General features: G+C 45.0%; 1 protein-coding gene across 1 annotated transcript; it reads right to left on the minus strand.

The window, feature by feature from the left end:
- Nucleotides 1-7,105: 7,105 nt before the first annotated feature.
- Nucleotides 7,106-100,956, minus strand: INPP5J (inositol polyphosphate-5-phosphatase J). Its single transcript, XM_069214657.1, has 13 exons — nt 100,794-100,956; nt 70,236-70,939; nt 64,993-65,100; nt 59,917-60,025; nt 48,754-48,870; nt 44,517-44,692; nt 40,929-41,040; nt 30,479-30,588; nt 25,639-25,849; nt 24,665-24,802; nt 14,729-14,815; nt 11,077-11,181; nt 7,106-8,374 (listed from the first exon to the last, which is right to left on the minus strand). Exons 2-13 carry the CDS (start codon nt 70,880-70,882, stop codon nt 7,493-7,495), a joined length of 2,802 nt encoding a protein of 933 aa, XP_069070758.1. The 5' UTR covers nt 70,883-70,939; nt 100,794-100,956; the 3' UTR covers nt 7,106-7,492.
- Nucleotides 100,957-144,179: the final 43,223 nt, after the last annotated feature.

A 144,179-nucleotide genomic window follows, 5' to 3' on the forward strand; every position in this document is an offset into this window, starting at 1 on the left:
GCTGGCACAGGGGGGAAACACAGGGGTGCGCTGTATTCTTTTAAATACAGTGCATCCCTGCATTTTGAAAATGTCGGTATGTGACGCTGCCAAATTTGGCGCAGCGCCACGCGCCATCATTTTGGGTTAAATCTGGCCCTTAGTGCCTGAAGAAATATGACCAAACCACCACCAAAATGGAACTCCACTTGTTGCCATTATCTGTCTACACTTCTTCAAACTCAACTGTGTTGTGTACAAAGCCATCATAACAGACACCTTCTACATATCTGGCTGGCAAACTAAACACCTTCAGTTGCTCTCCGCACACTTGCAGTCAAAACCACATCAAACTCGAGATCAGGAAGGGCAAAAAAGCAAAGAAAACAAGGTATTTGGCCTTTGCCATCTATGCAGGTAGGATCTGGAACAACATCTCCATATCCATAAGGGGTACCGTAACCATGCTCCAATTTGGGTAGGAGCTAAAGGCACACATCTGTAAAAATCACTACACCAGGATTCAGTAACAGTCCACTTCCACTTTTAGAAAACAGCTACTCATAAAATGAAATGTTGACTGTGTCTCTGCCCCAGACTCTGAGAAGTGCTCTGCTGCCTTTTGGCTAAGTTTGAACTATATAAATACCACACAAATATATGTACATATAAGGAAACCCTTGATAAGAGTATGAGGACCCAGGGGAAACCATGAACAGGACAAAAGAAAAGTCCTGAACATGGACAAGTAGAATATGAACATTGACCAATGATACTGAGAGCTGGACAAGCCCTTGTTAAGGGTTGAGTAAACCACAGACAGCATTCAACCAGGAGGACAGGGGATGCCTCACACAAAGACATGGGCAGCAGATGAGTCTCTAACCTATATCAAGCAGGGAGATCCTCAATAAAACAGGGAGAACAAAATGCCAAACCCAATAACATGATTGTTGGACCTGACAGCCTTAGGGTGGTCATCCCCCAAAATTTTGCCTGCCTCCGCCACTTTTCTGACAGTTTTTGCTGGTTTTAGGACTCTGCACACTTTACCACTGCTAACTAGTGCTAACATGCATATTCTCTCTCCCTTAAACATGGTAACATTGGTTCATCCCCAATTGGCATATTTGATTTATTTATAAGTCCCTGGTACAGTGCACTACATGTGCCCATGGCCTGTAAATTAAATGCTATTAGTGGTCCTGCAGCACTGATTGTGCCACCCACATAACTAGCCCCTTAACCATGTCTCAGGCCTGCCATTGCAAGGCCTGTGTGTGCAGTTTCACTGCCACTTCGACTTGGCATTTAAAAGTAATTGCCAAGCCTTAAACTCCCCTTTTTCTACATATAAGTCACCCCTACGGTAGGCCCTAGGAAACCCGTCGGGCAGGGTGCTATGTAGATAAAAGGCAGGACATGTACATATGTGTTTTATATGTCCTGGTAGTGGAAAACTCCTAAAATCGTTTTCCACTACTGTGAGGCCTGCTCCTTTCATAGACTAGCATTAGGATTGCCCTCATGCACTTTTTGAATAGTAGATTCTGATCTGAAAGGGGTAACCCGGTCATATTTAGTATGGCCAGAATGGTAATAGAAAATCCTGCTTATTGGTGAGGTTGGGTTTAATATTACTATTTTAGAAATGCCACTTTTAGAAAGTGAGCATTTCTCTGCATTTAAAACCAGCCGTGCCTTACAGCGTCTGGTCCATGCTGGTTGACAGCTCCCTTGTGCATTTCATCCAGACAACCACAAACACAGGACACTCAGTCATATCTGCATTCATGTGCATACTGAATGGGTCTTCCTGGGCTGGAAGGGTGGAGGACCTGACACCTACATCATTTCAAAGGCCAGTGGCCTGCCCTCACACAATAGACCGATAACCCCCTACTTGGACCCTGGCAGACAGGAATGGGCTGAAAGGGGAACTTGTGTACTTCAAAACCACTTTTTAAAGTCTCATCCACTTCAAAGGCAATCTTGGATATATAAACTGGGTCTCTGACCCCATCAACTCAGACACTTCTGGACCTACACCTGTCAGAGGAGCTGCCTGGCTGCCCAAAGGACTCATCTGGACTGCTTTGCTGTAAAGGACTGCTGCCCTGCTGTTGCTCTGCTGGCCGCCTGGACTCTGACTTTGCTAGAAGGCCTCTGCCTTCCCCCAAATGTGCTTTCCAAGGGCTTGTATTGCGCTTGCCTCCTCTTTCTGAAGTCTCAAAGCCAACAAAGAATTAATCTCTTCAAGAAATTCCTTGTGCATCAAAAATCGATGCAACGCCTGCCGAAAACGACGCGAAGCGTGCCTTGCGACCAAGAAATCGCTGCACAACCGACCTGAACGTCGCAGCGCGACTGGAAATTTGAAGCAGCGCCGGCCTTCTGATGGAAAAATTTAGCGCATCATCTACTGGATCAACGCATCACTTGTGCCTCGTTCCAGTGCATCAATGATTTTAACGCATTGTCCCTGTGCGTCAAAATATCCACGCATCGCAGTGAGGAACCAAGACTTTGTGCCGAAAAACGACACAGTTCCCTTGCAGCATGGAAAGAAAGGACGCAACATCTGTGCCGGGTTGGAAAATCCGATGCAACACATTATTTTTTCCACACATCTCCTCCTCTGTGGTCTCCGTGCATCGTTATTTTTGACTGATACCAGGTACTGTGTGTAACAAAGAGACAACTGTTTATTTCTAAAGATTGAGATTCTTTTAAACCTTTTAAAAGTTATATTTCAACTTGTGCTTATTGGATCTTTGCCATTTTTACCTTACTTTATTCAGATAAATATTACCTATTTTTCTAAACCTGTGTGGTGTATTTTTGTGGTGTTTTCACTGTGTTACTGTATGATTTATTGCACAAATACTTTATACATTGCCTTCTAAATTAAGCCTGAATGCTCAGTGCCAAGCTACCAGAGGGAGGGTACAGGATAATCTGGATTGTGTGTGACTTACCCTGACTAAGATTGTTCCCTACTTGGACAAGGGTGTATACCCCTGCCAACTAGAGACCCCATTTCTAACAGTGAACATAACAAGAAACTCAGTACAAGGACATTGACAACTGTGAAGATAAGATTGAGGATAGGAAGGAATGCTCCCGAACAGCAAAAACAAACTTTAGAAATATATGAAGGACCAGGGGTGGCTTCTTCTCAATGGCGAAGGAGCGTCGCCCCCCTGGCTGAGACTGGAGAGACAGGGCTGGGCCACGGGAGGGGGTAGAGGGGAGGAGTAGAGAATGCACTTAAGTGCACATGTGTGTTTGGCAGGCTGTCTCAGGCTGGCCAAACACACACCAACACTTCAATTTCTCCAGCCCGGCTGTGTTGAACAGCCAGGCTGGAGAAACTGCGAAGGCCCCAGGTAGTGTCTGAGTGGCAGTTGAAGCTGCTCAGACCAAACCTGGCGTTGCTTTCATGCTAGAGTTAGCATTTAAGCAGCACCAGGATTGCTGGGGAGCCTGTGCTGGTGTTCCAGTAAATGCTGGGACACCACATCGAGGGAAGAGAAGTGACGAGTGAGGCGGTAGGAGATGCCGGCATCTGTGAAAGTAAGTTTATCTAATTTTATTTTTTTTCACACACCCCCTCTGCCTCTGTCCACCCTCCTCTTGAGGTTTGCCCCCGCTGTGAAGGAGTACACGAGAGCCCCAAAAAAACACATAATTAACAGAAATATTGAGCAAGAATGAACAGAAGGAAAACGTTACTTAGTTGTAACAGTGTTTTACGACTTCAGGATATTCTTAATTGCCATTGTGTGCATCATCCCGCTACTTAGAGGCTGGGTCTTGGAAAAACATTATATATGTATGTACATGTTTTCTGGGCATCGAAGATAGTCAGAGTCAGTAGGCCTCATTATGATGCTGAAGGAAAACCCAAAATGATTTACAATGTAGAATCCAGTTTCAGATTGTATATTCCCTGATATCATGTTATGTGTGAGTTTATGCACAAGCATGTCAGAATGTAGGAAGTTATCATTTGTCTGTCCTGTCGATGCGGGAACATCTTATGTGAAACATAAATAAGTGCAAACATATTTTTATAACTAAGTACATGGATAAAATGGTAGTAGCTGTAAGCATCGGTTTGCAGTTTATTCTATGGTAGATTCACATGCTATACGAATTGTTGTCATTTGGTGTAGGTTACAGATTGGAACAACTAGTTTTTTCCAAGTTTTTGTTTTTGGCTTGTTACAGCCAACTATTTCCATTTGCAGGGAGAATCTATTCTGGTCTCAAACGCTGAAGATTAATTGTAATCCACTCTTTTCTACTCTACAGTCCTGGGTGTGAAATGTGAGTAGTAACACGCATGTTCTTTTAAATAGTCTGTACCACTGTCCCACCTTGTTTTTCATGAACGTTTATACAGTAGTGTTTAGTGTATGCATGAACTGAGGACCAGGCTTCAGCCTTGTATTTGTCCAAAAGAGATGCATTGCCCATGAAAGCTAAGGATGCCACTTTAGTCTTGAGTAAAATGCATATGCACTTGGCCGAATAAGTACAGTTTAATTTACCAGTGAATAATACAGCTCTTTGCAGCGCACACTCCAACACGTAATAATAGCTTTGGTAATCACATTGTCCATGCTTCGTGCAGCATGTGAGACAAGAAGCTGTTAGAAGTTCCTCATGTCTTTTGTGGTAGCAATGCAATGAATGAGAAGTCCTCTCACATCAGAGCTCCTTTCACTGATATTTAGAGTCTGGGAAGAAAGTGAAGCAATTCTATACTTTGAGATGAAAGATCAAGATTCCATCTGTGGATCGAACCTCAGGCGAGCGTGTACCACAACTCTACCATGTGCATCTGCAAGTAAAGATGTTACTTAACGGCTGAAAAAGCCACCTCCAAATCAGGGGCTTCAGAAGATACTTACATTTGAGTCAAAAGGTAGTGAAGTTTACTTAGTGAGGGCCACATTCAAGATTCACGTGGAAGACAGGGTGTAGCCCGTGTCGCTTACCACATCTTACCCCACCACAGATATGCGTATGTCAACAGGCACGCCAGTGAAGGGAGGACTCTCCTTGGTTGTCAACTAAGCTGTCAATGTTGTAAAGTGAATTAAGTGAAATGGACAGCTGAAATTAGGAATCTAAAGATGGTGACCAGCATCTTAAGCCACATAAGATTTGGGGTGTGAACAGTGTATTTTGCCTTCCAAACACATCAGGCAATAAAGCACTTCCATTTTGCTGAATATGAACTTTGCACAGATTACTTCCTGTCCGTCTGAAGAATGCCCATTCATTTTTGTGAGGGATTCAAGTTTCCAAGAAAGAAGTCACGGTACTGAAATTCAGTGACTAGAATTAATGGTCCCTGATGTGGCTGTGATGCACCATTAAAAGCTCGGGATTTTCTAGTAACATTTTATGGTTTTATAATTTGCATAGGACATATTAGGCCGATAGCAATGTGTTTAGTTCATGTGGGACCGTATGAATTTCTTGACCATGCGTGGAACGAAAGCGACTGGGCAACAGCAGAGGCAAATGTTCAATGCAAATTGTTCCATAGGGTGTATTCTTTGCCTTCGGTTGTGGGTATCTGGAGCAAAACTTTCTTGTTTTCACTTGAAACAAATACATTTACCTGTAGGAGACCTCATTCCGAAAAAATATCTTAGAGAATTGCTTGATCTTGTGGATCTCGTACTTAATTTCCAGTGTCAAACTGTCTGTTCTGAACTGGAAAGGTGTATTATTTCATCCCCAGCCGTTTTTTCAGATACAACACAGCAGTGGTGGCAACTACCTTTCCTTGCTAGAGGGATTGCAGAGCTATCAAATCAGGTTATGCCCATCTCAGTTCAAGGAACGTTGTGTACTAGAGGACTGTGCCCTAAGGACGTTGTCCTCTGGTTGTCAAATCCATAAATTACCAACATGTGGGACTATTTCTGCATGGCATGATAAACAACCAAGTTCTGAAGTCCAAATCACCCATCATTAATGAAACTCTGATCCTCGACAAGTCGTGAGTTATTTTCTTCAGTTTTGATGACGCCTATGCTTCCGAAACTGATGTTGAGTAAAACAATCTGGCATCTAAAGTGTTTCACATTGTGGGTTTTGGTTTAATGTCACCATGATGCATACAGACAATACCCTATGGTGCACATCTGAAAAACTTTATTCTTACAAAAAGGAGGCTTTTCCGAGCCAAACAACTAAATGGTAGAATGATGCACATCATGCGGATCTATTATGGGGTTACATTAGAAAACAGGCATTCCTGAACAAAAGAGAGAACAAAGAACTCTGTACAGGGTACTTGACAGAGCACTGAACAAACGTGGGGGGAATGAAAGGAGGTAGAATATAGGAAGATCTAACAAGGACAGGGGAACTGAAGAGCCCTCACCAAGGTCAAGAAAGATGGAGGGAGCCCTGAAAAAGGTTGGTGAGAACAGGGGGTAAGGTTAAATGAGAATAACAAGACCACAGAGAGTCCTGAAAAAAGACAGGCAGAGAAAGAAGAGCCCTAGGTAAGGACAATGAGGACAGAGGAAGAAAGAGCATGAAGAAGAATATATTCCTGGTCAAAGACAGAGAGAAAATGAGGAGCTGTGAACAAACGAGGAGTGACAGAAGTGTAGGGGTGTCTGAGCAAGGACCTGGTGAAACAGCACAGGCTGAAAAAAGGCAGTGACAACAAAGTGAGCACAGAAGAGTGCCGCTGAGAGCTATGACGCCAATAGAAAAGGGAATAGGTAAGAGCTTCTGCATATCAACAAGACAAACCAGCCAAAGGTCTGGTTGTGGACAAGACGTGAAGGAGACCTGAACAAAAACAGGGACAACAGACGAGCACTGGAGAAACAACATTAAAACAAGATTATACTGTCCTGAGAGTAACATTAGAAAGTTACTTTTGGACAAAAGATGTGTACTGCGTAGTTGGCCAGAAGCCCTCAGACTGCAGAATCTCGTGGAAGAAAAAACTACAATGAGAAAGAGGGAGTTGCACCTCCTTTCAGCTCATTTGCTTCAATCTAGAGGGACGTTGAGGATTGCAGAATGGTGGATGACAATGATAGCTGACAAATATCAGATATTTGCAAAGAGACCATAAACCCAGTTAAGGACAAAGGGAAGACATATATTGCAAAGACCTCAATGATAAAATGCTAGGAGTCACAAAGGCACAGGTTACTATTGTGAGCTCTATTGATGTTATAATGTTAGCAGCCCAACCCGAGTGTCATAATGTTGGATTGTCAATGCTTTTTACAGGAAGTTACAAATGGTAACTAAGTTATGAACTGTTTTTCGCAACCAACACTGGACACAGGTGCTCAAAAGCACACCATAGTCCTGAACTGGTACTTATAATGGTGGAAAAGGAGTTGCAGATGGTGATAATTATGTATGTCGTTTTTCTCATTCTTGAGGTCCTGGCTAATGTCAGGGAAAGATTAAAACAAGAAGTCCTCCACTACAAAAAACATAAGAAATGGACACACCTTTACCTATTCTTTCCTGTTGGCCCCTCTCCCTCCGCACCATGAACCTCTCCAAGGGGTCCTCTTTCTAGATTCTGGCAGGTATGGGGCTCTGTTTCTCTTCGATGCCCCGTCTGCAATCCTATCTCTGTTACATCCCCTTGGCCATGCCCAACTTGAGCCTCTTTCTCTCTCACCCCAACTGAACCTTGCACAAACCTGGGATCACTGACTCCCTCAGCACCGTGGCCAAGCTCAGCTTGAGACTTCTGTTCATTTCCATCCCCTGTGACGTTCCCATCCTCCTGGCTCTCTCTTCGTACCTCATCCTTGGTACCCTGCCATGCATCTGCCTCTCTCTCTACCTCACCTCTGAGTTTTATTGCTGCATGAGTCTCTCTTCCTTTTCTGCCCTGGTGAGAAAGGCCTGTTTGGCATGTTCTTCCTGAGATTTCTCTCTGCAGCTCAGCCTGCCCCACTGCAGCAGGCCTCACTGCTGGAACAGGAATGGGTCGCAGTACTTCTGGGCTTTCTCGATGGCTATGGTGGTCATTATGGTGAACTGAAGTCTTTCTTCCATGACTTTTGGTTGGTGAGAGCACAGTCTGGTCCTTTTCTGTTGAGCTCTGTGATTGTCTGCGATATGGTACTTCCCGTCTAGGGCTCTTGTCTCTCCGTGGGGAAGGACTTCGACTTTTACTCTTCTCGCGGGAAGATGGCATCAGCATTAGATCATGAAACCTAGCCAAGACTGGACTGCGACTCCGACGCTGTTTCCGTTGCCCTGGGCTAGGACTGCGGGATTTGGGGCGCAGCAGTACCATGGTACTATCTTCTTCCGCTGAGCTGGACTCTGAGGTATCCGATTCACTGCTGCTGCTGCTTTCAGAGCCTGGGAGTGAGATCTATATGAAAGAAGAAAAACATTCAGCAACTAGAAACAAGAGTACGAGAATAACAAATTAATGTGGCCAGTTTCCTTCTGTTAGTGAGGTTTAGATGTGCTGTGTTCATGAAATTTTAGAGTTAAGTGAACACAGAAAGGCAGCACTGCTTACAGAAGGGCGTGAATAGTGTGCATGATAACTTCCAACACAACTCTCAGTATGGCTAGCTTGAAGCATGCATTGCATGTTTATTATTGTGTAGAAGTTAAGTGTAGCGAGGACACCGTGTATTCAATATTGGGTACAATAAGTGTATCTAGAGAGAGCACAGTGTGGTCATTTCTATGAAGGATTTGGATTTAAAGGGTATATTGCATGGGGTTTGGTGTAGGACATGGGTGTGGAAACCGTGAACACTGTGTAATCTCCTTATAGAATATGTTGTACACAACACAAAAAAAGTTATCCCCTTACGGTGTTCCTATAGGATTTGACTGCGGTGCACATAGAGCATAAACGGTTCTGTAAGATCTTCTTTAAGGTTCATGTTAGGTGGCCTTAATTGGGAGTATCCTGTAGGATCATGTTGAAGAGGGCAGAGATTTCCTGTAGAATATCATGTGGGATAATGTGTAGGGACAGCACAGTGTGTGGGATATGTTGTCCGATACAGATATCACAGAGAAAGGGCATCGAGAACACAACAGGATAGCTCCTGTGGGGTTCAGGCGTTGAAAGAGAGCGAAGTGTGACATCTCCTGTGGGGTTTTGGTACACCCTGGTTAATAAGTTATCTTCCAAGACTGTTCAGTATTGATAGAAGTTGATCAAAAGCAAGCCAAATAAGACAGAGTGACACTATTTATGTAGAATTTGAACACCATGGCTTCTTGTCGCGCAGTGTGATTTTAGATTTCGATATACAAGCCTGTTTTTAGGTCCTACCAGTATTTCCCTGTGTGAGATGATGTCTCAAAGAAAACTGGAGCCAATTCCCACCTTCTTTGATGAGGTAAAAACCAAAAAAAAAACAACTGGCTATAACTACGACCTGGCATACAATGATTATTAAGTGGGTCTATTGATTATTATCCAATCATTACATAGATTTAATCTAGTAATTAAAAGAGACTACAGGTACTCACTTATAAAAAAAAGGAAGCTAACCTGGATTTCACACCCACTAACAACTGCAGGGACATTGCGAATTGACCCACACTTTGCAACAGATTGGAATCACTGTAACTGATCAGTTCCAGGCTCATCTAAGCCTGCATGATATTCTTTCATATCTATCGAGATACTGACCTGGGAATGGGACTGAAAAACAACTGGTGGATGTCATGGGTACTACAAATATTGGATGGGGAAAAATACTTATCTCGTTAAACATTCATTAGTTTTGATAACGGAGCCGCACATTTTTGGCTCAGCACGTGGAGACTGTGTTTAAGGGTTCATGTCTCGGCCTTCAGTGATTTTCATCCAATATGGAGAACCGGTCACAGGCAGTAAAACCTCATCTTTGAGCCCCCCACCCAAAGCCTTTATATTTGAGGGTGGTGCGGTGCTCCCCACTTTCCCCCAGCATGTACAATGCCTATCTCACACCTCTAAATCCTGAAGCATGGGTACGATCTGATGGTAGAGTCCTTTCTAGATCAGTGCCCAGTCCAAGCAGGTGCCCGAGCTTTTTCTAGACACTGAAAGGCTCGAGTAGCCCCTGAAGCATAGCTGGCTTTAACTTAAGAAAGTGATACTATCTGTATGCTTCTAAACTTCAATAAATAATTTCATCTTACTCTCACTCACAGTGTCTTCACGCTGGTCATTTCGGTCCCCTTCAAAGTAAACACCTGGCTCACTACCTTGATAAAGGCTGGTCCATTGAGGGTAAGGTGGATTTTCTCTTCTGTGTCTATAAAAGTGGCTGCCATGGTCTGGACGGCTATAACCTTGTTCATGGCAACCACTGCCGGTTCCAGATTAAACAACTTGCTGAATATGGTCAGCACAAAAATAACTCAGTTTGCTTCAGGGTGCTCGAGATGAAAGACTTTACCTTTAGCCAGACAACAGAAATGCAGGATCAAATCTTTGAATGTCGGGGAATGTTCTCCCCCCTCTGTGTGGTGTACCAGGTTATGTTTAAGCCCTTGTGCTTTATTGTTATGGGTCAGTATCGTCTATCATTCGACAGAACACCAACCATTACTGTCCAGCTCAACCCCTGCAAGCATGTGAAAAAAATCCAGTGTGCAGAGTTGTGTTATTGGTTATCCACTATGGCAAATTACTTAATCGCCCCCTGCCAGAAAAAGTTTGACCTTGGATTAGGAAACTGTTGCTCATTTAAAGAGACACCAATGCCCTTGTGTCGAGTTCACGATATGTCAAACTGCAAAAATAAAATAAATCATAGGGCAGAACAGGGGCGTGGAGCTGTCCCGTCAAATAGAGATTTAAAGAGCACACAGGGAATCAGATACGTAAAAAGGACACACGGGGAGCAGCTAAAGCAAGGTTTAACACTGAAGCAAAATACCTTACACAATAGGAACATCCCACATTACAAAAGGACAACCTTCTTGGTTTAGTGCATAATGTATTCAAAAGAAATAATGTAAAAAGCTACGTCTGCACGTTCAGTCACTCACACAAGGCGTTGCTATGTACTAGAAAGGAACGGAAAGAGAATCTATATCTAGGAAACATCTGACCTGAAAAGGTTCAGTCACCCCCACCAACGTGCCAAGGTTGTTGCTATAGTAACCGAGAATGTACTCGCTTGTTCCTTTCGGCAGCGACTCCTCATTAAACGTGACCTGAAACAAGAAAAAAAAAGAAGCTGTTACACGCGTAGGCGCTAGGGGGAGCTCTCGCATAAAGAAATATCAGCTTGTGCTGGCGCCCGCATGGAACACCCTGATAAAACTGGTGCTCGTTTGAACGTGTCATAAAAATAACCTTCTCTACAGAGCAGCGGCGCCTTCCTGCATGCCCTTCTATGGAGATATACTTTAGATCTAGCTCCCGTAGCGAGGTCTCTCCCTATAGTGCCCTGTGCAGATCTGCCCAGTGCCAACTGTAAATAATATTAACCATAATAGTAATTAATGATAATAATAAATGAAAGCAGAATGTGTAGTTTGATTCCACCTCATGCCTTTCTTCCATTACCCAACATACCCTGTCTTTTTCATCTCTGCTTTTTACTTTGCGCCATTCTCCTAGTTTCTCTTCTTTTTTATGATTTCTCTCTCTTTCTCTGGGTTAAAGTCTCATGATGAAAGGTAAGTCCGGAAGCATCTGCTGGTCAGGTTTTACAGTTTAATGTCCATTCCCCAGCACTGTATATGTCACAAACGCACAGGGACAGTGCTCTATTAAGGCCCCAGCCTCAGCAGGTCCTCAGACTTCGGACTTACCAAACACCAGTGCTCTGGATTAGGCTTGAGCAGAGTTCACGGAGTTCCGCTACGCGGATCTCCACGAAGTGCCACGCCATTTGCCACGCTGAAAAATCCGTGCAAACGGCTCCCTGCGCAAGAGAGCGCTGCTTCTTTTCTGCCGCTCGATTTGATTTTCTACTCAAGCAGCAGCTACCTTTACACGAACTGAAGATTTCTCAATGTGAGCGGTTGCAACCATCTACAACTGCTCCCGTTGAGAAATCTCACCAGGAGGTGTCTTGACTAAGACTTTCGTTGACGAGCATGAGGGAGGAAAAAGCTATGCTCCCCTCCACAAGCAGAGTTTTTCGGAACTCCGTGCTCGAAGCGGAGTGTAGAGTAGAAAAAACTCTGCAAACTCTGCAAGCGGAGCGGAGTTCACCACCCACCCCCACTCTGGATAGAGCAGCCTCATCACCCCCTAGAGCTCCTCTGTACAGCTGCCCTACCTTACAGGGAGCACCCATACAGAGCCGCCTCACCAGAATTGGAAGCTGATGTCCACGGCTGTCTCATCACAGCATTAAGTGTCTCTACACAGCTGTGTTTACATCTTTGGAGTATAGTTGTTATACTATTCCCTAGAGCCCATTCATCTTTCTCAGGAAACCCAATATATATGTATGTTTATATGTATGTGCTGGGCTTTGTACAGTCCAAACAGTTCGAGAGAAGCGAAGCACTGAAAAGGGGGCATTGCCCAGATCTGTCTGTCTGCCTGTCTATCTATCTAGATATAAATATATATAGATGAATGCCTCATCATACCTTGAGCTCCTATGTAGAGCTAACTTATAATACTAAAATCTCTCTTTTGTGCAGCCTTACATAATTTAAACACCTGTGTAGAAACCTCTATGTAGCTGTCTTACTTGAGATTAAGTTCTCACATGCTCATGAACCCGTTCCCTCAGCAGCTTCACTCACCATGTCTATAGCCCCATGTATGAAAGTATCTAAATGTATTAAAGTAGTTCTGCACAAGGCTGTGTTTGAGTCCTTTGGAGCTTCTGCACTCAAAAGTGTCACCGCACCCAGAGAACCAGACTACAGCTCGCTTTCCAGACCTGCAGCTCCTGCATACAGCTGTTTTACTCTAGCCTGGAGATCTTGACTAGAGCTATTTCACAATAGCTTCATTTCTGTTTAATTTGTCTAATTTTATTATGAAACTTCCTTGGTAAGCTGTCTCACCAAACCATAGAGCTCCTGTATGAGCTGTCTCACCATTCCATGCAGCTCTTCGACGAGCTGTCTCATCATACCATGGAGTTACTGTCTGAGCTGTCTCTCCATACCATGGAGCGCCTGTATGAGCTGTTGCACTATAGCATGCAGCTCTTGGATGAGCTGTGTCACCATACCATGGAGTGTCTATGTGAGCTGTCTCTTCATACCACGGGGCTACAGCTCCTGTATGAACTGTCTCTCCACACTATGGAGCTCCTGTATGATCTGCCTCACATACCTCGAGCATCTGTATGAGCTGCCTCACTATACCTTAAGCATGTGTCAGGGACGGCTCCTCCTCTTGGAAGGAGGAGCGTCGCACCCCCCCCCAGCAGCAGCTGCTGCAAACCTTTTACAATGAAACGATAATAAACCATGTTTATTATTGTTTAGTTGTGAAAGGGGCGGGGCATTGGGGATGACAGGGATGAGGGAAGTGCACTGTGCACTCCCCTCAGTGCGCATGTATGTTTGGCTGGCCGTCTCGGGCCGGCCAAACACACATGCACACCAGTCACGGCTTGCGGCACGCGGACAGGGGGGGGCACACAGGTGGGGGAATAAAAGTTACATTAATATAAAAAAAATTAAACACCTCAATCGCCGCTGCAGCACTCCATCTGCTCCTCTGCTGCAGGCACAGGCTCCCAGCCTGCCCTGCGGCCAATCCTGACGCTGTTCAGAGCAGCGTTAGCGGGGTGCTACCTCAGCATATGCTTACAGTTTAGCATATAGGCATCTAAAATGAAGCTCTTGTATAAAGAGAACTGAGATTAAGTTACCACAATACACGAGAGCTCCACCAAAGTACTAATAGTCTTCTCAAGACACTCTTTTATGTCACCAGCAATGCTTTCTTACCTTCCAGCTGCCATCAACTTCAATAACATTTACTAGGAATGGCACTTTGACTAGAAGCCTAGAACTGGTACAGTGTTTTCGATTCACAGAACAGTTGTCATGGTGATAGGAAAATGCAATCTTATTTTAATGTGACTGAAGGGCCCCGTGATCATGCAAGTTGCTAACATTATCAAATTTCACCTCCTCCTTAGCAATGGGTGGAAAATCTATCCCTGCTGGAGAAACGTTTCACCTAGTTCGGGCAGCAGGCAAAGAAGGCATGGAAATACCGAGGCCCTATCCTATATTCCCTTGGGTAGAAGGTCCTATTGACAGATTTCGGGGGCTCCCTTAGTTTATTTTTTAGCATTTTATTCACAAAGAAGTATTGGATTTTCTTTAGGTACAGTTTTGCAGCTTTAATATGATGCTCTAAATCTTTGTGAGTGTCAAAATGTCTTTTATAGAAGAGTTAGCCTCCTTAATTCGATGTGCTTTATATGTTTTCTCAGTTTTCACCAACTTTCACATGTAGGTATTTCTAGCTTAAATTAGCAAGAGTTTGATTCTGGAGTTATTGCTTTTTTTGCAAATATTTAGCGTCTTTCCAATATATAAAAGTATAACCAAGCACCAATGTGTGGAGCAGTTGGCCATGCTATGGAGCCCCTACATAAGGCTGTCCGAGAAACTGGTGCTCACACACAGTGTTATCTTGGTAAGCTTGCGGCCTTCTCGGAGATCTAAAACTTGCCATAAGCCTCACTCAAAGCTTGCTCCAAGTGGCCTCCTCGGAGACCTAAAACTTACCATAAGCTTCCCTCAAAACTTGCTCCAAGTGACCCACCTGATGTTGATGCCTCACTCCATCCAAGTCCTCTTCATGTTTTGCCCACACATAGGCAACATAATCTTTGTGATGCTTGAATCCCACCTGAGAAAAGAAAAATGTAGTGAACTGCCAAGATGTGGATGGAGGGCATGACCACAGTGTGCTGCAAGGGACACAATATCCAAACAATTAATACCTAGTCCATAGTCTGCACTCTGAAATCCATACTAGCCACATGCTGCATTGCATTACCCTTCCAGACAACACAAAAAGAAGCCTTAGTGGCTATTAATATACACGCTTCCCATCAGCATGAGTACAACAGATGGCTCAGTATTTATTCCTGACCACTCGGAAATGTCCTTTTGCTAAACTTTAAAATTCCTAAATGTTTCCAAGCTTGAAAATCTTTCCTTCAAAAATGCGCCCGACCTGCCGTTTCACTTCACAAGGGTCAAAGGACAGATATCTCTCTCTCTCTCTCTCTCTCTCTCTCTCTCTCTCTCTGTCTCTCTCTCTCTCACTCTCTGTCACTCTCTCCCTCTCCCTCAGGGTCAGTACACCAATCATGCTTTAGTTGGCCACCAACTCACCTAAATTCATTTTTGAAAAGACCGACGTGATTGTAAGAAAACATAGGCATGCTCTCTTCTTCAGTTGTGGCAACCTCAGTTTTGTGCTCTCACCTATGTCAAACTCTCTGTCTCCTGCTTCTCTCCAACGAAGATTCTACACACAATCTCATCTCTTCTTCCTTGCCAGTGGCATCCATTTATAGTACAAAGTTCCATTTTGAGCAGACTTGATGATGGAAATGCCCTGCTCTCAGGTGCTCCTACACTTCTCATCAAGCGGTTAGCTCAGATCCAGTCTGCGGTGGCCAAGCTAGCCCTTTCTCTGTTGCCACAAGGTGCCTCTACTACAGCAGACTTGCTTCACTGGCTCCCTGTGCCCAAGCAAAGTCTATTTTACTCATTGTGCTTGACACACCGGGAATTTTACCAGGTAGGTCTTCATCTTCTTTCAAATAATCTACGATGATATGCTCCTCAAACACATACATTCTGAAATGATGACCTAGTAACGATTCCTCAATTCATTAAAGCCCAAGTAGGCAGCCAAGTTATTTTAGACAGCTCTAGAACAATATACCCCCCTACTCTTCGAGCCACCTGTGATCATCTTCAGGGTATTTTGCCAAGTTGACCTCTTCTTTTTCTGCACTACGGAAAAATGTTGTGGGCGACATCTGTCTAAACTGAGCATCTGTGCTGCAAATGTCCAAGGGCCTTTAGTGAGGGATGGTGCGCAGAGATGGCTTCTTCCTATTTCAATGGCCTTAGTGTAGGACCTTCATCCTACACTAAGGCCATCCTTACGAGTGAATAGCTGGTAAGGCGAATTTAAAAGGTGCGATAATCATCGCCTAGTACGTTGAGACCTTTAAAATGAGGCATAACATGAGGAATCGGTATTTAGCACAGCAAATCCTGCATGTTTTTTTTGTCTGTTTACGGGCTGTTTTCTGCTAATAAATTTCGGCAGGATTGACCAGCTGGAATTTAGCAGGGAAAAATTCTGATAATTATCACACAACTCGTAATTCTGATGTTTGCACAGGGATCAGAATTTAGCCCTGCACTTGTAATCAGGGCCTTAGGGTTAGTGCTCTGATGTTCATCCTTTGCCAAGGGTCAGTTCTGTGATGTTTATCCTACAGCTAGGGTCAGTACTTTGATGTTCCTCATACAGTGGGGGTCAGCATTGTGATGTACGTTTATGTTATGGAAGGGGCCAGTGCTGTGACATTTATCCTACAATTAGGGTCAGCACTGTGATGTTACTCGTACACTGAGGGCAAGTGCTGTGCTGTCCATCTTACACATTGTTAGGGCTGTAAAGTGACCTGTTCCTATTCCACATGTAGGGTTAGGTCTGTCAGGTGACATATTCTGCCCTTAGTTCTGTGACCTTGCGCTTTAAGTGCTGTGAAGTGGTTTATTCTACACTTCAAGGCACTGCTGTGATGCACCCCCTCCTAATTAAACCTAAGGTCAATACTGTGAGGTGAAGTATATTCTATAATGTAATCTATTTCTATTCTACATATATATTCAGTCACGAGGTGACACCTGTCGTACTTTGCCATTTAGTGCGGTTAAGAGACTGGCATTATAGTCTCTGCTCTGCAGGGCAGAAGGTTCTGTTGTCCATGAGAGTTTACATACGATCACTGCTATGATTTAACCTGGAGCTAACTCATTATTTACATAACTGCTATGATGTGACCTGAGGATAACTTCTTCCAATCATTTACATAAGGGCACTGGTATGACCTAACCTGGAGATAACTCATTATTTACATAGGGTCACTGCTATGATGTGACATGAAGATAACTTCTTACTATTTACATAAGGCCACTGCTGTTATGTGACCTGAAAAAATGTCTTCATTTATGTATGATGCCACTTGAGGATAACTCTTTCTTGCCATTTACTTTAAGTCACTGCTATGATGTGACCTGAAGATAACTTCTTCCTATTATTCACACAAGGTCACTGCTACGATGTGACCTGAGGATAACTTTTTCCTATCATTTACATAAAGTCACTGCTATGGTGTCACCTGAAGATAACTTTATTTGCATAAGGTCAGTGCTATGATGTGACCCGAAGATAACTTCTTGCTATTATTTAAATAAAGTCACTGCTCTGATGTGTCCTGAGGATAACTTCATCCTAATATTTACACAGGGTCGGTCTTATGATGTGACAGGAACAGAAGTTCTTTCTAGAATTTACATAAGGTCAGGTCTATAATGTGAGTGTTTCCTTATTGTTAGGAATATGTAAGATCGGGGCTTTGAGGCAATTTCTTCCTACTCTACCCACTGGGTCAGTTTGGCAGTGTTAGTCCCTGCTTCTAATCCCCTCTGAGGGCAGACCTTCTCCTGTTGCTCCCTGAGGTTACTGCGGAGACCTTGCTTTTCCTTACTCTCTCTGTGGTGTCGGGGGCCAGTGAGATAAGGGACAGGGCTAGTAAGGGTCCATAGGCCTGCACAATGCTGCGATATGATGTTTCCCCTACAGGAAGGTTCTGGGTTGAGAGGTGAAGTCTAATCCTACACACACGGTCGGAAACGGGAGGTGATGGAATGCTACATACTGGGTTCGGGTTTTGTTGGGTTTTTAATTCACTGCTGTTTACCAACGTCTGTCCCGTAACGAGGGCAGTCATAGAAAGTCAGTCGTGTCCTGAAGTAAGAATTTGTGCTACGTGTGGACCCCGAAGGTGTCAATGCTGAACGCTGGTGTCTTACGCTGAGGCCAGTGCTTCGAGGTGACCTCTGACCTTTACTATATGGCTGTCACGACTCAAGCGCCTCCGCGTACACTTGGAAGGGCCTACACTTTCCCAGCCTTCTGCTAACGGACGGGCGTCAGCCTAGCCCCAGAGCAATGAAGTGATGTGTTACTAGACGGCAACAGCTAGAGATAAAATATATTTATACACCGAGTGACGAAGAAAGGGCCTCAAGGTCAGTCGGCAGCTCAGCCACTGGCGTGACGCACAATGATACTCCCTACGCCCCCACTTGAATGCGCGAGGCCCCCTGGGTCTCCCGTGCGTAGCCCACAGACATTTGTGGGCCTTGGGCAGAATGTGGCCCCCTAAATGGTTGTGGACCCCTGAAGCGTTGCCAGCGCCGGGGAAGTGAAGGGGGCTGCAAAGGCCTGTCTCACGCCCCTAGTCTCAGGTTGAAAGAGGCTTTCCTCCTTCGCTTCTACCTCAGCTGTCCGCCTCTCTCCCTCCAGCTTCCCTCCGCATTAAATCAGCCCGGCCAACTCAAGAGAGCCCGGACCTTCCTCGCTCCAGTTCTAGACGCGAGCTCGCCCACCGCAACCCCCAAGGCGGTCGCTTTCCCCCCCAGTCCCCTCAGCGGCCCTCCCCTCCGCTGTACACAGGTGTAATATCAATGGCAGCGGCCAGACCCGTATCTGACATATTGGTGGGGACCTAAACCCTTTACCCCGCCCCTGCAGGAACGGTAAATAGAAAACCAATTGCAGTGACCTGGGAGGAACTCGGTTTTCTGCTGACGTCTGAGCCTTACAGTAATCGTTAGAAATCACAAAGTTGTTTTGGTGCCAATTTCAGTTGTGGCTGAACAGGCAATGCATCTGAAGCATGAAGGAAGCAATAACTGGTGCTCAAGTGACACTGAAGAATCAGTGGGGTCTGCCTGAATAAAAGAGACTGCCTCAGAAATTCGTGGATTGGAAAATACATGACCTTCGTGGAAACCAGCCAAAATGGATTTATGGGTGAAGAAGCCATTAATGTAATGATAGGTTTGGCTTGTGTTCCTGCTTACAGTTTATGCAGGCACATGTGTGTCACTGTACCTTGCTTTTCCACGAACATGACACATTACTGTCTGACCCGGTGAGAGGCTAAGAAAAATCTGCACAGGCCTGTGCTATGTTGAGGATTCATTAGGTGATGTTTGGCTAATTAACAATAAAGCATATGTAATTTATGATATTGATACATATAAGCAGGGCCAGTGGAATTATGCAGCAGGAGTGACTAAATTATGTGGCAAGAAAAGTCAAATTATGTGGCATAATGCGCCACATTGTGTGATAGTACAAACTCATTATTTTGTCATTTTTACACTTCTTAACACGTTCTGAGCAAAGGATTCACCTTATTATTACCAGTTTGAGACCCAAATGTAGCAATAAGAAACACAGAAAATTGACCAGTCAGCCTTGCACAACTACACATTGCCACGTTTTATTAACTTTTGATTGTCTGAGCAAAAAAACAAAGATTTATTTTTTGTAAAATCTACCGATTATGCAGTAGATGATGGATTATGTGGCAAATACTGCAAATCCCTAATTATGCGGAAAATGCTGCAGCCACAAAATCACAAATAGGTTCATGTAGTGAAACCTCAACACATTGCTGGCGTGTGTGGCATTGACATTATTTTCCTGCATCAATGACACTAGCAAAGTAAGTCAAAATGGCTTATTTTGTGTGAGCAAGAGGATGTGTGTTTTAAAAAGCACAGATTACAGACAATACACGATGAACACTCAACTGCTTGTGAGTAATTTAAAGTGACTATAGACCTGAACTGATTTTTACCATAATGCATCTGGGAGAACTAGTGTTGTTATGCCAAACAGTGTGTTTTCTGTTTCCTTCATTGTTAAGCTCCACATGAAGCCACTGACCTGGCAAGCACGTGGGATGCACCAGCGTTACTTAAACTGAGACACACAGGGCATCATTTCAAGCACATTGTTACTGTCTGCTGATGATGGACAAGAATCCAGAAATACACGTGACCAGACACATAAGCACTGGCTGTGCCAACGCACGGCCATCACTCTTCTACTTAGTGAATAATTTAAAATGACTGTAATTTTGAGAAACCACAACACATCTGGGAGAACTGGTGCTGTCATAGCAAGCAGTGTGCTCTCCTCGCTCTTTCAGAATGGATTCATGTCTTTATTTATTTGTACAGCTCTATAATATAGTGAGATTATATCTTTTTGAAATTCATTTGTATAAAGCAACGTATACGTTTTATTTGACTTTTTCTTAGAAATGATGCTTTTAGATTAATTCAAATACCTTACTGAATCAGAGTAAGATATGTGGTTTCTAATGAAGAGGGCATAGTTTCTTTACGTATTTATTTGTACATTTTTGCATAGTGCGGGAGCATTAGAGAGGCATACAAGGGTATAATCATGTTAGCGGTACAAATGCATGCACAAATTTAGAAAACAAACATTGGCAACGACAATAGGTTGGGCGTTTTATGCCCACTATTGGCTTTGCTATTGTTTGTGAATGATGTTTGTAAAATTGTGCAAGGTGACTACCTAAGAACAGAATGCAGTCGCTCAGAGAAAGGTAACCTAATAGTTGAATTAGGGGGGACATGTGCACAGCTGTGTGGTGTGGTGGGAAGAACAAAATGTGAAAAACACACTGAAAGACCAATGGATGAAGACAGCTGGGTGAAAGACCCTTGAAGTATATCACATAAATATTATTATTAAAATCAGAAGATCTTGGCTAATGCCATACCTAAAAATAATGTGAATTCATGCCTCAGGGTGTCGAGCAGATTGATTTTTTGGTAGTAAGTATTTACTAAATACATGACAGGTAGAGAACCTGTGGATCTACATACATACGATTCAGACACAAAATGAGATGAATGTGTGTACTGGTCAGGATAAGTGCTGCATTGTGTACAAGCAGGGCCGGCTTTAGCGCTGCTGGCGCCCTGTGCAACACTCTTTTTTGGCACCACCCACCCCATGACCACCTCCTCGAATTCACTCACTACCACCCGGCAAATGTGCCCCTCCATTTTTCCATAGGCCCCCTTTCACATACATTTCATTTGTTTTAAAGTGTTTGAAAAGGCTGACGTTACTAATCCACTCAGCTAGCCACATAAAATACAGTTCTGATCTTTGCAGCAGGCATATTAACCCTCTACGCTACTTCATGGCGAGTCAAAGCTGCCCCAAGACAAAACTCCCATCTCTCGCCCTAGTAAGAACATTAATCTCAAAATGTATCTTGACATTTTAATTATTTCCTGAAGGCTGGACACACAAGGAACTTTTCAGCAGGTGTTTTTATAATGCAAGTTTTGTATTTTATTGCTAAACACAGCGTCCCCCAGAGGTCAGCGACCCCCAATCCAGGCCAGCACCCGGCGCAACTGCACCACCCTAAAGCCGGCCCTGTGTACAAGCAGCATGTTGTACAGGTGTCAGGGTAGCAAGAGAAAGCAGATGTGTCTGGCTCAGGTAAGAGGTTCTGCATTCGTTTTCCAAAATGGAAGAACATATGAGAAGCTGGGCAGGGTTCAGATTCCCAGAAGGCTGATTAACCAATATTGTATTGTTCACTATAATTTCATTTATATAGCACTTCATACCACTGGCAAGGCCCTGAGGAGCATTTGTGGATAGGTGGAAAGCTGCTCCATCAGACTCTCGTGGCATTTTTCAATGGCCACCACCATTGGCAACAACTTCATGAGTTCCCTCACAGTCAGAGACTAAGGTCTGGCAAAGGCAGTTTTCTTTCCAGTAAGGAACACATCCTCTCACAAGTGAGGAACACAATCAATTGTTCTTGTTTACATTATCCCCCACGAAAGTTGTCTCCTGGCTCTGAATCAGATTAGACTTCTTTATATTGACTGAGAAATTTTAGTGGTAGAACAGGCATTTTGTCTTGGCAGCATGATATTCGTTCTTCTTTTATAAATTGTTCTTCACTGGAAAATTGTCCAAAAAAATAAATCTCAACACCCTTTTGTCTGGGATGAACAGCCATCACTGACAGACACTTTGTCTTATGTTTCTGTTGTATTTATATGTGAGGTGCACCTTTCACTTGCATGATAATTACAAAATCACCCTCTTGCATCATGAGTAATAATGAGAGTCTTCTGAAGTGTGTTCTGACCCAGTTGTTAAATGTCTTTATTCAAAGTGTACAAAAAAGTGATGGATGGAATGCTTGAATTAATCTCAGCCCCTGGTAATCACTCTGGGCCGCCGTCAAGTCTATCCAATGGTGCAATGATAAAAGGTGGTGCCCACCTGCAGAACGTGATGAGGGGCCACTAGTCCCACATATCTCACAGATATTCATTGGTCTTGGGCGGAATTGACCCACTGGAAGGGCTGGGGCTCCTGGAGGGTTGAAGGCCCCCTGCACTACAGGGCCTGCAGGGACTTGTGTTACACCCCTGAGTCCACTGTTGTTAGATGTGTGCCTTCTTTCTTTGAGATTAAGAAGTATAAAGATATAGTCCTTGAGCTATTTGTACCATTTGCACCCTAAGTTTTTTTACCCAAACTGTCTGAATTCATCTACTAGTACTGGCATATGTTTATCTCCTATTTTATGGCATCTGGGTAACAAATTTTGTGATTATGTATCAAACTGTAACCAATCTCTAAGGTAGCAAGCCCTGATTAGTCTCGGATAATGAGAACTAACTGATATGGTAAGTACCTTGCCATTCGTTAGCAGGGCGCTCCTTTTGTACTCCTACCTGGACCTCTCATTCCTCCACCAACAGACTCTGCCCTCACTTTGTGCCCCACCTCCTGCTCCTAATTGTCACACGTGATAATTGCCCATTACAATGAGCTAGTTTTCTATTAACTTTCTTTACTTTTGCCTGGCGGGAATTCCAACGTTTTCAGATCTCAGACATGTGGGCATTGGTTTAGGATGACAGTGAAAGTCAGGAATGAGACAGTCTGGAGCAAAACTAGGACAGGATTAGTCATACAGAGCCTTATTTTGGCTCCACTACCAGGGCAGTGCGCAGAGAAAACAAAGGAGATCTACACACACAAGGTGGCACTGGGATGCTCACTTTACACCAAGAACTGGTCTATCACTGCAGCCTTGTGGCTCTCTTTGCAGGGCCAGATAAGAGATACTCATTTGCTTGAATCAATCTATAGGCATATATTACTTCCACTTACTGCCCATATGACACCAGGCATATCCAATTTGTCTCCAGATCAAATCTTGGTATCTATAAGGACTTGAAGCAGTTGAAGGTCACCGTCCAACTGAAGTGGAATATAATGCATATTTCCCATGATGCACCTCCATTAGTGTCACCAATGTAAATTCTATTGCAGACTCCATAAACAAATTGATTAGCCCCTTCAATTTTCAATGCAAATATTGAAGAACAACGATTAAGGAACAGGCAGAGTATAGAAATTGCAACACTAAGGTGCATTTTAACAAACCAGTGGTGACATATTTCTTCAGGTCAAATACATAATACTAGATACTGTGCTTCATTATAGAAGCCCTCGCCTAGCAGAAAAGGACCTACTAACAAGCCGAGGGTTCAGCCTCATTACAGAAGACTCACTATTAAAAAGCTGGGGTACCCACTGGTGATAAATCCCTTCCAGAGGCCTGTTAGGTGAGGACTGATTTCTTGGAAGCAGTTCAATGAAAAACAGACTGACTAACCAAACCTGCATATCTTCACAGCGCACTCTCGGGATTAGATTAGCCTTAAAGAGCCAGCGCTGCAAGGGAATACGTATCCCATGTTTATTCCAACTTTCTTCCTGTTCTTAATGTGGCAGTGTTTGCCGTGGGCCCCAGTGGGGTCTCAAGACATCATCTTGCAAGGATGCTATTGAAACTCCCTAACCGGGAAGGAAGGAGCTTACCACATTCTCCCACCCCCGCCCTGAAAGGGAATAAGTAGGCAAATGATAAATGTTTTGCTTGATCGTTTTCTCATCTGCTGTGATGGAGAGAGATTTCTCATCTGCTCTGATGGAGAGAGATTAGTTTGTGTAATCCCTCTCTGCCTGCCTATACCACCCAAATGATTAAGGGCCAGATTTAAAATTCAGAGTACAGGTTACAATGTCACAAACGTGACGGATATCCCTTATACCGAATTACAAGTGCCACTGGATATAATGCACTTGTAATACGACGGATGAGATAATTGTCACATTTGTGGCAGATTGACCTGCCCACCGAACACTAAATCAGGCCCTACATCTTCACCAGCCAATGTGTGGGCAGCGATTCTGTATAATGTACACCTCTTTCTAGTGTCGACAGAAGTGCGACATGCATGAGTAACAGATGAGATGCTTCTCATCCTAGAAGAGAGATTGGGCACTAGACATATACACTTCACTGAGATTTAGCTGTGATCACCATCAGTGTGTTGTCATGCATAGAAGAAGGGCGGTTTACTATTAAGTTCATGGCCTAAAGTCATGGCAGCACTGCTGAACATGGGAACAAGATACAATGAACATTTAAAAAAAATCGCATTATTGGTCTGCTCAACACCTGCTGCACTGTTATTGGTCTATACAGTTTCCTACCTTATAAAGGCCAATCCAGTCCCATGAATTCTTTGGATACGTCGGAGCCATCTTAAACACGACAACTGCATCTGAAGCCTTGCACCACTCATCCACCTCCAGTATCTGCACCAGGGGAGTGTCTGCCTTGTATCCAAACTGAAACAAACAGTAAAAACAAAGACAGTAACTCTGCTCACCCCTAAGGAACCAGGCCTCCAGAACAAGAGAACATGGAGATAGCAATTTACCATGCAGAGACCTCTGAACTAAAAAAAAAAGAAAGAGCAAAAGAGCACACCACCAAGATATTAAACAAGCATGCAGAAACAAGCTCGCTATACCGAACTGCATCAAAATATAACACCCTGACAGTCGAACAAACCACCATGCATAAACTGATCAATCCTAAAGATATGCACAATGATCATCCACGTAGAGACGCAAAACGAATAATATATCTAATAATAACCAACCTTCCATAAGTAGGCAGACCACACAAATAAACCCATCAAGGATATAACTAGCAGACCATAGAAATAAACCGTCAAAGATATCAAAACACAATGAAGAACCAGTGCAACTGAAAGAGAATTCGGCAAAACTCTACGAGAAATCCCAAGTAGGAGAAACTCACTTAATACATAAAGCCCAGACCAACATCAAAAGGCCACTGCATTTAAGAAAGTAATTCAATGTCGAAAGTTGAGCCCAATGCATACAGTTCTATAAATAAATGCTAACCCAAAATCATGACTAACAATTCACAGCAGAAAACAAACTAACATTGAAAGGTTAGCCCAAGTTGTAGAGACAGGCCCTGGCTGGAATACTAAGCACTAGAAACAAAGACTAGCCCAAGAGCTAGAGGCAACCACAAATGAAATGCCATTTGAAACCAAACATATGTGCCCATAACAGAGTACTGCCAGAGCTATTGGTGGAAGGCAGTCCCAGCCGCAAGCTGCGCACGCCAACTTCATTCCTGTACTCACCTTCACAGAGAAAATGGCTGAAACTGGCTTGTGGTCGCTTTCTGTGTACTGCATGTGACTGCGATAGCTGAGCAGGCTGACATGCATGCCTTCCAGCACTGTGGCCCCAGAGGGCTGACGATCAGTGGTACTTTGAGACATACGCGGGGAACTGGGAGTTTTTATCTTCCAAAGTATGCGGTCCGTCCATGCTGGTTTCCTCTTCTTTGCGCTGATGGAGCAAAGAGTCATTAGATCTTTATCAGATTTTCTTTCTCTTTGACGTGGTATAGCATTATCTTGAAAAACAGGGCAGCCATGGCAAATTCTGCTCACATGGAAGGCAGCCTAAATGCACACAGTGCTCGTGGGTCCACCACTAATGCCCAGCTGCTCTTTCTACCTGCATATTAATATTTATGAGAGAATATGCAAGAATTCGTGTATAGCACTTTCAACAAATCCTATAGGCTTCATCGTATTTAAGGCTATCCGCATCCTACCATCTGTGCTAAATCTGTAACATGATTTCACCAACTCTTGCAGTAGAGTTTATCTCCAAGATAAGAGGCGCGCTTAGAAAACATATGCCTCTCATTTTAAAACTTTCTACCTCATACCCTACTCCATCTTGCGTAATATGCATTATCTGACCAACTCCCTGTTCACTTGTTCCAGTCCTTGAGCAAATTTTCCCATAAAGGAATATGAAACCCTCTCAAATAAACATTGCCCAATGCAAATAAATGTACCTTTCACATGCCCCTGCCCTCTCTGTGCCACTCTTCCACGGACCTTTACTATACCAAACTGTTCATCAAAATCTATTTGAAACAAACCTTGCCTAGTCTATATATATATAATATTTTTACTTGAATATTTGTTGCCACATTCTACACAAGTCTATCTTGAGTCTCTACAATTTCCTGTCCCTTCTATTGTTGCAGAGCACGTAGCCAAAAGCATCTTGTTTGAGGAATTTTCTAACACATGAAGACAGCTCCTCCTTTAAGACACAACAGCCGGAGATAAATACTTCTGTTGAGCACTACATCCTTTCGTATTTACACTCTCCTATGAACTACTCTTCAATATGATCTGGTCCTTTATACCTGATGTAGGGACGAGGATGTCCCCAGAATGATGAACAGGTGCGTACCCTTGACCTGAGTGAGCTAATTGCATGTGAAACTGGTACCCTGATTTTTGATGGCTCATCTGAATCACTAATCTGGTTGGGGCTCTGAATGGCTAGACCCGCCCATGGTGATTTCAAGGTTTAGAAACTGTTTTGTAACCTGAATACCAAGCATGCCCTCTGTGCTGATATTGTACTATCCTCCATCTCCTTGGTTTTTGGCTTGAGATGTTAGCAGTGGCACACCGATATGTTTGAGGATAGAGAGAAATGAGCAGACCTTTTTCAGTTTCAGTGGGAGAGTAGCCTACCGGCCCCACGTATGTACAGTTCTGCTTAAAGATAACAACCAGATTCACGCTCTTACATCCTTTGTGAGTCAAGGGTGTCTGTACATGGTGTAGATGGCAGCAAGATTCTATCTTGTGGTGAGAGTCCGATTGCTTGGACCAGTGGGATCCATTCTGGGATGCCCCAGGTTAAACACAGCATAAGATGGAGAATGAGCTACAGCTTACCCAGACATTGAAAGTCTACTGCCTGTAGCTGAAGAGATGAGACTGTCAATGAAGTGAGAGGAGGAGATTTTAGTAGGGGATTGATGATTAGCCATTCCTGAGCACTGTGATTTGGTGGATAGGAGGGGAGAAGCGGTGGGTCAGCAGATTTGGTTTTTAAAAGTGACTAAGGGCCAGATTTTCAAAGCCCTAGAACCTCCTTGAGCCACATTAACGTCTATTTTTTATGCTAATGTGGCTCAACAAGGCAAAGGTTGCTGTGCCATATTTACAAAGTGGTGCAATGCATGCATTGCACCACTTTGCGACCCCTTGCACCACATTATGCCTGCACCAGGCCTAATGTATGCAAGGGGGGCGTTCCAGCATTAGAAGGCCTGCAAAAATGGTGCTATGAAATCTACAAGATTTCATTGCGCCATTTTTGGTATCATTTTTTACGGCTGCTCAAAGCAGGCGTTAAAAGGAAGCACCCATTGAAATCAATGGGCCTCCCCGCACTTTGCTGCACTATCGTCAACATTTTTTACACTAGTGCAGGAAAGCGCCACATTAGCGTAAAAAATGTGGATGCCATTTGCCTAACGTGCGCTGTATTGTAAATACGTTGCACCCATGGTGTCGTTAGGTGGCAGTGGGGGGCGCAAGAAATCTGGTGCATCAGTAGTGATGTGCCAGATTCTTGTAAATCTAGGCCTAAGTTTCTAGGCAAGCCCTTTCCTTTTGTCTGGTCCCCATTGCTACTTTAGGAAGGTTGATGACACTAGCTGCTTCATTGGGCTCAAGTTCTGAGACACTACAGCATACAGCCAGCATCACTACCAACTGTGAGAGCCATCACTCTGCACAAAGGCTGTGTCTGCACTGGAGACAAAATCGACATTTGAAAGTGAACCACCCCAAACTGGTTCTAGAACTTTAGAGATTAGTTCAACATCCTTTGTCTGGAAATTGAGTATAAAGCAGGGAGCCTAACAAATCCCAGCGTGTTCCACATCCAAGTTCTTCCTGCTCAAGGAAGGGAGTGCTGCTCTGCTGAGTACTCGAGCTGCTGATATCCAGGACTGGTGTCTGCATGATAGCCAGTCTCACAAAGGTGGGGGACTATCATCTGTACATCTGTCTAGCACCTAGAAGCCTGCTGCCTGCAAAGAGAGGGGAAAAGATTGCCTGGTCTTCAATAGTCCAGGACATGGTCCAGGTGTGTGGAACATCCATATAGAAGCAGACTGTCCATGAGTGTGAACGTCACCGGCTCAAGCTGAGAGAGGTCACCTGGCCTCCCTGCATCATTCATGTGACAAACGTATCTTCACCGTGACGCAAGGCACCTGTGCTGCTAACGTGCTATGGGCAAAGACATTATCACTGTCATAACAAAGGGTCCTCCCAGATGGCCTGATGGCTGCAACTTCATAAGACGAATTCCGCAGAACCAGGGGTGCATTGCTGTGTACTTCAGCAATTAGATCTGAGAGGTGGCGCTAGTGTTGCATCCCTGCTTCAGTACTCCACAATGCCGCTGTGAGACAGTGAAGAATGCACCGCAAGCATCGCAGCACTAAGCCCCATTTGCATGGATATGTAAAACACAAAGCCATATTGCAAAACTGTCATGTGCTGCACGTTGAAAGCAGTAACAAGTGCTTATATAAATTCAACTGCAAGATGCCCCATTTAGCGATTAAGCGCCAAAAAAAAATAGGGAATTTGCACCAGAGATGATTCTTGCCCTACGTTTTTCCACATAACCAGGTGACTGTTGTAGATTCAGAGCTTCAGTCAACATGCTCAGCCCCTGTAATCGGGCGGGAACTACCACCTTGGAATTAGGACCCTGTGGTAAAAGTGTGCACAATAAGAATTGGTTTCCGCCTGTAGAGTTGTAGCACCCTGCAGCTGAAATCTATCACTCTGTGCAGAATATCATTTTATTTTGATAGTAAAGCACTTCTATTTTTCTGAGGCAAGCACTCATGTGGATAGTGTGTTATTATGTCTTTTTCTTTGTTGAGTTCTTAGTCTTTCTACCCAAACTATCACTCTGAGAAGCCTTTCGCTGTTCGCCCTCACCACCCTGTTGAGTTCAGTATAGAAACTGTTATGTGGCCCAGTTCACAGAGCATCAGAACACCAGAGGCAAACAACTCCAAACACCATGGTTGAGGCCCAGTAGCCTGTGCCTGCCCTGTGCCCATCCCCACCGAACGGGGTCTGACGCATGAAACTTTTAGTTGCCTCGTCTCCCACATGTTATCCACTAGCAGAATTGACTAGCTCTCTGTCACTGCATCTTCACTGTCATTGAGTAGGTGTGTTAAGGTGTTGCTGTACAGATATAATATTTTCCAGTTCTGAGCAATTTCTGGTACCTAAAGGTCAAGATAGAAACTGGGCTGATACATGGACTTTTCCACTCTAAAAATTGGCAGTGGTACCCACCCCTCCTGTCTCAAACTATTAGAAGCCCCAGGGATATCATAAAGATTTGGGGGGCCGTGCGGCAAACATAATTTGGGGAACCTGTTTGGAATAGTTTTGAGTTCATGATCCAAATTTCAGCTCTTTCATGCCCTCTTTGGCAAGGCCACTGAAAACGCCCAGTCACACTTGCCCAAATTCTAAATGTCTTTCCCTCTAATATTCAGGGATAGGGATATGTGTGTTTCAAGATGGTAACACAGCAGCTTCTCGCTAATACTACAGAAAATACTCTCTGTGACACCTTCCCAATTCTCATAAGTGACGTCCTGTTTTGAGATAAAAGAAACATTGTTATGGATAGTTCAAGGAAAACAGTATTTAAGACAATATGTTTAAGAATTATTCAAGGTAATCATGGGAAGACTCTGCAGAACAGAGCTGGCTCTATCAGCGCCCCCCAAAAGGCTGTGGCCATCGGCCAAAGCCCACTTTGCCTTAAAACGTCTCTGGGAATCCGTAGACAGGCGTCTCTTCTTGAATTACCCTAGAACCGACATGGCGTTTGACTTCTTTCTGCTTAAAGCGCATTTCTCTCCTCTTGACTTTGCTATAAATTACCGATTGCTAACCATATCTGAGAATACCCCATCTCAGTGTCTCCTGCACAGAGCATCCTCTTTGGTTAAGGACTGCTTTCCTGTGTCCCAGGTCCCCATCCCACCATGCAACTTGTTTAAAACCACATATACACATTTGATAACACAAATCTTCACATCTGTACCTTGTATCATAATTGTTGGTGCCAACATCGAACTTGTAGGTGGGTGGAAACTTTAGGGGACCTTCCAAGAAGCCCTTTAGTATGTGCTCAGTGCTTTTTGCCATGGTCAGCTGTGAGGAAAGAGACAGAAGGTTAACGGGGGATGCATTCATCAATACGTCTTTCTTGGCAAAGAGGGAATGAGGAAGGACGCCAAACCCGAAGGAGGGTAAGAAACTATCCATCAGTTCATGTTCATTATAGGAAAGGATTGTAATCAACTACTAAAGATGGATAATAAGGTGCTGTTAGTCATAGAGCATGTTACTAAATCTTGTTAACGTCTTCGTGACGATGTGATTGAACAGTGTGTTGCTTTTATGTGAAAAACCCACCCCCCCGTATATACATAAGAACAAAAAATTGATAGGTTGGGTTGAATAGATTAATCAATTTCAGTTACTCAAAATTACTCTGGGCCGCATTGAAGCCTATCCCTTAATCTTTCACAGCACGATTAGATACAGAGCCCAACCATTTGCAAATCAGCAGAGGTCCTGCTCCAAAGACCAAGGGCCATATGTACGAAAGCTTTTTCCCATAGACACAGAATGGGTAAAATCCTTTCGTACATCTGGCCCCAATTTCGGACATACTGGACACTGTAGGTAAGGTGCAGGTTGAGTAGATCACTGTGCCATAGGACAAAACAACCACCTTGACCATACTAACCTCACATGTAGCATAACTACTCAAATATATACATCACTGCATTAGTAGAAATGTCTGAAATAATACACGTTGCTATGATGTAAAACGGCAAAATAATTAAAAGAACAAATACATAAAGAGTGCCACAGACAGTTTGGCTAACAGGAGACCTGTAACATCTTTGAGGCTTGTCCCATTTTTTTCTTCTTTGAGGTCACTCAGTATGAGGACCTCCAAATTCCGGATCATGTATTTTTATGCCTATATATTTATGTCCCATAATAAGCTGTCCACTTACGTGCTTGCCTTTACATGGGCTGCACTGAGCAGAAACTGCAACCTAGAAGTCCACTATTCCTGTTTTTGTAAACCATTTCTCATTCTCTGTTATTTATTAACAATGAGCTCTAAACCCAGTTTTCCAGCAAGGCATTCAACAATGGTTTAACAACTCGTTCACTCTTACTGTACTTTGAGCTCTTTATTCGCTGAGTAAATTGCTGCGAGAAAGGTTTGATTATACTAATTAGTTATAAAAATAGTTTGCAATTACTTGGAAGTGTTTCCTGTGCTGTAAAAATAAATTAATACATAATCGACTTCCTCCTAGAGAAGTTATTCCAAAGGCAGGAAAGATTACTTTTAGTGGAAAGTCACTGGAAGGAAACATTGAACATTGTGGTGCACAACTCACTGTGATCCATCGAAATAACTGCTCAAACATCAGAAGAATTGCTGTTGCTAGAAAGTGGAGAGGCCAAAAGGTGTACAGCTAATGTTCTTTCTCTATGGGCTGCTTGTATTTCTAAAGCAATAGGTTAAGCCTAGCAGATGTGGTGAGAAGATGCTGAGAGTGGGACTTCGGCTAAAAGAGGCCTCTCAACTGCATTTGTTTTATCCTCACTCATGTACAGGACGGCTACTACTGGGAAACGTCTTGAACAATGACGCCGGAACCACAACAAGGTTGTTAACACAAGTTTACCTTTATGACTCCCTTTTTCTCTGTCTTAACCACGCATGTGCTGAGCAATGCACACGCATGGTTAAGGCAGAGAAAAAGGGAGTCAGCATCGGTAGACGACGTGGTCAGGTAAGTGCGGATGGGGGTAGTTTTTAGGATAGTTCTATTTTTAGGGCAGAGTGGGGGGGTCGGGTTAATTCTGTTTTTAGGGGTGGGGATGAGGTGTTTGGGTAATTTTGTATTTAGGGCGGGTTTTTAGGGGCGGGTGGGGATGGGTTAATTTTGTATTTAGGGCAGGTGGGGGTCAGATTTTAAGGGGTGGGGGTTTGGGGTAATTTTGTATTTAGGGCAGGTAGGGGGTTGGGTTTTTAGGGACAGAGTGGGGGTCGGGGTAATTTTGTTTTTAGGGGCTGGTGGGGGGTTGGGGTAGGATGCGGTCAGGTAAGTGGGGCTGGGGAGGGTTAGGGGTAGTTTTTAGGGTTGGGGTAGCTTTAAGGGGTCAGGGGTCAGGGTGTTTTTTTTTTTTTTTTTAAGGAGGTCGATGTTGAGGTAGTTTTGTTTTTAAGGCAGGGTGGGGGATTGGGGTACTATGGTTTGTATGGTGCAGGTGGGGGGGTCGGGGTAATCTTGTTTTTAGGGGCGGGGTGGGGAGTCTGAGTAATCTTTGTATTTAGGGAAGGTGGGGGTGGGTTTTTAGGGGTGGGGGTGGAGGGGTTGGGGTAATTTTGTATTGAAGGTGGGTGGGGAGGGTCCGGTAATTTTGTTTTTAGGGGGAGGTAGTTTTATTTTTGAGGGTTGGTTGTCTTTAGGGTGGGTCGGGGGTTGGGGTATGTTTTATGGCTCAGGGTAGGTGGGTGGTATCAGGGTAGTTTTTAGGGGCGGGTAGGGGTGTCAGGGTAGTTTTTTTTAGGGCAGTTGGGGTAGTTGTATTTTGTGGGTGGGGGTCAGGGTAGTTTTATTTTTAGGGTGTGGAGGGGGGCCAGGGTAGTTTTATTTTGTTTTTAGGTGTCGGATAGTTTTTTTTGGGGGTGGGGGTCAGTTTTTAGGGCGGGTGGGGGTCGGGGTATGGTTTTAGGACTCAGGGTGGGTGGGGGGGTATCGGGGTAGTTTTTATGGGCGGGTGGGATGTTGGGGTACTTTTATTTTTTGGGGTGGGTGGGGGGTCAGGGTAGTTGTATTTTTAAGGCAGGTTGGGGGGTCAGGATAGTTTTTATTTTGTGGGTGGAGGGTCGGGGTAGTTTTATTTTTAGAGCAGGTGCAGGGGTAGGTGTAATTTTGTTTGTAGGGGCCGGGTAGTTTCATTTTTGGGGTGGGGTCAGTTTTTAGGGTGGGGGGTCAGGGTAGGTTCTAGGGCTCAGGGTGGGTGGGAATATCGGGGTAGTTTTTAGGGGCAGTTGGGGGGGTCAGGGTAGTTGTATTTTTAGGGCAGGTGGGGAGGTTGGGGTAGTTGTGTTTTTAGGGTGGGTGGGGGGGACGGGTTGTTGTGTTTATAGGGCTGGTGGAGGGGTGGCATGCGAAAACCAGGCATTCCGTTCCACACGTGCCTTTACTAGGCATGCCTTTACAACGAAAAATCGTAAAATCATTGTAAAGGCATGCGTGGTAAAGGCATTCGTGGAAACAACATGGCCGTTGTTCTGACTGCGTTGTCCAGGCATGCGTGGTTGGCACATACGTTGTTCCATCATACATCCACTACTGGAGCCCTCTCTTCTGGGGTCTTTCTCCAGATCTCATTGAATGATTGTCGTAGCTGGGACTGCCCCTTGTGGAGTCTTTGTGGCTTCTCCTTATCTGATTGAAGGACAGATCGAACTGGAAGTTTACTTTCCAGACTTTCAGTGCCTTTTTCTGATCCATTTCGAGGGGAATTGAACCTGGAACTCTTTTTTTGCAGAGTCACAGTCACTTGTCTGGTTCCACTGGAGGACCTTATCAGTAGACCTCTTTTTATTGTATTCCCAGTGCTTTCTCCTTATTCCCAGTAGTTGACAGCTGCAACTGGAGTTCTTTCTTCTATATTTCCAGTGCTTTTTCTTTATTGATCTATAGGGCACATGAACCCACACTCAAGAATATCGATGCCTTCTCCATATCACGAGAGGATTGCAGTAGCAAGAACTTTCCAACCTGAGAAAACCATGTGTATGAAGAAAGCTGAGGCAGGTAGCCCTTGGTAACCACCAAGAAAGGATTTTGACTTTAAAAATGAATAAATGTGCATCTATAACTGACTGTATGAGGGGCAGATGCAATGAACAAGGCGAAGGAACAAGAGAAACCACGACAGTGAAAGCTGGACTACGGTTATGAAAGAGGGAAAAGGGCAAGAAAGTGTGAGTAGGGCAACGAAAGAAGGCCTACACCAATAAAAGTGCTCTATTATGATGAAAGAGAGAGCACAGCAAAGACAAGGGGACTATAGAAGTGAAAGAGGGAACAAGGCAATGAAGGTCTATAGAAAAGGAAAAGGAACCATCTAAATGAAAAAGCGGTAATGAATAAAGAACCAGGGCAATGCCTGAGGTCTTACAGGGCAATGTGCAAAAAGGCAAAGCAATGCAGGAGAGGCCTAGGCAATGAAAGCAAGAACAAAATAATGAGAATGGGACTTCATCACTGAAGGAGAAGCCAAGACAATGACCGAGACGTGATGACAATGAAAGAGCAAGGGGCTAGGGCAATGAACAAGGTCCCTAGGAATGGAACAGCTCAGTTAGTAAAGGATAGTTTGAGGTGGTAAAAACGCATTGGGATAATGAATAATGTGCCGTGGTAATGAACAAAAGGCTGTGGCAACCAAAGCAGTACTGAAGCAGGGAAAGAGTAGTTAGGGCTATGAAAGATGTGTCAGATAAACAATAGAGATGCCAATGTTATGCAAGACCAGTCGATAACTGTTCTCATTTTCTTTATGGTCCAAGCAAAAATGTAATGCTGGATATTCAAAGTCATGTTTAAACTAAAATAGATAAATCAATACATGCAAAAATCAAAACTTCGAACTGAACTAAGGTACTGATTTAGAGTGCGGTTACTTGTTCACGCTGAGGGAGTAATCGCATTCCAACTTTAGAGATGTCCGCTGCCCCATCAGACATCTCTTATACTGGCAGGAACCCCTGTCTCGGCAGTTCCTGTCAATGCATTGAAAGTGTGCCATACGCATCCATCAGCATATAGCACAATTTATTTATTTTCAAAAAGAAAATCCCAAAGTGGTGTTTTGGATTTATAAATAAAAAAAACTATGATCCTCTCGTTGTGGGGGGTTTCTCCCATGGTACGGGGGCATTAAAATGTTTTTACTTTCACTTACTACCACGTTTTGGATGGCATTTACAAAAGAAAAAACTTGTCATTTATTCGCCCACTCTAAATATGGCGTGTAGACAAATGGCAAGACCTCCAGCGGCCTGGCGATGTATGTCAGAGACAGAGACGTCTCCGCCGCTGACTTACTGAAGGCCCACCTGACTCTAAATGAGGCGGGCAGATATTTAGAATGGCAGAAAAGGAACTCCATCGCCATTGCAATGGAGTACCTTTACCGCCACACTCTAAATAAGGCCCTACATATTTACCACACTGACAACTGATTTATACATCTGACAGAAGTGAACTGTTATGTCAACATTACAACTGATGAGTTCACTGGTGTAGAATATGCAAACATTCACTTTTGAGAGTAGTTTGAGCCAGTAAAGCGGGATGTAGTGAGACTCCATAAATGTATGAAATGGTGGCACTGTGGGAGTAAGTGACGAAAGGAATACTGCAATCTCCAGTATTTTTAGATAGTACCTACTATTGAGCATAGTCTGCTTGTTAATATCGCATACTCTTGCAGATAAGCGTCTAGGTCTTGTCTTGGGTTGTCTGGCTTGGTAAGAACGGTAAAGAGGAGCTAGAAAAAAGATCTCCTGGGATCTCACCGAAAGGGAATCACATGATTGCTACTCACCCTAGGAGATCAAGCCACGCCCCCTTTAAGTGCATGAGGCTGCCCTTGGGAATAAGTGCAATAAGAGTGACGTGAAAGAGGCCGGCATAGAAATACATCCCCACTATCCTCATACTGGAGACTCAGTTTGAACCGGCGCTCCCGAGTTGACTTCACCTGGGATGATAACAAGAGTGAATACGGAATAAAGGTGGAACCAGTTCAAAGCACTCAAAACCAGTCGGGTAGGTTGGTGAAATATGGCAGCTCCAAGCAAGTAATAAAAACTTTGCTTCCTGTTCCCATAGAGGTATTTAAATGCTGGTTTGGACTGTGGCCAGTTAATTTTACTCACAAGCCCCAAGGGCAATTGCAGCAGCAGGTCCCTGGTGTGGGAAGGACAGCTCAGATATCAGATGTGTTCTTGGTGTAGGTCTATTGTGTGTGACGGTCACCCCTGTAAAGTCATGACTTTACATGGCAGAAAAGTCTTAACATTGAGCAGGTTTGTGGCATGCTAGGGAGGCCACACACTGATATTAGGGAAGCTTCTGCAGTTTAACACTGTTGTCCTGCAGGAACACACTGTCACCACGCGATATAAAGGGGGCACTCTGGTCCTGTACCTTTGTGCATGGCACTCTGATCCTGTACCTGTGCAAAGTGGCAGCTATAGTATTGCATATCTATTTATTAATATACTCTGATCCTGCAGCTGTCTATAGGGCATATATATATATATATATATATATATATATATATATATATATATATATATATATAAAAAACACACCACGGTATGGGAGTTCACTGTGGGCAAGATGTAGGTAGGGACAAGTTTGCGACTACCGAATGACGCCATTTGGTAATCTCAATCACTCATGTAGGAAAGTGTGCTTTACAATTTCTGCGATTCCCAGTGGGTCATAAATAGACCTACCTCATTAATATTCATGGGGTAGGTCTCAGTTTTCAAACCATTGGGAATTGCAAAAATCCCAGGGTTGGTCGCCTGCTGGGGTCAGCTTACCACCATGTATGTGATTGCTTTTCAATAAAGCAATTTTTTTTTTATTTTGAAATGCATCCCGTTTTCCTTAAAAGAAAACGGGATGCGTTTCAAAGTTTTCTTTTCATTTTTTAAGAGTAGGCAGAGGCATATGGGACCACTGCCTGCTCTTAAAAAAATTTTTACATACATTTTCGAAGGGCAAGGGTTCCCTCGGAGACCCCTTCCCATTTACAAATGGGTTACCACATAATTGAAGCAGGAGGTAAATTGTGAATGTTAAGTGACCTCATTTTGGTCACAAAGCATTCACACATACCACTGCTATTCGATATTAGGAATGGACACCCTAAACATGCCTCTTTCTAATACAGACTTGCACACCCAATTCGCAATTTGGTAATAGGTTACTGAATCACAAATAGGGCTTGGTACATGAAAAAATGCATTTTCGCGGTCTCAAACAACCCGCTACTGAGAATCAGCCGTTTGCAACCTCAAAAAACCTTTGTACATCTGGCACCCTGATCCTGCAGCTGTGTATAGGGCATGTGCTTATGACGCACCTCTGTACAGGAGTACATTCTGATCCTGCTGCTATGTATAGGGCATGTGCTTATGACGCACCTCTGTACAGGAGTACACACTGATCCTGCCGCTGTGTATACAGCATGCACTTATCACGCACCTCTGTACAGGAGTACACTTTGATCCTGCAACTATGAATAGGGTATGTGCTTATGACGCACCTCTGTACAGGAGTACACTCTGATCCTGCAGCTATGTATAGGGCATGTGCTTATGACGCACCTCTGTACAGCAGTGCCTTCCGATCCTACAGCTGTGCAAAGAAGCATGTGCTCAATCTTACACCTCTACATGCAAATACATCGTGATCCTGCAGCTGTGTATAGGGCATGTGCTTATCACACACCTCTTTACTGGAGTAGTTGCTAATTCTGCAGCTGTGTATAGGACATGCGTTTACCACACACCTCTTTACCGGAGTAGTTGCTAATTCTGCAGTTGTGTATAGGGCATGCGCTTATCACACACCTCTTTACCGGAGTAGTTGCTGATCCTGCGGCTGTGTATAGGGCATGTGCTTATCACACACCTCTTTACCGGAGTAGTTGCTGATCCTGCGGCTGTGTATAGGGCATGTGGTTATCACACACCTCTTTACCTGAGTAGTTGCTAATTCTGCAGTTGTGTATAGGGCATGCGCTTATCACACACCTCTTTACTGGAGTAGTTGCTAATCCTGCTGCTGTGTATAGGGCATGTGCTTATCACACACCTCTTTACCGGAGTAGTTGCTAATCCTGCTGCTGTGTACAGGGCATGTGGTTTTCACACACCTCTTTACCGGAGTAGTTGCTAATTCTGCAGTTGTGTATAGGGCATGCGCTTATCACACACCTCTTTACCGGAGTAGTTGCTGATCCTGCGGCTCTGTATAGGGCATGTGCTTATCACACACCTCTTTACCGGAGTAGTTGCTGATCCTGCGGCTGTGTATAGGGCATGTGGTTATCACACACCTCTTTACCGGAGTAGTTGCTAATTCTGCAGTTGTGTATAGGGCATGCGCTTATCACACACCTCTTTACTGGAGTAGTTGCTAATCCTGCTGCTGTGTATAGGGCATGTGCTTATCACACACCTCTTTACCGGAGTAGTTGCTAATCCTGCTGCTGTGTACAGGGCATGTGGTTTTCACACACCTCTTTACCGGAGTAGTTGCTAATTCTGCAGTTGTGTATAGGGCATGCGCTTATCACACACCTCTTTACCGGAGTAGTTGCTGATCCTGCGGCTGTGTATAGGGCATGTGCTTATCACACACCTCTTTACCGGAGTAGTTGCTGATCCTGCGGCTGTGTATAGGGCATGTGGTTATCACACACCTCTTTACCGGAGTAGATGCTGATCCTGCAGCTGTGTACAGGGCATGTGGTTATCACACACCTCTTTACCGGAGTAGATGCTGATCCTACAGCTGTGTATAGGGCATGTGCTTATCACACACCTCTTTACCCGAGTAGTGGCTAATTCTGCAGCTATGTATAGGGCATGTGCTTTTCACACACCTCTTTACCGGAGTAGTTGCTAATTCTGCTGCTGTGCATAGGGCATGCGCTTATCACACACCTCTTTACCGGAGTAGTTGTTGATCCTGCAGTTGTGTATAGGGCATGCGCTTATCACACACCTCTTTACCAGAGTAGTTGCTGATCCTACAGCTGTGTATAGGGCATGCGCTTATCACACACCTCTTTACCGGAGTAGTTGCTGACCCTGCAGCTGTGTATAGGGCATGTGCTTATCACACACCTCTTTACCGGAGTAGCTGCTGATCCTGCTGCTGTGAAGAGGCATGCACTTATCACACACCTCTTTACCGGAGTAGTTGCTTATCCTACAGCTGTGTATAGAGCATGTGCTTTTCACACACCTCTTTACCGGAGTAGTTGCTAATTCTGCTGCTGTGCATAGGGCATGCGCTTATCACACACCTCTTTACCGGAGTAGTTGTTGATCCTGCAGTTGTGTATAGGGCATGTGCTTATCACACACCTCTTTACCAGAGTAGTTGCTGATCCTACAGCTGTGTATAGGGCATGCGCTTATCACACACCTCTTTACCGGAGTAGTTGCTGACCCTGCAGCTGTGTATAGGGCATGCGCTTATCACACACCTCTTTACTGAAGTAGTTGCTAATTCTGCAGCTGTGTATAGGGCATGCGTTTATCACACAACTCTTTACCGGAGTAGTTGCTGATCCTGCGGCTGTGTATAGGGCATGCGCTTATCACACACCTCTTTACCGGAGTAGTTGCTAATCCTGCTGCTGTGTACAGGGCATGTGGTTTTCACACACCTCTTTACCAGAGTAGTTGCTGATCCTGCGGCTGTGTATAGGGCATGTGGTTATCACACACCTCTTTACCTGAGTAGTTGCTAATTCTGCTGCTGTGTATAGGGCATGCGCTTATCACACACCTCTGTACAGGAGTACACACTGATCCTACAGCTGTGCATAGAGGCTTGTGCTTAATCGCTTAATCCTACACCTCTGCCTGCGAATACACCCGGATCCTGCAGCTTTCGCCAGGGACCTGCACTTATCCCGCACTTTATAGGTGCACATACTTATCCTGCCACTGTGTAGAGGAGGGTACGCCCACCCCGTTCCTCTACCAGCATGCCCTCACCTTAACCACTGTTTATAGCAATGCTCTCCAAACCTATCAATGTTTTATTGACACACATGGTCCGTATGCTCATGGGATACAAACTCTGCTACCTGTTCCTGATTTTTTATGAATGATCGAAGTGTAATCTTTACTCTTTACTGTATAGTACTGTAGTTGCATTTCTAAAGCACTTCATACCCATCACGAGGTGCTAAAGCGTGTTTGTAGACAGGTAGCATTCTACTCTGTGAGATTGGTTTAGACAGAAGAGTGTACATCTGACATGTGGCCCATGCAGATAGTGTTTTGATGTCACATGCAAGGCCCAGAGTTGTGCTGTTATCATGTGTTGTCGCTGTTCCTAGGAGTAACATTGAAGTAAAAGGAGTGAGGATATTTTGCATAAGCGTCAGATGCTGGTGTACGGTTGGGCAGAATGCGTGAATGCAATGTGGCATATGGGGGTAGAGTTTTCGTGTCGTGTATATGGGAGAGACTGCTCAAACCGTACAGACATGTGAATCCATGTACACTTGTGTTTAAAAAAGCATCAGAATAGATGCAGTCATACAAATGATTCTGTGGTTTCATTATGTAGAAAACTACGAGCCCAGTATTTGTGGAGAGGAGGCAGTCATCTTACCTGATCTTTCTCCCAGAGTAACCCCAACTTGTTGTTATCGATGGCGTATTTCACAAAATGCATATCGAAGTCCTCAATACGAAAGTTCAAGTCCCCAAACCAGAATACGACACTGGAGGAAGAAAAGGAGATTGGTGAGGATGGAGAAGTGGCAAGGTTATAGCCCTATAGCGCCATGCCTGCTGCTCACTCAGCACAAGGTCTTTCCATGAATGAGGAGATGTGAGGAAGGTAAAAGGGAAGGTTCCGTCAGGGGCTGTGTCTAGGTAGGTAGTGTGGGTTCACGTAGGATGGGCAGCTACTCGGCCTTAAGTCACAACACGTGGCCAATACGAGTCCTACACCAAGCATAATGTTCATGCAGCCCTTCTGGTGAACAGAGGAAAAGACAAGTGTTCAGTGGGTCCCCACTTGGCCCAAAACCTATCTGTGAAGGGACAGTTCAAGCGACTTTTGGGGCTCGCTACTAAACAGTGCAAGAGGGGAGCAGATTTCGTACATTACGGCCCAGATTTAAGAAGGGCCACATTAGCATCATTTTTTTTTAACCTACTGTGGCGTAATGTTGGTAAAAATGCTGCATCAGATTTAAAAAGTGGTGCAATGCACGCATTGTGCCACTTTGTAAACCCTTGCAACACATTATGCCGGTGCCAGGCATAATGTATGCCAGGGGGGCGTTCCTCCATTAGCAGGCCCAGAAAAATGGCGCAGTAGAATCTCTGAGATACCACTGCGCCAATTTTAGTGTCATTTTTAACACCCGCTCGGAGCAGGCGTTAAATTGAGGCACACCATTTTTTATAATGGGCCTCTATGTTCTTTGCAGGATTAGCACAAACATTTTTGGTGCTAATCCTGCAAAGTACCACAATAGCATCAGAAATTATGACGCTATTGATCCTAACGTGATCCATGGTGCATCGTATCATTATTATGGCACACACAGGGTGGCGTTAGGGGAGCGCAAGGAAAGTGGTGCTTCATGTAATGAAGTGCCACCTTTCTTAAATCTGGGTCTATGTCTCTGGGTCAGTTTTAGCCGGCTCTTGGTTGCCTAGCAAAGCAGACCAGAGGGTCTCAGAAGAACGTTCTATTATGATTAATGTTGCCATCTACCCTGGTCTGACCAGAACCGTTTTGGCTGCCTGGTCAAGGAAACACCTTCCGCACAAAATCCCATATTATTTTCAGGTGTGGATAGCTCTTTATTGGGGATGGAGGGATCATCTGCTCTGTTGGTGCTTACAGTCTGATAGTGGTCTGCAGGGCTGAAACCAGGCTACAAGGTAGGCTGGAGGTCTTCTAAGGTCTGCTAAAATAATCTGTGGGTTTGCTTTTGTAGAGGAATAATATCCTTTGGTAGACTGTTAGGGTGATAAGTAAAACGCCTATCTTTCTAAATGTGCTTGTGGAAGGTCCTAAAGACCCTTGCAGAGGGTTGGGCTTGCTAACAATGCTTGCTTGTGGGGTTGATAGTAAAACATGGTCGATGGCTGCTTCTCTGCTCTGAATGCTATCATTGATTGGGTCAGGCTTGACCAAAACCTGACAAACTGATTTACATGTTTTTCAGCAGGTTGTTAACAAAATGAGAACACGCTGTGTAAAGAGGTGGTCAGCCATGTGAACAAGCATAGTAGCGTCTTGCACTATGGCTCTTCACTGTCTGCATAGAAGTCCTTACAGCCCAAATTTAGGAAACTAGACAGTGGTGGGGCAAAATGCATTGATGAAGCCGAGTAATTACAATGAAACACCCTCTCTCACTCCCATCAGCTTGACTCAATTTCCATTAGAATTTCAGAAAAAACGTTGTCCAATTAGGGGTGATTGAAAGCTACTGTACCTAATTAGGCAACACGTGTTGTCATTTTAGCAATTTCTGTGAAATTAATGGCAAGATACTAAGACATGAGCTCCCCACAGCTGCACCAGAGTGGAAGGTGTACATATAATTGAAAATGCCAGGATGATGTATGCCAGAACCGATTACTCAATCAGGAGGAGGGGGTGGGAGAGATTTAAATAGATTTAGAAATGGAAAAGTAGCAAGCAGAGAATGGGGGCAGTCAGATTCCAAGGCATCCTTTGGGACCCACAATATATGTCAATGGAGACATTATAGGGCCACGTTGGAGAGGAATCACATACCCTGGAATCAATAGGCAATCAAATGTGGCTGGCTATCAATTCAAGGGTACACGGTGCAAAAAGTATGCCAAGCAAAACTTTGAGAATGATGCAAAACATAGGCAGGGAAGGCATTCACACGCAGAAGTAACCGGAGTTACTGCACATACCTTGGTGAGACCTCACCGAAAGCATAATGTGCAGTTTAGACAGCACTGGTTCTGGTAGAGATACTGAAGAGGCCTGCAACAGGTAGTGTCTGAATAACATGTCTTTTGTGTTGTGATCTAGGGATGGAAAAATGTAAAGCCGAACAGGGAGGGTGGTTCATGCAAGTGATTTCTAATCATGCCTCTGAGGTTCTCAAGTATAAGAGGAAAGTACATGATGTGTGTTAAGTCATAGTATAAGACAGGAGTGAACAAGGCCCAGAGGGGGACTGAGCTAGAAAAAGATCTCTCAAAATGCCTATTGTTAAGGCCTAAAAACCAATTTTACTCTAACCCAGTATCTAACACCAAATCGAATCCTACACATTAGCTTTACCCTAAGTCTAGAATAAAGCCTAACCCTAAGTTATACTCTAAGGCTAAACCTAAAAAAGGCCTCCTTATCCAAAGAAACCTAATTCTAACCCTAACTCTAACATTACCTCTTGCCCTAATCACTTGCCCTAATCCTAAACCTAAAGCTTAGTTGTCTCTTATTCCAATCCAAAACCTAATTCAAACCACATCTCTGCCCCTAGTCTAAAACTAACTCTACTACTTATCCAAACCCTACTCCTAACAATACTCCTTAGACTAACACTAACCCTTACTCTTACCCACCTGTTTATCTAATTATTACTAGTGGAATTGTCAGTAGTTGCAATTGAGAAGTAGAAGTAGAAGCATCAAGGTAGTGGCACATCTATTTCATTGATTCTCAATAATGAGGGTGCACCTCTAACGCAAGCAGGTTTCTCAAAGCCTCACCATGGATTAAATATGAATAGTTCAATGAACACTAGGGTGAAACTCGCGTTGAAGGAAGAGTTTGGAATACCACACAGGCTAGGCTATGGACAGGATAGAAAATATAGCAGAGTGAACTCTGCTTCGCAATACCTATTTTATTGTTTTGATTTAAATGGGGCATGCTAGTAAAGGATTTCTCAGTACGCTGCAAACCCCAACAAAGCAGCATCAATAAAGAACCACTGGGCAATCTTTCTTTTTGATGATGCAAGACCGGATAAAGAGAATTTCATTTTTCACTTACTTGCGAATGTGTCTCAGATAGAAGCAAACTGAAAGGGCTAGGTAGTGAGGGTGAAAATAGTGTTTATGGGTTAAGATGGTGGAGCAGAAAGATGGCAATCAGTGAGGGAGGATGAGAGCCAGGAGGTATGAGCATGAGATCATGCATATGTATAGGCGAGCAGAAGTGGGTAAGGAGACATAAGTTACCTACTCGTGGTCAAGGACACCACTGGCCAAGGGACCTTCAAACTGCTGTAGCTGAAGGATGCTCTCAAAATTTTCCATTCGTTGCTCTGAGTTCTCCATGTGAGCTGGTAAATGGCAATTCAGGAAGCACACCATATGACCAAATAGAGACATACGCACACTGACCCCGCCCTTATTGCCCTGTGTAAAAGACAGAAAAAGCATATGATGTTCAAAGTGGCATTCTGCATTGAACCTTTCTGTAAGGTAATCCATCTTTTTGACCCTTTTTGCTCAGGACTACTGGTAACATGACATCTGCAGTAGCTGTAAAAAGCAGAGCCACGTGTGCTCTATTTAAAAGCATGGGTATTTTCTGTTCTAAATGTTGATATATCTGTTAGGCAGATGTCAGTACCCTGTACCCAAGAATCCTATGCAGTTGCAAAGTGCCGATAAGAGGTGCAGGACTGAAGGAAATAGTTTTCTCTTACCTTAAACTGTAACTTGTAGATTCAGAATTGCATGTTTTTTCAGAGGCTGTGCTTCAGGATTCTTGTACTGCTAAGTGACATTTAGGGGCATATTTAAAAGCCCATAGCGCCATTCTAACGCCGCATTAGCGTCATTTGTTTACGCTAATGTGGCGTCAGAAGGCCAAAACCGCTGCACCATATTTACAAAGTGAAGCAATGCATACATTGCACCACTTTGTAACCCTTTGCGCAATATTATGCCTGCGCCAGGCATAATGCATGCAAAGGGGGCGTACCCCACTCAGGGGGACCAAAAAATGGCGCAAGGAATTCTACCAGATTTCCTTGCGTCATTTTTTTCGGCAGTTTTAATGCTCAGAGCATGCATTAAAAGGAGGCATGCCATTAAATACAATGGGCCCCTATGTATTCTGCAGGAGTAGCGCCAACATTTTGGTAATACCTGGAGAGTACATCAATAGCATTAAAAAAAATAAAAAACGCTCTTGTCCACTAACCCCCGCCACAGTGAGCCGTATTTAAATACGGCGCACACATGGTGGCGGTGGGGGGGTGCTAAGGGGCGCAATAAAAGGGGTGTGCAGCACCACTTTTCTTAAATTAAATATGCCCCTTAATGTCTAACTTTTTATCCATAGCAGATGCTCAAACTAAATATGAAGCATATATGTCAAGAGACCAGAAAAGATTCAAATTACATTTACCAACAATGTTTATGTTTACTGCAGATATGTTATTACAAACATATTGCCTGAGCTCAGCTGAGCACTGCCAAAAGGTATACAGGTCTGTCTGGGATCACACACCTTGCTTAACTTAAGGGTAGTAGAACCTGCCATCTGCTACTTCAAATATCTAGAAACACAAAAAACAAGAAGAGAGAAGAGAACGACCAGATGGCTGCCAATGCATGACAGCTTGATTTCCATTGAACTTTGTAGCATCCTACGTTTCCAGAACAGGTGTTCTCTCAGTCTTTCAGGAGGTGCACACTACATGGGGGCCTGGACCAAATTGAGGCTTTGGGCAGGGGTTTTACTTTGAATCTTAGCAGGCTAACCAGGAAAGGCCAGGGGTGGAATTAAGTGCCGGGAGTATCCTCCACAGAGGTGATTTATGGGTCTATCGTCTTAATTTCTGGTGCAATGAACTCTAGGATAGTTTTGTCACCACAAAGCAGCCCAACATAAGGAAATATATTACACATCCGAGAAACTAAGAGTAAATATCCCTGGGATTTTTTTTTTTCTGCCTGCCTGCTGGCCTGAGAATTGAAGAAGATTGGCTTCAGGTCTCTTGTGGACATCAACAGTTTTTCCACGGTTGGCTGTGCTAGATTACAGCTGACTCACAGGACTAAAGAGGTCGAGGTCCTTCCAGCGGAGCCTACTTCGACCAGTGGATTTTCTCTCCTGTAGCTGGAGTACACAAAAGGTCCTGAGGACAGAGGAAGCCACCACTTGTGTGCCAGAATTAGAGAGGACCACTTATAGCTGCACTTGTCTTGTTTGATCTTGTGGAAACACCCTCCTGTGGTTGGAAGATGCAGTAGGTTCTAAGAAGAGAGGAATCAAAACCATTACCTGCAATGTAGAATTTCAATTTGAACTGATTATTTTTTTGTCAGCCTGAAAGTAGAGTTCTGTGACGCCTCTTTCAGCTGGAATCTATGTACTGAATTCTGAGGAGCAAGTTCTGAAGATCTGAGGACTTTTTATGCAGCCACCATAAGATTTCGATTTACCACTTCCAATAGGATAACACTGAATGTTGTTTCTTGTAATATCCTATGGGCCAAACTTTCTTTTCTTTGTAACTTCCGATCTCTTTAATCAATGTCCTTCAGCTGTATGACATTTTTCTTGTGAAATGCTTTTTTCATTAACTTGGTGTGGATCTTTAAGCTCTTTATTTATTTAACGTTATTGTTTTGACAAGTTATTGCTCTTAGGACAAGGACATGTTTTCCGATAGAGGCCTTAATGCTTGTGCCAATTTTCCTCGGGTAAAAATCAGATAACTAAACGAAACCAGTTTACTTTTGCAGGTCAAATCATGTTTTGATGAAGTCATTATATCAAGCCTCTCAATGACCACTCTCTTATCATCGGTCAAAGGAAGATGCCACATGCTTTGCCAAGAGCTTATGTTCCTCTGTTCTTCACATTTATTGGGATGTCACAAAAAGGTTATAACAAAAAGGTTTAATCCCTCAAACTTAAGATAAAAAGGCCTTCAGTGAAAGGCTATGTGCCTCTGTTCTTTCTTTAAGACCCTGTTTGACAAAGGATAAGCTCCTATGTTCTTTAACTTTAACCGGCCTTGAACAGGTCTTTGCGAAAGAGGCTGCTCCTCTGTACTTCAAGTTATGTGGGCCATTTTAAGAAAGGCTATGTCCCTCTGTTCTTCAAGTAGAGGGGCCTTCACCACAAGGCTATGATCTTCATGTTGAGTATGCTTTTGCCTTTCAGATCTTCCACTTCTTCGTGCTAGCCCTTTTTTCGCTGATGACGACATGCTGCATTTGTTATCTTGTGGTGGGCTTAGTGCCTATCCATTGCTTACTCTTGTTAGACTTCATTGTCACTCTCATTTGCTTGTTTCTTTGTTATTGCATACCCGCTTCACTTCCTCTTCTTCTGTTTGCTCGTCCCATACACCATGACGGAAATACTTGTGTCCTTTCACTGCTCGTGTTTTGGGAGCTACTTTTTTCGTTTTGTTGAAGCACTCTGTGATCGTGTATGTGTTTTCCAGCAGTCTCTCTCTTGTGCTTTCCCACCCTGCGTTCCATGTCGCTCTCTAATCCATGTGCTTTTGGCCCCCACCCGTGCTCATGTTGCCCATGTGCCTCCGTGCCCCTCATGTTGTTTTCATTTGTTGGCGTGCTTCTGTCCCATCCCACATGTTGGTCTTGTTCGTCCGTTTGCTTCTTTGCCCTTTGGCTCTCCTCTGTGTTGCTCTCCTTCGTTCGAGAACTTCCTAATGCCTCCCCACATTGTTCCCCATTACACCCCAACACACTACCCGGACCCTATTAAACATTTTTTTTTAAAGTGTCATGGCACAGCCGCTGGACTGCATCATATGGTAGGCGCGTGCATGTGAGTTTAAAACATGCACGCACCAACAAAATGTTGCAGTCCCATGGCTACGTCATCACGCTTATATATTTTTTTAATCTTTACTTCATGATATACAGCATTGATTTGATGCTGTACAGCATGAAGAATAACACAGGCAGAGCCAATATGTCTCAAAGGTGAGACGCATTGTCTTTGTCTATGCTTGTTTTAGCAAGCTTTCAGGTTTCTTTCGCCAAGAGCAAGCCTTACAACAGGGGGTAACATTTTCACAGCTGCTCCCTCAGCCTCTCCATAATGCACACTTAATGCTAATGTCTGAGCTCCAGGCATTCCCAAAGGGGCACATAAAATGCAGAACGTAGCTCGAACCTCACAGTAAGTAAAGCTAACAAGCATCTTCTGCAGTCCTTCAGAAGGTAGCGGTGTCACAACATCACACACACACATCATGCAGGTGCAGCCTAGGGCATCCCAGAGACTGGCAGGAATAGAAGAAAATGAGAGATTAGAAAACAACACATACAGATGAGACGAACCCTGATCCTGCCTCACTCTTGCGCACCCTCCCCCACAGTAAGACACCACTAATTCTCGGATCCCAGCAAGGAGTGACATGCTGACTCTCTCTGCAACAGCCCTCACTTGCCTTTAATCCCACGTGGGGTACAGTGGGACTTACCCAGTAGCCTCCCAGCCCAGTCCTGGTGCAGTCGGTCTGGACATGGCGGAGGAAGGGCAGATGGAAGTACTTCGCGAACACCAGGAGGAGCACGCCCTGCATGCGCACTGAAGTCACCTGAAATGTACACAGCAACAGCAACAATAATAACTAATATTAACAAAATGATAACAGTAACGTCCAAAAATAATTACAATAACAACAGTTACAATAATAATAATCATAATAAACATTTTATGGCAGTTCATACAGTTCTTTTGCAGTTTCACCATTCTCCAGTTTCACTCTACTTAATGTGCTAACAATGGAAGGAAGACAGGCGGAGTGATCTTTCTGGCATTCAGTCCACATGGTGGGAGTACCCTATATTTATTTTAAGGTTCGAAGAAAGAGTATGTGAAGGACAACAGAATAGTAAATACTGACGCTCAGCCAGTATTAATCACCTCTTCTCTTCTGAGTGCGGACACCTCGCATTACACTTCTGTGAGGACATTACACTCTGTGAGGACACCTCGCATTACACTCTGTAATGCGAGGTGTACACTCAGAGGAGAAGAGGTGAAATTGACAGACTAAGACTGCCCTTCTATGCCTTGGAATCAGGAGAGGCTTAGTCTTCACTGTGCTAATACAGAGGATGAAAAAATTGTGAAAATATATGAAGTGACATTGTGTGTCAATGTACAAGTACATCTAAATATTTATATAAGATAGGTGCCACGTTAGGCGCTGTGAGATACCTTCAATGCAACAGTTCTCAATATCGGTGAATTAGGAAAGGACGGTGAGATGGAAATACACCTCAAACCCTGCATTCATTGTGGAAGGCCATTGGAGGTTGGTCCCCAATGATGGTGCGCCAGGGGCAGCCATGGCAACGGCGCCATTTTACTTAATACGGCGGGAGGTAAGCACCCTGGGACTGGTACGAAAAACAGTGTACCGTCCAATGCCAGCCACACTAGCCAGCACAAAGCGAGAAAAAAAAGAGAGGATAAAAGTTCAGAGAAGCAGACATTATATAAACGGTTTCCAGACGCGAAAATAGGCGCTGCTGGAAAAGCGAGAATCCTCTGACCTCAACTGCAAGACAATTAAAATGAAAATACAGGCACAATAACAGAGGTTGAAACATGCGCTCCTCGCTGCTAATCAGACATTGGAATGGCCGTCTATGAACGTATCCCCTGAGATCGAGGGCTTAGTGTTTCAAGCAAGGGAGTTCATGTTTGGGAAACTGGTATTCGAGTGCACAAAAATCCATTGGCTAAGTGCAGGTCAGGAGGTCAGCCCCGAGAAGAAAAATTATTGCAGTGAACTCACTAACGTCACTGACTAGTGAAGGACATTCTTCATTCCTGGGATGTAGCGCTACGAAGAAAATTAAGCACAGGTGTATGGTTAAGAATGTGGAAACACATTTTTAGCTCAACAGCCCTTTAGTGCAAAGCAGCTGTCTCCCGCCAGAGCCGCTCTACATACGCTAGAAGCTGCCAAGCTGCCTAGAGTCCAGCCAGCAATGCAAGGGCCCAAGAGTCTGAACGTCTTAAGATCCTCAGTCGACGGCCCCCACCCCACCAGCAGCAACTGCTGCAAATCCTTTAACAATGAAACAATAATAAACCATGTTTATTATCCTTTTATTGATAAAGGGGAGGGGCATTGGGGATGACAAGCACTGAGGGGAGTGAACTGTGCACTCTCATCAGTGTGCATGTGTGTTTGGCCGGCCGTCTTGGGCCAGCCAAACACAAATATGCACTGAGCTCTCTCCAGCCCGGCACTGTGTTGCTGGGCTGGAGAGAGCAGTCAGAGGCTCCCAGTCTGCCTGGGAGTTCCCCGGCTGGGTGCTCCCAGCCAATCCTAACGCTGCTCTGAGCAGCGTCAAGATTGGACGCAGGGCAGGCTAGGAGCCTGTGCCTGCCTGCTGAAGACACAGAGGATCGGCGGTGCAGCGTGCAGGTACGTTTTAAAAAAATATATATTTTATCAATATCCTCCGCCACGCACTGGTTTGCCCCCTGTAGCCCCTGCAAACCACAACTGTCTTCACCCCCTTTTGTTTCCAATTCAATAAACCCCCAATCTACCCAGGGCCATACCTTAGTCAGTAAATTTGGGGGGTGGGAGGGAATGAGCTTCAGAACCAAGCTGGCATATCTTGTTAAAATACATTATGCGACAAGCAAGGTGCATGGGAGGGACCTAAGGGGCAGTGGAAAGCGAGAGGAATATGAATTGGCAGGGGTACTAAGTGAGGGAAAATACAACATTTTGTAAAATTACCAATATTTTTGATGATTTTGAACACCAAAAGGGAAAGAGTGTTTGTATGAATGTGTGTAAAAAAACAGCGGCTGCTCCTCAGCTAAGGCAGAGGAGCGTTGCCCCTCTGCTTTAAGCAGTGGAGGAAAGGGAAAAATAAAATGATAATGATGCAACGTTATTATTTTATTTTTCCTCGTGATCATGGTTAGGGCAGGGAGGGGCTGGGCTGGAGGAGGGCTATGTGCACATAAGTGAGCATGATGCTTTAGCCGGCCGCGTTGGGCTGGCCAAACAGTCATGCACAATTTGCGTTTCTCCACCCAGCTGTATTGAACAGCCGGGGGGGAGAAAGTGCACAGGGCCCCACTCCCTGTCTGAGCGCCGAAGCAGGGTGTGAAGACCAATCACAATGCTGCTGTCATGCTGTTGACAGCAGTGTCTTGATTGGAGGGGAGTCTGGAAGCCTGTGTGCTTCCAGGAGTCCAAGGAGGAAAGACAGATGAAACTGTCTCTCCCAACACAGGAGGCAAGTTGTTTTTTAATTTATATTTTTTCATAAGCCCCCTCCCCATCCGGCCACCCACGATGAAAAGTGGCCACCACTGGTAAACATTCCTGGCGAAATTCAGCAGACATCTCACCATACCTGACTGAAATCATCTGTACCCAACTATTTAGTGGAAAATTCAGTTATTAGGGGGGTAGAGCACCCCTCCCTGAAGCAACGCCCCGTGAATTTATCCAAGCAACCAACAATGCAGGTTTGGCTTTAGGGTGGTGTGAAGGTTGCGGCCCCACTGGGCGCTATCCTGGGGAGGGGGATGCTGACCTCAGGGAGGGCTGTGTTTAGCAATAACTTACGATTTATAAGCACCTGCTGCAGAGTTCAGCGTCCAGCTTTCAGGCAGCAATACAAATGGCAAGCTAACTCTAGTGATTAATGTTCCTGCTAAAGAGAGAGGTGAAGTTTTGTCTAGTGGCAGGTTTGACTCACTACAAAGTGGTGCAGAGGCAAGGGAATGGCAGAAAAATGTAATAACCCCCACTTTGACTAATATATAGTAATAACTGTACAAGTAAATTGAGTGATCCCAACTCTTCCTCTGAAGTGCCATGGGCATTGTACCCCCCAGGGGGAAAATTTGCGTGAATCGGTGCAAAATTACAAATCTTACAGAAGTATTTGTAATGGAATTTAGGTAAGAACTACACATTTACTGGTAATGGCATATTTGTCTCATTCATTCTTTCCATCTTCTTTCTTTCTTTTTATGCTTCTTTCTTTCCTTCTTTCCAACATCTTTCCTTTGCTTTTATGCACATTTCATTCTTTCTTTGCTTTCCTTCTATTAGGTCAATCTGACCTTTTTCTAGCTTTGCATGCTCATGTTGTTCCTTCACATCTTCTTTGCATATCTTCTTGATGTATTCCTTCCATTAATTAATTATTTCAACTTTTCTTTCCTTCAGTCACCCATCCTTTCATCTCAAATTTCTTCTTTATTTCAATATATTTTACTGATTTCCTTCTTTCTCTCCTTTCATTTTTCTATTAATTTGTTCCTTTTTCTTCTTTTCCATATTTTTCCTTATTTCTCATGTCCTTTTGCACCTCTCTGTCCTCCATTCTTTTTTCTTCCGTTTTTAATTATCTGCAATTTACTTTCTTTCCTTTATACTGTCTCACTTAATTTGCCTCTATCTTATTTTTTTCTTTGCCATTTCATATATTTTTTCTTTCTCTCGGTCACCATTCTGACTTGTGTTGACCGACGAGCCTGAGATAAAAGTTAAGGAACATAAAATAATTAAATCTGTGTCTGTAGCACCCCCACTTAAGCTGGTGGGAGCAGAGGGATAGTACGCCCCAATGTAGCATGCAGTTCATAGATCGGTGTCTTATGTGGAAAGCTGTGTGGATTACTGCTTTTGCAGAGATTATTTTATTGCTGTATTTCAAAAGATACAGCTCTACAATAGAACAGTGACTGTTCTGAACTCTCATCAAAGAACTGACTGTAAACTACATAAAATAGGTAAGGACGTTGTTTTCACCCTCAGTTTTTTATTATCTGTCCCTAATGTTGCAAAAAAAGGGTTGTTTGGGTAGATATACACAGTTACAGGTAAAACCAGTCTTTACCAGTGCTTTAAAACAAATGAAATGTATGTGAGAGAGGGGCTTTGGAGAGATGGGGGCACCTTTGCCCGTGGTAGTGAGGAAATCCAAAGAGGTCATGGATGGGGCACCAGTTGCACTAGGGTGCCACCAGTGCTAAAGCCAGCCCTGCACCAATCTCACAGTACATTGGAAACATAAATCCCAGTGAACACGCACCATCAGAAAGAAAGGCAGACTGAACAGTAAGTACACTTTTGTGGATAGTTGCAGCTACCAGTGTCACAGTGCATTGGAACCACAAATGCCAGCATACACACAACAACAAGAAACAAGCATTGGCAAAGTCAATGAGTTTCATCTACACAGTGGGGTGGGGTAGGGTAGATTTGAGTGGGGTGGACTGATGTGGAGTGGAGTAGATCTGAGTACAGTGGGGTACACTGGAGTGGGGTAGATTGGAGTGGAGAAGACTGAACTGGAACACATCAGAGTGAAGTGAGGTAGATTGGAATGGACTGGGGTCGTTTGGGAGAGAATGGGGAAGACTGTCATGGAGTGGGGTAGACTGTGGTAGATTGAAGTGGGTTTGATTTTGGTAGATTGGAGTGGGATAGATTGGAGTGGAGTGACGTGGAGTAGATTGGAGTGGAGTGTGGTAGCTCAGAGGGGAGTTGGATAGAATATAGACAACTGTTGTGATGTAGGTTGGAGAGGAGTGGGGTAGACAGTGGTAGATTGGAGTGGGTTAGATTGGAGCGAGCAAAGTGTGGTACACTGGAGTGGAGTGTGGTATGTTGGAGTGAAAAGGTGTAGAATGGAATGGAGCGGGAAATATTACAGTGGGCTGTGGTAGAATGGTGGATTGAGGTAGATTGGAGGGGGGTACAGTAGAGTGGATTGGGGTGCATTGAGGTGGAGTGGGGTAGAGTGGAGTGAGGTAGAATGGAGAGGAGTGGGGTAGAATGGGGTAAACTGGAGTAGAGGGGGGTTAGATTGACTAGGGTAGATTGGAGACAAGAAGAACTGTGTGGAGTGGAGTAGACTGGAATGAAGTGGGGTAAATTGGGGTGGGGTTGAGTAGATTAGAGTGGGGTAGATTTGATTGGAGTGGGCTAGAGTGAGTGGGGTAGATTGGAATGGAGCAGACTAGTGAGGAGTGGGTTAGAATGTAGTGGAGTGGGGTAGATTGGGATGGAGTGGGGTACACTGGAGTGGGGTAGACTGAGGTAGAATATAGTGCAGTGAAGTGGGGTAGATTGGATCAGAGTGGATTGGAGTAAACTGGAGTCGGGTAGACTGGGGTGGATTTGAATGGAGTGGGGTAGATTGGAGTACCGTGCGGTAAACTGGTGTAGATAGGAGTGGGATGGGGTAGATTGAGGTGGGGTGGAGTGGGGTGGATTGGTGTAGACTGGAGTAGACTGTGGTGGCATGCAGTAGATTTGGGTAGACTGGGGTGAAGTGGGGTGGATTGGAGTGGAGTGGAATAGGCTGGGGTAGATTGAAGTGGAATGGGGTAGAGTGGAGTGGGGTAGATTGGAGAAGAGTGGGGTAGGGTGCGATAGAGTGAAGTGGAGTTGATTGGTGTAGAGTGGAGTGGGGTAGACTGGGGTTCCTTGAGTCAGAGTGGAGAGTGGTAGACTGGGGTAAAGTGGTGTGTGGTAGATTGGAGTGGTGTGGGGTAGATTGGGGTAGACTGGAGTGGGGTTGAATAGATTGGAGTCAGGTAGAGTAGATTGCAGTGGGATGGATTAGGTGGATGTGGTTAGATTGGGGTGGAGTGGGTTAAAGTGGAGTGGGATGGGTTAAATTGGAGTGGGGTAGATTGTGGGAGAGTGGAGTAGATTGGGGCAGGGTAGATTGGAGTGAAGTGGGGTAAAGTGGAGTGGGATAGATGTGAGTGGAATCAGGTAGATGGAAGTACATTGGAGTGGAGCAGGGTAGATTGGGATAGATTGGAGTGGAATTGGGTAGACTGTGGCAGAGTGGGGTAGATTGGAGTGAGGTAGATTGGGGAGGGTTTGTGTAGATTGGAGTGGGGTGTGTTGGGTTACACTGGAGTGGGATAGATTGGAGTACGGTACATTTGAGTGGAATGTGGATGACAGGGTGGAGTGGGGTGGGGTAGATTGGGATGGAGTGGGGTACACTGGTGTGGGGTAGACAGAGGTGGATTATAGTGCAGTGGAGTGGAGTGGATCAGAGTGGACTGGAGTAGACTGGAGTGGGGTAGACTGGGGTGGATTTGAGTGGAGTGGGGTAGATTGGAGGACAGTGCGGTAGACTGGTGTAGATAGGAGTGAGATGGGGTAGACTAAAGTGGGGTGGATTGGTGTAGACTGGTGTAGACTGTGGTGGCATGCAGTAGATTTGGGTAGACTGGGGTGAAGTGAGGGGGATTGGAGTGGGATAGGCTGGGGTAGAGTGGAGTGGAGTGGGGTAGATTGGAGATGAGTGTGGTAGACTGTGATAGAGTGGAGTGGAGTTGATTGGTGTAGAGTGGAGTGGGGTAGACTGGGGTTCCTTGGGTCAGATTGGAGTGGCGTAGATGGGCTAAAGTGGTGCGTGGTAGATTGGAGTGGTGTGGGGTATATTGGGGTAGACTGAGTGGGGTTGAATAGATTGGAGTCAGGTAGAGTAGATTGCAGTGGGTTGGATTGGGTGGATGTGGTTAGATTGGGGTGGAGTGGGTTAAAGTGGAGTAGGGTGGGGTAAATTGAAGTGGAGTAGATTGTGGGAGAGTGGAGTAGATTGGGGCAGGATAGACTGGAATGGGGTGGGGTAAAGTGGAGTGGGCTGGATTTGAGTGGAATCAGGTAGATTGGAGTAGATTGGAGTGGAGCAGGGTAGATTGGGATAGATTGGAGTGGAATTGGGTAGACTGTGGCAGAGTGGGTAGATCAGAGTGTGGTAGATTGGGGTGGGTTTGTGTAGATTGGAGTGGGGTGTGTTGGGTTAGACTGGAGTGGAGTGGGTAGATTGGAGTGGGATAGATTGGAGTGCGGTACATTTGAGTAGAATGTGGATGACAGGGTGGAGTGGGGTGGGGTAGATTGGAGTGGGGTGCCATGGAGTAGGGGGGAGACAGGGGTCGTGTGAGGTAGACTGAGTTGAGTGGTATAGACTGGAGCAGAGTGGGGTAGTTTGAAGTGAAGTGGGGTAGATTAGAGTGGGGTAGATTGGGATACAGTAAACAATGCTCCAACGGACAGACAACCTCAAGGTAGTCAACCTAAAACAAAAAAGCTACCAAATAGAAAGCAAGCAAATATGAGTTACAAACCACAAAGCCAATGGTCAGCAGTGGGCAGACTATATTGAATGATCACAAGAAGTTCTCAGTAAACTAGACAGCTCAGCTGTCTGGCAGGCCTTGACCTAAGAAGGCAGGCTGGAAAGTCGGCAACCCTTTTTGGATAGTTGTATCTACCAGTTTCACAGTACATTGGAACCACAAATCCCAGGGTACACACCAATAGAAAGAAAGGCTGAAAAGTGGGCAGCCCTTTATGGATAGTTGCAACTACAATGTCACAGTACATGGGAACCACAAATCCCAGCGTACACACCCTAAAAGAAAGAAAGACAAGGTGAACAGTGAGCGACCATTTTTGGCTAATTGCAGCCACCCATGTCAGTAGAATGGAATCAGAAATCCCAGTGTTCACAAACCAACAGAAAGAAAAGGCAGGATGAACATTGAATAACTCATTGTGGACAGTTGATATATTTACAACACAAACCAGATTTCATTCGTAAGTGTGCAAATTGTTTGCCAAGTATGCCCTTAATCAGCTGCTGTCTACATGAGAGTTACTAAGTGTTATATTAAGTGTTATTTATTTTAATATAATCTGCTGGGCTTCTATTATCTTGAAAGCAGGGTGCTGAGTTTATTTGTGTGTAGACAGGGCCCAGATTTGAGCCCCGTGCCGTGGAGGGTGCAGGGTGGTCATACATAGACTGCTGCTGCTCGGGTTCTCTCCCAGCTATGAGGACATTGAGAATATAAAGTACTCTGGTGACCTCGGGGTCTAGTTCTCACGATATAAAGCTAATTAAATAAAGGGATGCTTGAACTGCTGCTGTTATACCGCTGTTCAGTACAGTAATGGAACTTGAAAAAATATAATTTACACTATAGGAAAGTATGAAGTATTGTTTTTGCCAGTTTTGCTTTTCATTATGTGGACACGAAAGAAGTACTCTGTGGCTGGAAGTAATGCAGCCTAGAACAGCACAAGCATTAATTACACACACTATGTGCAGATAACACTCCAGGCACTTGATGAAATATTGATCCATAATTGATGTAATCTAAGAGTTGGGACAGAATCCAAGAGGACCCAGTTCTAAATTTGTAAAAAAAAAAAAAAAGAAATGTGTGTACAGGGACCCAGAGTCTTTCCAAGCAGCCTACCATACACGCTCTCGAGTGCGGTCTGCTGAATCCATCTTATGCCTCTTACTTACACAATTCTGCACTTCCTGTCTCTTGCAAGTTCTTCGCCATCCTCTCTTTCCCCTTCATATCACTGTTTTTCTAAATTTCGTTTCCTCTTTCTTTCTTTCTTTCTTTCTATATTTTGCTCTGGGTCACAGCCTGGTGAAAAACAAGCACTGTTTTTCAAAATTTCGTTTCCTCTTTCTTTCTATATTTTACTCTGGGTCAGAGCCTGATGAAAAACAAGCATTGGCAAAGCCAATAGGTCTCGCCTTTGGGACCCATTGGCTTAGCCATAGATTTTTGGCAATGCTGCACAACATCCCTGATGTCGTTCAGCATGGTTAAAGAAGAAAATAAATAAAAATCAATAATAAAAAAGGGGGAGCAAGAGGATTCTTTTTGCACAAATCCTCCCGAATTCATAAAACTCATTACAAATAGTTGTTTTATTTTTCTGCTGCTGGTTCAGCCAGCAGTGCAGGGAGGAGCGGGGCTGAGCCATGGGAGGAGGGAGAGGGAGGAGGAGAGAGTGCACCTAAGTGCGCATGTGTGTTTGGCCGGCAGTCTCAGGCACTTAGGTTTCTCCAGCCCGGCTGTGTTTAACAGCCGGGCTAGAGAAACTGCACAGGTCCCAGGGCAGTGTCTGAGTGGCAATCCAAGCTGCTCAGACCAATCCAGGTGCTGCTTTCATGCTACTATTAGTATGAAAGCAGGGCCAGGATTGCTAGGGAGTCTGTGCTGGTGTCCCAGTGAATTCTGGGACACCACACTGAGGGAACAGGAGCGAGGCGGCAGGAGACAGCGGGAGACGGCAGTAAGGTACGTTTATTTATTAATTTTTTTATTTCCCATCTGTCCCCGACCCCCCTCACTCCCCGTCCTTTATCCTTCAGTTTTGTGGCGGGGCCGCTGATGGTATTTATAGGTGAATCTTGCTTTAAGTCACCAACCATCAGGTCCAAGGAGTCTCCTCTTCATGATTCTCTGACCCTCATCTACCTAGGTGGCATAATTCATCAGGTCCTGCTCCACGGTGAGTGGAGTGTGCAATACCATTCAAGCTCCATGGTGGAGCTCTTTTCAGTAGCCTTTTTTTTAGATCAAAGGACCCCAAGTTTGAGGTACCTTACAACTTTGATTTTTTTAAATAGGGCTTTTGTAAATGATTTTAAGTTATCTGTGGTTAGGCTTTGATGATTTAAATAATATGCACTAACCATGATCAGGCTAAGAGCAAAGAATGGACTAGTGAAAAGTTATAACTCCAAAAGACCACAACTAGGAATTGGATCAACTGTCCTCAGTTTGGTAAGGGTTAGTGCATACTGAAGAGGGGACACCTTGGACTTGGTGACTTAAAGAAAGATTTCTCTTATGTACCATACATGGAATTTCACACTATTTGAATTGAGAATTAAAAAAAAGTCTCGCACGCGGCTGTCTGCATCATTTTGTAGGCTTGCCAACCATGATTGCGAGCGCATGCCAAATGATGTGGTGCATTTTGTTTTCTTTTTATTTACTGATCTGAGTTAGATTGGTAAATACAGTGAAAAATAAACATGTGAAGAGTGTTTTTGTCTCAGTGGTGTGGAAGCAACATGGGGACAAAGCAAAATACGGGCTGGGGAGTGGTGGAAGCAACAAGGGTGCTGGGTTGGGAAAGCAACATGGAGAGCATAGGTGGGGGCAGAAAAAAGCAAACTGGTGAGAGATAGAGCATCGTGAATCACTGAGGTGGGAAAAGCACATGGATGATAGAAAGCAACATGGAGCTGGGGTAGAAGCACATGGGCAAGAAAGCAAGACGGGACACAAGGGCGAGTGCATCATGTGGAAGTACGATGGAGAAGCACTTGGGGAGAGAGAGAAACAAGAAGCATGGAGGGGGGTGTAAGTGAAGGACACTAGGGAGACCAATGGAAAACACATGTACTTTGATGGCATGCTTAAGACAAACAAAAAGTAGTTCCCTAAACGTGAGCTGTGGAAGGACAAAAATTAATTGCCACTGCTTTGGTGGGGGGGGGAGGAACAGACACAAGAAAGACAAGGCGAGTCCTCAAATAGGAAGCAGGCAAATGAGAACAGTAAAGCCAACCAATGATAAGCAATGAGCGGTCTGAAAGCCCCTCTATATTCTTGGTAAACCCACAACATGTATTTTGCAACAAGAAAGTTCAGCTGTCTGGTAGCCTCGACCTAAAAATTAGTCCTGGTCTCTAAAATTGAGTGCTAAGGGCCCCCAACCTGCACAATTTATGCTCTGATTGGGCCCAATATTCCTTGAGAGGCCTTTGAGGCTTTGACCCTTTATCCTTACCAAGACGTAGCTGAAAGGGCTGAGGACATCCATGAACACCTCGCTCCACTGATCAGAAAACAGAGCATCCTTCAGCCGTTTGTTTATCATGGAATTCACTTCCTGTAACCTGGGCAAAAACATAAACACGTCCTGTGTTTACCTTCAAACTCATGTGACACGTGACTGAGTTATTACATCTACAGTGAAGTCATAGCCCAGGAAACAAATACAGATCCACACTGCATCATCCCTCACACGCTGCACCCACTGGTATAACCCCCGAAATGTTTATAGCCCCTCTGCTGGCTCCACTCACACCCCTTGAGAAATGCACAGGTCAGTGGTTTTCAAACTTTTATCCCCCCCACTTGTGTAAAAAAAAAAAACCATTGAGGATTCCCAACGTGAGAAAATTTTTTTCACAATTATTTCATAAAATTGTCAGCTCTAAAGGTATTTGACAATTATGTTCAGTGATCCCCTTTAAAAATGCAAGCAAATACATGATTACCGACATGCTATAGGCAACCTTGGCTTCCCAAACTGTCAAAGTTATCTACGAGTATCTACATAGTAATTCTTTATCAAAATTTGGGAGGGAGGGCATTTTCAGGATTATTTGGAGCCCTTTAACACAATGTTACTGATCCCCATTATTGTGTGGCTCACTTTCTGTTTTTTTTTCACTTAAAATAAAGCAATGTTTTCAGCATGTCTTTGCCAGTGCTTTCGACCCTGAGATCGATTCAGTCTCCTCATCCCCCCAGCACACCTCCAGTTTGATGTTCTCTGTCCGTGGTCCTCAATGATTCAATGCCAAAGGTCCACCCATCCTCCACCCAGCCTGGAGAAGGACACAGACTGTGATTGCCCATTTGATGACAGCCCTCGCACCCAAGGCAACAGTTTCGGACTGACCTATATGACAATCTGGCAGTGCCAGAAGGACTGGACTGACAAAGTTAATGTGGGGTCTGGTTTTCAGTGTTTTTGGTTGTGGATCTGTTTATTGTCTGATGGGCCGATTTGTACTGTGGATTTCCCTGATATTACCACAAACATCGCCTGCTGCAAGCACAAATGCATGCAGTTTTCCTTACCTTGCAATACACCTATAGAGTGTTTCTTCACAACTGCACCAAGTTGCAAATGTGGGCCACTGCTTTAGCTATCTGATTGGCTAATGGGGCAGGTCTTCACCGGGGCTATTTTCTGTCTCAGTCTGACTGTGCCAGGACAGGGCAGTTGTCTTAATTGTTTCTCCGATAATTGCCCTACCACACGCAAGGACACAGGCCATTCCTGCACCCCTGCTGAATGACTTCCCAGTGCAGGGGACCCCCCGAGCATCAGGAGGGGCCCTCTCAGCTCAGTATCCTGACCTGAAAGCTCCTGACTGAGTTTGGAGGGGTGGTCCTCTAATGTACTTTGAATGGGGATGGGGGGGCCTCAAGCTTCGTTACATCATTGTTGACACCCGAGGAGATGGCATGTGTTCTCCCACCCCAGGAGATAGTACGTGTCCTCACACCCCAGGAGATGTCACGTGTCCTCACAGCTGCAGTACTTCATACACTGGTAGTAGGGAACATGTCATCACTGCTCCATCTTTATCCTCTCTGCTCATCTCCTGATGGCCTACATGGCACAAGGAAGACCGAAGAACCAACACCTTTTTCTGGAACTGGGAAAATGTCATGAAATGCTACTCTCTGGACTGACAGTGTGTGGAAGAAGAATAACTCGCATCACTGCCACTGCCAAGGACTGGGAGAACATAGGAGGGCCCTGCTGCCTATGTCATGACATGCTGCAGGAGAGAGGCTCAATGCCCCTGCTGCTCTACAGACTGACTCCACACTGCAGGAGAGAGGCTCAATGCCCCTGCTGCTACACTGACTGACGTCACACTGCACAAGAGAGTGCTGCTCTACTGACTGATGCCACACTGCACAAGAGTGGCTCAATGTCCCTGCTGCTCTATCCATTGACGTCACACTGCAGGACAGAAGCTCAATGTCCCTGCTGCTCTACTGACTGACTTCATTCTCCAGGAGAGGGGCTTAACCGCTGCTGCTCCAGCCAGGGACTTCACACTGCAGAAGCGGGGCTTCAACCAAACCCTGCTGCTCCAGTCACTGACACTTCATACTATAAGGAAGGGTCTTGTGCCCCTGCTGCTCAACGTATTGACTTCACACTGAAGGAGAGGAGCCGAGGACCCTGATGTTCCAGTGTTAGAGCTGGAAATATATTAGAGTGAGGTTACCCCAATGTTTTGCCTACCACCTCCACTTTTCTGACCTCATTGTTGTAGCTTTTTGGACTCTGTGCACTTTACCATTGCTAACCAGTGCTAAAGTGCTTGTGCACCCTCCCCTAAAGATGGTGACATTGGTTTATCCCCAATTGGCATAATTAATTTACTTATAAGTTCCTAGCAAAGCCAAAGTGAACTACCAGTGCCCAGGGCCTGTAAATGAAATGCTACTCGTGGGCCTGCAGCTCTGTTTATGCCACCCACTTAAGTAGCTCCTTAACGGTGTCTCAGGTCTGCCATTGCAGAGCCTGTGTGGGCAGTGTTACACTGTGATGTCGACCTCACAAAATACCCTTTTGCCAGGGCCAAACATTCCCTTTTTCTACATATAAGTCACCTCTAAGGTAGGCCCTAGACAAACCAGAGGGCAGGGCGCAATGTATTTAAAAGGCAGGACATGTACTTTTAAGTTTTACTTGTCCTGATAGTGAAATACTCCCAAAGTCATTTTTTACTGCAGCAAGGCCTGTCTCTATCATAGGATAACATTGGGATTACCTTATTACATCTTACAAGTATAATTCACAATATAGAAGAGATAAACTTTTCGAGTTTGGTGTCTCTGGAATCACAATTTAAAATCACAATTTATGGGGAAGTCAGATTTTAAATTGAAATTATGGAAATGCTATGTTTAGAAAAATGGCATTTTCTTACTTTAACCATTTGGTGCCCACTGCCTGTTTCTGAGGTGGTGGACAGCTGGGCTTTGTGTAGTTCCCCAAGAAAGCCACACACAATGTAAGCATACGTGTAACTTGATGGGCCATCCTGGGAGGATGGGAAGGAGGAGCTGGATCCAGCCTTACTTACACCTGAATAGGCTCTGTCCAGTCCCCACACACAGAGCTGGATATCTCCCTGTAGTGAGTCTGGAACCAGGATAGGAATGGCAGGACCTTCAAACTCCTACCCCACTTCAGAGGCCTAACTTGGTTTACGTACTGGACTTCTGACATCACCACCTCAGTACACTTCTGGACCTCTGACTACTCTGCCAAGAAGAACTGCTCTGCTGCTGAAAGCCTGCCATTGTGCTGGACTGCTGCTTGCTGGACTCCTGTGTTGCTGTACTGCCCTGCTGCCCACTGCTCTCTCTTGCCTGGGTGAGAAGGACTGGACCTGTATCATTTGAACCCAGAGTACCTCCAAGGGCTAGCTGGCTGGCCTCCTGATCTGAAGTCTCAAGGACATAAAAGACAAAATACTTCCAATGACCTTGCTCCTGCACTTGGACTTAGCCATCTGTGAGTCTGCCACCCCAGTCCTGGACCCTTGGAAGCGAGCCTAAGGTGTTTGATCCAATGGAACCAACACAGTCTCAGCTGCAGGAGCAAAACCGAAGCACTGCAGCTGTTGAGTGGATCATAACCGGACATTGATGCTACTCTGTAGGTCAGAACCAACGCAACAGACTTGCAGCACCGCATTTTGGGACTGGTGCATTGTCTTTCGAATTGCCACAGTGCAATGCTTTCCCTGGCGCTAGTTCCTCACAGCCTCAAAGAGGAAGCTACAACTCTGCATTGCAGACTCTGCACTCATCAGAACCGAGGTATCGCCTCAGCTGCACAATGCATTCCTTACACCAGCCTTCACATCGCAAGCCCTGTTGATGGGATCCCCAACGACAATGCAATAGGATGTTGCACCACAGCCTCTCTGCATCTCGGAACCAACGCATCATCCTGGCTGCATGACACATCTGTGTTTCGGAACCTCGCATTGCTTTGCAACCAAAATTGAAGGTACTTTGGTTCAGCGGGCCTAACTGGTCCCTGTGGCCCACCTGTGCTCCATCGCGGTCAGCCTGATCATTTGACTTTGCCCTGGTCCAGCACAACCAGCTATCTCTAGTTGGTGCATCTTGCATTTAAGTGCTATTTTATAGTTTATTCTATACAAATTCACAACTCAAATTCTACGTATTGGATTTTTGTCATTTTGGTCTTGTTTTATTAACTAAATTCAGAGTTATTTTTCTAACCTGGTGTAGAATGTTTTTGGGTGGTGTTTTTACTGGTTTACTGTTTGAGGTGTTGCACACATACTTTACACACTGGCTCTAAATTAAGCCTGACTGATCTGTGCCAAGCTACCAAAGAGTGAGCATAGGTTAATTTAGGGCTTGCCTGACACCCTGACTAGGATAGTGGTCGCTGCTTGACAGGGGCTCACCCCCCAGTCAACCAACAACCCAATTTCTAACATCCAGTCACTGATTTCACACTGTAGGATAGGCGTAAGGTCCCTGCTGTTCAACATATCGGGTTCACACTTAAAGAGAGGGGCTCGGTGTAAATAATTATATTCCCAGTTCCCTAAATTTATAATGCAGAAAAGAAAGTGGATTTTTAAACTCAAGGGCAAGGGGCTCCCATCATAATTTCATTCCAACACGTTCCACCTTCAGCTTCACATCCATGGCCAGTGTAACTCAGGTTGTCATGCTTGCATCCCATTGATGTAATATCCTTTGGAGTGTACTCGTTCCCAGGAATTTGCTACACTGCTTTTAAATTTACTCTCAGTACACATGACAAAGGTGTCACGCTGTCACTGGTTCAGAAACATGGTGAAGAGTCTCATAGAATGAGCTGAGGGCTTTTATGTCCCATTGTAGGGAGCATCATAAAATGACAGCAGAACCAAGCAAAAAGCGACACACATGCTCTCTTGTTCCATAGCATAAGACTATCCGTAGGTTACACATGCACAAACAATTGATCTGATTTTATCTGGCCAACATGCATTGTCACCAACATATATCTTACCCAATCACAAACATATCCGTCTTTCCGTCTCCTGCATTGAGACACAAGAGGGAGGTAACATCACTGGGCGGCACGGCAGAACCCACGTTCCAAGTGACTATAGTTATCCTTTCAAAGGAAGAAAAGAGATACAGGAACACCTTTCAAAGTCACAATATGTTTTGGAGGAACACTAGCATCCATGCATGAACCCAACATGCCTTCACCGACCTTGCTACCAACTAGCACAGGTCAGACAAATGCCGTTATGCCCCAATCATTTGTCTAATATCAGAATATTACATTATTGACAGCAGCACTCATACATTACCAAAAACAGCTTCATCACAGACTCTCAACACAAGATTCAGGTGTGATTCATTCACCCAGCAAAATACAGTCAAGACATCAGAAGGACTTCAGCCTTAACTCATAAAATGATTGCTGCCTTTACCCAAGAATCAAGCACACACCTCATCAAATCCAGTGACAAGCAATGAGAGTTCATCATTCTAGCCTAAATGAATTCCTGCCAGAGCCTCCAAACACTATGCAATACAGGCATGGATCTCATCAGCTTGCTGTTAAACATACCCAATCCATTAATGGTGCTTTCCCAGCACCATAAGGCACACCTACCTGAGAGTCAGGTGTGTCATAAGAGCTCTTCTCTGCATTGTGTCTTACCTAAAGTCCTCATGAACCAGTCCAACGCTCTGCTCCATGTCTGGTCTGAAATCACCTTAATTCTGCACTGTCCCATGTTCAACTTGATGTCCTCACTCTGATATCACATCTTACCTGAAGTCCTCAAGGAACTCTTATTGGGGCGAAGACGTCCACCAAATGTTACTCCTTATCTTACTAATCCACTGCTGCTTCCATATCTTTTCGGACCTAGAACCCTCTTAGTGTTGTCCCCTTGCTTTGTGTAGGATTACTGAAGTCCCTGCCCAGCAGGACAGCTTTGCACCCTGCCTGTTTTCAAGAATGTCATCTGTAGTCTCTTAGTGAACACAACTCTCTGCTAGTCCACAGAAAGTGCACCATGCATTCTTAAGAGGACCAGGCTTAGCTGGCCAGGATCTGCGTGAAAAATGTAATCGATCAATACAAGAGGGTGTCAGTTGCCCCTTCGAACTAGATCTTAGGAAACTGCTGGTGGATGGCAACAGAATCAACAAACCTTTTTAACATCCTAGCATTATGTAGCAATCCTTCACAGGGCAAATCCTCTCACTCCTCCTTTACTGAAGTCCACCACATCTTCTCCATGTACTCAGTAGACTGTATTGTGGATGTTCTTGCATGCATCTTTGTGTAGTAGTTACCTGAAATAGGGGATGACCAAGGCCATTCTGGTTTCTCTCTCAGGAGCCGCTGCACTCAAGGGAGCCCAAAGCAATGTAACCACTGACAATTTATGGCTGCAACATACATTCAGCCTATAGTCTGACTGAACACTGAAGACTGAACAAAACTCTGCAACTTATCTGTACAGTGATAAAATGAAAGCTTGAGCAAGGTGTATAGTTTTTATGGTGTCCAGCCCCCATCCAGTACCCACCCCTTTGCTCCTTTCCTGCCTGCCCTTTAGAAGAGCTTAAGAAGAAAGCTCACAAGATGCTCTCTGCGGTGGTTGGCTGCTATTTTAATGTTTTAACTTGATATCCCAGCTTTATTTGCCTGGAAAGCTGTGCTTCACTAGAATCAATGGACAGCTGATCAGGAACAGTACTCTGGATATTGGTATTTTTATCAAGGCTGAGAACAAGCCTAGTACTCTTGAGGAACCCCTGCTCTTGTGGTCTGACTTTGAAAAAAGGAAGCTCTACTTCCTGGTGCATGTGTTGAAGACAATTCTGACCACAAAAACAAGGAGCAAGGCCTAGCCGACTAAAGCCTGCATGGTGCTCTTTTTGAAAGAGGTGACCTGCTCAAGGCAATGATTAACGTATTGGCCAGCTGGCTAGAATAACAATGAAGGTTTGCAAGATATCTGGGGACCTGCATGAATTAATGCAAGACATCAAGTGTGGTGAGCGTATCCCATGCTGGCCTGCCCCATTCATTCCCAACACTCGGACCTGTGTCGAATCCTTTCCAGCAGCAGTGATACATAAGAATTGTTCTTCATTTTTACCAAAGGTCTTAGGATAGCACCCTGGTATCTAAGGCTGTTCTTTGTAATTTTAGAAACATTTCAATTTTCTTTCCAGGTCCTTCAATTCTAGAGATGCTGCAGTTAAAAAAATGGTATTCTAACACCAAATCCCAGTTCCGCAGGTCCCCAGTTGCTGCAAGACACCTTTGGTTCCAGTGGGTGCCTCAGGTCCCATGAATCATCACCCTCAGAATATTTCAAGCATGAGTAGCCATTCACAAGACACAGTCTTCTAACATTTAGTAGTCTGAGGGACGAACTGCAGGTTGTAGCCTTGCCCCTGTAGATAGGTTGAAACCATAACTTGTCCTTCAGTCGGCTATAGTGGCCCAGTCTAAGTTGTTGGTGACCACCACAGCATAAGGGAGCCATTAACTTAACAATAGACCGCTGACTTTCTGAACAGTGTTTTAATCATCATAATTTTTTGTGGGTGGGAATCACAGCCAGTGCAAGTTACCAAATAGGCAAAGGCTTTGGGTCCTACTCCTTTTATGGGCCCCACAACAAAGGATCAAAATTATATTGATTTGAACTTGAAAGAAAATTACAATCAAGCTTTCTTAAATTGTTTCCAAAAGATGGAAAAGAATGCATCAACTCAAAAGAAATGAAAGCTTTACATTAAAGACTCTATAGAGAAAATACGGGCTAATGAAATGTACCCATTAACAACTTAAAGTACATAAACCATAGACAGCAGATTCACATAACAGTTTGGGGGTCATTCTGACCCTGGCGGTAAATACCGCCAGGGCGGAGGTTGGCGGTAAATACCGCCAGGGCGGAGGTTGGCGGTAGCACCGCTAACAGGCTGGCGGTGCTCCGCCGGGCATTCTGACCGCGGCGGTACAGCCGCGGCCAGAAGCGGAAAGCCGGCGGTGTACCGCTGACTTTCCGCTGCCCATGGGAATCCGCGATGGCGGCGCAGCTTGCTGCGCCGCCATGGGGATTCTGACACCCCATACCGCCATCCTGTTCCTGGCGGTTCCCCCGCCAGGAACAGGATGGCGGTATGGGGTGTCGAGGGGCCCCCGTAAGAGGGCCCCACAAAGATTTTCACTGTCTGCTTTGCAGACAGTGAAAATCGCGACGGGTGCCACTGCACCCGTCGCACCCCTTCAACTCCGCCGGCTCAATTCTGAGCCAGCTTCCTTGTTGACAGGGCTTTCCCGCCTGGCCGGCCGGCGGTCTTCTGGCGGTCGCCCGCCGGCCCCGCGGGAAAGCCAGAATGACCGCCGCGGTCTTTTGACCGCGGAGCGGTCTTTCGGCGGGAACCGCTTGGCGGGCGGCGACCGCCGACCGCCGCGGTCAGAATCACCCCCTTTGTCTCTTAAAAGCTCATCTTCTGTCAGCTGCAGTTTGTAAAAGGTATTGGCGCAAACTACGTACGTGTATTGTTTGGTTCTGTGTGATAAAATAGGTTTATTACAATTGTTGGTTGGTAAAATTAAAAACATATTAGGAGATAATTTGCGAGGGGGGCAGAAATTTAGACTGCACAGGGGCCTCCACAGGGTTTAATACGGCGCTGATTACAGCTGACGTTTGTGTGGTGGATCGTTGAAAATTATTGCAGATTCTCGTTTCCTACTGTTTGTTCCCATTGAGGTGTCACCAATGCAAAAAGATAAACTGAGAAACTAGAACAAAGGACAGATGCATCATGGTATACTCAATACAATCTAACATTCTGTTTGGCACCTGTAGTTAGTTCCACCGACCAGGAATAAAAGTCATGGTAAAGGGACAGGGGCCCAATGGTTTCTGAGGATAACCAAGAACTCACAAATCTATCCCGTGTGACATCATTGTCCACCTATGCCTATGCTCTTGAATTACAGAGCTTTACTATATGAGCAATTTGAATGTATTTGTTTGAGATCATTGCTCCAAACAGAAGATTTTAGGCTTTCTAGTTCTATTTCACTGATCATCAGGCTAACACCTTTACATATTGTATAAGGAATTAAAGGCCAATTATTTTAAAAAGATGTCACTGTAACTGAAAGTTGAGTTCAGTGTGTGTGATTGCTGTACCAAACTATGGGGGTTATTCTAACTTTGGAGGAGTGTTAATCCGTCCCAAAAGTGACGGTAAAGTGACGGATATACCACCAGCCGTATTACGAGTTCCATAGGATTTAATGGACTCGTAATACGGCTGGTGGTAAATCCGTCACTTTTCCGTCACTTTTGGGACGGATTAACACCTCCTCCAAAGTTAGAATAACCCCCTATATCTGAGGTCAAAACATCAATATCACTTACTGGAGTAATCCTGGACTACAACCTAGTTAAATTGTGAGAGTCAAATATACAAACAGACTAACACAGTTATACACTCAGGGTGCAAAAGTACCAGAAGCCCAGGGGTGCCAGTCGGCATTCTGACTGCCTTGTAACCACTGTCTGCCCCATAACCTACATAAAATGCTTCACACCTTGTCTGAATGCTGCCACAGACCTCCCTTGATCTGAAGTTGGTGAGCACCAAAAATGGCGGGTCTTTAGTCCTTCCGTGGCCCCTCTCTGGCTCTTGAATAACCTGACCTTTTCCCAATACAGCATCTTTCTCGGTTCTAATCTAACATATCAGCACTGCTGGATTCGACTGTAGCTCTAACTAAAAATTCTCAAAGGGCGACAACCGCCTATTGTCTAACAGGACATCCAACCAATCTTACATTCTTCCCCTCTTCTTGCCCAAGAAGTACACACAGGTCTGCCTTGAATGCTGCACATGTCCCCTTGTCTCACCTGATTTCATTATGAACTAATACTGTATCTGCCTATGTCTTATCTCAAAGTCCACGTGTGAAGCAATGTTGCACCGTTTATCACCTGGAATTCTCTTCCTGCTTCATCGGCTGATGTTCTTACCTGTAATCCTCATAAAACATCTGCACATGGCCCTTTGTGTGCGCTTAAGTCCTTCTAATGTTGCACCCTACAACCTTCTTTTCTGAAGCTGTCACGACTCAATGAAGTGACCTGCTCCAGTCCTTACCTTTATTCTGCATTAATTAATTCTGAGGCCTGTCCCTCATCTTACCTGACGTTCTTGTCAGCCAATCCTGCAACATGTTCCTTGTCTCACCTGAAGTCCTCATCCATTTCTGCTCCATCTGGTCTTGCTAGGAGATTTCCACTCACATTTACATATTGACGTCCCCCACCAACAGTCTGTGGCAGATCTTCATGTGCAAGCCGCAAAGAATCATTGGATTTGGCTCTTGGAAGTGAGCCATCATGTCCCGTTGCCAAAAATGTGTTGGTTGCTACTTGACAAGATCTGCCAAATTCTTCAAACGGAGATCCACAACGATGCCTAGGTGAATGCAGGGGATCCAGCGAAGGAAAGTCCACTACTTGGCTGGAGAGGCTACCAGAGACAGAAGGCAACCTGTGATGCACAGGGGATAGTAAAGCTGGTGAACCACCAGATCCCTCTGGTTGGGATCGGCCAATGTCGATAAACAGAGGATGGATGAGGCTGGCAGAGAATCGACGTTCTTGTCCAACATTTCTAGACCCTTCTGGCTGAATTCGGTCAGATGCTGAAGGTAATGACCCAACTGGCGAGACTGGGCTAAGTACGCTTGATCCCACAGATAAGGCCCCTTCTATCAGTGGGAGTATGGCTGACCTGCTGGAGCCCTCTGGCTGTGTTCTGACTGACACTCCAGAACTGGCTCTCCTAGCCATATTGTCGACTGGTTCTGGAGATGCAAGCGGAGCTTCCATTTTTGGGTCTATTGTGCTAATCTGATGATTTCAAACTTCACGGCTCTCCTTCTCCATCTGAAAAGAAATATGACACATTTAAGGTAAAAGGCCTTAAAAGTGCATATGATATATCAGAGAACATGGATATTTATTAAATACTTAATATGCATAACAGATTTTCATGAGAGTAAACAATGTATGTTACTGAGATTTACCTTCCAAAGGTTACAGTGAAGCAGCATGATTACTTAATGTTTGATGGTGCAGAAAGCAAGTCTGTCTGATCATGAAGAAGGTGTCAGTCTATTGTTTTGTGGCTCAATATTATTTTCTGTTTTCAACTGACATTGCATGTTCTAAAGGACACAGACTAATGGTGCTTAACCAGCCATTGTGGTTCCATGGTCCCTACTAAAGCAGGGTCAATGTGGGTTCTTTAAAGGCCGCTGGTGAAGGTACACTGTCTTATGCCTGTACTCTTTCCCTTAATAACTTGGAAACACCATTAGCTGGTGGCACAGCTGGGAAATTAATTTTAACATGCTATGCTGGATGCTACTACATGCACCCTACAGACAAAATTGTATCTAATGTTATTCACCAGAAAGCCGTGAGTATGCTAGGAGGTATGTATTGATATTTGTGGAGCGCTTACTAGCTACAAAGCAGTGCAGCACTGTGCATGAGAGGAAATTGGCAAATAGAGATGCCAATAAGTTTGGTTTTGGACGAAAGTGCCTTTTGTGTAATTGATGGGTTTAGTCACGTAATAAGTCATCATACATCCACTATGTCACTCATGAATTAATTCATCCATCCCTGACTTATCCTTGCATGCATTAGTTGCCACAGCCACAATAAAACACACTCAACAATATATGCATGATAATTTTACAGAATAGAAAAAAAGTGCCTGCAGTAACAAAACTAAACATAGCAGCGAGTATCCATTTTGCAGTCAAGTTGTACATAATCTATTGTTGCTTTAATTTTCCAGCATGCCCGCCACATTTAGAAACAATGTATTTGCCATCTTCAAATGGAAATATAACAATACAGTATGGACAGTCGCGGCTTCTCCATTAGGGCGGAGGAGCGTAGCCACCCCGCCATCAGCAGCTGCTGCAAATCCTTTAACAACCGAAAAGATAATAAACCACGTTTATTATCGCTTTGTTAGTTAAAGGGGCAAGCATTGGCGATGATGAGATGAGGGGAGTGCACTGTGCACTTCCCTCACTGCGCATGTATGTTTGGCAGGCCATCTCGGGCCGGCCAAACATACATGCGCAATAGGCTCTCTCCAGACCAGCAATACAGTTGCCTGGCTGGAGAGAGCATGAACAGGCTCCTAGTCTGCCTGGGAGTGCCCTGGGCGCTCCCAGTCACTCCTAAAACTGCTTTGAGCAGCGTCAGGGTGGGCCGCAGAGTAGGCCGGGAGCCTGCCTACAGTGATGGGAGAGGAGCGTCAGGGTGTCGGCGAAGCAGGTAAGTGATTTTTGTTTTTTAATTAATTCATCCCCCACCACGTGTCCTTCCTCCACCCCACACCCCTGCGGCACCCCGCCCCAAGAAAGCCCTGCGAGCCACTCCTGAGTATGGACAACAACATTCCATAAGAGTCGCCAAGTTTAGAGGAAGTGGCCATGAGGAATACAGCACACTTCAGACGAAAAGAGCAGCAAGCAAGCAACTTGTTACTACTTCCAGGGGAGCTGTAGTATCCTCCTACGAACAATTAAAATAAAAAGAGTAGAAGCAAAGAAAGGGAAACTATAAAAGGAGAACATTGGAAACTAAAGGGAAGGCTACCCATCTCTGACACCAATGCCCACTCATTTTTAGGTGGACATGCACGTCATCAGTAAATGCTGTCATTCACAAGGCAAAAGAGCCAATGACTGATGCAGACTGACCATTACCCCATGGAGTAAGCTGTCTTGGATGGCGGCAGAGTGAAATATGAAACTCAGACAGACCTATGGCAAAAAAGGGCAGACCAAAAAGCCCTCTATGTATCTATATGGATTTATATTTATGCATATGGACATGTGTAATATTTAATGATTTTTTTTTTTAATACAGGAACCTGGTAGACAGCTATGCCTATCAGACTTTGTGAAACTATAATAGCAAGAACTATGACAGTGCAAATCTTCTACCCCTAGGGTTTGTCAAAGGGGGTAACCAACAGCAAAATCATTCCATACAAACCTGTGAGATTTCATGTAACAAAGTACTTGGCTGCAGGCTTTAATATGACAATTAAAAGCCTATTCATTTTTAATATATGTGTTACATAGTAAATAAATCAGTCCTATTGCCTTTGTTGTAAATTTATATAAATAAACAGATCAGACCCACAGAATCCAAATTACATTTTCTTATCAGACCCATAGCTGTTATTGGCTTCTTGCTATAACCCACTCAGGCCTACTGTATTGAGCTTAAACCTTCTCAAAATACATCAGGCAACAACACCAAAACTCTTGCATACTACAGTAATCTGGAAGCTTCCATGTATCAAAGTGCCTGCCTAAAGGCTTTTACACTCAGTAAAAACAATCTAGTCTTATAAGTCTACTGCCTTTATTAGATGCTCACAATATGTAAGTCTGGCTCCTGGCTTTGTCACAACTACTCATAACAAACCTATGGAATTTGGCACAGGTTTTCACAATAAATCAAAAAGGCCGATAGGGTTTGGCATTGGCTTGGCATCATAACCAGCACAGGCCTCTTTAAAGGGCGCATAAAGGGGCAATCTTCATGCATACGGTTATAAAATTACAAGTATGAAGAAACATGCAGTTTGCAAAATTATCTACAACATCTGTCTATAGCGCCTAACAGGAACCATGATGAACTACCCAGGGTTTGTCAGAGTGAGCACCCAACACCTTCCCCTTCCCTACTGCAGTTATCTGTGGGATTACATGTAACAATATATCTGCCTGTAGCCAGTAACACAATGTGATTAAAACCCACTGCTAAAGGCTTGTTGGCTCTAACAAATGCTTATCACAATAAATAAGCTAGGCCTATTGCTTTTGCCATGTTTTATAATAAGCAGAGCACACCTATGGGATGGGACATAACTTTTCCAAGTGCGCCAACCAGGCCTACAGATTGTCACCATAACCAATGCAAGCCTACTATTTTGAGCATAATGTTTCCCTCAAGGCAACCACGGAGTAGTAATAAAATTACAGAGGTAGACAATATTACAGTTGGCTAAGTGAAATACTTGCCCCCCTAAAAGGGCTTAACAGGGATTGCCACAGAGGAAATAAACAATATCCACAATTTGTCACAGGGGAACTCATACCAAAACCAATGCCTATTATAGTATTCGGTGGAATACCATGCAACAAAACCCTTCTCTGCGGGCACCCATACAGGCTTCCATGCAGAGCAATAACAATCGACCCTTAAACGGATTGATGTTCACATGCGTCCCACAGTAAATACTCCGGGACTACTACCTTTATTGTAACATTTTATAATAAACAGAACAAGCCTGTCTCCCTGATCATTGGCTTGGTACCATAACCAATTCAGTCCTGCTTTATTGTGTATAAGCTTTGCCACAAGCTAATAGTGTAATACGAATACCCTTGTTAGTGGAAGTATTCAAGTTCGGACTAATGAAATCCTGTATTCTGAGAAACTGACGTGGGTGGAGCACAAGCCCCTCTCTCAGTAGTACTCCTGACCTAAAAAACAAGCATCAGTGACATTCCAAGGGTGCCATGGGTCATAATGCAGGAGAGGCATATGCCCCAGACCCCTCGAGTTGGTTAGGTAAAAAAAGAAAAGCCATAACTGGGGTACACAGGGACATCTTCAGGATTTTTGGGGCCCTGGCCAAACATATTTTGGGGGGCGATGTTCGAAACAATTTGATTTTATGATCCAATTTCAGCTCTTTCATGCCCTCTTTGGCAAGGTCACTGGCAGTGTACAGGCACACTTGCCCAAATCCTAAATGTGCTTACATCTAATATTCAGGGATAGTGATGTCTGTTTTCATTACTGTAACACAGCAGCCGCTCACTAATATTGCTGAAAATAATCTCTGTGACAACCTCCCATTTCTCGTAAGTGAGGTTCTGTTTTGAGCTAAAAGAAACTTTTTTGGGATGTGCATCTAACATTAACACAATATTTGACTCTCACACATCACCCACATTAAAAATAAATTAAACGAAAACAGTATTTAAAACAATATGTTTAAGAACTATTCAAGGTCATCAGGGCAAGATTCTGCAGAACAGTGCTGGCTCTCTGGGGGGGGGGGACCCCTGAAAGGCCAGGGGCCCTGGGCCACGGCCCACTTTGCCCATGCCATAAAACGTCTCTTGGGGTGCATTGTCACAACCACAGGCCCCTGCACAACTGCACCTATTGTACTAGTGATCTACAATATGGGGTTTGTGCTTACTCATGCGACATGCTTTTATTATTGGTACCTCACACTCTATTCACGATGTAAACTGCTCATGTATGTGATCAACAGAAACTAAAAGTAGCTTAGCTTAAGACCATGACATAAGACCCGAGTACAGATCTTTCAAGAGGCCAATGACGAAAAAATTCGGCGTTTTACCTGAATGATCAAAAGAACATTTATAAAATAGATGAAGAGTTGTTTTATGAAAAAACATAAAAAGAAACCATTGTTTTTTTTCGAATTATCCAGCTACTCTATCCGACCTAAGCAAGTTGAACAGGTGTGATTTAGTATAAGTCTATCACAAGACAAATTCGTGTGATTCTTTTTGTAAAACATTCAACATACTTTGTAAGGTGTTCTTTGTGAGTGTAGACAAACATATGCACCACCTGCCCAGACCCACTCCTTGAACACGAATACTGTACAATTACGTGTGCAAATATATCTTGCATTAGAGCAATTGCACTTTGTAACTCTTTTCCCCCGGGGGAAAATGTTTTTCTTCTTAGATCCCCCCCTTCTGCTATACCTCACCAATTCTGGCAGTGTTCAAAACCTTCAGAACCCATTTCTACCCTTGAAAGAGATGTACTCCTACCTTTGACACTAGTAACTCTCCAACCATTTCTAGGATAGGAATAGGCTAATAAAAGTTTGTAAGTACCCACCAATTTAGAAGTTTGTGGGTGGAAACTCTCACTTACCATCCAAGGCTGTAGATTTACTCTTCCATAACATTACACCAGACTGCATTAATATCAGGTGCATTTACATGTACTTACAAAGTTTCAGGAATTTGCACTCAAATCATTCCGCTGGGCACTGTAAAATGAAATAATATACAAAGTGCTTTGTGAAATGGGTGGCTGGGGAGGGCAAGCAGGTCCACTCGTTTAGTGAGTAGTATTGGTGTGTCTCTCTGGAGCTTTATTCAGTCAATCCCCAGCACTGTGATCTTGTGGGCTCTTCTTTTTATTGACCTGTATTACTATGCTATGTGACGACTGGTCTTCACGAGTTTGGGGTCCTACAATCCCATACTACTACCCTCCTGCTGATCCTCATGTACCTTTGGGCATGCTTCATGTTGCAAACACTGTGAAGTTTTTGGTCCATTGCATCGCAGCCACTTTGAACTTTTTAATGAGCCAGCACACAGGTCAGATTGACCAAGGCGTGAGACTGGAGTAAGGAAAATATGCAGATTTATGGAAATAAAAGCTTCAAACAAGAGAGGATACCTTCCTGCACAAGATTAGTCACGACTATCCAGATGCCTAGAGATCCACACAGTGGGAAAGCAACCTCAGGCCCATCTAAAATTCTTCTCACTTACTTTGTCATCTGGAGATGAGCAACACTCTCTTTCAGAGAAATTTCTCACCCACTGGTAATGTTCCCTTGCCTGGGGGGAACTTTGGATCTGGTAATGGAAATCTGCTTTCCCATCAAAACATTTGAATGGGAGATCCTGAGAACATTGACAGAGTCATAGGTCTACACGCCTCACCATTTACAGCTGGATATGGATCCCACAGTTCTGTGGTCTCTTGGAATGGTTGGTTTTGAATAAGGTGTATGCCTCATCTCCATCCCACCTTGCGTGACACTCCCCACCCCAAATAAATGCATTCTTGGCTTGGTAGTTGGGTCTGGGTGCCCTGAGTCAGGTCGGCTACCTCTGTGTGGATTTTCTTGTTGAGAGCTAATAATGAAAGACAAAACAGTGATATTTGAAGTAAACACAAGAGGGAAAACACAGAGATACCCATCTAGTAGGTCACATTTCAAAATGTGCAACAAGTTACCCTGGAATCAATACCAGCTTTCCTGCTTGTGCATTTTTTTTTTTACAGAGCCTCCTCTATATCACTCTTTAGCACACTATTAAATAGTTCAGGATTTGTGCTGTACAAGCACCTCTTAAGTTTGATATAATAAACTATTATCATGCTTCATCTACAAAAGGAATCTAGGCCACATTTAGGGTTTACATGACTATTGACTTGCCTCTTCATTCACTAATGTCATTCATGGGGGGGGTCAAGCCATGAACATTTTTAAGAACTATCACTTTTAATAAAAGTCTGTCTATGCCATGATATAATCAGATGTACTAACTTGAAACACTTCCACATGTTAAAAAAATACACTCTTTGACTTTTGATGAGATTGTATCATATTTTTACATTACGTTTGTTGCAATGCATTAAATACATACCAAAGGTTTTCATGGCTCAGCACATGCATGGACTTTTGGAGCCAACCCAAATCCTCGACTCAGCTCTGGCTCAGATCGCTGTATTAATTTGCCTGTGTGCCATCCTCTGTTTGTTACATGGGCTTAGTACATGGGGCCATCAGTCGCTTAATAAAATGATTTGTAAAAACATGGATCCTTTCCCACATGCACTGATTTGGCAACTTAATCTTTGTTACAAGGATTCTGGTAGCAGAGATGATGACTAGTGCATCAGTTGATTTTTTTTTTTTTAAATAAGTGATCCCAGGGCGGGGTTTCCAGGCTGCTGTTTTGTTCATGACCACAGTAATGAGCTTCCAGGGAGATCTACCAGGCCTAGGCGAAAGGGACAGGGGCGTACCTTCAGCTGGGTTGTTTGGAGTGAGTCACCCCTTGAATGCATTCTGGGTTTGGTAGTTGGGTCTAGGGGGACTAAGTCTGGTCTGCATTGTTTGGGTTGGTTTTTGTTGCCATTTTTATTTCATTGAGAGGTTTTAATTTGTTCATTTTTTGTATCTGAATCATATCTATCTACCTATCTATCTATCTATAGTGACTGGACTACCAAAAAAAGTAGTAAATCTACACCCAGAGAAGTACTCCTCGAATGGGTTCCAACTTAGTATTTGTTGGAAATAACAAACAGTTTCAGAAGTAGGCTTGGGAAGCTGTGCCAATCTAAAGTTGCCAGGCAAACTACTGGCAATCAAACACCAAAAAGGTGATGGGATGAATGCTTGCAAATAGTCTGACCAGTGGCAATCACTCGGGGTAGCATTCCAACCAATCGTTTTTCACCCACTATGTCACTCTAGACAGAGGTCGACCTAATACAAATCACTACTGACCCTGCTCCTCGTGAAAACGGTCCACCACGGAGCTTGGTCATCTCTCCGATCCTCCTTTCAGCCGACTGCTTTTTCAGCTGTGAATTTTGAGGTTCACACCCCCAAATCTCACTGACTAAGCTACACGCCTGAACATGCCTTGAACAATTACTAACTGAATTGCTTGCAAATTCACATCAGTTCCCTACTTCAGATTTAATGTACCCCGGAGCCGACATGCAACTTGCAGTGGTAGGTCATACATGATCACAGACACACTCTTCTTTTTTTAACCTCATCTGTTTTCTGACCACCATATCCCTTCTAAATTCTATTCATAGCCAGCTGACTTGGATCCTTGTCTCCCTCAGATCTGAGGGTGAACATTCAAGGTGTACTCAGGTGATGTGAGTGGGGCCTGGGTTCAGACAGAACGCAATGCACAAGTTATCAGTCTTAACAAAAGGTTAATATCCCGTCAGACATGTGTATGCAAAACAGAATACATAGTTGAAAGGAAGAACCAAGTCACTTTTATTCCTCATTTTGTTAAACGTTCTTTCAGGAAGTGGGAGTGCTTTTACTTCTGTGTAATTTTACTTATACTTATGCACTTTTTCTAAATACACAGTGGGGTTTGGCTTGTCATGAGTTGCCGTGGCCATATTGTTTTCTTCGGGTTAGCGTTCTAGGTGCCTATCAATTTGCAGAGCAGGGGTTGAGTATTTAAGCCACCTGTCTGTATACCTGTGCAGTGTGCGAGTGCACCTGGTATGCCAGTGGCATGCAAGGACACAGCCGTCCATGCCCTGGAAAATGCCCCGGAGAATGCCCCGGCTATCTATCAATTTAGGCTATTGGCTCTCTGTCAGACTGTCCCTTCAGAGGCTTGTTTTCTCACATGAGGCAATGTAGAAAATCTGCTTTTTCACATGTCTGTCCCTCCTTTTTCTCAACTAGACCCTGTTAATATTTTCCTCGGAACACTGAGAGGCCAGTAGTTGGTTTCTTTATGCATGTGTTTCCTTTATGGTGTTAAATTGACTGTCTATTTTTTCTCAGCCACATTACTTTGCAGTAGAGAGTTGCAGTTGGGCTCGTTTCCATTTCAGCGACCTCACAGGGTTCTGCAGAGCATTAGGCATTCTCGTAGAAGGCCCAGTAATCAATTAGAGAATAATGTAATTCATCGAATCTCTAAAAGACTTGGTGGAGCTATGATACAAGAAGGAGAAAGATATTTTCAAAGAATCCTGAACAGAAGTTACCAAACCTTTTTAGGTGAGACTAGCCTTGGTTTTCAACAGGAGGGAACAAATGTAAATGGGACAAACAAGCACAGACCAGGTTTTACCCACTACTAGTGTAAACTTTTTTTTAAAAAACTGAACTGACCATTCATGTAGTGGGGCCTTTACCAAGAAGAGGCTGTTGTTGATTTTGGGTGTTGCAAATTACAATAAGAACATTCCCATCCACCTCTACTGGGTGCTGTATCTGTTGGTGTTTCCTTGAGAAGCAGTGGACTGAACTGGAGACAGGCGTACTCCTTCTGCCTGTCGTTCACTGGAGCAGCTTGGAAATACAGACCCACTGAGAAAGGGGAAGTTGTGTTGGGCCTGGTAGCTCTCGAGCCCAGAGAGATGAAAGTCTGAGAAGATAAAGATAACCACACCCACATACTTGTGTAGGGCAGGACTCTGCAGTGGATAGCCTCTGCTTAACGGAGGGTGGGAGTAAGACCAACCATGGTGAAGGCTTGTGTATTTTGCTCTTCAATAAGTTCAGTATCAGCTGATCAGCACTATCGATTCACCCAAAAATACTCAAAGACACCTTTTATGAAGCAGACCAGCTGACCATTTGAAACTGGTCGTGCACTGGTTTTGGTGAATATTTGTTTTCGAACTGGAAAGTGAGTGACAGAGCAAATATACAAACACTATGAACTGGTATCCAGACAGAGGACTCTCAAGACGAAGCTGAGACCTTAGACCCAACACCAAGTATAGGGCCAGGAGCACATCAATCAGGAAAGCAGTGGTGGGTACTGTCTACTGGCTTAGCCAGATTTGGAAAGACCAGAGAGACTATGGGCCTCATTATGACTCCAGGGGTCTTTTGCCAAGACTGCCATAGCCACTGCCGTATTATGACTGCCACAGATATCCGCACCGGCGCTGGTCAGATATCCGGCAGCATTCATCACGGCGGTTGGCGCTGCTTAGGCGGTTCCACTGCCAGCATTACCATGCCAGGAAAAAAACGCCCACAGAATTACAATCAGTTATACTGTGTACAGAATTACAACCAGTACTTCTGTGTGGTGGTCTTCTGGTGGCGTGGTGGTGCTGGTGGTGGGAGAGCCGGGTCCTGTCCCCTCTAGGAGGAGCACCTCATTGGATGAGGTAAGTGTCATCCGCAAGGGGAGAGGATGAGGGTGTGTGTGCATGGGTGAATGTGTAAGGGGTAAAGAGGGGTGTGAGTGAGTGCGTGCATGCAGGTGCGTGTATGTAGTGTATGAAGGGAGGGGGTGGGGGATAGTAAGTGTATGCATGCGTGATGTGTCTGGGTAAGTATGCATGTCTATGGGGTGAATGTTGTGAGTGTGTGTGCAAGTGGGGGTGTGTCTGTGTGTTATTGTGTGTGTGCATACATGCATGTGTGTTTGAGGGGTATCCAGGTGACAGGAACGCAAGTTCCTGTCTTCAGGATACCTTACTGCCAGCATTTTGTGGCAATGAGACCACCAGGAAAATGCTGGTGGTGTCCCGAGTCGGAATAAACTCAGCAGTTATCCGACTCCAGCCGGGCTACAGGTGGAAACCTCCAGCCCGGCAGGCTGCGGTAAAGCAGTGGGAAGGGGGGGGGACGTGGTGGTTTGGGAGTGGCCAAACCGCTGCAGTCGTAATATGGCGGTCTGCACCACCGATTCTGCAGTGGTGAGAGCGCAACATAATGAGGACCTGTGTCCCCTGTGGAGACGCAAGCCTGCAACACCCCTACAAGAGCTCTGAATTTTGAAAGGTTAGAGCTGTGTCTGCCTGTGTAAGACTATTGACTCTCCTCCAGCCTCTTTGGTCTGACTGAAGGATAGAGAGAGCCTGAAGCTGGGATTTGTACTTTCTGAAGGGATAGAGAAGGAGCCTCCAGTTGCTATGTTGCGTAGGCTCTCATTGTTCTAATGAGACTACTGGATTTTGAGCGGCAGAAGCGCCCGTGGTGTGGGAGACTAAGTCTGACCCACTGTGGGTGACCTCTGTCACTCCAATCCGGGTTTTGCTCCGGCTAACTAGCAGTGCCTCATCTCTACCCAAGGATAGTGATGACTGGGCAGCCGAGCGCATTACATACTTGGCTTCTCAGGGAAGTCGTGGTCACTCAGGTCTCATCCGGTTCTCTCATTTACAATTCAGTCTCAAATATAAATGACAAACAGAGGCAGTATATGTTTCAATAATGAGTTTAATAAAACGACTGCCTCTTAGATAGCAAAGCGTGAGCTGCAATAACCAGGACGACACAACATGACAGAATTGAAATTGTGACGAGAAGAGTGAAGCATAAAAACAACGCTATCATATTGTCACTATTGTCAATGGACTAATCCCTACCTAGGTTATGATCGAGCACAGCATGTTAAGCTCTAAATCTGCCCTTCGCATTCCCCTGGGAAGACATCAACCCCCATACCTGAGCAAAGGCCTGTAGTCAGCATTAGTATCTGTAGCGAAGCATTCAGCAATCAGCATACAGTCATGGTTCCCTGGCTGGAATCTCCCTCTAACGTGTAAGGGACAAAGAAGTGTTTTTATAATAACACAGCTGATGTTCTGAGAAAATGTCCCTACATAAGGATGTGTGTTTTCCACAAATGTTTGAGACAAAACTTCTACCACGTTCACCGCCAATGTACTGTACTGTAGCCTTGGAAGAAGCACAGAGTGATCAAGAATGTCTTGTTTGAGAACAGGGTGCTGGCCTAGGCAAAAACAGTTAGATAAACAGAAAATAAAACAAGACCGTAAAAATGGTTATTGTAACAATAATAATATGAAGCTGAATAAAATATATCGAGGATAAAGTGCACAGCGTCCTAGTGTGTTAAAATAATGTGCATGGAGCTCTAACTAAAATGGCTACAAAACAGCTACTTATGAGTAATGTGCTTTGATTGTCTTTGCAGAATGGAGAAACCAAATAGAATAGCTCATTACAGTGACTGATTCAATTATTGCCGTTTGTCAGCATTATTTGAATCATAAAATACATTTGTTTTTTACTAAATTGTCCTGGGACTTAACTGAGTGGTTTCTTGATGTAAGTGTTGTGCTGATACAGTTAACCCATAATCACACCTTCTCTGAAGTTGCCTTCCATTTCAGTCCTGTGCTACTAAGAAGTAAACAAGGCTGTCCTACGGAGACAGTGTTTGATTACATAGTAGCTAGTTTTGCACAGTGGTGGAAGAATGTCCCACTGGGCAACTAGAGTTCCTCCAAACACTACTCAACTTGGCTCCCTCAACATTTATTTTCTGTGGTGAACTATATAATGCTATAGTTAATTCTGTCTTTTCTCCCTCTCTTTCATCTGATCTACCTTACCTATTGCAATGAAGCACTACGTTTCTAATTTTGACATAAAGTTGCAACCATATCAAGATACTCAGCTGTGTCCACAAACACAAGATTTCTCTCCCTTAATCGTCACTCTGTTTGAAGAGAACATGTAGTCAGAGGAGGGCTGTTGTAGACTGCAGTCCTGAACATTCCCTCTCTTGGTAAGCAGGCAGATATGATTGCTCAGTGTATGTATAGAGGATTACAAGTTTTCCTCACAGGGGCATGGAGAAAATATACCTTGCACCAGATATCTTGGTAGCTTTTCCTCCTACCTATAAAATAATACATTTTGATAGAACGGGTAGAGCAAGAGGCAGGGTTTCAAACATTTATAAGGAACAACTTAAGGTAAAGGTTGTTGTAAAAAGAGGGATTTCCTTCTTCCAAAATAATAGCCTTTTCCATTTCTCCATTTGCATCTATTACTTTTGCAGGGGTGCTAGTTTATCACCCTCTGGCCGCGGCACAGCATTGTTCAACTAATTTACCTTATTTATCTCTCCACAGGTTTTAAAGACCTCTACCTTTTTTTTACACTTGGTTACTTCAATATCTAGTGAGATGCTTCTTCTTGTAATCCATCATCTAATTTGTTTTCATAGTGCAGGACAACTTTGCCAAAATGTCATCCACTACCAAAGGCTCCTTTCTTGATGACCTTTCTTGGGTTCTCCAGGGTGGAGCCAAAGAAAACAATGTTCAGTTCAACAAATGGATTGTACGTGTTTTGTATAGGATCACTCCAAAGGTGCAAGAGGTTTCACATTGTAGGTACCATTTAGACACCCTGGTATTTGAAGAATTTGGATGATGCCAAATGCACTTGTAAACATTTAGAAAGTATCTGGAGGAAACATTTGTATCCAGAAAACAAGACTCAATATAAGTAAGGATTAAAGACTTACAAAGCCTTCCTGAAACACATTCTTTCAAACTACTACTCAACTTGTGTCCTGTTGAGTAATTATGCCTCTCAAGAGTTTTTTTTAAACTGTCAAAGATTTTTCTAGTCCTAGGAGTACTCACTTCTGAGTTATGTGAATGTTTGTCTTTTTTCAAACATAGAGTTCAAGCTATTTAGCAGTTTTTCACTTAGACATACTCAAGGGTGCTAAGTCAACAAACACCTCCAGTCCGTATCTAAATTGATCATCCTACATCGATCAGCCCAGCTGCCTTAACATCTAATTCACTAGGCAGCTTTTCTGGAGGGACTTCATCTCCAGTTGAGTTTAAGTAAGTTTCCCTTGATGTCGTTCTTAGAATTACGCATCCCATCAAGTCAGGTTCTCCTGATTATCCATTTAGTGCCCATATTTTTTACCTGTTAGCTCCACAGGTATGTGCACCTTTGCGACAGCTAGCCAACATATGTTTTAGATCTGGTGTACTGCTGACTGAATGGAAAAAAGGCATGTGCTGTCCCCGTAAAATCTTACATTAAACCATATGGTTCCTGGCAACTATCCTACCCACCCCTTCTATCTTCTATTCTATCGTTCTAAGGTTGCTGAAAAGATGGTACATTTGCAACTCTCACAGTTTATCTTTAATAATCTGCTGTTTAACCCTGAGTAGTCTGACTTTCTCCCTTTTCATGACACAGTAGTTGCTTTACTAGCAATTCTAAATAAACTAAGGTTAATCTTAACTCAGGATGGTGTTATAGCCCATCCTTCTCAGTTTCTCTGCTGCCTTTGACACAGTCTGTAACCCTGTCTTAACAGCTAGGCTGATGAGAATTATAGTTGGAGGGGCTGCCCTAGCTTGGGTACAATTCTTGCAGGTGGGTAGGAGTCAAGCAGTTATTGTGTTCCCCTGTAAATCCACCATTAAAACAGTTTTATGTGGAGTTCCACAAGGATCATCCTTGAGTCAAGCTTTGTTTTATCTACATGCGACTCCACTGGCAAAACAAATCCAACACTGCTGGTGAGCCCACAGAGGATACTCTGACCATCCTAAGGGCCTTATTATGAGTCTGTCAGTCCAAGGACTGCCGTCTCCGCCGGGAACAAGGTTGCCAACGGTCTGACTGCAGGTGGACTCATGGTCAGCCATGGTGGACTGAACTCAGCCATGGAAAGGCTGGTGGAAACACAATGCAGGAGGGGTCTCAGGGGGCCTCTGCACTGCCCATGTCCCCCCTGCCCAGCACCCTCGGATTGCGCACTGTTCCGAGGGTGCGGTTGTGCTACAGTATTGGCCTCTTAGGGGAGCCGAGACCAATACTGTGGGACTGTTTTCGCCGGGCAGACCGGTGGGAACGTCGTAATATGTTGTGCCTGCCGGTTAGCCCAGTGGGAGAATCGTAATATGGCATGGGGTGAGGCTACTTAAATCTGGCTCCCCTGAACCCAATTACACTGAATAAAGATCTGTTTAATAATGCTATTATTCGTAGGTAAGAGTGCCATTAAAATTAATATCCATCCTTCTTTCATATATAGGTTCACTGGTCCCAGATGCTGTCCTGGTTAAAAAGCTATATTCAATCAAAGTAATTATTTATGGAGAAATAAACAAACTCGAAATAAAAATAAATCATTGACCTTCCCAGTTGAGAATGTAGGTCATCGAAGATGCTTGAAGCATATTTTCTAACGATGCTGCAGGTGGTTATAATGTCACAACATCTAATGATGATCTAGAGTCTGTAATGGAAAACAGAGTGTTCTAAAAAAATGCTGCAGATGATCTTGGATTTACTGCAATTGCCAAATAATGTACCACAGTGTTTCCCAACCTGTGGTCCGTGGCCCCCCAGGGGTCCACGACACATTCCCAGAGGGACTGCAGCCCTGGCCCGGCAGGAAGGCACTTCTCCACTGGAGCCTCAGACAGAAATGGGTTTGTATTTTTATATGTATTATTTCCTTTGTTCTGCAGTTTTAAAAGCATTGAAAACTTCCTTATACATCCAGCAGCTTTCAGGCAAAAATAAAAGCATTAAGATAACTGTGGTGACTAATGCACCTGCTGGACAGAGATAAGAGTTTGTCTAGCGGCAGTTTAGACTCCTCTAAGGTAGCGCAGATGGTTTATGTGCCTGCTGCAAAGAGTCTGTAGCATGCAAAGAACAGTATTTTGAGATTCCTTTGTTACTCTGCAGTTCATAAGTTACAATCATAATCTAACACAGTGAGCTATGAACTGCCATCAAAGAGCTCCATTGAAACTCCATGGCTCAAATTAGAAAGTTATGTTTTTTTTCCCCCAGTCTTTCAATATAGTTATGCTGCTAAGAAAGGTTTGCTTGCATACAAATATGTTCTTATTACTAAAGTCAATGTGTTATATTCTGAATTCTGAGTTTGTACTTCTGCATTCCAGCACTCTTAGAAAATGCCTGCCAGTGTGGATGACATGTGAATTCTACACTTTGTAGTTGCCTGTAAAGTGCACCTACACCTTACAGTGGTATGAGAGCTGAAATATAACAAATGTCATATATTTGACAGAGAGGCTATGGAGAAATGAGAGGCCATTATGGTTTTACTTCCCTTTCCCACCACATATTTATGTGAAAAATCTTTCTTAGATCTTTTCTACCTAAAAAAATAAAAACAGAAATCGCTTGGGAAATGTAGATTGTGACCTGAGGATTCAGCTTTCCTAAATAAAACCAAACATTGAAAAGTTAGTTGCAGAGATGCAACGCCAACCTTCCCAATAAATTGTTTTTATTTTTGCAATTTTTGTAAATATAAAATAATTATATCTTTAGTAATTCGACTATTTGTTTGGTGTGTACTTGTTGGTGTATTTTTTCCGAATTACTGTTTAAATGTTTGAAATTTAAATTGCATACATTTCTTGGGGGTCCCTGGCTTCCACTAATAATACAGTGGGGATCCTCAGAAGTCAAAACGTTGGAAACCATTGATCTACCATGTGCTGCCTATTGCAGATTTCAACAACAAAATTGTTCCGTGCCCAAATAGATCAAAACATTTCAAAAAATTGCCACACTTAGTAAATGCATTGGCAGACTTTTTGCAAGTCACCTCTTATTTGCTGATCAGGCTATTCAGGTGTTAAACGGATATCATTGACAACATTAAACATTAGCCTAAAGAGTATTCAAGTGCATTAAAATGAGAGAGTATTGAAAAAATACTACCAAGCAATATGCCACATTAGACAGTATCATTTGATTTTAGATGTTTTATAAAACATAGTCAACCCAGCCGTATACTTTGGTTCTTCGCTGCATCATAATTCCAGTGGCCTCAATAATGGAACATGCATTTTTCTGGAATTAACCTGCAGCTCCTGTTATTGCCATGGTGTGGTCCTCCATTAATGCTGATGACCCTGTTAGTGTCCACAAAGAAGTGTTTCCTACAATAAAGATACAGGATCTACAGTGAAACATACTGCGTATCTCGAGGACACATGTTCTCTTACGGTACATGGAATTATGTTGACAGCAGGTCTTGTGGTGCATTGAGTGTGTTCTGACCTGAATCTGCAAGTTCTGTTATAGTTCACGCAGTGTGTGTGCTGTACTGACGGTACAAGCTGTGTTGTGGTCATGCAATATGTTCTGGAATGAAGCTGCAGGTCCTGTAACAGATCATGAGATGTATTCTGGAATTACACTGTAGACTATTGTAAAGTCTATGCAGTGTATTCTGGAATGGTTTTGCAAACTCTGTATGGCCCACGATGTGTTCTCTGAATAGAAGCTGCTGGTAGTTTTAGGGCCCTGGCAGGGTGTTCCTGATTGATGCTCTGGGTACTGTTATGGTACGTGCTGCATATTTGGGAGAAAAATTGCAGGCCCTATTTTTGTCCATGTAAAGTATTCTAGAACGCTGTGGACTCTGTTGTTGTACACACAGTGTTATCTGGAATTAACTGCATGTCCTGGTGTGGTTCATGCAGTGTCTTCTGGAACAAAGGTGTAGGCTGTATTGCAGTACATGCAGTGTGTTCTGCAATTAAACTGCAGGTCCTGATGTGGGGTCCTCAACATTCTCTGGCTTTAAGCTTCAGAATCTTTTACGGTTCCCCAGGGGGTTCTGGAATGATGCTTCTGTCCCTGTTATGGTACGTGCAGTGACTTCTTGAGTGAAACGGTGAGCCTTGTTATGTTCATGTAGTGTGTTCCAGTACGCTGACATGAGTTTTGTTATTGTCTAGGCAGTGTGTTCTTGAAAGATGCGTCAGGCTCTGTTATGGTCCACACGGTGTGTTCTGTAATGATGCTTCAGGCTCTTTCATGGTCCACGAAATACGTTCTGGACTTATGCTTCAGACTTTTATGGTCTACACGGTGTGTTCTGGAATGACGCTTCAGGCTCTTTTATGGTCCAGGCACTATGTTCTGAAATGATGCTTCAGGCTCTTTTATGATCCATGCAGTGTGTTCTATAGTGATGCTTCAGGTTCTTTCATGGTCCATGCACTACATCCTGGAATGATGCTTCAGGCTCTACTACGGTCCAAATAGTCAGTTCTTGATGAATGCTTCAGGCTCTTTTATGGTCCATGCAGTGTGTTCTCAAAAGATGCTTCAGGCTCTTTTATGGTCCACACAGCGTGTTCTGGGATGATGGTTCGGGCTCTTTTGCGGACCATGGGGCATGTTCTGGAATGATCCTGCAGGTCCTGCTATGGTCCACGAAGTGTATTCTCTAACAATGACACGGGTTATGTTGCTTTCCATGCTGTGTACTCTGGTGTTCTAGTTCATTGCTGATGGCTCTTATGTTACCTACAGTGATCTCTGGAGTGAAAAGGCATGTCCCGATATGTTCCTTGTAGTGGATTTGGTAATGCGGATACAGATTCTTCTAGGGATAGCACAGTTTGTTCTGTAACAATAACACAGGTTCGATTATGGTCCATCTAGTGTGTTCTGGCGTGATTCTTTGGACTCTTTATGGTACATGGTGCTGTTCTGGAATGATGATGCAAGTCCTCTTAGAGTCAATGCAGAGTATTCTGAAACGATAATACGGCCTCTGTTATGGTCCATGCAGTGAGTTCTAGAGTGAAACTGCAGGTTCACACAGTGTGTTCTGGAAAAGCACTGTGGGCTGTTATATGGTGCACAAAGTGTGTTCTGGAGTGGACCGGCAGGTCCTGTTATGGTCCATGCAGTGTGTTCTAGGACAATGCTTTGGGATATTTTATGGTACATGGAGTGTGTTCTGCAATAATGCAGCCAATGCTGTCATGGTCCATGCAAGGTCTTCTGGAGTGATGCTGTATATCCTGCTATAGGTTGCGCAGTGTGCTTGGGAATTAAGATATGTGTCTATTAAATCCCACAGAGCGTGTTCTGGAATGATGTTGCAGACCTCACTAAGGTTCAGGCAGTGTTCTCTAAAATGGAGCTGCAGGTTCTGTCCACGAAGTGTGTTCTGGAATGATGCTTCTGGCCTCACAGTGGTCCAGGCAGAGTTCTCTGGAGTGGAATCGTATGTCTTGTCCATGCAGGGTGTTCTGAAATGATGCTGTAGTCTTCACTGTGGTCCAGGCATGGTTCAGACAGTCTTCTCTGAAATGCAGCTGCAGGTCCCATCCTTGCCGCGTGTTCTAGATCGATGCTGCGGGCACCGCTGTGGTCTAGACAATGTGTTCTCTGGAGTGGAGCCTCATGGTTCAGGCAGTGGTCTCTGGAGTACAGATGCAGGTCCTGTTCACGAAGTGTGTTCTGGAAAGATGCTGCGGGCATCGCTGTGGTCCAAGCAGTGCTGTCAGAGATGGAGCTGTCCCGTCATTGTAGATGCAAAGTGTTCTATAAGGATACAGATGGCAGGTTCCCTTTCGGTACATTCAGTTAGTTCTCTAATCAGGCTGCTGGTGTCTTCTGTAACGACCCATATGGGACAGGATAAATTGATGTACACTAGCTCTCGCTGCAAATGCTCTAGCAGCTCCTGCCAGACTGTCTGTCCTCCTGTTTTAAATGGATCTGGAAGGCAAAGTGCTGTCAGCTGCAAAATCTCAGCTTTCTAAACGCAATCAATTCCAGCTTTAAAATTACACACGACAGAGAGTGATAATCAGGCAGCTGCAGCGGGATGCCAAGTGAAGAGACTGCTACTGAAGGGGCGTGTCCTGCTCCTCACTAGGAGCCCTGTCGAGCAGCCATCTGCGGGCATGTGTAGCTCACTCAGTGCTGAGCTGTAGTACAAGAATGCGAAGAAAAAGCAGGTATTTTGCATTCTGGTACTTGTAGGGCTGGTTTCTAGTTTTATATCGGGACGACAAGTACCAGAATACAAAGAAAAGAACAAGGATGACTGAGCTTCACAGTTGGGTGACACTGGGTGACTCGAAAGCCTGGCACTGGTGGCATTGCCAATCACGAGCTTTAGTTTCAGTACGCTGACATGCTGCTGCCCTCAGCCTAATTTGAAGTTATGTAACCAGTGGTACTGGACCTCTAACTTATTCCACATGCTTTAGACATGGTGCATGTACTCAAGCAGTGGCAGGAAGCGCCTAAGTGACACACACCGGCGCTACCCTGGTGGTGCTACTCGTTCACTCTAGTCTTGGCACTTGTTAATGCAGCTATAAAGCTCTGGACTTGGTGAATCCGCCTGGCCACTCAGCATCCAGTAAGTGATCCACTTATGAGATAGATAAGAAAGTCTAGCTTTGAAGTCTAGATGAGGTATCATGGTCGAGCCACGACTGAAGTGCCCAGGGATGTGTAAAGGCGGGATACCTCATTTCATTATTCTAAGGGCTGTACAGTGCCCATTAATACCCTTGTTATTTTGGTTCACCAAGTGGTCTCCAGAGTCCGCTCAAATGGCAGCTTTAAGTGCTCATCAGCACAGCTTGGGGCTCTGACTAGTAGGGGGTAGAAAAGGGCATCTCAATGCCTCCCCCATTTTAATCTCAAGCAGGCCTTGATTGTAATAGATAAGTGGCAGGCTACTAGGCTCTCGTATTTGCCATCCAGCCTCTTTACGGTATTCCATGGGTAGAGTTCCACTGGTCCTCTCATGTAACATCCATGGAGTCACCTTCATAAGGTCCCTTTCCTTAATCTCCGAGCGAGTGTGGAGCATGTGATCATGAAAGGCTGAGATGCCCGCTTGAGGAATGCCTCTGAAAAGGACAGTGCTTCCCCAGTAGAAGACATACTGGCATCAATCATCCATTTTCTGCTGCAATGCTGCACCCTGGGGTGAAATGCTACAACAAATAAAGGGGTTCTCTGTGATGTTTGGTTTAGGGTGGTAAATGTTCCTTCTCACCAAGCCATTTTCCCCACATATACCCAGGAAAGTGCCCATAAAATGCCCCTTTTCCTGAGAGGAATGCTGCCTAAAATGTGAACAATGTTCCTCGATGACTGAGAGCTGATCCGTATCTGGCTCTTCTGAATTGAGTAAGTGCTGGGGCCCCGCAGCCATGAAGCCTAGAACAGAAATAACTGTGCCATGGCAGAGACTGACAAACTGTGCAATATTGATTTTTTTAATATAGTTTTGTAGAATGTTATGTTGTAATTAGTCTGATATTAGTTATTTTCGGATAAATTATCTGTAGTATAATAATTGTGTTTAATTTGTCTTAGCATAGTTCGCAAAGTTTACTTGTAATTTTTTTTAATGCAATTACAAATTGTTAATTTAGAAGCATGTTTTTGGATTTGTAGATCGTGAGATGGAAAAGTTATTTAAATAGTAAATCATTGTTTTTAATTTGCAATTCATGTTTATGTCATTTAATTTTTAATTGATTAATAATATAAATTATTTTTTTATTTTATTTAATGATTTTTAATTAGTACTTAATTGTTTGGTCAGTTTAATTACTAAAATGTGTTTAATTGTAATTGTATTGTTTAAGAATTATTTTAATATTCATTTTTCAATTTTATAATATTTTTATTGTTTGTTGGTGTTTGCATTTTAGGGTAGTACAGAATGAGGTATTTTAATTCAAAATACCTTGATTATTATTAAAGTATATAATTTGCTTATTTGTGATATAAAAATAATCTTATTTTTATTTAATTTTCTTTGTTTTAAATGTAATAAATAAACATAATATTTTAATAGGTTTTTATTATTTGGTCTATTGTCATGCAGTTTATTTTAAAAATTGAGGAGGGGGAAATAGTAAATTTTACCCCTGTTTAGTTCAATACTTTCCCTACTGTTGTTCAGATTGGACTGGGAACAGTAAATGTGACTACTCAAAAGTCCAAAACTTTTCCTACTGTTGCTCATATTGGAGTGGGAATAGTGAAACTGGCCTCTCAAATGTCCAACACTTTTCCTACTGTTGCTTAGATTTGAAGTAGCAATAGCAAATTTGATCCTTCAAAGCCCAACACATTACCTACTGTTACTTGGATAGGGGTGGGAATAGAAACTCTGACCCCTCCAAAGTCCAACAATTTCTATACTTTTGCTTACGTTGGAGTGGGAATACTAAATCTGACTCCTCCAAAGTCCCACACTTTCCCTACTTTAGCTTACATTGGAGTGGGAATACTGAATGTGATCCCTCCCAAAGTCCAACATTTTCCCTACCATTGCTCATATTGATGTGATAGTGTTGAATGTTACCTCTCCATGTGTTTTTTTCTTTAGTTGATGTAATATATAATTTATTTTAATTTTAAAAGATATGGTAATTAAGACTATTTTTGATTTTTCTATGTTTTATTATTTTGTTGTACAAATATTTTATGTTGTTAATCGACACATTGTTTTATTTTTTATTGTGTAGTGTTTAATATTATAATTAATTGTTTTATTTTGTATTAGTTACGTTTCATATTTGTTCAATTATTTTCAAGTATGTATTATTATTTTATGTTTAGGTTATGCAGTTCGTTCTTTATTTTATAAGCATTTTTAAAGAGAATAATATTTCTAAAATTAGTATATTTAAAAAAAAAGCAATAGTGTGTTATAGTATAAATTGGAATTGTATTTCAAACTTACCAATGTTTAATGATATTGTAGTCTTCTATATTTTTGTTGTTGATATTTGTTACTTTACATACAAAGAATATAAAGTCAATGTTACTGTTCTCTATATTTTTAGCTATATTGTTGTTGCAGATATTTTTTGGCAATATTTCATCAGATAACCTCAAGAGGCCACCCCTGAAAAGTTTTCATCCTACCGCAACTACACTTTTAACCCTGAGCTTTTTCCTCCAATGTTCCATCTTTTGGCAGTTGGCAGGTCTCTGAGTATTTCCACAGCACAGCTACAGCGAGGGGTTATTTTGAATATTTTTGCTGTAGTGGAGGCTAGTTTAAATATTTTTGTTATGACCAATTTTGATTCCCGGTCCAGCCATGGCTGCCCTCTTCACACTCACCATCCCACAGTCTGCTGCCTAGTCTGGGGGTTTGTTGGCAGCTATTGGACTTTGACCCCAGGAGCAACCTATACATATCCAACACATCTCAGATCTGCCATGTACTTGGGTATGAATATACTCACAGCTGCATGTGCCCTTCTTGGTACTTCACAAGGTAACCATCAACTGAACACATTAAACGGAACTCCTTAAACCCACACAGCACAGCCCCTTTAGGCCCATAGATGAATATCCGGGCTTCCCACCACCACAATTAACGCTAATTAACACAACCACTGTACAGCATGTCAGATAATGAGCCAGCCATTTAACCCAGAGTCCAACTAAATGCTTGTGGCAAGACTCCCACCCACACCCATTAAAATATAACCAATCAATGCATTACTTATGAAAACACCACAGTTACAAAGAAGAGAACCACAAATGCACTGCTAACGTTCTAGCTAATAAGCCCAACTAGAGTCCAGTCTGTGTAAAAATCCCGGACATCGTGGTAGGAAGGTTCGGGCGGGGGATCACAGAACATTTTTGACAAGCGATATTTCAGGTCCTTGGAGGTAAGTTAAGGCAGTGATTGCTCTAGACACCTTTTAGCACTGTATTAAGAAAATGGGATTCTACTGGCATAATGTGCGCCGATAATGCCTGTGTATATTTATTGTTTTGTATTTTGTTGTTGCGTGTGATGTACTCTGTTATTTTATGCTGCTATGTTTCTGTGGCACATTATTTCAATGCAATTTTGTTATATTGCCCTACAGTAGTTGTGGTGCTCTCCGTTTTGACTGTTCTGTTGTTATGTGCCCTGTAATGTTTTGACTGTCTTGTTAAGTTGCTTTTTGTATGTTCTTTTGCCGTTTCATTTAGATGTGTCAACAACTGCTGCACCATTCCCAGCGAAAACAACACAATAATTTAAAGTTCCCTTGGCAAGCAACCATTCACCACTGCCAAATGTGGTACATTAGACCTGCTCACGCTCTTCACCTACTCAAGACACCAGTCAGCCAAAAACTGTGAGAGAGCTGGAGCTTAAATTTAGCATTCACTTTGCTTGCTTTATGCAATACCATCCATCATGATCTAATAAAAATCAACTGAAAGCACCTTGGACAATTATCAATTCAAAATATGTTTTGTCCATCCACTTAATATATTAACATCTGTGTTTATTCTTATTCTTGTAACTTGTGCAATTCAGTGTAACATAATCACACAGAATTACCTAAAAATTCTGCGAGATTACGCATACGAGATTACGCATAGTTACGCGAAAAGAGTACTTCTGCATTTAGAGCTATTTCTTAATACAAAAATACCCACTTGAGTTCCAAACAGGCCAAAGAATGCTTTATGCACTAAGAAACAGTGTTAAATGCCACAGAATACAAATAGTAAGTGCTTGCAAAATGTGCTCTTGTGGTGGGATTTTCACCCAATTTACCTCAATCATTTAGTGCTATTTAAATTTCTGGCCTGGTGTCTAAAATGGGCACAAGAATGCATTTTGCTCTGAGAAATAATGCTAAATTTGCTGTTGGAGTAGAATTTCCCCTCCAGGGTAATCCTGGCATCTAGCACTGTTTTCTTAGCGCAAAATGATAATGGATGCAAGAATGCATTTTGCTTTAAGAAATAGAGCTGAATGCAGCAAAACACAGAGAGTAAGTGCAAGCTGCCACACGTGGTTGCTCAATGTGCTCTCACCATAGGATTGTTTTCCCTCAAATTTCTCTTAATTACATGAGCAGGTGTAATCGTGTTATTTTCAGTAATTCTGCGCAAAAGAGTAAATCTGAATTACCAAAATTATTCAGATTATGACAGTGTAATTAAAGTTATGCCTGGGCCAAGTTCATGTCTGTTAATTTTTCAAAATGCTTTCCTTTGTCTTCCTCGTTCTCAAAGGCCAAGGATGCGTCTCTAAAAATGTTCACTTTAGTGTGTTCACTAAGGTTAAATGAGCTTCTCCCATCAGTGATCCCACAGAATTCGTATGTTGACTCGTCCCCTTCACTCTTTGTGCAGAGCACACCCCCGCCCTAGCCCTGGCCCCTGCTACACAACTCACATATATAGTAGATGTGCCACCTCCAACCCTCAGGCAAGTGTTGCCTGTACCACTTCAGATGCCAGCTCATATATTCTTGGTATTTAATGTGACCTTATTTACAAGTTGCACAGTTATAAGTTGCTCTCCATTACGTCAAAATGTAACCGCATTGTACAAGACAACATATGCGGGTAGACAGGTTGCAAAATCATTAATGGTGTAATGTACTGCTGCTTGTTTACTATGTTTAATAAACAGATTTAAAAAAAACATAGTGTGTTCACTAAGGTGATGTGTAGGCACGTTGTTGACTCCATAGTTGATAAGCAAGGACGCACATGGGCAGGCAAACATCCGGAACTTGAGATGAAGCGGAAAGCTACTAAAACATAGTCTGTGCAGGCAGCAATGTAGCAAGAATGTCATTGCCCCTGGTGCGAGCCGGGAAAATGGCCACTTTGTCTGCTATTGGGGTAGAAAAATAAGGCAATTGTCAGAGTTCAAAGGGCCTCTCGGGACTCTGTGAAGTGCTGCACCAATGATAGCTATACCCCTGTGTGCTGGACAGAAAACCAGAGCCATGAAGAGAAGGGTGAAGTGCAAACAGCATGGGTGCATGTCACAATACCAAGGTCAACAATACTGATACTCATATATTGACGCCATAAAACGGAGTACCACCTCATCATCAAGATAAGCATCCATAGGGAAGTAAACACACTTAGGGAAACTGTTGATTTACTTTGGTATCTCTAGATCTACGTACCTTGCCGGTATGTTGGCAGTCGATATTAAAGACGGGCCCATGTCAACCTTAAAACTAGGATATTGTGCACAGCAACAGAGCCACTATCCACAGTGGAAGAGGGGTGTTTGAGGGGAGCTGAAGAGTCAACAGACACCCCAGAGTTTGGGCCAGTAGTTTTGGACTGCCCGTGCCAACGTCAGAGGCAGATCCATAGGAGAACGTGTTTTTTCCTCTGGCACTGAGAGGTGCAGAGCCACACAGTTCTACACATGAAACAATTAGACACCCTCATATGTTTGCGTGTAACAACGTGGACTTTGAGCGCAATATGCAATGCTTAAGGAGATTCCTTGAAATCAAGATGGTGAAATGGCTCAGAGGTGAAATGCCATCTAACGAGATCCGGATGTGATCTTTAGATCACAGACTTAAAAACACAATGACAACAGTTAAAAGCACTGAGAGGGCACTGTGAACCCCTGGTATTTACAGTGTGACAAAAGGTAGAATCGGTACTACCAAGGGACACACAGAAGTATTACCGGTAATACCTCTGTACAGCTATATAGCTCCTTTGCTAATTTGTATTTTTGGCGGTTTTAATGGCTGTTTTAATGTATAGCTTACACTTGTATAGCTGAAACAGTAAAGAATAAATAAATGCAATTCAATTCAATGGTCCACAGCCTTGTTGCAGTCATTGGGCACTTTCAGTACTTAGGAGTGAAGCAGGAATTCAAGCAAGCTTTTGAAACACAGACAGAAGTGGTCAGATGTGTTATTTTTTAGCACAACGCAGTGTAGCAACCAAAGTAGCAGCGCTGTGTTGTGCAAAGGGGAGAAAGGAGGCAGAGCCGTATTTATTTTCAAAAAATGGCCTGTGGCTGTTCACTACCATTGCTCTTGTGCACATTCAGAATGCCGCCCGCCACCCACGGCCTTCGCGCCATGGTGCAGAGATGTGTGCATGTTGTCTGGCATAGGATTTGTGCAGGAAGCACACCCTACCAATTCAACTTTCTATGCCTCGGCAAACTCATTCCTCATATTGTCTAAGAGCCGGACAGTGCACTACGCATGCAATGTGAGGAATGTCGGAAAACATGGAAACGCTTCTCTTTGGTACCGCGTGCATCAAGGAGGCCTTTCTTATTTTTATCATCTCCTTTTATTGCATTAATTCAAATAAACTACACAATACAAAAAAACTACATGTCGTAGCACCAAACACAGCAGATATTGCATGTAACAATATGTATGAGTCTGTGACACACAGAGAATGCACATTTCAACATACATCACGAAATGTGGTGACTTTCTGTATCAAGTATCTGATTTCTTGGAGGTCTAAAGACCCCAGTCTGTATTGTGTTGGCTCTAGCTATTTTAGTAGGTTGGACTTTGAATTAAAAACTATGGGTGCTTGCACTGACCACCTAAATAACACCCACTTGATGGAAAGTAGTGCAAAGTAGCATATAGAGCTATTTGCACTCAAATAAGGACATATTTCCAAAGCAAAATAACTGTGATTGAAAGTAAGTTTGAATTTAAATACCTTTGCAAGAGTTTGTCCGGCTTTGCATCATTTTGTGTGTCTTTGCCACAGAGCAAACCCTTAGTAAATTTGGCCCATGGTTAGCCCAGAATGGAGACTTCGGGGCAAGTACATACAGAATGGTGAAGACAAGGAAAATACAGGACTATATAGGGATGCACGCAGCAAATGTTAAGCACAAAGGAAAAGTAAATGATGGAGAAACCAGATACATGGAAAGCATGGAAGAGAAAAATATACACAGCAACCAGGAGCCACAAGAAGGGGAACTGCGGAAGAGAGACAGGGAGAGAGCGAGAAACAGACACATAGTTGAGAATAGTTAGACATGTCACAGGGTAGAAGATGTATACAGAGTGAGTATCAAACGTAGGGAGAATGAGGGTTGCCTGATGACAGATGTGCAGTGAGACACCGAGAAACGCCTGAAGAGGGTAGGTGTACAAAGCAGGGGAGCGTTGTCACAGGGCGTACGTATATATGTATGTAGATGGGGTGATGCACGAGGCTGATCAATGTGCCTTAGGGATATGAGGGACATGCAAGGGCATTGAGGGAAGAGATAGAGAAGAGGTCACACTAGCAAGTTAAGTCTGACAAGGAAGATGGAGGAGGCACTGCAAGAAGGAGCGCAATCATAGGAGACTAAGGGCCAGATGTATCAAAGGGGTTTACCCATTCTGTGTCTATGGGAAAATGTGTTCATACATATGGCCCTATACCTAGAGAGTGGACGTTTATAGGAGAGGGGGGGATGTAGATCGAGGTGACTGAAACAAGGGCCGGGGGACCAAGAAGACCACAGAGGCAAAATTGGGGACAAAGAGGAAAAGGAGACAGAAACAAGAAGAGGGGGAGACGCACACACAGAGCACCGCTGGGGAGGGAGAGTGGCAAGGGGTTGATAGAAATCAGGACAGATATAGAAACACAGATATGGAGACATTGGGGAGGGGCAAAACTGTACAGAGGGAGACAGGGGAGTGTGAAGTAAGACTAGAGTCAGATACCAGCACATCAATAGACATAAACAAGGGCAGAAGCAGTGAGAGTGGGGGGCTTAGGAGTGGAAACAAAGGGAGACGAAGAGAGGGAAATACACAGATTCAGAACTAGGGTGGCCTCTGGTCGGTTTTATACCAGCATGACCAGTAACTTAATGCCCCGGTTGGTGCAAAACTTAGAAAAATCACTATTAGTGGTATGTCTTCAAAAAGTAAAAGTTAGAAGAAAACGATTTAAAATGTTCTGTTGTCTTCTACTATTCTAATGACCCTTGAATGGCAAAGTAAACAAGGACAGAAAAAAATGCTAAAAATGAATTCAGACTAATTCATATAAAGTTCTATTTAAGTATTGTTTCCGGGCCTTTGCAGAATCTTAAAAGTCAACTGGTAGCTTGTATTTCTCTCCGGGGAATGAGGCGACCATATTCAGAAATGGAACGAGAAAGTGAGGGAGAATGCAGGGTGGACTGGGACAGTTGAAAAAAGGCCAAGGCACCAAATTAGATGTCCTGGTAAGCAAATTAGATAGCTAAAAAGAGTGGTCTAGATAGCAAATCGGGCAGTTTAAACTTATAAAGACAAACTGCACAAATTAGTGGCTCTTAACCTTTTGACTTCTGTGGGCCCCACTTTATCATTACTGGAGCCCAGGGTCCCCCACTGAATCATTGTTGGAATCTGGCGTGAAAGTACACCCCACCCACCCCCAAGCAAACAATACACAATAAACACAGGAACAAGCAATCAAACACATACACAAAATATAACACATTTTATTTAATTTACAAACAAATAAATAAAAAATTTAATTTTAATAGGAAGGTTAGATTTTTATAAATTCGATTGAAGCTACAGGTTGTCTATATTATGTTCTGTTTGATGCACCTGCACTGCTCCCACAAATCAATCTGAGGATACTAATTTAATTTTTAGCCTCCTATTCCAAATGCCCTGACATTTACAATACTTCTAAGATGTGTAATTGTACATTATGCTTCTTATTTATATACACTTTATTGCTCTGCTAATATTATTTAATTTTCTAAGCAGTTGTGGACCCACTGAAGAAACTTTGCAGACCCTTATGGGTCCCAGGACCACAGGTTCGAAACCACTAGTATAAATGGTTTGCAGGCGCGGGAGAGGGCACGTAGTTGTGCTTGATGAAGGCAATGTTTGTGGTAATATCAGAGAAACAAAATGCTATTGGCTCATCAGAGCATACAACAAGGTCCACAAACAACCTATAGGCCAGTCCGAGCCAAGGGGAGAGGGAGAGAGATCTACACACACCGGGGGTCAGAAGTGGAGCGAGCGAGAGACGGGGGGGGAGATGGAACCAAGGACAGAGAGAGGGGCAGAGATACACGGGGGTCAGAAGTGGAGCGAGCGAGAGACGGGGGGGAGATGGAACCAAGGGCAGAGAGGGGGAGATGGAAACAAGGACAGGGAGAGACAGAGACTCGCGGGGCTCAGAAGTGGAGCGAGCTAGTAAGAGAGAGATAGAAACAAGTGCAAAGGAAGAGAGACGTGCACGCGATGATCGCGAGAGATGGGAAGAAGGACAGAGGGAGAGAGAGATACATTGGTGTTCAGAACTGGAGGGAGACAGCGAGGGGGAGACGGAAACAAGGGCAGCGGGAGAGAGTGACACATTGGGTGTCAGATGTGGAGCGAGAGAGCGAAGGGAGAGACGGACCCTAGGGGAGAGAGATGTACACACAAACCTGGTGGGGGGGGCGGGCAAGGGGTGGGGCGTGTGGTTCAGAAGCGGAGCGGGACAGAGGGGGGAGACGGGAACAAGGGCAGAAGGGGGTAAGGAGATACACACAAGGGAGGGAGCACAAGTGGAGCGAGAGAGGAGGGTGGAAACGAGAGCAGAGAAAGCTTGAGGCCGGCAGAGCGGGCAGATGTGGGTAAGGGAGCGGGGAGGCGCGAGGGTGCATGCCAGTGGGAGAGGGCACAGAAGGAGAGGCAGCGGAGGATGACCTTCGCCTCAGTGACCCCTCTGGCAGGGGTGCCCTCGTTAAACCCCCTCCCTCTAGCTGCCAGCAGCGTCCATGATCTGGGGGTCTGGGAGGGATGCGGTTACCTGGTGGAGGCAGGTGCTCCCTCTGCGGCAGCAGGCGGTTCCCTGCCTCGAGAGGGAAAGGTCCCTGCCGCTGCGGCCACCCCTGCTCGGCGCCCGGCTCCCTCAGTGCCCGCCGCTGCTGCCCCCCTCCTGGTCCATCGCTGATAGCAGCGTGAGTGCGGGGCTCAGGATCCCTCCTGCAGCCCGAGAGAGAGACAGTGACATCAGCAGCTAGAAACCTGCTGGAGATTTAAAGGGACAGTAGCAGCAGCTACAGGCCTGTAGCAGGAAGTATCACCTAAGGCACCTGGAGGCGGGCACGGATCCAGTGCTCGTGCTGGAGCCTCACAAGGGTATGGTGCGCGCAGTGGACTCTGACTGGCATAGACACAGTGCCACACTGCAGCCTGACGCGAGCATAGAGCGCATTCCGGAGTCTGACTGACATAGCCACAATGCCACAGTGGAGCATGACACGAGGTTCACGCACTCTGGAGCCTGACACCAGCACACTGCTCGCACCCTGGAGTATGACACGGGCATAGTACGCTCCCTAGAGTCTGACAGTTGTATGGTGCGCGCCTTGGAGTCTGACTGGCAAGTGCACTGTGCTAAACTGGAGAAAGACACGAAGTTCGCGCACCCTTGGAGTCTGACATCAGCACAGAGCTCGAAACCTCGAGAGTGACACAGGCACCATTCTCACCCTCGAGCCTAACCCAAGGTTGGCGCACTGACACCTGCGCCATGTCTCCTGACACGGGTATAGTGCTCACCCTTGAGCTTGACAGGGGCTAAATATGTGCCGCGGAGCCTGAACTTAAACATAAACAGACATCCCAGCATGGACAACCCTGTTGGGTAGCCAGCACAGTGGACTACCATCTTAAAAAATACCACATAAGGACCCGCAGAGCTGCTCAAATGTGACAGTTTTCTAAAAAGTGAAAACCATAACATGAGGATCTATTTCTCAGACGGTTTCGTCCTTCACACTGCTGCGGGCTGCTGCGGCTTTGTCCACGGGCGACTAGTTGCTTGAGTTTAAGGTTTTTCTTTTAATTCTGGGACTTGTAGTTTTATTTATTACATTAAAAAAAACGGAAATATAAGTCCCAGACTTCAAAGAAATAAACTGTAGCCGAATAACTCTGTACTGGACTTGGGAAACGTGTCAGCTATGCACACAGCATGGGCGTAGGAAGTGTGGGGGACGCGGGGGATATGTCCCCCCCAGATTTTGGAGTGGGGGGGACACGGGGGACAAGGGTGGGGGGGACGAGGGGACAGAAGAATTTTCCCTTCTGTAATTCGCAGGGCCATTAGCGCAAGAAAGCGCTACCTATACTGGCCCTGCACTTGACCTGTGACCTGGCTCCAGGACACTTGCCCTCTGCCCTTTTGTTGTGCTGCAGCACACAAGGGATTCTTTCTCACCTTGCTGCCACAGCTGCCTGCAGTCTGCACTTCTGAGAACAAAGGAAGACGAGAGAGGCCCTTTGTTGATTGCTGTCTGCATCCCGTCCCTCCTGAGTCCTACCCTTCCTGTCCCTTGAAGATGAACCCTGAAGACAGCAGCAAGATTTGAGAAAGTAAGGAGGTTTGGGTAATTAAATAAACTATTGCTAAGTAACTCCCTTTCTTTTTAAATACAGTGCAGTGTTGCAGAGTATCTCCCTTTCTAAAAACAGTATTGTTGAGTTACTGTGAGATATGAGCAGGGCAGGCTTTAGCGCGCTAGTGGCACCCTTTGTGACAATGTTTGGTAGGGCCCCCCTTTCTGTCGCCTCTCTCTCACTCTCTTCTCTCCTCTGTCTCCAGCTTGCCTGCCCCAGTGCTAATTATTTTCCCCTAAGTTGACATCCTGCCACCCCCAACATTTCGGTCGCCTGTCTCTCCCTCAGCCTTCCTGGTATTTCTGAAAGCCCGCTCTGAAGGGCAAGGGCTGTCTGTAAATCTCATTTCCTGCCAATGGCCTGTGGATGCGAAGCCAGCACTGTGGCAGCTCACAGGTTTTACAGGACTTCACAGGCTGTGGTCGAACAGAGCCTGACACTGCTGGATAGACGGCGGAGAGACCAGCACACAGCATGGGTCCCAGGAAGAACCAGATGGACAGGGCTAGGTAAGGCAGCTAGGGCGATGGAACCGGTGCTGACTTAGGATGGGGGTGCTATGTTTGCAAGTATATTGTGACTTTAAAAGCACCTGCTGGAATGTTCCTTGCCACCAACAGTTTTCAGGCAACAATAAAAATCTTAAGATGATTCCGGTGATTAATGGTCATTCTGGAGAGAGATTAAAGTTTTGTCTAGTGGAAGTTTTGACTCATCATAACGTACAGGGTTACTATGCCTGATACAAAGGGCGTCTAAATGCAGATCACAAAGTGTACATAATGTGAATAGGTCAGTGGGTTACTGCTTTTGTCAGATGCAGAAAAGTACCCTCTTTTTGGCATGGTTACCCCACTTTTTGCCTGTTGTCAGTATGTTTTGACTGTGTTCACTGGGATCCTGCTAACCAGGACCCCCGTGCTCTCTCCCATTAAATTTGGTTGCTTGGACCACACACACCCCACACGTGGCATACTGGTGCCCCTTATAAGTCCCTAGTATATGGTACCCAGGGCATTGGGGGATCAGGGGTTCCAGCAGCATTTATTATGTATTATGCCACCCATAGGAGCCCATGTAAACTGTGTCTGCAGGCCTGCCATTGCAGCCTACGTGAAAAGGTGCATGCACCCTTTCACTTCAGGTCACTGCACCAGGTCACAGTAAGTCGCCCTTATGGTACGCCCTCCTAGCCCAGAGGGCAGGGTGCAAGTACCTGTGTGTGAGGGCACCTCTGCAGGAGCAGAGGTGCCCCCACGAACTCCAGCTCCATTTTCCTGGACCTCGTGAGTGCAGGGACGCCATTTTAGGCGTGTACTGGACATAGGTCACTACCTATGTCCAGCTACATAATGGTAACTCCGAACCTGGGCATGTTTGGTAACAAACATGTCAGAATCATACCCCAATACTATTGTCAGTATTGATTGTATGATTCCATGCACTTTGGGGGCTCCTTAGAGGATCCCCAGCATTGCTCCTACCAGCTTTATGTGGTTTTCCGGACAGCCCACACTGCTGCCACCCCTCAAACAGATTTCTGCCCTCCTTCTGCTGCTTGAGCAGCTCATGCCCAGGAAGGCAGAACAAAGGATTTCCTTTGGAAGAGGGAGGCAACACCCTCTCCGTTACAAGGCTTGGGAGGGGTAGCCTCGCCAAGCTACTAGTATGCTCTGAAGGGCACATTTGGTGCCCTCCTTGCATAAACCAGTCTATACCAATTCAGGGACCTCAACCCCTACTCTGGCGTGAAACTGGACAATGGAAATGGCATAACCACTCCCCTGTCCATCACCACCCCAGGGGTGGTGCCCAGAGCTCCTCCAGGTGGCCACTTGATTCTTCCATCTTGAATCCAAGGTTGGCAGAGGCCTCTGTGAGAATCTGAGTGGCCAGGTCAGGGAAGTGAAATGTCAGCCCCCTCCTAGGTGGTCACTCTGCTAATTGACCAATCCCCCTTTCTGGGCTATTTAGGGTTTCCCTCTTGGGTGGGTCCTCAGATTTGATGTGCAAGATTCCAGCAGGACTCCTCTACAATGTTTACTTTGATTTCTGGCCACTGGAACCGCAACTGGACTTCACAGGAACCTACAATCTGCAGCTCCAGCAACGACTTCGCCACGCAACATTGTTTCTCTGACTCCTTCCAGCAACTGCAACATTTGCCCAGCTGTGCTTCCTCTGAGGGCAGCAAGTCTTCAGTCTGCATGAGAAGAAAGAAGGAAAATTCCTTGGAGTGAAGGAGTCACTTACCTGCATCTGCAGGCACCAACTGCAACAACAACCGGCTGTGTGGATCTCCTCTCCTCCTGAGCTGCGTGGATCCTGCATCAGGGGTGGTAGTCTGGAGTGGTCTCCTTGTTCCTCTCTACCAGCTGCCCAACTTTGGAGTAGGTAGGTCCTTGCCTTCCCATGCAGGACAGTACCCCCATGCACCGCGTCTCTTGCAGCTACCAAGGCTTGTTGTTACCTCCTCCAAGGGATCTTCAGGCTCCATGTAGCCTCAGCCCCCGGCACTCTTCTCTATGAAGCACAGCCCTCAACATGCTTCGCCTGCGAAGTGAGACCTCTCTTCAGGTGTGCTGTGAGCCTCTCTGCAGCTCCTGGGCTCCTTGCCTGTAGGTCTTCTGTGGAGGCTGCCTCTCCTCCTCCAGACTCTCTGCCTTGCTGATGGTCACCTGGGACTCCCCTCCATGGGTTGAGTCCCCTGGACCTTGCTGGTCCCCGGCGGCTCCACTTTTCTCCTACTGCGACATTTGCTTTTGCCGAGGCTTGTTGGTGGGTTTTCCATACCACAGACTGCAATTCTTCATCTGGCGTGGGACGTCGACTGCCTCACCTAGGAACTCTTCATCTGCTCCAGTGCTGCATTGCTGACCATCTTCGTCTCCCCGTCGACCAACTCCTGCATCCACAGATGGGTGGGTAGTGGCTCCTGCCACGACCGGACCATCCTACGTAAACTGGACTTGGTGCCCTTCTTTTCCAGGTCTTACTCTTTCAGGATCCACCTCTAGTTTCTTGCAGTCTTGTCTGCGTTTTGCAATATCCTTCTCTGAAGTTCTTTTGGTGGGTCAGGGAAAAAACAGTAACTTACCTATTTTCTCCTGGTCGCTGGGGGGCACTCTGGTACTTACCTTTGGGGTTTCCTAGTTCCTCCAGCTCCCCTCTACCAATTCCCCTTCCTTGGGTGGGGACCCGGCTTTCGCATTTCACTTTCTTAGTATATGGTCTGGTCCCCTCTAGGCCTTCAGTATTGCCTATTGCTTTTCACTGTTTTCTATTGCTTTTTATGCCAATTTGTGATTGCTGCTGTACATATAATAGTGTGTTACTTACGTCCTATTGGAGTATTGCCTATCTAGTGTTTTAGTGTTTGTGTTACTGTAATAATGAACCTTTATTTTCGTAACACATGTTTCTTTCATGTGTTTAAGTGCTGTGTGACTACAGTGGTATTGCATGATCTTTGCATGTGTCCTAGATAAGTCTTGGCTGCTCATCCACAGCTACCTCTAGAGAGCCTGGCTTCTAGACACTGCCTACACTTCACTAATAAGGGGATACCTGAACCTGGTATAAGGTGATAATACCATAGGTACTCACCACACACCAGGCCAGCTTCCTACATCAGAGAGCTCCTTTTTTGTCCCCTGCAATTTATAAATGAAAACTGAATATAGAACAGTGAGCAATGAACTCATCAAAGAGCTGCATGCAAACATCAAGGTATAGATTAGAGTGTTATGATTTCCCCCCACTTTTTGATTAACTTAATGTTGCAAAACAAGTTGATTTGAGCGCAAATCAGTTCTTATTATTAAAGAGAGCCCCCAACCATGGTGTTATGTTTTAAATTCTGAGTTTGCGCTTCTCCAGATAAAGCTCTCTGAAACTATACCTGTTACCAGTATGGATGACCTGTGACACCTACACCTTGTAGTCCTGTCTTATGTAACATTTCATATACAATGATTTACACATATATGATGATTGTCTCTGTGTAATGTCTGTGTGATGTAAAATGCTTTGACACCCTAGACTGGTATGAGGGATGAATGATGGAACAACACATGGGTATATCATGCATGCCTTAACATCGCGGTCTCAACAATGACTGTGTCTTTACTATGCAAGCCTTTACAACAAATTTCGTTGTAAAAGCATGTTTGGTAAAGGAACATGCGTGGTAAATTCTCCCTACCCTGCCCCCTTACACCTGATACCATACTCCACCCCTCCAAGCACTTAAAACTGCCCCTGCCCTGAGCCCTAAACCCCCCTGCCCTGAGCCCTAAAAGTAGCCCTGCCCTAAAAACTACCCCAAACCCCACCCTGAACCCTTAAACCTACCCTGAACTGCTCTAAAAACTACCTTGATGCCCCTGCCCCCACCATGAACCCTAAAACCTACCAGCTCTGTCCTAAATACTACATGACCCCCACCCTGTACCCTAAAACCTACCCCACACTGTCCTAAAACTACTTGAACTCCATGCACTCCTCCTGACCCCTAAAACCTACCCCACCCTGTCCTAAAAACTACCCCGGCCCTACCCTGCCCTAAAAATGACCCCAACCTCCCACTCTAAGCCCAGCCACAGCCCTACTTACCTCTCTCTCCTCTGCTTCTTCCTGTTCCACCCGGACATCTAGACCGCTCTCTATGCTGTAACCACGCATATGTGTGGTAAAGATATGTGTGGTAAAGGCATGCGGCTAGACCCATATTTGTGGTAATGGCAGTGTGGTCAATGCATTGCATTACATTGATTGCGTTGTAAAGGATATTTTCCGGTATGAGTGGTGCTATAAAACTAATGAAATGCATCTGACAGAGAGTGGTGATGGATAGTAGTGAGGGAATCCGTGGCAGAGGTGGTCACTGGGGGGCACCAACAAACAATGTCGCACAGGGCGCCACCAGCACTAAGGTCGGCCCTATCAGACAGCACAGCAGTTCACAGGAACGCGGCAGCACAGAGACTGCCACTTAACAGTCAGACAAGGACCTAGCAGCAATCATAGGCCTTACTCGCCTTCATAGGCAGGCGATGGCCCAGAGACTGACACAGCCTGACTAGTAAGAAAGCTCCTAACAGGCAGCACAGTGCATGGCAGGCAGCACAGGAATCGACAGGAAGCACTGCACCCAGCAGGCAGTACAGGCCTCTCAGGACTTCACACAGATGAACAGCATCACAGAGCCTGTCGCTGCCTTACAGGCAGCAAAGGGCCCAGCAGACAGGGAATTGCAGGCCGCACAGACAGGACTCGACTGGAAGCGACCGCCTTCCCCATCTCCCCCCACCACGGCAACCCTTCTGGGTGCAAACTTTGTGCAGGGGGCCCACCTCAAGGTTGTCCTTGTCCCCCCCAGAAATTTAGTGTCTCCTACGCCCCTGATAGAAGCACTTCCATTATAGAATAACAAAACACAAAGAGATCACCCTTCCAAACACACACCCTACAGGGTGCACCGTGCTATGTAGGCTGGTCTTGCTGACCCATATAGGGGTAGTAAGCGCTATATAAATGTTGCACTACAATACGCTATGCTACACTGGACCATGACACAGATTTATGCACCTTGGGGTCTGAAAGAACACAGTGCTCGCACCTTGGGACACAGACACGGTTCTCGCACTAGCGGGCTGACACTGGCACAGTGCTCGCACCCTGGGCCTTGTCACAGACACAGTGCTTGCTCCTTGTGGCCAGACATAGACACAGTGCCTTCACTAGCAGGCTGACACAGACATGGTGCTCGCACCCGGGGCCCTGACACAGACACAGTGCCCACACCCTTAGGCCTAACACTGACACAGTGCTCGCTTTCTGGGGCCTGACACAGACACAACGATCACACCCTGTGGTCTGACACACACACAGTGCTTGTATCCTGGGGCCTGACATAGACAGAATACTTGCACCCTGGGCCTTGACACAGAGACAGTGCTTGTACCCTGGGGCCCGAAACAGACACAGTGCTCACACTCTGAGGCCTGACACACACACAGTGCTTGTACCCTGGGGCCCGAAACACAGTGCTCACACCCTGAGGCCTGACATAGACAGAATACTTGCACCCTGGACCTTGACACAGAGACAGTGCTTGTACCCTGGGGCACGAAACACAGTGCTCACACCGTGAGGCCTGACACAGACACAGTGCCCACACCCTGAGGCCTGACACAGACACAGTGCTTGCACCCTGGGGCCTGACAAAGGCTCAGTGCTCAAACCCTGGAGCCTGACGGAGACACAGTACTTGCACCCTGCGGTCTGACTCAGACACAGTGCTCAACCCTTGGGACCTGACATAGACATAGTTCTCACTCCCTGGGGCCTGATACAGACACAATGCATGCACTGGGCCCTGACACAGTGCTCGCGCCCTGAAGCCTGCCACAGATACAGTGCTCACACCCTGGGCTCTGACACAGACACATTGCTCACTCCCTGGGGTCTGATACAGACACAGTGCTACTACTCTGGAGCGTGACACAGACACAGTGCACGCAACCTGGGCCCTGACACAGACACAGTGCTTGCACCCTGGGGCCTGACAAAGGGTCAGTGCTCACACCCTGAGGCCTGACATAGACACAGTGCTTGCACCCTGAGGCCTGACACAGACACAGTGCTTGCACCCTGGGGCCTGACAAAGGCTCAGTGCTCAAACCCTGGAGCCTGACGGAGACACAGTACTTGCACCCTGCGGTCTGACTCAGACACAGTGCTCGCACCTTGGGCCCTGACATAGACATAGTGCTCACTCCCTGGGGCCTGAGATACAGTGTTCGCACCTTGAGGCCTGGCACAGACACAATGCTCACACCATGGGGCCTGCCAAAGTCTGAGTGCTCTGACTCTGCAGCCTGACTCAGACACAGTCCTCACACCATGGGGCCTGACACAGACAGTGCTTGCACTCTGGGGCCTGACACCAGCAGTGCTCGCAACCTGGGCCTGACATAGGCACAGTGCTTGCAGCCTGGGGCCTGACACAGATACAGTGCTCGCACCCTCCAGTCTGACACAGACATAGTTCTCCCACCCTGGGCTCTGACACAGACACACAGTGCTCGCACCCTTGGGCCTGACGCAGACATAGTGCTCCCACCCTAGGCCTGACACAGACACAGTGCACACTGCTCAGACCCAAAGGCCTGATGTGTGCACAATGCTTACTTCCTGGAGCGTTACATAAATACAGTGCTCATGCCCAAGGGCACGACACAAACACTGAGCTCACCTCCTGGAGCCCGGCACAAGCTCTATGCTCGCTTTCTGAAGCTTTGCACAAGCACAGTGATCACACCCTGATGCCTGACACAAGCAGATGTCTCATACCCTGGAGAACCGTTACACAAGCACTTGTGGAGCCTGAGGCAAGCAGAGTGCTCATACCTTGGCAGCTGTTACAAGCACAGTACTCACATCTTGAGAATTGACACATGTGCAGTGTTCGTACCCTGGGGCATGACATAGTGATCACATCCCAAGACCTGACACATGCACACTGTTCATACCCTGAAACCTGGCACAAACACAGTGCTCATTCCCTGGAGCCTCTCACAGGCACATGGTTCAAACCATGCGACGTGACACATGCCCACTGTTCATACTTGGGACCTGACACATGCACAAAGTTCATACCATGGCACCTGGCCAATGCACAGGGATCATTTCCTGGAGCCTGACACAAAACCAGTACTCATGCCTTATGACCCTGCACAAGCCCAGTGGTTATACCCTGGATTTTGTGCAAGTAGAGTAACCCAGTCTGACATGCATAGTACTCACACCTCGAAGCCTGTCCCAAGCATAGCAATCACCTCTTGGAGCCTGACACAAGCACAAGATGCTCAGATAATTGAGCGTAACCCGTACACAGTGTAAACAACCTGGACCTTGACACAACGGGGAAGATTTACAAACATTTCATGCTGGGTTAGTATCACAAAGAGACGCTAGCCAGCACAAAATAATTTTTTCCTAACTTACTTTCCAGTGCAAAACTTGTTTTGTGGTGGAGAGTTCCCTACAAGTAACGTAAAGCAGGACGAAGCACTGCTTTGAGTTACTTAGCACCAAGGGGGCATTACATGGGCGTTCCCATGCAACCGCCCATGCCTTTTGATGCAAAACTATTGTTATGTTTTATTTTTATGTATTGCATGCGCCAGGCAATGTTACATTTGTTATGTTTTAAGTTATAGAACCTTTATAGTGTATGTTCTGGAATGGAATGTAGAGGGTTGAAGGGAGATAGCCAGGATGGCCAGTACTGAGATTAGCTGAGAAGAGGAGTACAGTGCTGCTGGAAATTCAAATACCTTTCATCAGATTTGGAACAGATTTCTACAAGTGGCGACGAGCTGGAGAAACACTTGTTACTACTCAGCAACTCAGAACGTTTGAATGATGCTAGCAAGCCTTATTGTAGTACTCACGCGGATCCTTCATATACAGTATATGTACATTTAAAACTGAATGTGCCTGATTTCACCATGGGGATGCAGCTCTCTCTGTTTCTCTTGTGGAATATGATGCAGCGTCTCTAGCATCACGTGATATAAAAAAAAGAGGAATAAAAAAGAGGACCTTGCATTTTCTTCATTTCACTGTCAGCGATTTGCACGCTAGTTCCAGTTATTGTGAAGATCAATATTATATTTATTCTACAGCAAGTTTCATGCTTGTGTAATTTGAAGTACACACGTTTACTACTGTTGACTACAGCAATTTGCATGCTCTTGACAATTCATTCAGCAAATACAAGTCATTTAATTATATTTGCTAACAACTATTTCAACTAAGTAGATTCAGTGATTTGCACACTTCTGGTGCAAATTTCCAGTATCTCAGTGATTTGCACACTACTAACCAGCCACCTCGAAGACAACGGCATCCTAGACCCCTCCCAGTCTGGCTTCAGACGAAACCACAGCACCGAAACCGCCCTTCTCGCCGCCACAGACGACATCAGACGCCAAATGGACAACGGCGAAACATCAGCCCTCATCCTCCTGGACCTATCTGCCGCCTTCGACACAGTCTGCCACTGCACCCTGGAATCACGCCTCCATGAAACCGGAATTCAAGGAAAAGCCCTCGACTGGATCGTCTCATTCCTCTCCGGCAGAACCCAGAGAGTCCGCCTTCCCCCCTTCCGCTCCGAAGCCACCGACATCATCTGCGGCGTCCCCCAAGGCTCATCCCTCAGCCCGACGCTGTTCAACATCTACATGGCCCCCCTCGCACAAGTGGCCCAACAACACAACCTCAACATTCTCACCTACGCCGACGACACCTAACTCATCCTCTCACTCACCAAAGACCCGCGCACCGCCAAAACCAACCTCCATGAGGGGATGAAATCCATCGCCTAATGGATGAGAATTAGCTGTCTGAAACTGAACTTGGATAAGACGGAGGTCCTCGGATCCACCCCTTCCGCCTGGGACAACTCCTGGTGGCCCACCACACTAGGAACCCCACCGACACCGACCAACCACGCTCCCAACCTGGGCTTCATCCTCGACTCCTCCCTCACCTTGTCTAAACAGGTGAACGCAGTTTCCTCCTCCTGCTACAACAGACTCTGCATGCTCCGCAGAATCTACAAGTGGATCCTGACAGAAACAAGAAGAACAGTGACACAGGCCCTCGTCAGCAGCAGGCTGGACTATGGCAACGCACTCTACACAGGCATCCCAGCGAAAGACCTACTACGCGCCAATGCATCCAAAACGCCCCGCCCGACTGATCCTCAACGTACCCCGCCATAGCCACATCTCCCACCACCTGAGAAACCTTCACTGGCTCCCCGTGGACAAAAGGATCACTTTCAAGCTTCTTACCCACGCTCACAAAGCGCTCCACGACACCGGACCAGTCTACCTAAACAACAGACTCAGCTTCTACACCCCCACCCGTCAGCTCCGCTCCTCTAACCTCACCCTCGCCGTCGTCCCCCGCATCCGAAGAAAGACCTCCGGTGGCAGATCCTTCTCATACCTCGCCGCCAAAACCTGTAACACCCTCCCCACCAACCTGTGACAGACTCAAGACCTACTCACCTTCAGAAGACTCCTCAAGACCTGGCTCTTTGACCAGTAACACCAGCCCCCCCCCCCCCCCCCCCCCCCCCAGCGCCTTGAAACCCTCACAGGTACATAGTGCGCTTTATAAATCCAATGATTTATTGACTATTTCCACATTTGAACTATGCAGTTTGAACCACCAACCAAATTCTTACGAAACAAAGGTGATCCGCCTATCCCTTGGGTGAGATGGAAGGAGGAGTTTCTCACATAAATGAGGGCAATTGATGAGGAAGACATGTCTCAAGAAAGAAAAAAAAACATTTTGTTACATTGTTTAGGCTCAGAGGGGCAAATGATATTTAGGACAATTCCACCAGTTATGACTCAAGAACAACAAGAGGAGGCAGATATGTTCCAGGAGGCATTGTTAAGATTAGAAAAGAGATTTAAACCTACTGCAAGCATAGCACTTAATAGATTCAAATTTTACACTAGAGCAAAGAAGAGTGAAGAGACTTTTGATGAATTTCTAACTGCATTACGAGGATTATTTTTGCCTTTTAACTGTGGTGCAATAACTGATGAGATGATTAGAGATCAAATAATAGTGCTTGTCAAGAGTAAACGGATGCAAGAACAATTGTGGGTAATGGGAGATCAAAAATTGCAAGATGTAATTACCACAGCTAAGGCATTAGAACAATCTGAAAGGTGGAAGAAATCTGTGCAAGAATTTGACAAAGTCAAAGGGAATGAGAGTGATGTATTTTTTGCAGGGAGTGCCAATGCACAAGGCAATATGTTAGGAAAAAAGTATGAAAAACATGATATGATGGAGAAGTTTGCATGCTATTGTTGTGGTAGCACAAGCCATATTACGTCCTCTGCTAATTGTCTTGCATTAGGCAAAGAATGCAAGAAATGTGGCAGAGTTGGGCATTTTGCTCGGGTGTGTAGAGATTTGAGAAAGGGACATACTACTGTAAAGGGTAAAATGGCATATGTGAGCAATGCAAGGTCTAGTGAGTGTGAATAGAAGTGTAGGGGTAGTGAAATAGGTATGGTATTGTCTCTTAAAAACAATGTAGGGAATGATGAAGATGGTGAGATAAAAGGACCTCCCAAATGCAAAGTATGGATAAGGGACAGAGAACTAGAACTTATGGCTGACTCAGGATCAATCTGGAAAATTGTAACCCACAGTTATTTTGTTAAAAAACTTGGAAAATTTGGAACTTAGAAAATTTAAAGATGTCTGACATTACAGAAGAAAGTTTTGATTGCACGGTAATTGATATTATAGGTTATGTAGAAATTGAGATAATATTTAAACAGGAGATGTGCAATCATAAAATTGTGTGTTGCCATGAAAGGGGTAAATGTTCTAGGCTGGAAGAACCAGTGGAAACTAGAAATAATATTGAATCTAAGAAGTCGGGATCCAGTGTTGATAGTGGAAAATGGTGAGTAGAAAGAATGGTTAATATCTAAATTCCCACAGATATTCACTGATAAACTGTGGAAACTGGAAGGGTACAGTCACAAGATCAAGGTAAAAAATAATGCTAGGCCAGCAGTACAAAAACTCAGAAATGTACCCATAAGTGTGAGGGAAGAGTTAAAGCATATGTTGTCAGAGATAATTAAGGAAGATGTTATAGAGGAGACAGAGTCCTCAGAATGGGTTTCTCCGATAGTTTTGGCCCAAAAAGCAGACAAATCTTTGAGATTATGTGTATATCTTAGAGCTGTGGATGCAAATATTGTAGTGAACTGTCATCCCCTACCTAATATAAATGAGGTAGTTAGCATGCCTGATGGAGACAAGATATTTTCCACTTTGGATTTGAGGTCGGCGCATCACCAGATTGAACTGACAAAAGATTCACGCCACCTCACAGCATTCATCACGCCGATGGGGTTATTTCAATTCAAGAGAATTCCCTTTGGGTTGGCTTCTGCAGCTTCGGTATTTCAAAGGGCAATGTTTTATTTATTCAAAGACATGGAAAACTATGTAAAGTGTTTCCAAGATGATATTTTGATATTTTCTAGGAATCAAAGGGAACACAAGGAGCATATTAAAAGTGTGTGTGAAATATTGAAGAAAAGTGGTTTGACTTTAAAGGAGAAGAAATGTCATTTTTAAAAAAAATCAGTGGAGTATTTGGGACACACAATGTCAGGAGAGGGAGTAGTACCCAAAAAATCACTATTGGATGCTATTATCAATGCTCCTGCTCCTGATAATCGTGAAAAGTTGTTGTCCTTCCCTGGGCTCAGTGAATACTATAGTAAGTTCATAGCAAATTTTGCCACTAAAATGGAACCACTTAGAGAGATTTCACTGAAAAGAGTTGAATATGTGTGGACGGATAAACAAAAATCTGCTTTTGAGATGATAAAGAAAGATATTGCTGAGGCACCCACTTTGAAACCTTTCCGAGTGGGTGTACAATGTATTGTTATTGTGGATGCCAGCATGTATGGAATTGGGGCAGTGCTATCTTAAAAATATGGAAGTGAAATATGTAATGTAACATTTGCATCTCATACTCTTACATATACTGAAAGGAGATATTCAGTTATTGAAAAATAATTATTGGCATGTATCTGGGCGATTGAACATTTTCGCAATTATATATGGGGCTCATGTTTTGTCTTAAAAACAGATCATAAGCCTTTGGTGAGAATTCTTTCCCCAGGTGGTGGGTGGAATGCAACAGTTCGAATAGCCGGATTAATTTTAAGATTACAGGAAAACTGTTATCCTGTTGGATATGTACCAGGAAGAAGTAATATGATGGCTGATTGTCCATCACGACTTCCCCAAGAGAATGTAAAGGATATTGATATGAACCAGTATGATATGGGAATTGATGTTGTGTCTGTAGTATCTGAATATGTGACTGTTGAATTTAAAGGTATAGATAAAAAAGAATGGATGAAGTGTGATGGAAAAGATTTGGTTTTACAGGAAGTTAGAAAATACATTATGGAAGGATGGCCCAACAAAAGAAGTCTACCCGCAGAAGTAGCATCGTTTCACAAAGTAATAGATGAGTTGGAAACGGAAAGTGACCTCGTGTTCAGGAAAGGAAAATGTATTCCACTGATGGGCATGCAGGAAGTGATTCTTATATTACCACACGAGGGGCATCCAGGAATGTCTTCTATGAAGAGATTAATACATATGTGGTTTTGGTGGCCTGGTCTGGATAGTATGGCAGACAGGGTAGTAAGAGAATGTGAAATATGTATGAATAGTGAAAAAATGTTGAAACCTGTACCTGCTCCTCTCCAACCTATACCTTGGCCATATTCACCATGACAGAAATTGGAATTTGAGATATAATTTTATGTATTACCCAGAGAAGCTCGTTACACTTTGGTCTTGGTGGATTGTCATTCCAAATGTCCAGAGGTGAAATTAGATTCTAAAGCTACCTCCAGTATTATTATTGAATTCCTCTAAGACATTTTTGCAAGGGAAGGTTATCCAGAAATGGTACTAACTGACAATGGAGTTCAACTAGTGGCAAAGGAAATGCAGTTTCTTTAGATACAGTAACATCAAACATGTTACCACAGCATTATATGAACCACAGGGCAATGAACGGGTTGAGAGGTTTAATCGTGTCCTTAAGGATAGCATTAGTTGGAGACGTGGATTTGGGGGACAATGGAAGGAAAAGTTAAGGGAGAAACTATGGTAGTATTGCATTACTCCCCAGAGTACCACAGAGGTTAGTCCTTTCAGATTGTTGAGAGGAAGACATCCTGTGTCAAAAGTGTGTCCATAGTGGTTTAAGGAGAAGCAAGTTGAAGACCAGGAGAAAATATGTGCAAAGCAGATTAAAGAAAGAGTGAGAAGGAAGCAGGAGAGAGTCAAAGAAGTTTATGACATCAAGTGGAAGGTTAAAGAACCATCTTTTGTTGTGGGAGATTGGGCTAGAGTGCGTAAGTCAGGATTAGTGAGCAAAGGAACATCCAAATTTAGAAAAGCCATGAGAGTAATAAAAGTGTACAACAAAAGTGTGGTTACACAGGATGGCAAAGTTTGGAATGTAAGTAGATTGGCTAAGTGCAGTGCAGGAAGTGAATGCTCTCATGATCTGAGGGGGGAAAGATCAGTGGTGAGGATAGGAAATTACTGTGATTCATGTTTTATGCCATCATTGGAGCAGCACAGAAGAAATGGTGATCAAGACAATACCACGTTTGGGACTGGTTCTGCAGGTGATGATAAAGTGGCAGGAATGACTAGCAATGAAAACAACATGACAAAAGCTAATGAGTCCACAGCTTCACATGTCAAATCTAGCGTTCGTGAGAGACTTATACCAGCTAAACTGGGAGATTTTGTATAATATTTTTGTTCATAGTTTGTTTTAGTTTATTTGTATTTTGTTTGAAAGGAGGGAAATGTGTTATGTTTTATTTTTATGTATTGCACGTTCTAGGCAATGTTACACTTGTTATGTTTTAAGTTATGAAACCGTTATAGTGTATGTTCTGGAATGGAATGTAGAGGGTTGAAGGGAGATAGCCAGGATGGCCAGTGCAGAGAAGAGAAGTACTCTGCTACTGGAAATAAAGATAACTTCTAAGGCCCTTCATCACATTTGGAACTGATTTCTACAACTACATCTACAAACAATAGTTAACAAGGTTTTGCATCAAAAGGTAACCCCATTTGAAAGCAGGCATTAAAAGGAGAAACTTTTAATTTCTCATTTTTTTACCAACTTTGCCCGTGTGCTGCCTTTTTGGCTGCTGCCTTGCCTTGAGGTTTTTTAAATCTGGGCCAAGGTGTGCCGACACCCTGGAATCCGACACGCGTAGTCTCCTCACAGCACTTGGTCCACACAGACACAGTGCTCACAAAGGCACATTACGCACACACACAACCTGCTCACCACCTGTGGCCTGGCACACTGTACCCACGCACTGGCTGCAGGCTGACACAAGCAGTGCTGTGCCTGGGGGTGCATAAAACAGGGGCTGGTTCTGAGCTGCTCAAAAGAACTGCATCGCAATTAAGTTTCGAATAATAGATAGCCCACTCAAGGAATCAGTGTTGTCAGAGTTCCACCAAATTGGAATCAATTGTGCAGTAATAAAAACATTATTTTCAACAAGATTTCATTTATTGGTAGTGTCAAAACTTAAATGTCTAAGCGTCCCACATGAAAAATCTTGAAGCATATGATGAAGACAACAAACGTAGAAATCTTGGACAAGTTAGTTAGTTTCAAAATAGCGCTGGACTAAAACGCCGCACCGCATATAATGGACCTTATCCCGTAATTTACTATATCGATTGACTGCATTAGCCGAAAAATGGAAGGCCTACTGAGAATGTACTTTTTGCCTTGAAAAAGCCCCAGTTAAACCAACCAAATAAAGGGGGCAAAACACGTCGGCTGTTCTTCACCATATGTCCAAGATTTCTACGTTTGTTTTCTTCATCACATTTTTTTTTCTTTCATAAATCTGTTTATTAGCTTTTTGCCGGGTTGGGCTCAATTGTGACAATTCAATTTGCAGGCGGAGGGGGTTGGGTCATTTGTCAGGTCTAGGGCATGCGATTTTCCCGCTCCTCAGTGTCTAGTCGTGTTCTGCATTCTATCCCCTTATATGGTGTGATCTTCTCGCCCATGGATACTAGTTCGCTTTAGTCCAGTCCCTCCCCTATCGGGTGTGTCTCCATGCTATGCAATTGTAGTAAGAACCCCTCCCAGCAGGTGGAGATCGGAAATTGTCATAGTCCCAGGGTTTCTTCTCGTTTAAGTGCTAAGCCCTCTGCTCCCGCCCACACCTCAAGCGAGCGCCTCCAGGCCTGTATCGGCGGGGGTTCTGGCGATTTCCACCTTCGGGTCACTAGTTGTTTCGCAACAATGAGTCCTAGGTCTGTGAAGCGCGCCTCTGCTCTGTGTTGTTTATCTCTTGGGAACAGTCCCAGGATGTATGTCTCCCATGTGAGGGGTATTTGTTGTGCTATGCAGTTAGATAGGTTGTCAATTACCACCCTCCAATAGTTGCTTAGGCTAGGACAGGACCACATCATGTGCAGGTGGGTAGGCGGAGCCGTTGTGATGTCACCCCACTTGGAGCCCAGAGTCCTCACCAGTGAACAGTATAAAAGGAATTGGCCAGGTGGGAGCCCCATTTCCTGGAGCCTAGCAAACGGCAATAGTTGGTTTTCTTCATAGATGTCACCCAGTGTGTGTAATTCTAATTCCTGCCATGTGCGCAATTCTGAATCTGACGTGACCCTAGGGCTCCTTGGTGTACCCGCCAACGCCAAGGCGGGTGCAAAGGGGATCACCGATCTCGTGTGGTGGAGCGAACTGCGGAAACATTTATTAGCTGTTCTAAGGAACAGTTGCCGTGGGATTTGTGCGTGTGTGAGCGGGTGGAATAAGTACTGTATTTGTTGAAGCGGGCGTGGACCTTCCTCTGTTGCTGTGTCTGCAAGCTGTATGCCAGCCAACCATCTAGATATCCATTGAAGTTGGGCTGCCAGATAATAGTGCTCCAGGTTGGGGACCGCGAGTCTGTCCTTATCAGGCGGCAGGTACAGTTTTTTAAGGGCAACCCTGCAGCGGCCGCCGTTCCAGATGAATTCCCTCAGCCCTGTCTCCAGTGCCCTGAAGAAGCTGGGGGGAACGTAGTGTGGGAGATTAGAGAAGAAGTACAGGAGCTGTGGAAGTATCACCATTTTTAGGAGTGCTATCCTACCCACCACAGATAGTGGCAATGTCCTCCAAAAAGCCATTTGGGACCTGACTGAGGATACCGCTTTCACAAGGTTACCCTCAAATATGTCTTCTTCGCTATGATAGACTCGGATGCCCAGGTATCTGAATGTGTTTGGTTGCCATGGGACAGGCCTCCCGGCTAGGATAAGTCCCGGGTCTGGTAGGTCCGGGTCAAATGGGAAGAGGCATGACTTAGACCAGTTGACTTTTAGACCTGATATAGACGCGAAGTGTTGTAGGAGCGAACCGGCCCTATGTGGGATCTGTGTGATATCTCTGAAATATAGCAAGAGGTCGTCAGCGTACAGTGACACTATGTGTAAATCATCTCCCAGAGGAATTCCCCAGTTGTTTCCCTCCTCAAGTAAGGCCGCCGCCAGGGGCTCCATTGCAAGTGAGAATAGTAACGGTGAGAGGGGGCAGCCCTGTCTCGTACCTCTGCATACCCGGATTGGTTCCGATATCTCGGAACCCAGCCCCACCCGTATCATTGGTCTGGTGTATAATAGCTTAACTAGGCGAGTGAAGGATGGTCCCATGCCGTATTGTTGCAGTACCTTAAACAGGTAGGGCCATTCCAGGGAGTCGAAGGCCTTCTCTAGGTCGAGGACAAGGCAGCTCGCCCGCGGCCAATCACGTCTCGCATACTGCATAACCCGGAATAGTCTTCTGATATTATGAGCGGTATCTCTGGCTGATACAAACCCGTTTTGGTCGGGTGTATTAGTTCTGGCACACTTGGTGCTAGTCTTGTCGCTAACACTTTGGCTAATATTTTATAATCGGTGTTTAGCATTGCCAGTGGTCTATATGAGCCCATGTCTATTGGATCCATCCCAGGTTTTGGAAGGGAGATCAGTAGTGCCTCCCTTTGTGTAGCCGATAGGCGGCCCTCTTGCTCAGCTGTCTCATATACCTGAAGTAGCTTGGGCGCTAAGTGCACCACAAAGGCTTTGTAAAAGTTGACTGGTAGCCCGTCTGGACCCGGTGTTTTGCCGGACGTAAGTTCCCGGATACTGGCTTTGATCTCCTCAAGGTTGAGGGGTGTCTCGAGCGTCTCAGTCTGGTCATTTTCTAGGTGTGGGAGCTTCACTCTAGCAAGAAATTCAGCACTGGAGTCTCCCCCAGGGGTTGTCCTTGAGGTGTAAAGCACCTCATAATCTCATAAATTCGGCCTGTATCTCCACGGGTGTGTATACTAATTCCCCTGTTTGTGAGCAAATTTCCATGATAGGTTTCATCTCACAATCCCGACGTATCAGCCAAGCCAGCAATTTACCTTCTTTATCCGCTGATGCATGAGCTCTCGTGGAGTGTGCAGTACAGTTTAGGCATCTCAGACGCTCTAGTAACGCTTGGTGCTCTGCGCGTATTGTTGCTAGTCTCGCCTTTTAAGTTTGGTTATTAGTGGTTTTGACTTCTGACTGCGGTAGGGTCTGCGCTATTCAGGTCAGGTCGCGTTCAATAGAACGGTGCATGTTACATTGAGCTCCCAGACAGTGCCCTCGGATGAAGACCTTGAATGCATCCCATTCGATCAACCCCAAGGTAGCTGTGCCTTCGTTTTGTTCGAAAAATTCTAGGATTGCAGCACTTAATGATGCCCTAAAATCAGCGTCTTCTCCGAGTTCTGGCCTCAACTTCCACGTGGGGATAGGTGAACGAGGGGATCCCCAGCACAAACGTGCTATCAAGGGGTTATGGTCTGAGTGTGTGCGTCCCATGTATTCCGAGTTCACCACCACCGGGGCAAGGCTCGCAGTGCAAAATATGCGATCTAGGCGCACATGTAAGGAGTGCGGGGTGGAGTAGAAGGAGTGGACTCTGTCCTCCCAGTGTCTTTGCCGCCACACATCCACCAGCTGTCATTGTTGAGTCCAGTTTATCAGACCACGCGAGGCAGCTACCACTGACGATGTAGGCAGCGGGGGAAAGGAGCGGTCCAGTTCAACGTCTAGCACGCTGTTGAAGTCTCCCCCCAGTAGCCACGGAAATGTACTCCAGCTCGCCAGGTGGTCTGACAGATTATGTAGAAAGGCAGTTTGGTCTGTGTTTGGGGCGTATATGGAGCCCAATACAACTGTGCACCCGCCAGCTTTCCCGTGACGAGCACGAATCTACCTTGCGGGTCTATAATCTGCTCTTCCTCCGCGACGGGAGTGCCTGCCTTAATCCAGATAAGCGTGCCTCTGGCGTAGGCCGAGTGGCCTGTCGCGTATAATTCCCCTCTCCAGCACTGGCGCAGTCGGGGAATCTCATGGCTTGTTAGGTGTGTCTCCTGTAAGAACGCCAGTTGAATTGAGTGTCTTTTAAGGTAGGAGTAAATAGCATAGCGTCGCTTGGGGGTATGTATGCCTCTTACATTCCAGGTAATTGTTGTGTATGTAGCCATGCCATGAGTGTTGGGTCTTTTTTCCGCTTTACCCGCCCGAGCCCTCTGCGCTGCGCTACTTTGTTAATTTTCCATTCCCAGCTAAAATTCAGGGAGGTTGTGTGTGACAATCGGCAAGAACAAAACATAACTAATGCCATCGGAGCAGTTAAACAACGGGTCACCGCCCAAACACTACAACAAAAACAATAACATGTGGTTGCATATCTATACATTTTGTGGCTCCACTGATAGGATGTAGGGGTAGGACAAATATACCAGGGGATGGTGTAGTCTTGGGCCTTTTAGTCCGGCTGCGATGGATAACTAAATTAGTAGGTGGGAGCATGGGGGGGTCTCATTGTGTTTATTCGCCAATGAGCGTAGTACACAGCGTCAGGCGCTGTATCCGTCTGTGTGCTCACAACTCCGTGTGGACCGACACAGGTGTTTCTTAGCTAAGTTTGTTGTTTGCTCGTCTTTTAGGGCAAATTCGCGTGGGTGTCTCTAGTTGGATATTTCCTGCAGTGTGATGTTTCTTTGCATTGTTCAAGAGTCTTTTAGAAAAGTTCATCTGCGGTCGCCGGTGTCACGGGGGGTCCCTCAATAAGGCCCGGTTCTGATAAGGGATCCAGTGTGGGGGGACGGTCGCTGGTCAATTGAGAGAGTTCTGTGTCTGATCCCGGGCCCGTGGGGGATGCACCCATCGTTGCCACAGTGTGAATCGCCTCTCTTCTCTCCTGAATTAGTTGTTCCAGGTCTGGAGCGCATTTTGTTGGTCCTGCGTGAGTTGTGTTTCTTCTCCAATCACGTCTGTTTCGACTGCGCGTGGCTCGGGGTGCCTGTTCGGCTCGCTCCGGAACGCCACCGGTGGACAGTCCCATAGACTCAAGCCATTCCCAAGCCGCCTCAGGTGTAGGGAAGAAGTGTGTTTTATCCTCCACCATGACTCGTAGTCTGGCCGGGAACAGCAGAGAGTAGGTTAGGCCCAGTGATCGTAGCTTACGTTTCAGGGGGAGGTAGGAGGCCCGGTCTCTTTGCACCGCCAAGGTGTAATCTGGGAATAGCAGTATTTGCATGTCGTCTATCTGGATTGGTGGCGCAGCCCTTACCGTCCGCAATATGATGTCTCTGTCCGCGTAGTGAAGAAGGCGAATGATGAATGGGCGTGGAGCGCTTCCCGGCGGTCTTGCCTGGGCCGGGATCCGGTGAGGGCGCTCCACGGAGAAAAAGGGGGTGAGCACTCCATCTGGTACCAGCCCTCACAGCCAGCCCTCTGAGTAAGTCGTCGGGTCTCAGCCCTCCGTGCCCTCCTGCAGGTTCACCATGCGGAAGTTGTTTCTTCTGGAGCGGCCCTCTGCATCTTCTGCTCGGCGTTCTAGCTCCGCCACTCTGGCTTGTATGTCTTCCATTCCTGCTTTCAGCTGGGTGGTTTCAGGAGTTAGTTCCTTTACTGTGGCTTCAATCTCATTGGTCTTGTCTCATAGTTTGCGGTGATCCGCGTGTAGAAGGATAAGGTCACTCGCCACCCTGTCTATCTTGGCTTCCAGTGACGTGCGGGCACGCTCCAGTGAGTCTCCGATGCGTTCCACTGCGGCAAGCACTGCATCTAGTTTTTGGTTGTCTTGAGTTGGGAGGTCTTGTGTTTTCCCAGATCAAGCTCCAGAGCGAAGGCACCCGGTTCCGGCCATAGTCCAATTTGTTGAGGAGTTCTGTTTGGTTTCTGATCGGCACTCTCCGCTCGACTATTCTCCGCTCGCGCTACGTCCCATGGATCAGTTTCCGTTAGGGTGGTGTGAGGTAGGTATGCTGTTCGTTGACAGTTCCCAGCAGTCTGGTGAGCGGTCTCACTATCGGCGATCTTTCCTAAGTCTTCAGAGTGGAGTCCCTATCATGTCCAGTCCTTCAAGGAATCACATCCAGTGGAGGCTCCTAGGAAGTGTTTCATTCATCTTTAATCCTCAGCAGGTCTCGTGGTTCCAGCGCTGTTTCCACTCGCTTAAGCACCTGTGTTTATTCAGGGAGGATCAGGCCCGCTTGTCGGAGGGCAGCAGATCGCAACCCTGCGGCAGCACGAGCAGCCCGGTCGAGCAATTCCTCTTCCCGAATCTTGCGCCACCCACCTCTGTTTTTGTGGTGCTTCACGAATATCAGGGGGTCCTGGCAGTTCGAGGGGGTCCAGCGTCGGCGCAGGTCCAATTTCACCAGTCTCAACAGGCCCAATATGTGTTGAATGGGGTCCTTATCTGTGTCTCTCCAGTCGCTTCTCAGTAGGTCCCGGCCACCAGGGGAGGTTCTTCCTCTTTTCAAACGTCTCTGTCAATGGTGGGGGGCAAGGTCCCCCGGGTCTCACCGGCCCGTACAGAAGCCTGCATGTGTCACCAGGGCCCACCTTGTGTGTGACGCAGGGTCCAAGTGGGTCACACCCCCACTCCGCTTCTCCGCCGCCGGTGGCGACCCAGTCTCTGCCTCAGGGGTGCAACCACGTCCCAGGCAGGGGAGCCGCTGATCCTAGGGGGGCACCCCAGCCCCGATGCACAGCCCTGGCCACAGTGGTCATTTCCTTTCCCGCAGGAGGGCCTCCTTGTAGCCTCCCGGCGGGCCCTGTCCTCAAGGCCTCATCACTTCCCCCCAGTTGAAGGTGAAGAGAATAGGGGGAGTGAGGGGGGAGGAGAGCGGGCTACAGGCACCCCTCGGTTCACCCCACAGCTCCGGTGCAGCTCCCTCGTGGGATGCGTGCACGCTTAGTTGTTTTAGTGCCATGGAGGGGAGGGCGCCGTCTTTCACCAGGGTATGCTGGTCGATTGATGAGGGGGAGCCAGGAGCGTCCTGATTCCGGCGTTCTGCTCCAGTCGCGCCGGCCGCTCCTGCACGATCACCTCCTCACAACCCGATCCGCGGGTGCAGTCCACACAACCGCGGCGCAGGTTCACGAGCGGAGCTCGCCGGGAGACCAGTCCCCACCACATGGGGCGCAGCTGCAGCCTGGGCCGGGGAGCCGCCGATCCAGGGGGGGCGCCACAGCCCCGATGTACGCTCCGGCCGCAGCGGTCGTATCTCCTCACTCGGTAGGGCCTCCCCACTGCTGCCCGGCAGGCCCGGTCTTCAAGGTCTCGTCAATTCTCCCCAGACGAAGGTGAAGAGGAAAAGGGAGGGGGTAGGGGGAGAAGAGGGGGCCTCCCATCAGGTTGTGGAGATTGACTGAGGAGGGGGAGCCAGGAGCATCTCAATTCCGGCGTGCGGCTCCAGCCTCGACGGTTGCTCCCCCTCTCGCACGATCACCGCCCCAGACCCGGTTCACGAGTGTGGCACACACAGCTGCAGCGCAGTTCCAGGGGCGAAGGTCGCTGGGGGACCGGTCTCAGTCCGGGCAGTCCTGGCGTGTTCCCCGCCTCCGGGCAGCCAATGCAGGATGTTGTGCCCCTCTGTGCCCCCTCCTGGAAGCTATTTTGGCCGGGTGCGGCGTGGAACTCTAGTAGCTCGCGTCCGCCATGTTTGGTGGCTTGGCCACGCCCCTTGTTTTCTTCATCACATGCTTAAAGAGTTTTCATGTTGAACACTTAGACATTTAAGTTTTGACACTACCAATAAATGTAATACTGTTGAAAATAATGTTTTAATGACTTCACGATTGATTCCAATTTGGTGGCACTCTGACAACACTGATTCCTTGAGTGGGCTATCTATTTTTTGGAACTTTATTCTTGCTTTGGGGCAAACTGGTCCATACCTCTAGGATAACCCACCAAAAAAGAACTGGACATTCACCAGGACAGGAGAATTGGACCATCAAACATAGTGTTTGACACATTGGACTGCATCGTAATTAAGGCTCCCTGTTTCCCGTTTTATTGAATTTTACACATAAATACAGAATAAACCTATTTATTTCCTGTCTGTATTCATTTTTAAATGTAGATAAAAACTGAAATTACATTGAATTTTTTCAGTGCTTCTAAATGCCGTCAGTCCTCACCACCAGACCAATGGTTGTGTGACATGATAAGTAAGGGGTTGACAAAAGAAAGACATTTTACTAATGAGGCTTGAACATCAGTAGCAATGCACAAGGTTGGTACTGAATTTTTCATGTCTTCATATAAGTCTATTGATTTATCATCGATTAGTCTCCATATAATTGAAACCTGTCAGGCATTCAATTATGAGAGTGCATTTATCGGTTAAATGAATGTGAAAATTTGCTAGTTTCAGCTTCTTTCTTTTCACAAAACCCAAACAAATAGGATAAAAGCTAATAAAATTAATAACACAATCTGAATAAATAAAGATGGAAATGTTACAAATATAAATATCAGAAAACTAGCATCATGATTAAGCCCATAATAAATTCCCTTTTTATAGGTTAGCGTGGGAATTCTGCCATCAATAGCTTTAGTTAATATTTTGGAGTGTGTTACTATAAAAGAGGACCAGACTCAGCCAGTAAAACAATAGCAACTTTGTTGTGGCCTCTTGCTATCTTATGTATTCTCCCCACTGCCTTAATGTTCCCTGCTGCTCAGCCAGTGAGTGAGGTCATTGTATGGCTGGAATGTTGACAGTGTTTGTGCTTGGATGATTGAACAGTTGGAGTGAGAAGGGCTGAGCGGCAAGATGATACCCCTGGTGAGGCCTTATCTGTAACCTACATCTGAGCTAATACACCTATCTCCTTTACAACCTACGAGTATCAATCATTGATTACAGTACTGGCGACGATTTAAGGAAGAACCAGCGCGTGAAAGAAGAAAGACACTGAAACTACAGAAAATCTAAGAAGGAACCAGGTTACAGAAGAAAACCAAGAGAAGAGAGATTTATAATCTAAGAGAAAGATATGAAGCATAAGAAACTGAAGATTGAAGTGAAGATGAATGCCCTGGAAGCCCCACCAGTGTATTTTCCAGTGGCGGTCGACAGTTTAAAAGGGGGAGAGGGGTGGGAGGGAGGCACACTCACACTCATTCTTTCACACATGCACGCACGTCCATTAACAACACTCATCATCATTCAAACATACACACACGCACCAAACATTCATTAAAAAAGATCACACACACACACTTACCTTCACCCTCGGAGGTCCCAGGAGAGTTGGGACTGCTGCCTTCCCTCCAGAGAGGGAAGGCAGCAGTCCCAACTTCATCACAGAGTGGGTTGGGGTCAGTGAGACTGCTGACCCCAACCCACTCTGTGACAAGGTGTTACTCATTGACACTCGCCCTGGGCGCTTCAGGGCTTAAACCTGAAGCGCCCAGATATAAGTCAACAGGTGACGCTTCCCTCGTCACCCGGTGGAGGGCCTCAAGGCACCTTTGCTGAGCTGAGGAGGTCACGACCACAGGAGCTGTGACCTCTTCAGCCCAGCAAAGTTCAGCTCAGGCAGCCAGGAGTCTGCGCAAATCGCGCATGTCTGCTCCTGGCTGCCTGACCTGAACATGAAGAGTGTCTGTCAGGCTGACCTTTGTTCAGCCTGACCGGCACTCTTCATGAGGTGCACAAGGAGGGGGGGGTGGCCTCTCCACCCTAAAGGACGGGCCGCACCTGGTATTTTATCTCAACATAAATTAGAGGACGAGTGACCTGTTTAACTTCAAGGCATTCTGTTTAATCTACTGAGTGCACAGCAAACAGGAAGTGCAGTGGCCTGCAGATTGAGAAGGTGGTGTGCTCAGCTGTGCACGGACCCAGACATGTTGTGCCTGCTTGTATGTACTGGGTATGTTGAGGAAATTGTCTGCTGAACTGAATGTGTAAAGAGTTACAAATGTATGGCACTGAACATTTGGCAACCTAGTGGAAAGTCTGTTGGAGGAACAACTGGTGTCAGCATTTAAACACTATATGAAGAGTGATCAGTGAACCTGCACAGCAGCCACTTGAAGTGCTGTGCTTAAGGGCACACATTGTGAGTAACAGTTACAGTCTTCCTGTTGACTGGGTTGCTGAGTTTCCCCACCCCCTATTCTGCAAGAGAGGTCATTGTGTACCTGATCTGTTTCCAGGAAGTTTTCTGAGGGAGACTAGAGTGCCGACCTGGCACATGGGAACAGCTCATGTGAAGTGGAGAGCTTGTGTGCCAATTTTTCATAGAAGGGTATAGAAATGTGCGTGCATTTAAATGTAATTAAATGTACAGTGGCAAAGTATTCGGGTGAGAAGTCGCTCACTGGCGTGCAGTATTTGAATATTCCAGAGAATAATTTAACTTTAGATATACTGTTGTGCATTTTACTAAATACCATACATTGTTTGAGTGTATTTTACAATGCTGCAATACTGCAATACTGGATTTTAAACATGCATTGGGTTGAATTGAGTAATGTTATGTTTATGCTGTCAATGCTTGTCGCTGCTGAAATTAATTTTTAATGCTGTATTGAATTGAGAAATGTTATGCCGTTACTGATGTGTTTTAAAGTTGTTGAGTTGTGGCATGTATGTTACACATGGGAGATGCGCCCTAATGTTATTTTAACATGAAATTATGCTTACCATATTTTACGTGTGTATATTGGGCTGAAGGTTTAAAGCCATGATTGATTTTAGAGACGTATAATTTGAGGTTGGATGCTAGAGTCACATGTGCAGAGTGACATTTTAATGTTATGATATTAGTATCTTGGTCCGTATTTAGGATCGTGTTTTTGACCATCCTTCCTAAGGGGTCAGGGATGTGGGGGGAGTGTGTTAAGCCAAATGTTAAGGGAGTACACCCCAGTGATGTGTCAATCCTTCCTATGGGGTTAGGACGTGGGAGCAGTGTGTTAAGCCCAATGTTAAGGGGAGTACATCCCAGTAAAATGTATCAATCCTTCGTAGGGGGTTAAGGATATGGGGGCAGTGTATTAAGCCCAATGTCAATGAGAGTACATCCTAGTGATATGTGCCAATCCTTCCTATGGGGTTAAGGATGTGGGGGCAGTGTGTTAAGCCCAATGTCAATGAGAATACATCCCAGTGATATGTGTCAATCCTTTCTATGGGGTTAAGGATGTGGGGCAGTGTTTTGGGCCCAATGTCAAGGGGGTAAGTGAATACATCCCAATGTGGTAGAGGGTAGGTGAAACCCTAGTTCTGTTTAAGTGAATGGTGATGGAGGTACATGTTTACACCCCAATGCAGTGGAGGGTAGGCGAGACCCTAGTTCTGTTTAGGTGTATGGTGATGGGGGTACATGGTTACACCCCAATGTAGTAGAGGTGGAAGAAACTCTAGTCCTCTTGAGTGTTGAGTTGTGGAAGGCAACAGGCTGGTCCTGTTATAGTGTGTGTGATGTGGAGGGGAACAAGTAGTTAGTGTTCTCTGTTGGGTGAGCAGGGAAGTTTTGAGTTAGTTGTACACTCGTATTGTGAATTTGTGGAATGTATTGATTAACTGTGTTTTTGTGTCTTACATCCCACTGGAGTATTGAAGTTAAGCAGAGAGTGTTTGTTAACCTCTTCTGTTTATTTTGATGGGCCAGTACTCATAATTTTGAAGCACAGTTGATGGGGGTGTTTTGCCCTTTTCTATTCTGTTGAATATTTCATTGTTTTCATAAGAGAGGGAATGTGTTGTGGCCTCTTTCTATCTTATGCATTTTCCCCACTGCCTTAATGTTCCCTGCTGTTCAGCTAGTGAGTGAGGTCATTGTATGGCTGGAATGTTGACAGTGTTTGTGCTTGGATGAGTGAGATGGGCTAAGCAGCAGGATGCTGCTCCTGGTGAGGCCTTATCTGTGACCTAGAACTAAGCTAATAAACCTACTTCATTTATAACCTATGAGCATCAATCATTGATTACAACACACTTGTAAGAAGGGCCAGTGGAATTACATGATTCAAACGGCATCTGTTTTGTTTTCCACAAAATGGAGCCCTTGCCGCATAATCCACAACCTGCTGCATAGCTTGCAGATTTTAACCACACACTTAGGGGGTCATTCTAACCCTGGCGAATGACGGGAGCACCGCCAACAGGCTGGCGGTGCTCCCATGGGCATTCTGACCGCGGCGGTACAGCCGCGGTCAGAAACGGGAAACCGGCGGCGTCCCGCCGGTTTCCCGCTGCCCTAGGGAATCCTCCACGGCGAGCAGCGCCGCCATGGGGATTCCGACCCCCTTACCGCCAGGAACAGGATGGCAGTAACGGGTGTCGTGGGGCCCCTGGCATGGGCATGGCATGGGCACTGCAGGGGCCCCTTAACAGGGCCCCACTAAGATTTTCAGTGTCTGCATAGCAGACAATGAAAATCGCGACGGGTGAAACTGCACCCGTCGCACCCTTCCCACTCCGCCGGCTCCATTCGGAGCCGGCATCCTCGTGGAAAGGGGTTTCCCGCTGGGCGGGCGGGCGGGCGGCCTTCTGGCGGTCGCCCGCACGCCCAGCGGGAAACTAAGAATAACCGCGGCGGTCTTTTGACCGCGCAGCGGTATTCTGGCGGTTCCCGCTTGGCGGGCGGCTCCCGCCGCCCGCCAAGCTCAGAATGACCCCCTTAATGTTTTTGGCTCAAATGTGTCAAGTTACTTTAAGAAAGGTTCCAGGTTGGCTGGAAGCAATGGCTGCCATTTTGTAAAAAAGAAACTAAATGGTCACCTATAATATTGATTCATTTATGTGGGTAATTAACAAGTACTAACAAGGAGACAATTTACTCAGGTCTCTCCTGTCCTTGTCCCCTGCATTACTGGTGAGATAAACTTACCTCGCAGACTGAAAGGAATGCTGGGATCCCTACCCTCTCACTCCCTGCTACTTGGAGTGCATGAGTGGTACTTACTCAGCATTCCACCTTTTCTTTTTTTCTGTCTGCCGACAGGATGTTCTGAACAAGGAAGGAGGGTTGCTCCTACGGGGCTGCGGATCCTCCTGGGTTGCAATTGTTGTTGCTGGCTGGCATTCCAGCAGGGGTGTCCGCAGGCTGGATTCCCACCTCCCTCCCAGCGTGGCTTGTGGGGAGTCACATGGTGCTGCAGAATGCCTGGTCGCCTTAAACTTGCTTGTGGTGTCCGAGCGTCTGGCTTCCAGTAGACAAGTGCCCCTGGATGGAATGTGCGCACCTTTTCGGCCCTGTGTGGTTCCTCTTGTGTGGTGAGTACTACTGTGTTCTTCTTTGTTGGGCCATCATCCCCAGCGTGGCAGGGGAGTTTGCTGGTTGTTTCTGCATGTCTCTGCTCTCTGGTTGGTGAGTGGTGTGTGACACGGGGTCCTGGTTTGCTATATCTTCTGGCCAACTTGCCCCCTGGCAATGGTTGCTGCTAACATCTATTTCAGTTTCTGGTCTGTGCTTGCTCTTTCTGTCACATGCTCTCGCCAGTTTCTGCTTTCCTGGGTCTGACAGACTGCAAAGATGCTGGGGTTGCGCTTGTCGGCTGGGCCTACGCCTTCAGGGCTGTTTCTAGCACTAGCCCGTCCCCCCTCGCGCTTGTGTCCCTTCCGCACTCTGGCTGTGTGTGGTGCCATGGCACATAACCCAGGCTGTCCTACATCCTAGGGTCACACAGGTCTCCATAGAAACCCGGGGAAGCACCACAGGGCCAGGACTGTTTGGCCCACACATCCAGCCTCAGCTGTGACTTGCAACTCCCTTCTCTTTGGGCCAGCAAGGTTCAGAGAGGCCGTGGGTTTGCTTCTTTCTACAGAATGGGTGAGATCTGTCTTTCTTGTGGGTCTCAGATTTGGCTGTCAGTATTCAGGAATTCGGGGTGAAATTCAGGTGTGCTCCCTACTTTCTCTATCCTGCACGTGGCCTGCTGGTGAGATTCCAGAGGGTCGCATGGGCATTTGACCCGATCTGTATTTTTGTGCTCTCGGTCTCAGTTGACCTTCTCCTGGCCAATGGGTTTGGCCACGGGCCCCCGTATATATGTCCCCGCGGCTACACTTATTTTTTTGTTACGTATTTAGGGCCTGTTGTTTTGGGTGCTGGGTTCTTCTGTCCTGACAGGATCCCTGAGGGTGCTTCCTGTTCTGAGGGTGTGCCAGGACCTGCTCACTTCAGCTATCTTGGCGAGTGATGGGGGGTGCTGTCTCCTGTCCTGTATGGTATAATATTTCAGGGGGCATTGCATGGTCCTCCATTGTTATGGAGTCCTCTAGCCTGGCATTCCCTGTTCCTCCTTTTGCATGAAGGTGCCATGTGGATTTCATGCTTTCTACCTTTGTGTGGCCTTCTCTGCTGTCTGTGGTGCTATTGATCTGGTATTTGCACAGTTCCCTCTCCTTCAGGGGATTTTGAGGGTTTTCCCTTATCTCTTGTTGTTTTTTTGAGGTTGAGTGCCCGTTTTCAGCATAGGAGGTTCCTATGTGGTGTGTCTTCCTGTTCTGTGGCGGGGTTGGGCCTGCCATTTGCTGCATGGAGCTGTTAGTTTGGTTTTCTGTCCTGCTGGTCCCCCCGGCTGCTGGGGCTGGTGGTGTTGGTGTGTCCTGGGGGCTTACCATACATGCCTTCACCGTCTGGGTGTGCTTGGTGAGTTCTACAGGGGAGTGAGAGTCTCCATCCTGGTTTTGGTTTTCTGATCTGGGTCCTGGAGTTTTCTGTGCTGCCTACCTGCATGAGTTCAGTGTTGCGGGCCTCATGGCTCCTGCTGGTATCCTTTTCTTTGGCCTGTTCCCTGGATCCCTTGCCTCCTGTTGGTTTCTCTATTACATTCTCTCGTTATTGTGTTGGAAGGCCCATGGTTATCCCTTGGCTCCTCAGTTGGTCGAGCGCCTGGATTTGTGGCTTTACCTCTGTCTTTGTTGGAGTTGGAGACCTGGGGCTTGGCTGGCTGGGGTCTGCTCCCTGCTTTCCCATCTATTCTTCCACTTTTTCTGATGAGTTCCCTCCTGTGTTTCTCCTGTGAAGCTGCTTTTGGGCACTGCTGTCTGGTAGAAGGACCAATGGAAGCATGGGTGTTGGTTCTCCTTACCTGGTGGGTGAGGGCTGCTAGTTTTTAGCTGTAGCTCTCTGTTTTTGTTTCGGGGGAGTCGGTCCTGCCAGGCGCTGGTGTTTGCCTCTGAGTTTCTCATTTCTGGTTCTGCTGTACTTCTACCTCCTGTAGTTGGGGGTGGTGTCTATGGTCTCCTTCTTGGGTGAGGGTGTTGTATGTCTATGGGTGCTGTTTTGTTGCTCCTCTGCATTGGATTTATGAGTGCTGTTGGTCCCGTCCAAGTTCTTGGGCTAGCCTCTGTGGGCCATAGGTCCTGGTGCCTGTCTGGGTGCTGGATTTTCAGACTGGGTTTCTGTGTGCCTTCTGTCCATACCTAGTGTTCTGGTTCACCCTGCCTGTCAGGTTTGTTTCCTTCCGCCCTTCTCTGTTGCTGCTGTCTAGGTGGTATTGTGCCTCCTCTTTGTGGCTTTCCTCCTGGAGTGGTTGGATTCTGTGCTTTGGCAGTACATTTGTTTTTTTTCCCAAGTCATCTGGGGCACTGGCTTTGCTGGTGTTGAGGGGAGCTTTGTTGTTGTGCCCGTCTGGGGAACTACACTTCCCTGTCCTTGGACCCCTGTCTGGGACGGGTTGCATGTGGGCAGGTGATGGGTGGCCGGCCTTGGGGTTAGGTTGGCTGGTGTCATCCTATCCAGCCTTTTGGGGACCTTCTTCTTTTTTTGACACAGGGTTTTTGTGTTTTGGGGGGTCACCCTGGGTGCCCTCTGTGTCTTCGCAGGGCTTTCTTGGTGGATCTGTTTTTCTTACTTTTTTGGCCCCTCTCCGTCCTTGGGCTTTCTTGCTTTGTTCTTCTGTTTTCTGGCTTGCTGTGGGCTGTTTCCGGCCTGTTTGGTTCCTTGGCCTCTGTAGGTCTGGGGCTTTGGGGCTGGTGCCCTCTCCGTCTCTCTTTTTTTGTCTGGGTGTTATCACAGGTCCCCCTGTTATAGGTTGGTCCCGTTGCTTATGTTTGTTGTCCTTTGTTTCTGTCCGGGTATTTTGGGTCTTTTTGAGTCCTGGTTTTCCAGTTTCTGGTTCTGGTGTTTTGCCTGCCCCTTCTTGGGGCCTGGGCGTTTTGCCTCTGCGGAATCCCTTCTCTGTGGTCACCTTGGTGGTCTCTATGGGGTGGCTCGCAGCTGGCTCCTCCTCCCTGCTGTTCCCCCTTGTGTGTGGTCATGGGGGGATTTCTGCTGTTGTGGTGGTTCAGTTTGGGGCATAGTTTGGTGTTTCTATCCTGTTCTCCTGTTTGTTTGCTGGATCACTTGGGAAGGTCTGTGGCCTGTTGCTTTCTTTGATGATTTGGCTATCTTGGTTTTCTCTTGGGGTTTTTGTTTCATTTTTCTTTTGGACCTGCGGTTCTTCTTGTCTCCTGCCCCTCTTGTTGGAATGTGGGCCTCATGAGAGTGCTTGGATCGGTCTGGTTAGGGCTCTCTTCCTGGACCTATTTTTTGCTTTCTCTATTCTTTAGGGGTGTCCCTATTGCAGGGTTCCCTGCTGTGGTTTCTTCCAGTGTGGGGTCCACTTGGTTTGTGTTGTGGTCCAGGGGGCTGTGGCTCCATTGTGTTTGTTCTGGTGTGGTTGCGGTCCTTCGTGCCGGTGGTACCTCCTGTGAGTTTTGTTTTGTTGCTCTCCCTTCTCCTGGTCATGGACTCAGGAGTTTGGTGGGGGGAAAAGGGGCTGCTGGACAGGTTGTTTGTCTGATTCTCCTCCGGAGGGGGGTTTGGGGTGGTCTCCTTGGGGTTGGTTTCCTCTTGGCTGTTTGTTCGCTGCTTGAGCTTCTCTTTGTCCCTTGTCTTCTCCGGCCTCTGTCGTGGGTTCTGCCCATGTTTTTTGCCTGTGGGGTTGCCTGGTCGGTGTCATCCTCAGTGGTTTTTAGGCTGTGCCTGGCAGCTCCTTGGAGTGCTGCTTTTAATTTTTTTGAGGTGGTCTCCTTCCTGGGATGTTTTTTTTCCTCTGAAGGCTGGGTTCTCGGCTTGGGTATTCTCACTAGTAATGAAGGGGACGAGTACGGGGGACCTCTGAGAAATGCCCTGTTACTTACTGGTAATCTTCATTACTCCCAGTTCTGTTGTCCTCATACCATTCATTACGCCTTTCCCTCCCTCTTGGACATCTGGCTTTCAATGGGAGGCTTAGTAGTTGAGGGGGAATGCTGGGTAAATATGCTGAGTGTACTCACTGTGGGAGGGAGGGAGAGGGTAGGGTTGCCAGCATTCCTTGTTCTTTTTTTCTGACCGTGAGATAGGATTATCTCACTAGTAATGAATGGGACAACAGGACCAGGAGTAATGAAGGTTACTAGTAAGTATAGGGCATCAATGCTCCAAGTTGATGGTTCCAAGAAAGGCTTTTGTCTGCATTAGTTACACATATTCCTAAAAACTTAACTGCAATTGAAACAGGGTTGTTGTAAAAATGGTGTTAATTATTCTTGAGAACTCATCTTGCACCAGACACTCTTTTTTAAAGAAGCGCTTAAATTAAAATGGTAGTCAAAGTACAGAAAAATCCCGAATGTCTTACTTATTTTTTTAAGGTGAGATGCCTTGAATCTTATGTTAACCCTAACGAGGAATTTTATGGTGCATCTGTGATGTGAACTACTCTTTTCAAGGGTCACTTCTTTATGGTAAGAGGAAATTCAAGAGGCCCTCTGGAGCGAAAAAAGGGCTAATCCAGAATTGAAAATCAGTTTCAAAACATACCTGTATTACACAGAATAAAAGGGGCATATCTTTTATTACAAAAGGTTTTCTGTTTGTTTTCTTCTATATGGACCATTTTACCTTCGAGTTAGATAGGACAGTGTTCATACAATGGTGTGTATCTGCTTCCATGCAAGATAATGTCATTACTAGTTGGTGAATGCTATTTGGATTACGATCTGCTGAATGCATATAGTTCTCTTTCTCAAAACATCTTTGTATTTTCTATAGTGTTGTGATCCATTTTGTATCAATGTGGGAAACAAATAAAAATTAATGATATAGTACCACCACAAAATGTGCCACATATGTTGCTTTTTCTTGCTACACAATGTAGCCAATCCTGCTGCATGGTTTGGTCCTCTGTTGTACCATCATTTCAACCCCCATGCTTGAAAGAAAGGCCACTGAAATGACTTGATTCTGCGTCCACAGCTTTTCTAGTGTAAATGTAGTTTTGCTTCACTTGTCATAGAATTGACCATTGTTTGCAAAATTTGAAGAGTTTAACAGAAAAAAGTTTATAGCCCAAACAGATCAAACATTACTAAAATAAGTGCTGATCGTAGGGCCTGGACCCATGCAAAAGTTAACTAATATTTTTTACCCGTATTTTGCAAATGGGCCAATCAAAATATCCCCAGTTGATGGGTGGGTGAGAGTAGCCCTGTATTTGCAGCAAGCAGGATGTAAAGCATGATTCCTGTGTGGTCATGAAAATGTTTTATTTCACTTTTTAATTTATGCAAATTCTTGTTTAAATAACAAACGCTGTTCTCAAATTAGCAGTTTTTTTCTTCAAGAGAGCGACTTCTTTGAGAGACACATACATAATACAAGTAAATGTAATGTTCTGCATAGCTGTTCAGTAATGAAACCAGGTACTTCGGAAGGCCCAAGATTGTGTACCTTGGTCAAATCTGAAGCTGAAATACATTTTAAAATGTAACTGGGAGGGTCGGACTAAAATTAGTTTTTTTTAAATTCTAAGTATGCATCTATAGGCTTGTTTACTGTTGGGAGCATCACTCTTTATGTCCTACACAAAACTATTGCTCCTGGCTAGGTAGAAAGAGCAACAGTGTAATAAAATGGTCTTGCTGTGAATCCATGCAAGACAAAATCATAAATTTTTGGTGAATAACATTTTGAATAGAATTTGTATAATGTGTAGTTTTGCCTTTAAGAAACCTGTGTATTTTGATAGTGCTGGGGATGCCGTCTTTATCAATCTGTGTTAAAATTGCAATATGGCTAGATAAGATTAGCAAACAATGTGCCACATAATTTGATTATGAACGCATAATGTGATTTATAATTGCCATTTTTACTTGGTTTAGTCAACATTGCGGTGAAATATCGTCCACCATTCCTCGTATTTCCAGCGGCAGCACTGTTTACGAGATATGAAATTATTAGAAACTTGCTGCAGGAAAAACACCACTGTTCTATGCTTCTGTGCAAAGCAGCACAAAATCATGGCTATCGTTTAGGAATGTCAGGGGTCACGGCTGCGACCCCTGGCATGCCCTCTGCAGCCCCTACCATTGCTTTTGCGATCCCCGGCCTCACATATGGCAAACGCAGCACCAAGCACAGAAGGTTAACAGTGTTCTGATAAACACAGCTTACCTTCTGCAGATCGCACTGGGAGAATGGACTGTATGCTAAAAACAAGCATTTGCAATGCAATGGGTCTCGCGTTTGCTCGAGTTGGAGCTATTAGCATTGTAAACTCCTAACCAGACTTTTCTTACCACATAAATTGAAAATGAAAAGTAAAACAGTTTCACATAACTAACCAGACTTTTCTTGCCATATAAACTGAAAAGTAAAAGTTTCACATAAGCGAGCCGACGGCCGCCATCAGTGCAAAGCAGACACACACACAAAGGGAAATAAAAGGTCGCTCGCAGTGAAACCTATCAGCAAAAGTTCAATTATCCATGTAACCAGCAAAAGTGCAATTATCTATGTAACTGTCAAAAGTGCAATTACCAATGTAGCAGGATCAATGTCATGCAAAGCACTGGAACACTGCCCAGTGAGATCGCGCTGCAAATTAAAGAGAAAAAGTAGTCCAGAAACCAGAAAGAAAACGTCAAGCCTCGTATGTTTCCAGTAGTTGGTCGATGCGCTCGAGGAGGGCTAAACACCGGAAAAAGCATGACGTATGCATGCCTTTCACTAATGAAAGCAAGCAGATTTTAAAAGGCATGCCCACAAACCAAAGAAAGTGACTAACGTGACATGGGCGTGGTTATAAGCCCAAAGATAGATTATAAGAGGGGACAGAGCGCTTTGCGCTCGCCCCTAATAAATGAATAAGTCATGTGGCACTCTTTATAATACAAACTAAAATGTAATAAATGATAAAATACATATTTAAAAAAAAATGTTGCCATGGTCCATCATTGTGAACACTTGAAATATGTTTCTGATCAGATCCACCAATCCTGTGTTCCACATTTTGAATAGTTCATTACAAATAATGATGAACTACGAATTATTATCAAAGAAGAAGACTAAGCCAAGCCAGCAACATAGTTCATACACAATTTATAGTCCCCACGAATCAGTATTAGTGGGCCTGACTGCTTTTGTTTTGTATAATCAGTTTTCTGCCCCTCTCTGAGATTTAGCAATACGTTCTTTATTTGGGGGTATACAGCAGGCTTCAGTGATACCAATTATTGTGATGTCATCAGGACTAAGGTCTTGTAGCACCATTTTCTAGGATTCAAGGTCAAAGGTCATATGATGTCTCACTTTCTGTGGTGTAATTGAGGAGTGAGGTCACTTCCACTACCCCTGTTTTTTGGTGAATTCACGCACAATATCAGCAAACAGTGTTAGCTGTAAATATACCAGAAACAAAAGGTTCAAACTAAGTTAAGCAATTGGCGTAATTTGTGCAGAAAATATACACCTCACTTAACCTGGCATGAATACATTATAAAAGGAACACAGAACATTAAGAAAGCCAAATACCATCTCATTTCGAAGAGTCATTAGTGAACCGACATTTCACGGCTTGAGGAAGGGCCTTATGTGTTAACATTATCAGGAATATATGAATCATACTATATAGCAAATGCACATATTTCAATTATTTCCCATGAGACAGCTTATTAATAATTGTTTTGAGCTGGGCTTGCCTTTTCAATTCTATATACGAGCCCACCCAAGTACTGTTTGGAAGCGAAGCGTAAACTACTATTTTATTTCCAGGTAATTTGGCATAGTGAACATCTAGCTCCATGAAGCAATTGGGAAAATGTGAAGGGCTAATTAGGGTCCAGTGTGTGTATGTGGGGAAAGTATCTAATTAAACAGTTTTTTACACATTTACATTACACACATTTAAAATGTGAGGTACATGGAGTATCATTTTCCATGAATCACACAGTTTCCGTCAAATAATGATGTTTGGTTGGAGTCCAGGCATCCAAGTTCAGTGGTCGGCATCGTGGCCAATGTAAGAAGAACAGCCATACATTCTTCTCACATTTATTGCTTCCACCACTGCAGATTCATGCTCAGGGGTAGCTTTGGGATATGGGACATGTATTTTGTGATAAATAGTTGGGTGCAGGTGCTCTCACTTGGGTATGGTGAGGCGTTTTCGGATTCCATCAGGGATTTTAGACACAAACAGACAATAACGCGCACACACTCTCTTCTGCTCTCTGTTTGGAAAGACTTAAAAAATGTTGGTTATTTCACAAAAAAACGCTCTTTCTATCATATAGCACACATACCAATCCGCATTCCTCAAAAGCCCTTCTTGTGCGCCTTGCTTGTCTTATAATGTATTTTTACATCCTGTGCCAGCGTGATTGTCAGGAAATCTGAAGTTAACACCCCTCTAATCATACTGACCAAGCTATGCCTCTGTTCATGCTGACTGGGTTGCCGCTGAAGTCTGATTGTGAGAATATTTCCCTGTGGGGGAGGCTCAGTGTACCCCAGATAATGGTGCCTTTTAATCCTTTCAATATAGCACATGCAGTCCAGCTTTCCCAACTGGGTGCGGTGTCTGTGAGGGGTGTGGGGGTGTTCACAAACTGCATTTTGTAGTACATTTATTACTATTTCAACAGCACTACTAAATTGCTACAACATGCTAATCAAAAACCTATGAGTGTAAATCTCCACCTTCACCTCTCCAATTTTATACAGGGAGATACTTACACATGTCCATTTACTACATAGTAGTAAACGTGAAAGAGACCAGAGGACGTGGCTAGAAAAAGTGGCATACTGATCGCTAAATAGTAGTTTAGGTAGGAGTAAGGAGGGATTTAGGTAGGTTGAAGGAGGGGATTAAGGAGGGACATCCACCTACCCACAAAAGAGTAAGCCCATTGCTATTCACAAACTGCACCTTTAAAGTTACATCAGCAAAAAAAGTACCAAGAGTAGATGCAAATTACTCCAGCTCAAAGCTGAAGGAAGTCCCGTAACCACACATTGCCAACCACTAGTAGAGAAATACCTTCCCATAGAACATAGTGGAGACAGTGACTTAATTGAATATTTTGTATTTCGGCTAAAAGCCATAAAAGCATCCGTATAAGAATAATATAATATATTCACGCAATGGTCATTAAAAATCAGGTAGAAAAAAGTGCCATACAGTACAATAAATATCCCTGCCCCACTCTAAAAAGTTAGAGTAATATAAACATATATACATTGAATAAAAGCCCATTAAAACACTCAATAGAATTACGCAGTTGTAGGCTTTCTGCTTAGGTCCCTTAAATTAATCTGCATTTGACCAGGTGACTTTGCGTATTCGCAAATCAGTCAGAGAGGTATTCTCTTGATCTTACCACCCATGCACATTTGAGATACCTCACGACTGCAAAGTCTACCTAATCACTTGTGTCGCTTGTCAATATGCGAAGAGATGCCTTATAATTTCTTATCCCAAGAGTTCTACATAAAGGGATAATCAAATTTTTCCTAGGGACCAAGTATCTAGGGCAAAAAAATACAAGATGTGCAAGGGTCTCAGGTTGCATGGGGCAAAAATGACAGAAACTCAAATTGCTGTCGTCCTTGCTCCAACTCGTGGTAAACGTCTTTAACGGCAAAGTCCCTAATCTAAATTTAATAAAAAGGCTTTTAATGTAAGGAGGTTTTACATTGTCCATATAGGTTTCGAACTTTGGGGAACATTTGTGATCTAGAAATGTATTGTCCTACTGCCTTGCCCCTGTTTGGACCAAATCTGCATCAGAACCATCTCCCAGTAGCATCGCTTTATACATGGTTTCACTTCCTTGGTTAAGCTGCGGGGATCTCTCCAAACCTCCTCCATTTTAATACTTTGACACATATCTCTAACGCATTTAAACCAAGGAATTGACATTGCACCCTTGAGAGTTAGTAACTCTGCAGCGGTTACTTGGAAGGATACCAAATGGTCAGATGACCAGAGGCGCACCCAATACAAAAGTGGTTTCAAAGCGATTTCGTTATGGATCTCATTGAGTGCTAGATCAAATCTAAGGGGGATAAGAGGTGTGCTCATCGGCAAGCGCAACAAATTACGTATGATTCGGTTTTCAACCAATGTCAGACTCCTGGAGTTACAGTGGCCCCAAAGCTCGGCATCATAGGTTGAGGCTGCCACTGCCGCAGCCTTATATACAGTGATAGCCGGCGGGATTTCCCCCTCTAAAGAGTTTTTAATTTTCTTCCCTATCACTGCTGACCTCTGCCGAAGGACAGAGGCACTCTTTTCAATTTGTGCTGACCATTGTTGGTCATCCGCTAATCTGATCCCCAGGTAATCGAACTGGCTGACTCGTTCTATCAGTTGGCCGCCTATGGTCATTTTCCACCTGAATCTCTGATGCGAGTTGAAAACCCTAAATTTGGACTTATCTGGGTTTATTTCAAGGCCCCTCTTATCACAGAACATAGAGAAAGCATCTAGTTTGTTTTGGAGACCCATTGGAGTTCTTGAGATCAGTAAAGTGTCATCCACAAACATTAAAATAGGGACCGGGGCTCCTACTAACTTAGGTGCATCGTGATTACATCTCATCAGCTGATCTACTGCACTGTTTATAAAGAGGCTGAACAGGGTAGGGGCTAGTACACAACCTTGCCTAACCCCTTTTGCAATGGGTATAGCTTCTGTCAAGTTACCACCCTGTGACCATCGGACCTGGGCATAAGTTCCCTCGTGAAGGTGTTTTATCAATCGCAGTAATTCGCTGTTAATATTGTAAGACCCCAGGACATTCCACAGCAAGTCGCGTGGGACCAGATCGAAGGCAGTCTTTAAATCAATAAAAGCTACGTACAGATGGTCTTTTTTTAGGTTCAGGTATTTCCAGCAAAGGAGATTAAATCTAAATACCTGATCTATTGTACTAACTCCTTTCCTGAATACTGTTTGAAAATCAGAGAGGACCTGGATATCCTCCATCCAGGTCTGCAGTCTGGTCAATACCTGCTTACAAAATACCTTTTGGCTCACATTGATTAAACTTATTGGTCTAAAATTAGCTGGTGATTCCCTGTCTCCCTTTTTGTAAATGGGGACTATTGTTGCTCCTCGCCATGTAGAGGGGAGCTCGCCACCCCTCAGGATCGCATTGCTAAGTGTATTTAGATACAAAGACCAGATTCTAGGTAGAAATAAGTACAAGTCATCTGGGACACTGTCGGGCCAGGGGCCTTTCCTTTACGTAGTCTTTGAAGAGCCAGAGTAGTTTCTTTCAAGGAGAAAAAACCCAGATCAAAACTTACCGGGTTAACTTTACCAAGAGGTAGAGTATGGGGGATACAAAGCCCTTCAGGTGTAAGTAGGTGTTCACTGGTACAGTTGTTCGAGTCCGCCCTATAAAGATTTTCAAAATGTGACACCCAAATTGCTGGCGAAAATGTTGGATAACTCTCTGCTTTTTGAGGATGTTCCTTTCCTACCACCAATTTCCAGAACAATGTTGTATTCCCCTCTTGAAGGGCGCCTACCAGGGCATTCCATTCTTTAATTTCCCACTAATGTTTGGCATTTTTCAACACTATTTTATAGGAAGACTTTGCTGCTCTTATCTCCCGACTATTTCCTTTCTGTAATGCTCCCAACAACTGTAATTTGGCCTGCTGGCAAGAACTAGAGAACCATCTCAATGATATATCTGTGGGTTTCCCCCGTTTTCTTACTACCAGAAAAAGAGGTCTCAGCCGATTGACCAAGGAGCAATGCAAGTTAGTCAGGTCCTTCAATGCAAAGTCAGTGTACTTCAGGGAGAGTAGAGTCATTCTAACTACCTCGTAGATTGAAATCTGGAACTTTATATAATCTGCCACCGCTTCCCATTTTATGTTCTTATAGTTGCTAGGCACTGTTAGATTATTGTCCATTGTTTGATTAGATTACTGCTGTTGAATGCAGAGGATGAAAATCTGTGCAGAGAGCTTGGTGGTCACTATCGACCCTAGGAGTGACAGTCATATCAATATGGGAATGCCAAAGGATATCATCAATTAAGACATAATCTAGGTGACTCGTATATGCTCCTTTTTTTTTGTATGTAGGGATTGCCGGAGTGTCCAATTTTGTATTCCCATTTACTATTCTTAGTCCTGTGGTGTTTATTAAATTCTCAAATATGGTTACCGCTCCCGCAGGTTTCTTTACTATGCCTTGTACCGGGCCTGACTTGTCCCAAGGGTCTGCAAACTGAATTCCTTCTCGTAGATAATCATCCTTGCAGCTTAACTGCATACTACAGTCCCCTTCAATAATTATGCCCTGTCCCCCTGACCACTGGTTCAGGAGGTCCGTATGGTGGTTCAACATAGCAATCTGAGTTTTTCGTGAACCAGGTCTAATATAAATATTTATGATCACTATACGGGTGTGCCCCTTTGAATTACTAGATTCGATCGCCATTGCTAGTATGTCTCTATTGGGGCACGCTAGTTCCTCCACCTTGGGAAACAGGTCTTGTTTCAGCCAGATTATTAGCCCTCCTGAAGCCCTCCCAGATGATGATGGGAGTACAACCTTCTGGAAGGACCAATATCCTGGTTTGTGGGTCATTGAGGATGCCCACGGCTCCTGAAGAAGGATGATGTGATACTGATCTATAAAACTACTCCACTCCGGGTTAGTTGTTTTAGATTGTACACATGCCACATTCCAGGATAATAATTTAATTAGGGAATCATTACAATCTCCTGTATTTGGCCTCCCCTCCTTTGCCCTTACTGGAGGTACGGCTGCTTCCCAGTCCCGCCCATCTTCATGGCCACTAGAAATTTTGCAGAGCACTACTTCCTCTGTTTCCTCTGTTCCCATACTGCCCTCAGGCGAGCTGTCTGAGACACATGGTTCCAGAGCTGTTTTTATTGGCTGACCATTTCTCACTTCTATGGTATTGGGGGCTTTAAGTCAATCCACAGTTGAAGTTGCACTCCTTGGTCCCTGACCAGGAGTGCATTTATTTATGCGAGGTGTATTGCTTAGACTTCCTCTGGAAAACAAATTAATCATTGTGGGGGGAAGTGTTTGGGTCAGAATAACTTGGGACTGAAAGCCGGGTCTCAATCTTTGCTCAAGCGCTAATAATCCCTTCACTCGAGACTGGCTATTCAATTTCAGCCCTATAAAGTCTGATTCTAGACCTTCATTTGAATATCTCTGGACATTAACTATATCTTCATGTATAACTGACCTACATTTCTTTACATTTCATTCCTCATCCAGGGTATCACTTTAATTTTAAGTGAGGCCCTTTGTTCTTTGTGACCATTGCTTAACTTTGGAATACTCAACATGTATATATCATGCTGACTGGGCGTGATCTGGGTCTGTAAAGTCTCCCATGTGGTATCCCTATTCCTATGTTCAGGGTTCTCTTTCCTATACACCCCTTGATTTGCCCCTCTCATTGAGTTGATTTCACATGGTCTTGAATTGGTCTCTTCGGATGCCACACAAGCTTTCTCAAGACAGTTCTGTGAGGCCATTCCATCCCTC

This window comes from Pleurodeles waltl, chromosome 11 (assembly GCF_031143425.1).
Source record: "Pleurodeles waltl isolate 20211129_DDA chromosome 11, aPleWal1.hap1.20221129, whole genome shotgun sequence".
Classification (NCBI taxonomy): Eukaryota; Metazoa; Chordata; class Amphibia; order Caudata; family Salamandridae; genus Pleurodeles; species Pleurodeles waltl.

Bases quoted from the DNA above. Each gene is read 5' to 3' on its own strand.
- INPP5J (XM_069214657.1), bottom strand. From the start codon at position 70,882: ATGGAAGCTCCGCTTGCATCTCCAGAACCAGTCGACAATATGGCTAGG. The intron at 48,871-59,916 runs GTAAGGATAAAG...TGTACATTTCAG, and splicing joins GCCCTTTCAGCTACGTCTTG to GTGACTTCAGTGCGCATGCA. The intron at 44,693-48,753 runs GTAAGTCCCACT...TCTTTTACACAG, and splicing joins CTGGGCTGGGAGGCTACTGG to GGCAATAAGGGCGGGGTCAG.